The 134,575-nt window shown below is 43.2% G+C and overlaps 6 protein-coding genes, 1 long non-coding RNA gene, 1 other non-coding gene and 3 pseudogenes across 19 annotated transcripts in view; 6 read left to right on the top strand and 5 right to left on the bottom strand.

Annotated features, from left to right (window-relative positions):
• LOC123837604 (HLA class II histocompatibility antigen, DM alpha chain) overlaps nt 1-6,598 on the bottom strand; it is a 15,406-nt gene extending 8,808 nt beyond the window's left edge. The window contains exons 1-5 of one of the 4 annotated variants that reach the window (XM_045866662.3): nt 6,254-6,497; nt 4,686-4,970; nt 3,787-4,065; nt 3,425-3,553; nt 2,798-3,066 (exon numbers count right to left, since the gene is read on the bottom strand). In XM_045866662.3, coding sequence (XP_045722618.1) covers nt 3,062-3,066; nt 3,425-3,553; nt 3,787-4,065; nt 4,686-4,970; nt 6,254-6,341 — 786 coding nt within the window. In that variant the 5' untranslated portion in view covers nt 6,342-6,497 and the 3' untranslated portion in view covers nt 2,798-3,061. Of the gene's footprint in view, nt 1-2,797; nt 3,067-3,424; nt 3,554-3,786; nt 4,066-4,685; nt 4,971-6,253 lie in introns of those variants that run through there. The other 3 variants (XR_010413588.1, XM_045866657.3, XM_064597448.1) reach the window with 3 other exon arrangements.
• A 13,937-nt stretch (nt 6,599-20,535) lies between these two features.
• BRD2 (bromodomain containing 2) lies at nt 20,536-32,436 on the top strand. 7 transcript variants are annotated; one of them, XM_045866650.3, is made up of 15 exons: nt 20,545-20,923; nt 21,382-21,542; nt 22,451-22,523; nt 23,498-24,809; nt 26,393-26,696; nt 27,300-27,437; nt 27,929-28,067; nt 28,154-28,368; nt 28,462-28,836; nt 29,344-29,472; nt 29,668-29,919; nt 30,040-30,305; nt 30,932-31,236; nt 31,463-31,585; nt 31,697-32,436. In XM_045866650.3, the coding sequence occupies exons 4-15, from the start codon at nt 24,781-24,783 to the stop codon at nt 31,831-31,833; spliced, it is 2,412 nt and encodes an 803-aa protein (XP_045722606.1). In that variant the 5' UTR covers nt 20,545-20,923; nt 21,382-21,542; nt 22,451-22,523; nt 23,498-24,780; the 3' UTR covers nt 31,834-32,436. The 7 variants fall into 7 exon arrangements, with proteins under 7 accessions (XP_045722605.1, XP_045722606.1, XP_064453519.1 ...); XM_064597449.1 differs by lacking the exon at nt 22,451-22,523; XM_045866651.3 differs by lacking the exons at nt 20,545-20,923; nt 21,382-21,542 and adding an exon at nt 21,643-22,322.
• A 7,600-nt stretch (nt 32,437-40,036) lies between these two features.
• Nucleotides 40,037-49,343, top strand: LOC123837262 (mitochondrial fission factor-like; annotated as a pseudogene).
• A 630-nt stretch (nt 49,344-49,973) lies between these two features.
• LOC123837608 (HLA class II histocompatibility antigen, DO alpha chain) lies at nt 49,974-57,136 on the bottom strand. 2 transcript variants are annotated; one of them, XM_045866666.3, is made up of 5 exons: nt 56,820-57,136; nt 55,422-55,670; nt 54,691-54,972; nt 54,472-54,607; nt 49,974-50,098 (listed from the first exon to the last, which is right to left on the bottom strand). In XM_045866666.3, exons 1-5 carry the CDS (start codon nt 56,899-56,901, stop codon nt 50,080-50,082), a joined length of 768 nt encoding a protein of 255 aa, XP_045722622.1. In that variant the 5' UTR covers nt 56,902-57,136; the 3' UTR covers nt 49,974-50,079. The 2 variants fall into 2 exon arrangements, with proteins under 2 accessions (XP_045722622.1, XP_045722623.1); XM_045866667.3 differs by lacking the exon at nt 49,974-50,098 and adding an exon at nt 52,116-54,232.
• A 9,612-nt stretch (nt 57,137-66,748) lies between these two features.
• On the bottom strand, nt 66,749-67,170 carry LOC123837615 (large ribosomal subunit protein uL24-like; annotated as a pseudogene).
• A 4,445-nt stretch (nt 67,171-71,615) lies between these two features.
• On the top strand, nt 71,616-81,181 carry LOC135365546 (uncharacterized). Of its 2 annotated transcripts, XR_010413590.1 has the most exons (4): nt 71,616-72,632; nt 73,818-73,920; nt 80,842-80,932; nt 81,013-81,181. It is a non-coding gene; the product is annotated as an uncharacterized LOC135365546 (long non-coding RNA). The 2 variants fall into 2 exon arrangements; XR_010413589.1 differs by having other exon boundaries at nt 71,619-73,920.
• Nucleotides 74,802-74,929, top strand: LOC123838089 (small Cajal body-specific RNA 20). The gene has a single exon (XR_006789424.1). It is a non-coding gene; the product is annotated as a small Cajal body-specific RNA 20 (non-coding RNA).
• A 600-nt stretch (nt 81,182-81,781) lies between the features above and the next one.
• LOC123837616 (HLA class II histocompatibility antigen, DP beta 1 chain-like) lies at nt 81,782-86,689 on the top strand. Its single transcript, XM_064598355.1, has 3 exons — nt 81,782-82,938; nt 83,471-84,613; nt 86,050-86,689. The coding sequence occupies exons 1-2, from the start codon at nt 82,773-82,775 to the stop codon at nt 83,587-83,589; spliced, it is 285 nt and encodes a 94-aa protein (XP_064454425.1). The 5' UTR covers nt 81,782-82,772; the 3' UTR covers nt 83,590-84,613; nt 86,050-86,689.
• A 2,208-nt stretch (nt 86,690-88,897) lies between these two features.
• Nucleotides 88,898-100,345, bottom strand: LOC123837610 (HLA class II histocompatibility antigen, DP alpha 1 chain). The gene is made up of 6 exons (XM_045866668.2): nt 100,162-100,345; nt 96,478-96,723; nt 96,391-96,392; nt 95,814-96,093; nt 95,447-95,593; nt 88,898-89,633 (listed from the first exon to the last, which is right to left on the bottom strand). Exons 1-6 carry the CDS (start codon nt 100,259-100,261, stop codon nt 89,617-89,619), a joined length of 792 nt encoding a protein of 263 aa, XP_045722624.2. The 5' UTR covers nt 100,262-100,345; the 3' UTR covers nt 88,898-89,616.
• Nucleotides 100,346-119,490: 19,145 nt separating this feature from the next.
• LOC123837264 (HLA class II histocompatibility antigen, DP beta 1 chain) lies at nt 119,491-122,970 on the top strand. Its single transcript, XM_064598358.1, is given in 5 exon segments — nt 119,491-119,501; nt 120,092-120,280; nt 120,282-120,400; nt 121,566-121,847; nt 122,354-122,970. Coding segments are annotated over 5 exon segments (738 nt in total). The 3' UTR covers nt 122,491-122,970.
• A 1,962-nt stretch (nt 122,971-124,932) lies between these two features.
• LOC135365547 (gametocyte-specific factor 1-like) lies at nt 124,933-127,890 on the bottom strand (annotated as a pseudogene).
• Between the last annotated feature and the right edge of the window lie 6,685 nt (nt 127,891-134,575).

Below are 134,575 nucleotides of genomic sequence, written 5' to 3' on the forward strand. Positions count from 1 at the left end.
CTCAGACACTAAGTAATAGAACCAGGACTTGGGGCGCCTGGGTGGCTCAGTTGGTTAAGCGACTGCCTTCGGCTCAGGTCATGATCCTGGAGTCCCTGGATCGAGTCCCCGGATCGAGTCCCGCATCGGGCTTCCTGCTCGGCAGGGAGTCTGCTTCGTCCTCTAACCCTATCCCCTCTCAGGTGTTCTCTCTCTCTCATTCTCTCTCTCTCAAATAAATAAATAAAATCTTAAAAAAAAAAAAAAGAACCATGACTTGAACTGAGGATTTATGATTCTAAATTCTATGCTCCTAATAATCAGAAAATAATTGAACATTGCTAGCCATTTATAATAGTAATAAAAACCATAGCATGTTTAGAAATTAACATTAAAAAGTATAAGAACTCTATGAATAAGAGGGAAAACTTTATTAAACTACATAAATGAACACCTCAGAAAGTGAAGAGACATATTCATGGATGGGGCATCCTAACAACGAAGAAGTCAATTTCTCCCCATATCACTAACCTAAATGCTGTCCTAACCAAATCATAGCAGGGCTTGGGGAGAACTTGTTAAAGTGATTCTAAAATGTGCACAGAAATCAAATCCATGAGTATCAGACAATTTTGATAAAGAAGAGCAAAATGGGACTTTGGGTATTGGGAGAGGTGAGTGATAAAGAAATGAAAACCAGCCCTGCCAAATAATAAAACATATGAAAAGCCATAATAATTAAAACAATATGATACTGATATAGGAACTGACAAACCAATGGACTGAACAATTCAGAGACAAATCCATGCATATAGGGAAACTTGGTATAAAATCCCTGGGAATAAATGGAATATTTAGTAAATGATATTAAGAAGATCAATTTACTATTTGGAGGGAAAGAAAGTTGTATCCTTATTCCCATGATATGGAAAAATTCCAATCAATAAAGATCTAAATGTGAAAGGAAAACAATAACACAAATGGAAGAAAGCATAGTGAAATATCATATATGGCCAGATAAATATAAGGCAAAGCTTTTCCACCCAAAACTACTCATCAGAAAAAAGAGAATTACCTTACACCTAAGTCCTCGGGTTTTTTTCCTTTTCAAATTAAGGTCACTCTTTCAAAGCTGTTTTGAGAAGATATATTATCCTAAAATGATGGCAATAAATACAAGAAGGGGCCTCCACACTGTTTTTGTTTTGTTTTGTTTTGTTTTGGTTGTTGTTGTTGTTTTTATTTTTATTTTAGATTTTATTTATTTATTCATTAGAGACAGAGAGAGGCAGAGGGAGAAGCAGGCTCCCAAGGAGCAGGGAGCCCGATGCGGGACTCGATCCCAGGACCCCGAGATCACGACCTGAGCCGAAGGCAGACGCTTAACCATTTGAGCCACCCAGGCGCCCCACACACTGTTTTTTTTTTTTAAGATTTTATTTATTTGTCAGAGAACGAGAGGGAGAGAGAGAGAGCACAAGCAGGGGGAGCGACAGGCAGAGGGAGAAGCAGGCTTATCACTGAGCAAGGAGCCCAATGCGGGACTCGATCCCAGGACCCTGGGATCATGACCTGAGCCGAAGGCAGATACTGACTGAGCCACCCAGGCATCCCCTCCACACTGTTTTCTATAGTGGCTGCACCAATTTACAGTCCTACCTACAGACCGCGCAAGCGGTCAGTAACAGTATGGAGGTTCCTCAAAAAATTAAATATAGAACTACCATATGATCCAGCAATTCCACTCCTGGGTATTTATCCAAAGAAAATGAAAACACTCACTCAAAAAGATATATGCACCCCCACGTTCATTCAGCATTGTTTACAATAGCCAAGGCATGGAAACAACCTAAGTGCCGATTAGTAGCTGGATGGTAACATATCCATATGGCTGGACACATATAACACACGTAACAATGAAATGTTATTCAGCTATTACAAAAAAAAAAAAGGAAACTCTTCCATTTGTGGCAACATGAATGGATTCCAAGGGCATTATGTGAAGTGAAATAAGTCAAACGAGAAAGACAGATACATACAATCTCTCTTATATGTGGAATCTAAAAGAAAAATTAAAAATCAAAATAGAAAAAAAAGAATTCATAGATATGGAGAACAAATTGGTGGTTGCAGGGGTCAGGGGAGAAATTAATGAAATGACTTTGGTGTTTATTTTAGTTTAAATAAACTGATTTATTTTTAAAAAATAAACAAATTTGTAAGTCATTTGCCTAATCAAAAAATACTGAGAAAAATAAAAATAAATTTGTTTGGGGTGGATGGGTGGTGCAGTCAGTTGAGCAGCTGACTCTGGGTTTCCGCTCAGGTCATGGTCTCAGGATGGTGAGATCTAGCCCCACGTGGGGCTCTGCGCTCAGCATGGAATCTGCTTAAGACTCTTCCTCTGCTCCTTCCCCCTACGCTCTCTCAAGCCTGTGCACATTCTCTCTCCCTCTCTCCCTCTCTCTCTAAAATAAATAAATAAATCTTTTTAAAAAATGAATTTGTCTTATGAAATGTTACATATTTCTCAAGGCAGCCTCTACTAGCCATAAATATTTTCACAACCAGTAAAATGAAAAAAAAGAAAATCTGCAATCAGCTTCCTCCACCATTTTGTGAGCAGATTATCAGAAAGTAGTTCTGCCCTCATTTTTCAAGTATTTTGCACAAACTGATAGGAGTAAAAGCCATCGTATGGTGCTGAGAGCAGGGAACAGGAGTCAGTGGAGGAGCTAGGGGTTTCCCCATTTCCCTCCCTAATGAGGGCAAGCCACATTCAGGTTACATGTTGGATTTGAAATGACAATCCACGCAATATTAAGAAATAAGATTTATTGCCCTGAAGTGGGAAGGAATGTGGTAGTGATAGGAAAGCCACTCTGGGTTCCCCTGGGTGCAAGCCCGGGGACAGTAGAGCCCCCAGCTGAGAAACCTGTATAAACACGCACGTGCACACCCCCCGGGCTGTCCCAAGGACTCCTGCTCGGAGAAGGAGAGATCTTGGGCTGGATGTGGGAAACCTGATCTCCCACTGCATGCATGATCGACACTGCTGGCACCAGACTCTGGTCGGGAAGAATCAATCTGAGGAGGAGAAGGATGGAGGGAAGCCATCGGGGGACCCCCCTACTCCCCAAAGGCCCCTCCCTGCCTGCTGCATATCCTAGACAAGTTGATCTCTCCTTGGCCCCAAGTCATCTCCAAGCACCCCTCCTACAACTCCCCATATCACTCCTCTCCCACTCAAAGCCATGCCTGTGATCTGATAACTGTGTGTGTGTGTAACTGGGACCCCAACTGGGAGGATGTTCATGGTGCCTGACTCAGGCCTTCCCACCCAAAGGCCTCCCCATACTGCAGGATGACCCTGGGCATGCCCCCACGCGCCCCACTGTATGTGGCTCCCATGGTTCACCCACCCACTCCAGACGCTCTGACTTACCACCTGAGCAAGGCTTTCGGAAATACATGATGAGGACTAAGCCAACAATGATGCCCAGCACACCCAAGCCAAAGGCCACACCACACAGCACATTCTCCAGAAGGTCAGAGGGCAGCGCATTATGGGGCACTGGAGAAAAAGGGGAGCAGATCAGCCTGGAGACTTGGTCGGTGAGCCCCCCCACCTGGGGGAATTACATGGGTGTCTGGGATGAAACAGGAGAAACAGAAGCATGAAAAATTAAAGTTGCTCAGGGTGGGAATGGACTTCAACAAAGTCCAAGTAGAAAAAGAAGGCCCTTCCATGGGTCCATCCTTTTTTGCCCCCAAAAGGAAGCAGGCTTCCAAGGAGAAAATTCTCACCCCAATAGGCAACTGCTGTGTAGCTGTCAATCTCATGAGTCACGACGCAGGAGAATAGGTCAGAGGGTGCTGGTGTGAAGTTTAAGTAAGAAAAGGCCTGGAAGCTGAGTTCATCAACCGCAGACACAAAAGTGGGCCCGATTCCTTCCACAGGGTCCAAGTGATGCCACCAGTTCACCGTCAACGTGGGTGGGAAGAGATTACTGACAAAACAGACCAGGGTGTTGGGCTTGCCAAACTCCAGGGGCTTCAGGGTGAACACGTCAACAATAGGAAACCCTGGTGGGAGGATTGAGGTGTGAGGGAAAGAAGTAACTAGTTTAGATGGTACCCCTGAGTTTGGAAGGGGCGTGGCATACAGAGGAGAGGACAGAGACAGTGTCTGTCGGGACGGGCTTTGGGAGAAGAGATGAGGGAGGAGCTGGGGCTTGAAGGGAGGTCTTCCTCCAGGCAAGAATGAGACCTGGACCTAGAGGCAGAGCCAAACCCAGGCTACTCTGGGACCCTCCACCCTGACTTCCTGCAGGGCTTCCTGTCTAGACTTCACACGGGCATCTAATCACATGCTGTCTTCTTATTCAAACACAGACACATCTTAGGATACTTCCTTTCTCCCCTTCCATCCCACTGAGCATAGCAACACAAGCTCTAATTAATATTCAGTAGGCAACAATTGGTCCCTGTTGCATTCATCAAGTTCAATAAATAGCTCTGAACACCTACTATGTCCTAGGCACATGTCTTTGCCCCACAACAAAAACAGAGTGTAGACCATAGCTGGTAAGGGGAGACCCAAAAGGCATTAGATGAGGGGACTGGTGTGAAAGGGAATAATTCAGCGCACAGGTTGAGGAGGTTAAGATGCAGCCCCTCCCCGCACCACCAGAAACACCCCTGACCTCTAGACACAGGGATTTGCCCTTCGAGTTTGGGTCCTATTTTCTGGACCATAGCTTGGCAGAACTCTTTGTCAAAGAAAATCGTGGAAGTATCTCCAGGCTTCTGAGCCCAGTCAGCAAATTCAGGCAGGCGAGGCACTCGGGTGTTCTGGGAAAAGTTGAAGGAGAAAAGCTGGTCCCCATCATAGGCTTCCGAGAGGCCGATGCTGGGACTCCAGTTCTGGCAGTATATCGTGTGCAGGAACGTGTGGTTTTGCAGTTCATCCCGCCATGCTGGGGTAGGAGCTGCAGAGGAGACAGGGTGAGTCAGGGAGGGGGGACTCTCCTCCTCCCCTTTAGCTTAGAAAACAGCAAGGCCTGCTTCAGGCAGAGGGGGTAGGCTTCGGGTGTAACCCCTTTTTATGTCTGTTACTTAGGCTCTCAGGCTCTCTCTCCCAGTGGGGGTGAAGAAGATATTACAGGATCTCTCCAAACTTCCCCTGCCCATAAAAAGGCCCACCGTCTAAAGTTGTAAAATGTAAAAAAAGGTCTACTGTCTAAAGTGACAGATTTGGAGTCCCAATGTTGGTTGCGTGTTTGTGTGCTGCACAAAGGCATCTAGCCAAGGAAATTGTTGGAAGTTGAAACCTCGGGCCTGCACTCTGCTCCCCAAGCCACGCATCCTGGCACAGGGCTGCATCCTTCCCAAAAAAGATATCTTCGTCTAATCCACAGAAGGCCACCGTACTGATGTTGAAGGCCTTGGGTGGGTTCCCCAGTCTTAGAAGGGAGGGTAAAGGAATGGTCACGGCCTCCCCAAGCCACAAATGACACTGTGTATCTTACCCCCAGACAGCACAGTAAGCTGAAAAAACCAATCTCCAGGCTTCTCTTCAGCCACTTCATTAGCACCAGACCTCTCTGAAAACGTCTTCACCTCCCTCAACCCTCCAGCCCCTGCAATGACAGGACTGGGGGACCCAAAGTTGCAGGAAATAATCTCTATTCTTTGAAATTCCTGGCAAGAATCTCCCCCCACACACACTAGCGTGAAACTTTCTACCCAGTACTCAATACCTAGAGTAATAGATATTTAGAGGAAGAGGGATCTTCCAGATTATTCTCCCATTCTGCCCTGTCCTTTACAAAGAAGGAAACTAAGGACCAATAAAGTTAAGAGACTTTTCAAGAACCACCAAGATGAGTTGATGACAGAGTGCAGGGCAGACGACTAAATAGGACAGTGAAATAATATTTGCTTTGCTCAAATCCCAGCTCTGCCCCCCTTCCAACTGTGTGAGTTTGACCACGTTACTTAGAGTCTGAGTCTCATTTTTTTCCATCTGTAAAATGGATATAATAATCTCTGTTTCAAGAGATTGTCTTAAGTGGAATATATAAAGCACCTCTGACATTGTTTGCCATCCATCCATAGTTGATCTCTTTCCCAATTCTGCTATTGTTGCCACTACTTCCCGCGCCACTTACAAAGTACAGGGCTTCAAATGCAAAGAAGACTTCAAATGCTCTGAGTGGCTCCCCCGGCTCTAAGCGGTCAGGATTGGAGTAAACGAGAGGGACTGTCATACCTTCAGGGGCGGTCCGGGAGTAGGGCAGCAACCACAGGAGGTGTAACAGCCTTAGCAGTGCAGCTCCCCGCCTCTGCTCATGATCCATAGCTTCACACCACACTGTGGGCTAAGAGCTACCAGCCAGTGGACCCCGGGCCCCAAACTGCTTCCCCAGATCAGGTTCCGCCCGCTGCTTCCAATAGTTGCCCTTATCGTTTGGCTAAACCAATCACGGAAGTGTAGGGTTTAACATCATCAGTCGCTGGGGAGAGACGCGGGGCCGGCAACCTCCTCAAGACTTGGCTCTTTAACCGGGCGGGAGTCGGGTGTGTAACTGGGCTGGGAAGACAATGGAGGGACGTCTGCCTCCTGCTGGGGATCCCTCTTTAGTATCAAGCTGTCAGCTTCCGCCTGTAACCTAGGTAATGGGCTCTTCAAAGCAGCACAACCTCCTGGCAGAACGCGGCAATGGGGAAGCTCCTCTTCCCACGCCAAACTCCCAGGGCTCTTCAGACCCCGCCTCCTCCTCCCTCCAGCCCTCCCTCCTCTTTCTCTCTCTGAAAGGTATCCATCAGGCATTAGCTCTAAATCGTTCTGCAGAAATACATGGAAAATTTAGTAAGTGCTAGTATTGGGTCCAGAGCTAGAAATACAAAGATGAATAAAGGGTATTCCTCCCTTCAAAGAGCTTAAAGTCTAGTTGCGGGGGGAGGGGGATGAATAAATCATTACACAACAATGTAATGTATTCAAACAAGACTGTGCCAAGTCAGGGCGCCTGGGTGGCTCAGTTGGTTAAGTGCCTGCCTTTGGCTCCAGTCATGATCCCAGAGTCCTGGGATCTAGTCCCCTGTCCAGATCCCTGCTCAGCGAGGAGTCTGTTTCTCCCTCTACACCTCCCCCCTGCTCATGATCTCTCTCTCTCTCAATCTCTCTTAAATAAATAAAATATTTTTAAAAAATAAAAAGAATGTGCCAAGTGTTTTGAAAGTAGTAGAGGTGGAACATAATCAAGGCTTATAAGAATCTTAAAAAAAAAAAAAACAATTTGACCAGCAGAAAACAAAGGAAGAGAAAAGCATTCTAGGGCAAGGGGTAGGCAAATATGTGAAGGTCAAAGGCATTCAGAGCTCCCTCCCTTGGAGACCTCTATGTGGTTGCATGTGAATGGTGTAGAGGCTACTGATTGTGTTCCTGTTTGGTAGTGGGGTGTGGGGGAGTGTCAAGATGAGCTAGAAATTTAAGCAAGAGCCAGATCACATAGGCCATGTTATACCACAAAGAGGGTCTGGCTTTTAGAGATATTAAAACTGAGGAGTGACACAATTATTTTGAATTTTAGAAAAATTGGTCTGACATTGCAAAGGATGGACTGGAGCTTGGAAAACTGAGCTAAAACTGCTGGTCAGAGTCTATAGTATATTGCATCAAAATAAAAAGTTGCACACACCCACACACGACTCTTTTTTAGCAATATAGCAATAATTTAGGTGAGAAATGATAAGAGCCTGAATTAAGTCATGAACAGAGGAGATGGAGGGAATAGAATATTGAGATAATTAGGAGGTAGAATCTAAAGGGCTTGGCTACTAATGGGATGCCTGGGTGGCTCAGTCGGTTAAGCAGCTGCCTTCGGCTCAGGTCATGATCCCAGAGTCCTGGGATCGAGTCCCACATCGGGCTCCTTGCTCAGCAGGGAGCCTGCTTCTCTCTCTCCCACTCCCCCTGCTTGTGCTCTCTCTCTCTCTCTCTCTCTGACAAATAAATAAATAAAATCTTAAAAAATAAATAAAAATAAATAAATAAAGGGCTTGGCTACTGATTAGCCCAGTGGAGGGGTCAAGGCTAACACTAAGATTTCTAGATTGGGTGGCTGGATGGATGGTCAGTAACGGACTACGTTGAAATAGAAAAGAATGCCATAGAAGTTTTGATGAAGAAGAGAATGAGTAGTGTTGTACATGTCGAATCTGAGATGCCAGTGGAAGAGCCACGCAGGAGACTTGAGGTATATGGGTATGGATCTCAGGTAGGGGCTGAAAAAACTCAATTTGGGAGTCCTCAGCACAAATGTTGAAACAGAAGTGGTGGATAGACTGCAAGTAGACCGTGCAGACGGAGCAGGAAGTGACACAAGGACATAAGTCTGCATGGGTTCAACCCTAACCTCTTACCACTTATCATCCAGGATCTAGTCGGGAAGATAGAACCACTCTAGGTCTTCCAGACTGAGGGAATTTAATATAGAAAATTGGTTACAACAGTATTAAAAGGGCAAGAAGTGCAAAAAGAAAAAGCATGTGTCTGGAGGCAAAATAGGAAAGAGGAATACCTAGAAATCAGAAGCTCCTGTTGCCCCTGATACAGAATCCCTGTCTACACCTGCTATTGCCCTGGGACAGACACCATCATAGCAGGTTCTGGATCTGCTAAAAAGGTTCCATCTTCTTCAAGGCTGGATCACCGAGAAGGTGCTTTCTCTACCTAGGAGGCTGGAGTCCAGAATCACCCATTCTTGCTGCTGCCATATCTACCAACAACTGCCACTCTGTTAGAAACTAAAGCAGGAAGCATCTCGGTTTCTCTGCCTTCTTATCTCCTGCCAATGCCTCCTTCGGAGAGAATCTAACAGGAAGCCAACTGTCTAGGAAGCCTGGGAAGTGCATACCTTACAGACACCTAGGCCGAGCAGTCCAGAACACAGTATAGGAGGGCGAGCGGGGTACTGACACCAGAAAATAACCAGTACACGGACATGGACTAATTTGTAGGAATCTAGTGACACCAGGGGCAGCCTGATGGTTATGAGAGCTAAGAGAAGAACAAGGAAGAAGCAGATTCAGAGAAGCAGAGGTGTTCTATAAAGAAGGACACGGTCGGCATTATAAAGAGCTTCCCAGAAGTCAAGGAAGGAATAGAAGTGTCCTTAGATTTGGTAATTATGAAATGGTTGACAAATGTATTGAGAGCAGTTTCAGTGTTGTAGTGGGAGTTGACTCCAGATTGTGGTGGGCTAAGAAGCAAGTGGGAGGTGAGGAAGAAACTGTCACTGTGTATGCTGGAAGTCTAATAGAGAAGAAAAAGAGAGAAGGACAGAAGGGGTGGGGGAAGAGGCAGTGAGAAACATCTAATGTGGCAATTAAGTAATCTTAGAAATTAATCTATGTGGATATGGTCCCTCAGTATTTCTCAGACTTTCAAAATCCATACTGCCTTTTGAAAAATAAATAACAGCAGCAATAATAGCCAAACCCAAAAAACAACCCCATGACCTCCTGGATATTCTGAAACACTAATGTGTGAACACACATGCGAGCCTGTGTGTGGTGGGGGCAGGCAGAGTGCCAAGGCTGGGGTAGGGTTTGGAAACCATTGTATTACACTCCAGAAAACAACATTCTCCCAATGTCCCACTCTTTGTGGATTAACCCATCAGCAGTTGCTGCGGTGGGAAGATTCAGGCCCCTGGGGGAAGCAGAAAGGAAGTTTATGACATCACCAGGACTATAGGGGGAGACATAGAGCACACAAGCCACCTGGAGTCTAAACCAGGGATGGGCAAATTTCTGTAAAGGACCAGATACTAACTACTTTAGGCTTTGTGGGCCACTCATCTCTGTCTTGTGTACTCAGCTGCGGCCCAAAAACAGCCACAGGCAACATGTCAATGAAAGAGCGTGGCTACACTGGTTTCCTCCCTGCTTTTCCTCCCACTTCCCGGGCATCACCTTCTCAGTCTCCTTCGTGGACCACTTCCTTTCAGTTACTCTTTAAATGGTGGTGTTCCCTGGAGTTTTGTTCTTAACCTTCTTTTTCACTTATGGACACTGAAGTGTAAATTTCGTATCATTTTTATGACATCATTCTTCTTTTGCTTTTCTTCCAACCATTTAAAAATGTAACCGTTTTTCTTAGTTCTCAAGTCACGTAAAAGATGGTGGGCTGGATTTTGCTCCATACCATAGTTTTCTGAACACCGTTCTCTGTGTGTGGTCAGAATTGGGATGGGGGACTCAAAATAAACCAAAGAAGGGCTCCATTCCCCCTTGGGGGTGGCAATGGGTTAACAAATACATTGTGGCCCAGATAGGACAGATTGTTTGGAAGGAGGTCTGACGGGAAACAGGAGGAAGAAGACTGGGGGGTGGGAAGGCTAGGAACAGGTAGCAGACACTGCAACTACTCTGGGTGGGAGGAAAGAGACGAAAGGGTCCAAGTTCTCCACAGATTACGTGTGGACAAGATCAGGGTGGGCAGATATATAACCACATATCCTCAAGACTCTGGCGAGGTGTAGTTAACCCTTTTCTCTCCCAGTATAAATAGTAACAAGTTCAAACAGTTATGACTACCCTTCCCTCTATGCAATTTTTCCTGTCGGAACTCTCCAACAAGTTCTGTAACAGATCTCTCAAGAAGAATGTCTAATTAGTTTGGGGAAGTAGTAATTGTGCATGAGAGGAGCAAGGCAACGGGTTCTGTATCCCAGTAACTCACTGTTTATTTCGGTCATTAAATAGGAATGTCCCTGAAAATAATGCCTCCTGTAAATCCAGTAGGCCATGGCTTTCTAACACGGCTCTCCCATCCCTTTCTAGTACCGCCCCATTTATTTTTCCTAGAAGGCCAAATTTCCTGAAAAAGGTATGGGTTCCCATATTTCTACTTTTATACTTGTCATTTAATCCATAACCCTCAACAATGAGACTGTTCGCCAACATTTTTGTGTAGTTAAATCAAACAGACTCTTTGCAACATTTGACACTGTTGACCATACCCTCCTTCCTAAAATGGCCTATTTTTTGGCATCCTGAATGGCACTCTCTCCTAGTTTTTCCTCCCACTTCTCTGGTGTCCTCTTCTCTGTCTTCTTTGTGGACTCCTTTCTTAAGAATTGGTGTTCCCGGGGCGCCTGGGTGGCTCAGTCAGTTAAGCAGCTACCTTCAGCTCAGATCACGATCCCAGAGTCCTGGGATCGAGCCCCGCATCAGGCTCCCTGCTCAGCAGAGAGCCTGTTTCTCCCTCTCCCTCTGCCTTCCGCTCCCCCTGCTTGTGCTCTCTATCTCTCTCTCTCTGTGTCAAATAAATAAAATCTTTAAAAAAAAAAAAATTAAAAAAAAAAAAGAGTTGGTGTTCCCTGGAGTTTTGTCCTCAATCTTTTCTCTCTCTTTTTTTTTTTATTAATCTTTTCTCTTCTTACACTACATTTGTCCTGGATGGCATGCCTTCAGCTGCCACCTATTTGCTGATGTCTTCCAAATTTACCCCTTGAGCTCAGATCTTGCCCTGAGTTCCATACCGCCCAGATACCCAACTGCCTATAGGCCTCTCCACTTGACCTCCACAGCAGTTCTCAAACTGTATTCTCCACAAAAGTGTCCCTCAAGAAATTTTTTCAAATGTAAATTTGATACTAACAATGTTCTATTTTTAAATTTATTTCCTCACAGAGGTAATAAGATACCAAATACATTTACATAATAATTTTATTATGTAACCATTTATTACATTGAATAAAGTTCTTTGAGATGTAGGCAGTAGAAACCAATTCTGGCTAACTTAACTTTTAAAATGGCAATTTACTGGAAGGATACTGAGCTAGTTCATGAAATCAAAGGAAGAGTGGAATAAGCTAGCCTCAGGAAGGGGAGCCTCAGGGGCCTTAGCAGCCAAGGGTTGAGCTGCTGTTAATTATGCCTCACCTTTAAAGACCTCCAGCCTACATCTTTCAAGTTTCACATTACTGGGAGAGACATTCTGACTGGCTCAGCTTGTATTACTGTGTATCTCTGGATCAATTAGCTGTGGCCAGGCACAATATCACCCCTATGTATCAGAGTTATTTCCAGAGAAGGGAGAATCATCATGAAACAAGACCACCCCAATACAGCTATCTTCAGCATATGGCATCCTGGACAACTGCATGAAATCATCTGAGACATAAGCATGAGGTTAAATCTGTGTATTAAGGCTCAGGCAGCATTTCCCAACTAACTGCCTGGGTGATACATGTCTTCTACTTGATGATCTCTGGTCTGTCACAAGTCTTGCCACAAATTCGAAACATACTCATAATACGATTCAATGTTGATTTATTAATAATAAAAATATTTACATTCCACTAACTGACTTCCTTTGGATCTATGATTAAAAGAAGTTTTATTTTAAATTTTACTATGAAAAATTTCAAACAGGGGCGCCTGGGTGGCTCAGTCAGTTAAGCTCCTACTCTTGATTTCAGCTTAGGTCATGATCTCAGGGTCATGGGATGGAGGCTCATGTCAGGCTCTCAGCTCATCATGGAGTCTGCTTGTCCCTCTCCCTCTGCTCCTCCCCCCACTGTCCCTCTCTCTCTCTCTCTAAAATAAATAAATAAAATATTTTTTTAAAATTTCAAACATACAGGGGCGCCTGGGTGGCTCAGTCGGTTAAGCGACTGCCTTCGGCTCAGGTCATGATCCTGGAGTCCCGGGATCGAGTCCCACATCGGGCTCCCTGCTCAGTGGGGAGTCTGCTTCTCCCTCTGACCCTCCCCCCTCTCATGCTCTCTATCTCATTCTCTCTCTCAAATAAATAAATAAAATCTTAAAAAAAAATTTTTCAAACATACATAGAAGAGAAGAATCTAGTAAATTCTCATTGTATTCTCATGAGTTTCAATACTTTTCAACCTTCTAAAACTCTTCCACTTTTGTTTCATCTATTCTGTTCCACATCCTTTTTTTTTTTTTTCTGGGCTATTTTAAACAAATTCTGTCATTATATTTCTAAGATAATAACTTTTCTTTTAATATAATACAATATTATCATCACAACCAACAAAATTAAAAACAATTGTTTAACTTCATTTAAACCAACCTGTGTTCATTTTTCCCCAATTATCTCAAAAATGTAAGTTGGTTTTTTTTTTTTAAGATTTTCTTTATTCATTTGACAGAGAGAGAGGGAACACAAGCAGGGGGAGAGGGAGAGGGAGAAACAGGTTTCCTGCTGAGCAGGGAGCCCGATGCGGGGCTTGATCCCAGGACCCTGGGATCATGACCTGAGCCAAAGGCAGACGCTTAATGACTGAGCCACCCAGGCGCCCCAAAAATGTAAGTTTTAAATGAAAAGGAGTGTCTTATGGTTTCCAAACTGTGGTCATGTCAAAAGTATTGGTGAGTTTTCTTTTCTTTTAAGGATTTTATTTATTCATTTGAGAGAGAATGAGCGAGTGGAGGGGAGAGGCAGAGGGAGAGGGAGAAGCAGACACCCTACTGAGCAGGGAGCCCCAATGCAGGGCTTGATCCCAGGATCTGGAGATCATGACCTGAGCCAAGGCAGACGCTTAACCATCTGAGCCACCCAGGTGCCCCAGTGAGTTTTCTATTTTACATTATGATGCATAAACCTCTATTGATGGTTCAACAATGAATTCTAATAAGAAAATTAAGTTTAGCAATTACTATCTTGAATGCACCTCTGTCTCAAAATTTACAAAACTAAACTCATCACCCCCCCTTCCCAACAAGTTCTAACTCCTATATTCAAGACCTCAGCTAATAACTTGACTGTCGAATCAGTCATCTGAGCTACAAATCTATGAGTCAACCTTGACAACTTCATCTTCCTCAAACCTTCCCACCCAATTGTTTACCAACTCCTATCAATTCTACCTCGTTAATATCTCTTGCATCTGTCCTCTCTTTTCTTCCCATTCCCACCGGTTCAAGCCTTCATTGATTTGCTTGCATTTTCCTGGATTACTACAAGTTTCTTATTCTTTTTTTAAAAAAGATTTTATTTATTTATTTGAGAGAGAGAGCATGCAAGAGAGAGCATGAGCACAGGGGAGGGGCAGGGGCAGAGGGAGAAGCCAACTCCCCGCTGAGCCAGGAGCCCAACGTGGGCAGGACCCTGGGATCATGACCTGAGCCAAAGGCAAATGCTTAACCGACTGAGCCACCCAGGCGCCCCATACAACTTTCTTATTCTTGATCTGTCTCTGGCTTTATTTTCTAGTACTGCCAGAGGAATTTTTTTATTATGCATATTGATCACATCATACTTTTGTATAAAAGCCCCCAATGATTGTCTGTAATCTGCTTTCCTTAGTATGATCCTTAACAACCTGGATCCCGTTTAACCTACTTCTATATGTTCTTTGAGATGAAATCTCATCTCCCTCAGGAAGCCTTGGAACCTGGAACAGAGATTAGTAGCCTCTTCTGTATGCTTCCACAGCACTCTGTGCCTGCCATTATCATCATTTTTCATTTTTCTTGTATTACTCGATTTATATATGTGCTTCATAGTCACCTCACCCTCACTGCAGGATCCTTAAGGAACCATGCCCTAGTCTTTCTTTTTTTACTTTCTTAGCATCCACCAAGAAGGCCCACCAACAGTGGCTACTCACTGGATGAGTGTGCTGTTACTGAAGATGTTGAAACCAAGACCGAAGAGCCTTCAAGCATTAGATGAATGATAGATAATCCCATCTAACACAGATACTTCAACAGTAGGTCTTACAGGCATGCCTATGGGCTACTCTGCAAATACTTTCATCCCCCCTGCCTTCCCTGTGTGACCCACCCTCTTTCCATTCCATTCTAGGCCCTTCCCAAGCTCCTTGCCAACTGCCACTTTCTTCCTACTCCCTTCCACCTCCTATTTCAGAGAGCAAAGCTAGTCATCCACCTCCCATTTACCCTCATTCCCATCTTAATATATCTCTTCACATCCATGTTCATTCTTTCTTGTAGCTACCTTATTAGGATGTAGCAATTCTGCCAACTACAAGGTTGGAATTTTTTATTCCATATATAAACAAGAAAACTGTGGCTCAAAGAGGTCGGTTTGTTTGTTTACTTGTTTATTTATTTAGCAAATATGTGTTGACCACCCTCTATGGGCCTGGCAGGATGCTGAACACTAGACATCTATTATCATCAAACTTATAATCCAGTGAAAATAGAGACATTAAACAAGTATACAAACAAACCTATAAAAGCAAATTGTAAAAGGTACTATGAAGAAAAAGCACTGAGATCAGTAAGATCAACTGGAGTGGGGAACCTAGTGATACTGAGATAGGATCTGAAGGGTGAGTAGGAGTTAGGATGAGCAGGAAGAATGCTCCCGTGGAGGGAACAGCACGCATAAGCCACTAAGACAGGCAAAAGACTGGCTCCTTCAAGGAAGTGAAAGAAGGTCAGTGTGGCTGGAGCATAATCAGCGAGTAAAAGAGAGCAGATGAGGCCAGAGGTAGGCAGAAGCAAGACCACATGGGATCTTATGGACGGGGAGGCTTGGGCCCTCTTCTAAGCATAGTTAGTCTTGAGACTGTGACTACTTTATTCCTTTTCGTCTCATGTGTAGATGCATGCTAAGATTCCTAGCTGACCTACCTCCAGTCTCCCCAAAGGCAATCCATGGTGCACACTGTTGCCAAATATATCTCCCTATAAAGGTAGCTCTCACTTCCCCTCTCAGAAAACGTAAATAGCTCCCTTCTTTCTACTATATTCAGTCTGGATTACTTGGCCTGGGTTTTCAATTTCCCTAGACTCTGTATTCTCACCCCAGATTACAGAAACTGTTCTCCAATATCAGTCATGACCCCCAATTACCAACCCGTGAATTTTCCCCCTTTGTTCCCTTATACCTGTCTGCAGAATCCCACTTCCTCATTGAATCAGAACAAGGTTCTTAACCTGCAGTTCACATGCCACGAAATTCAGGGGTCTATGAACTTTTTTTTTTTTTTAAGATTTTTATTTATTTATTTGACAGAGAGATACAGTGAGAGAGGGAACACAAGCAGGGGGAGTAGGAGAGGGAGAAGCAGGCTCTCCGCCAAGCAGGGAGCCTGATGTGGAGCTGGATCCCAGGACCCTGGGATCATGATCTGAGCCAAAGGCAGACGCTTGACGACTGAGCCACTCAGGCGCCCCTTGATGGAATTTTTTTAAGTCACTTTTATTTTCAATAACATCTAACTGAAATTTAATTTTAGGAAATGTAGAAAATAAATCTTTGTAGTACTAGCAGTACCTGTAATGTTGTCATCAATAGAAATAATCAATTAATATTTTCATATCACATATAGACATCTCAAAATATCTCTATAATTAATGAGTTGTTAGACCTGCCAATAAGTCATTTTATTTGTTACTTAAGAACCACATGTATTATATCAATATGGAAGCACATATTACTGGATCATCACACATTTCTTTAAACATTCTAATAATTGTATATTTCATTTTGCGTTTTCAAATAGTATTGTCAGACAAGGTCCTAAGGCTCCACCAGACTGCCAAAGAAGTCCATGGCATTGGTCATTTATTCAACAAACATGAAGTCCTCACTGGGGCCCTCTCTTGTTCTGTCACCTTCATATTAAGTCATTTTGCTTTTCCTTCTTGTTTGATGCTCTTCCAGTGGTTCCACTTCCTATTCTGTTCCCTGTATGAGGATCTAACCCAAAGCTCAATCCTTGACTCATAACTAAATTATTTTATACTTCCTCCCTTATAAATCTCACCCACCTGCATGACTAATTCAAACACCAATTCAAAGAGGACTCCCAAATCTACCTCTCCTAATCTTTTTTTCTTCAACTTCAGTCCTAGATTTTAAACTACCTGCTGTGTCTAGCAACCAGAAAAACAGACCATTCACGGGTAGACTGCCTGGGTTCACATCCCAGTTCGGATCACTTACTGAAAGTTGACCACAAGTAAATTATTTAACATCTGTTCCTTCAGTTGCTTCATTTGAAAAATGGGGGTGATAATAATAGTATCTACTTTATAAGGTTATACGAGTTAAAAAAGTTAATACATGTAAAGCACTGGGGCACCTGGGTGGCTCAGCTGGTTAAGCTTTGTACTCTTGGTTTTGGTTCAGGTCATGATCTCAGGGTCGTGAGATCGAGCCCTGCATCGGGCTCCACACTCAGCATGGAGCCTGCTTGGAATTCTCTGTCTTCCTCTCCCTCTACCCCTCCCCCTGCTCAAGGACTTTAAATAAATAAATAAATAAATAAATAAATAAATAAATAAATAAATAAATAAATAAATAAAATTTTAAAAAGAAAAAAAAATACATGTGAAGTACTTATAACAGGTCCTAACACATTTCAAGTACTCAATAAATGTGAGCTATCACTGGTCTCATCTCCTTTCAAGCCCTGACATTTGTATCTGATGTTTATTAACAGGTATAGTGCTAGCTACCGGGAATATGAAGATAGGGTTCTTACCTAACGACATAACATTGATCAAGTCATTTCTCAAGTGACTCACCAGCTGGTCCAAACTTAATGGCACTGGAAATCTTTTACAACACTGCCTCAGATAAATTCATCTTCTAGTCTTCTCTCCTCCTGTTTTGCCTCTTATAGCTTATATTCTATTCTGACCAGATTGGACTGCACTGCTATCTAGAAGATGGCCTGTGCTGTTCTGCTTCTGTCTTTCCTCACACCATTCCAATCTCAGTTATGTACTTGACAGCAATGATTATGAGTTAAAATGATTATTTCCCCAATACTATGAATGATGCCCCATAAACATACACATTACAATTTCATCTAAGTCACATATTTAAGAATCAATTTCCTTCAACATTTGTTCATTTTGTAAGCACCTCACATTGGCCAGTTACTGTGCCAAGAGCTGTGGATACTTTTTTAAAAAAGAATACAATATGACCCAGTTCTCAAGATCAAAGTCTAGTAAGGGAGAGAAACATGTAATCACATAAATGCCATTCACTATGAAAGGTGCAATCATAAGAGGAAGGGACACCAAGGAATGAGCAGTCAGCTCAATTTGGGGGGCAAGAGTAGGCTTTTTAGATGATGGATTTGGGGCTTAGATGTATTGGAGAAAAGCTTATTCCAAGTAAAAGAACAGTATGTGTAAAATACAGAGGCATAAACCAAAATGGTCTGTCTGGGGAACAGTTCATTATGGCTGGAGTATAGGGCCCAAGGGGAAGTGGCTAGACACAAAACTGGTGAATCAGACAGGACTTTCTGGTAAGCATAGGTATTTGGACTTTATCACACAGGCAATGAGGAATTAATACAGGGTTTAAACAGTAGCATATGGCCAGAGCTGTATTTTGGAAAGCTCACTCCTGGCACTATTTTGGCAGAGGTAGAGAAGAAAATCTAAAGCAGTACTGTTCAATAGAACTTTCTGCAATAATGGAAATGTTCTATCATTCCTGCTGTCCATTATGATAGCCCCTAGCCACACGTGGCTAATGAGTACTTGAAATGTGACTAGTGCAACTGAGGAACTGAGGAATTTAGTATTAATTTAAATATCAACATGTGCCTAGTGGCCACTGTATTGGACAGGACAGCTTTAGAGATAGGGAAATGAGTTAGGAAGCTGTTGATGTAGCTCAGATGATAGGACTATGACAGAATGATATTCAGTAAATACTTGAGAGGCAAAATGGTAAGTCTTGTGGATATAATGTTGGGGGGGGGAAGAAATTGAGATTGGGCTCCCAGATTCCAGGCTTTATGACTGAATAGCTGCAATTAGCCAGGTTAATACAGAAGCAGATCTAGCTTGCACAGATTGCATCAATTTTGAACTTGTTCAAGTGTCTAAGGGTTATCCAAGCAGTAATATTAGTAGCAAGTTTAGCTCAGGAGAGTCTTCTGAACTCTCTGTAAAGATACACATTTGAGAGGCTTGGAGCCATTGGGTGAGATTACTTAGAGAAGATGAACAGAACTAGAATCAAACTGAGGCAAAACCCTGGCAAACATCAACCTATCGGAAGAAGCTAAAGAAGAGTCCATGAAGGAGACTAGAGAGGAACAGTTGGACAAGTAAGAAAAGAAACAGGTGAGACTGGCCACAGAAATCATGGGTGTAGAGAATTTCAGGAAGTGTGATCAAATATCAAATGTTTCAGAGGTCAAGTAAGGTGAGAACTGAAAAGTGCATCCTGACTTTGCCAATTAGGAGGTCCTTGGTGACATCTGCCAGAACAGTTTCCAATAATGGAAGAAGTGGGCCGAAGAGTGGGAATGGGGCTGAGAGAGGAGAATTCAGGTATTTTCAGGTCTTGACTGTGCAGGGTAGCTCAGAGGTAAATAAAGAGTCTACAAGTGGACGGTTATTGGTAAGGTTTTCTTTCCTTTTTTTTTTGAGGCCGGCAAACCAGTAGAGGAAAGAAGTTAAAAATGCCAATTGGAACGAAATGGAGGATAGCTTTAGAGTAAGAGATAAGGTTGACCAGGTCTAAAGAAAAGGAATTTCCTTAAACCGAAGAGAGGACTTCTGGTACAGTACTGAAGGATTACAGACAAGGCCCAGTTCATAGGAGAGAGATGAAAAATCGCGAGTTCTCCCGCAGGTTGGCTCTTCTGTTCTATTGGTGGGGAATAGGGGTTACGGACTAGAGTGAAGATTTGAACCCATAACTGAGGGTCAAGGGAGAGATTACTGGCTATAAACAAGTAAAAGGTTTGCTTTAGGTGGCGAAAGAATCACCATAATATGCTTAGGTTTCTATGGGATTTATTCAACATTGAGAGAATAGAGGGCAAAGCCTTAGGAAAAAGTAGGAGTTTTAACTGAAATGGTAGAGCATGAGTTCAGTAAAAAGTGAAAGTGATCAGAAGGAAGGTAAGTTTTGTGGAAGTCAAGGAGTCGAGGCTGAGAGGCCTCAGTGAAGCGACGAAGTCTAGGTAGGTTCAGGAGAAATAAGAGGCTGTAAAGCTGCCTAAGACAAAGATGCCGAACAAAACGCCCACATCGACAGTCCGCAGCTCATTTCCCGCGGGAGGCACCAAGGATGTAAACTCCCTTTCCCCTGGTCGAACTATATTAGGCCCGGGGAAGGACCCCACCCTGCAAGCCCTCACATCCCCGGGTCCAGGCCCCACGCTCCTTCACTGCCAACAACTTGGTGGGGCGCGTTTCCGCCGGACTCCGTCCAGGACGAACTAAGCGGCACTCTACACCTGAGTAAAAGGAACCAAACCAAGCCGCCCCGGGACGCCCGGCACGGCGGCTGGTACTAAGGCAGGGGCCGCTAAGGCAAGAGATCTGCGCGCCGCGCCCGCTTCCGTCCCACCCACTGCGCGAGCTCCCAGGACTAGCGAGAGAGCGGCGGTGCCTGCACACGCATGCGCTCTGCTGCTCTCCCCGCGGGCTCCGGCGCTCCTTTCCCCTCCCCCAACTGATCGCACCCTTGCGCTTGCGCAGTGCACGTTCTCGGGCAGCGGCAGCCATGCTGAACCCGTACGGAGAGGCTAGTGGGGGGGACAGGGTCGACGACAGCGGGATAGGAAGCCGGGGTTATGGAGAAGCAGCGGAATTAAAGCGCCCTGGGTCTCTGGAGATAGGCCAGGACCGTGCGGCCTCCTTGGCCGCTTGCACGACCCCCAGAAACCTTTGGAAAACTGGTCCTCGTGGAGGGGGGAGGGGGCGGCTGCCACGTGACCCGGGTCAGCCAATCTGGGTGTTGCTGACGTGGCGGCGCGGCCCCGACGATCTCCCCACCCCCCCAGCTCGCTCGGGAAGGGAGGGGCTGGGGGTTACGCCCCCTCCCCCAACACAGCTTCAGTTTCCCGGGGGGGTGACACCCCGGATAACATCCTCTTCCCCCCTTCCCCCGCACCAAGCCGAGGGGAACGTTGGCTCCCCCCCGGAAGATTCCAGGTTCCAGGTGAGAAGGGGCCCTTGGGGGGGCGGGGATGTTGCTAGTCATTTAAATGCTTAAAAAACGGTGGGGAGTCCGGGGAGGGGCGAAATTCTTGGGGTTCAGAGAAGAACCTGAGGGTGGGAGGGTTTGTCCTTCAAACAGTTTACAGCCAATGGGAGCGTGGAGGGGGGGCGAGCGGGAGAGGGCCCCTCAGATGGGGGAGGGGAATGGCCAACCTCATGCCTCCATACCAATTGGAGGGCAAAGGGGCGTGGGGGCGGTGTGTGCCCCCATTCCATTCGTCCCCTGGGGGTAGAGGAGTCCGGAGCCAGGTGAGGTTTCTTTTTGGCGGCCGGAGGGAGGGGTGACCCAGTGGGCTGAGGAGTGGGTGTGGTGTCTGTATTTCCTACTCTTGGATGTGAGTGGGCAACCCAGGTTGTGAACTGAGATTGTTCCCGGGCGCCCACTCCCTTTCTCCCCAGAGACTCTGGAAGGAGCATTTCTGTGCTTTTGTGTCAGCGGTAGGAAGCTCGCAGTCATCACATGGCATGCTGGAGGTTACGCTTCGAATCGCTTATCGAATTTGTGTGCATTCACGTGGACGCGGCCTGTGGAGCCTTCTGTACAAACCTTCGTTGCCTCGGTGGGGGTCTTAGCATGTGTTACCCCAGGCTGGGGAGGGCTTACAGGCTGAAAGCTTGGGGTTCGCTTGGGAGCAGAAACCAAGCCCAAGGTGGGTGCTGGGAGGGCTGTAGAAAGCGTGGTCTGAGACAGGAGGGAGTGAGGCTTAGGATCTGGAATGATTTCACAGCTCACAGGGTTTCGGGTTTCTCCAGGGTGGCGTCTTTTGCCTTCTTCATCCCCTCCCCCATTCCTGAACAGTTCTCTCCTTGTGTACTGCGGGGGAGGGAACGGAAAGGAGGGAAGAGTTATTTTTCCAAATTCCTGACTAGCTGTTAGCTTCCCCTGTGACTCATGGGGGAAGGGAGGTTTGGGAGGGAGTAGGGAGCAGTGATTTTCCGGAATGCAGGAAAGTAAGCCAGAGTAAGGTCTGGCTGCCCTTTCGCTTTCGAAGACCCAGCGTTTTCGCGACCTCCTAAATTTTTCTCCCTGGCCGGCCCCCTAATGGGCCTCTGCAACCTTGCGAGGCCTCGGGCGGAGAATTGCAGGTTTAGGAGGCTGGGCCACTAGGGGGAGGGGAGAAGGCCTCAGCAAAGTTGCTGTGTCATTGCCCGCCCTGCTGCAGCCACCCGCGCCAGCCCGCGTGTACTTTTGGGGCCGAAGCCTGATCCCTGCGTGGGGGAGGGCGGTAGTAACGGGAAGAGACTTTCTTCCCGGTGTGCACTTCCCCCCGCAGGGTTTGCCCGACTCGGGTGGTCGAGAAGACGTGAGATTGGCGGCCATTTTAGACGCAGTAACCGAGGTTAGGGCTCAAGAATTACTACGAAAGGAGGGAGGGTGAGGTGGTTGGAGCGCAAGGACCTAGGCCCTCACGAGCCTTGGGGGGGGGGCTCTTAACGTTCGTTGATGTACATTAATTTCTTTTCTCAGATATGCAGTCTGTTTTCTGTCTTGGTGTCCAGAGAAGGGGAGATGGAAAGGGAGACCTCCCGCTAAAGCCCAGGTTGGGGATAATTCTTTAACTCCCGCATCAGGGGACGAGGGGCGGGGTGGGGCGTGGGCTCAGAGATGGCTTGAGAGATCCTGGCCTTGTATTTTGTGTCTTTACTCATACATAGTCTAACCCTAGTCAGGTAGCAAGATCGTGGGGAAGACTTAGTGAGTAGGTTGGGGGAGGGGGCGAGACTGAGCTCCCAAAATGGCTCCTGTCCCTCCTCGGAGGCGGACGGCCCGGGGGGAGGGGAGAAGGGGAGAGAAGGAGGGGGAGGGCTAGTGTGAGCTGCAGCCGCCGCCGCCTCCGCTCGCCCTCCTCCCTGGCGCTGACCGATGGACCAGCCGCTCCGTGGGGAGGACTCCGGACCCTGGTGGGGGGGTGGGGGGGCCCTGTCGCCCCCGTGGCGGAGGGACCCTAAGAGGGGGTTTCGGGCCTGCCCTCGGGATGGGGGAGGGCCAGGAGCTTGGGGAAAGGTCTGAGCTTGCCAGGAGGAGGAGGGTGTTCACCCTGATTCGCCCCTCGCAGGACTTGTTTTTTCTGCTCTGAGCCAGACACCGGAATGAAGTTTGGGGAGGAGGTGGGTTTCATTTTATAGAGAATATGGGTATGTTTGTGGAGATTTTGCTCCCACTTTAGGGCTGCCGGGATTTTGTCGACCAGGCAGATACTTTATGGGTAACTGAAGGTATGAGCAGGGAGGGATTGCAGAGGTGCTTGGGCGCAAGTTTTGGGAACGTATCCTAGATTTGGTTTGTCTTGTTGGTAAGCCTTTGGGAGCGCAATGATTCTGAGTTTTGCCTTTGTCTTCCGATTATTTGACCTGGGGAAAGACGGGGAGGATTTTAAGACTGCGGCAAGCCTGTATTTTTGATTGTGGAGTATGGGAACGTTAGATCTCTCCATGGCTACGTTCGAGAGCCCTTAGTTATCTGCTAGAGTAGCAGGCCGCGGCTTCTGAGATGGCGTCTTCTTCCTCGTTTCAGATTCTTCACTGCAGCGGCCTCTGCCGAGAACAACAACCCGCCAGGCGTCCTGCGGCCACACCCTGGCGGGCCCAGGCCGGCTACGCCCACGCGGCCCCCTCTTGTCTTGTCGGTGTGGCCAATGGAGGAGCTACGAATGGCACGACCTGCCCGAGCTTGGCAGTCGCCGGTCGCACCGGTCTTGGACGTCTGGGAAGACTTTGTTGGAAGGGGAGGCGGGGAGAGGGTGCTGCACCCATGCCAACCTCTTTCCCTGGAGTCGCCGAACCACAGCGCAGCCAATTGGCTCAGAGATGTGGCGGGTTGCCGGTTCCCTATGGGTCTATGCGGCACTCTTCTGCCTAGTGACTGACACCTTGGAAATGAAGCTTATGACGTCATCGCTCCAGCCAACCAATAGAAAACGCTCCCGCGGAGAGCTGTTCCTCCCCTTTCGACTCTGCTGCTTCACGCGCGTGAGCGAGAGTGCGCGCGCGGAGGGGGTGGGGGAAATCTCGAGCACGGTGGCGCGCATGAGCGGCGAGGCTCCGCCTCCCTGCCTATATATAAAGGGCTGGCGCGGGGCTCGGCGGCGCCATTTCGCGCTGGAGTGGAGCAACCTCTAGAACGAGCTGGAGGATTCTGCCTACTGATAGCCTTCGAGTCGTCGGGGGCCGCCATTGCAATCCACGTCCATCCGTTTGGAAATGGCCTTCGTCTCGGCCTATGACCGGTCCCGGCGGACAGTACAGACCCCATAGAAGCCCCCGACGCTCCCCTTTTTCGGGCCCCGCCCAATTGTCGGAGTCTGTCAACCCCCTCTACTCCGCCCTCAAGAGGATTTCAAAGATGGAGGCGGCGGCTCCCTAAACCACTTTGCGTGTTCATCCGCCTCCATCCGAGATCGAAACGGGACCTCGTCCGCTGCGGGCAGTCCCAGCAGGAAGAGGGGATCCTTGCAGATGAACAGCGGGCAGTATTGACGACGGTGTCCGGGATTGGGGGCCGTCCTAGTGTTTGAGGAGTCCGTTCCCCCTCGCTCGCCCGCCTCTGCTGAGGCCGCCGCCATTTTCTCGCTGTCCGCCTCCCGCGGAGCGCGCCAAGCTGTTGGGAGCTCTCAGAGAAGCCGCGGAGAAGATTGCTTTCGTGCCGGCCCGGCGGGGGTGTTGTCGCCTGGAGGGCCAAGGGCAGCGGCCCTCCATCCCTCCCCGACTCCCCGGGTTATGCTGGACCGGAAGGTAAGGGGAACCGAGGCCACCCGGACTTTCCGCGGCTGAGGGCAGCGCCGGTTCCCTGTGGTCAAGATGCTGCAAAACGTGACTCCCCACAGCAAGTACGTCCCCGCGATTCGCGTGTGGGAAGGAGACGTTGGGGGCTATGGCACGGGGATGTGGGGCGTCGGGTTCCGAGGGAGGACAGAACCGACTCGGGCGCGTTGCTGTTCCGCGGCGCGACTGTTGGCTCTTGGGGGCTCGCGGAGGGGGTTGGGTGACGGTTTGGGAACGGTGGTAGAGGACCAGATACTGCGTATGGAGGGAGTACAGGTTGTCAATTTATGCGTTACTTTTCCCGCCGTGGTCCAGTCTTAAATCTAGTCGGACAGAGCTGGGTTGGCGGCGGAGTCTAATGGGAATAGACGACATTGAGTGGGTAGCCGGTCCTGTGGGTGGTGGGTCTGGTGTCTAGCATTGGTCTGTCATGGGTCTTTTAGGGTGTTTCGTGGCCACATCTGGCACCTTAAGAGTGTTGCCATGGTGATAGAGGAGCCTCAGACTCGCTACGGAGATTCCCAGAGTAGGGTAGACGGATTACTTTTAGCCTGTGGGTTCGTGTGTCCAGTCTGGGTCATTAAATCTTTGCTTGTCTTTCAATGACAGAATCAGTTTTGGGTTGGCTTTGCGTGCGTTTTGTTTGGAGGGTGGTTTTTGATACCTTTGAGAGTTTCATTCTGGGCAGGAGGGTGGAGCTAAGGATTTTTAGTCCAGCTCTGCGGATGTAAACAATGAGATTTCCGTGTAGTGTCTGTAGTCTTAGGCCCTGGAAACACCTGGTCCTGAGGAGTACCAGAGAGAATAGAAGTTTGAGCCAGTCTTGGCCATTGATTTCAAGAGTCTGGTGCTAGAGTGGGAGCCGTTAATATTTTTTTGGCGGGGTCGGGGGTGGTCTGTCACTATTCAGGTGGAACTTGCTGACCTTGACTGGGGACTGGGCCAGCTTTATTTTTGAGTCCTTTGGAGGAAGGAGACGAATTCGATTAATTTCTGGGGTTTGGCATCTGGGTTGTTCCAGCTGTGAAGTCAGACAAATGCCCCCTTGTTTAAAAATTTTTTTTAAGTTGGTAAGGTTTCCCGTTAGATTTCTGATTCATTCTCTGCTTTAAATTAAGTAGAGCTTGTGGGGAGGATGGTGTTGTGTTCTCTTGTGCCCAGTTGGATTTTTAGGTGTCTCATCAGCATTCTATGAAATTTGCTCCCTTATTTTGTTCCCTTCCTCTTTTCACTGGCTTCCCTCAAGGCTCAACCACCTAGCCCCTAGTGAGGAAGAAGCTTGGGGTTTGAGCTTCTCTGCTCCACCCATTTTGCTTGAGTCCTATCCTGTGAAGCTTGTGGTTCTTAGATTCTATGCTATGCTTTATGGAAACCATCTTGGGACTTTGTGTTTTTTTTAAAGGGAACTACAGATGGTAGAGCTTATTAGAGTCTAGAAGGTGGGATCTGGATAGGTGTACTAAAAATAGGGAAACAAAAAGTGGGAGGGGGGCGCAAGAACAAAGCTCCACAGATTGGATACTGGTTGACTTACAAGCTTGATTATCTCTTACTGACTTCCAAGTCTGGATTTATTGGGTATGTAGTGTGAGTGGCAGTACTGATTTTCATGAAATTATCACATCTAATTATGTTTCCCATTTCACAGGCTCCCTGGGGAGGGGAATGCAGGGTTACTGGGGCTGGGCCCAGAGGCAGCAGCGCCAGGGAAAAGGATTCGAAAGCCCTCTCTGTTGTATGAGGGATTTGAGAGCCCCACAATGGCTTCAGTGCCAGCTTTACAACTGACCCCTGCCAACCCACCACCCCCGGAGGTGTCCAATCCCAAAAAGCCAGGACGGGTTACCAACCAGCTGCAATACCTGCACAAGGTGGTGATGAAGGCTCTGTGGAAACATCAGTTTGCATGGCCCTTCAGGCAGCCTGTGGATGCCGTCAAACTGGGTCTGCCGGTGAGTAGGGATATTGGAGTGGGGAGGTATTGGGAATGGAAAAGAAAGTGTGTGAGTGGAGGTGGGCTGCTTAGTATAGGTGCTGCGGCCCCTAGGGACTTCCCATCCCTCCCCTATAGGGCAGATAGCCACCAGGTGTCTGGATTCTTGGTCCTTTGTGATTATTGATCCAACCGCTTGCTATCTTGGCATCTCTCATTGTGCCCTCCATGTGTCCTTCCTTAACTTTTGTGCCCTGGCTCCATTTTACAGATTCCCACCCCAGGTTGGGAGAGGACCACGGTGGCCAAAATTCTTAGCTTCTTCCTCTCCCTCATGCAGCCCATGGATAGCCAATCCCAGAGGTAATGTCACAGGATGGGAAATATTCAGAGTGGGTGGGAGGTGGGTGGTTAGAGAAAGGCACTAGGGGCCTCCTAACGGGTGTTAAGAATCCCATTCCATTTTTTTTTCTGTCCTTAGTTTAACTGGGGCCGCAGTGTAGGGGACTACATACTCTGATGCGTAGGGGGTGTGTATGTGCGTGTGTTTGCTGGGGTCAGTAGTTTAGGAAAACTGGCATTTATTTTTTAGTGGCTCTGATCCTAGCATTTATTTCTTTAGGATTATCACAAGATTATAAAACAGCCTATGGACATGGGTACTATTAAGAGGAGACTTGAAAACAACTATTATTGGGCTGCCTCAGAGTGTATGCAGGATTTCAACACTATGTTTACCAATTGTTATATCTACAACAAGGTGAGTTTTTTTTTAATGGGTGTTCATTAGTAGATGGAGGAAGACTGCTTCTGTTTACTGCTAGATATTTTGTTGGTATGATGTTTGAAGGTTCTCAAAGTGGGTAGGATCCAGAAAATCTGAGCTCCAAAGGATACACAGTGATGTGGCTTCAGAGATCTGGAGTTAAAGGTTATTTAAGTAGAACATTTACATACTTGGGGATGGTGGCCCTGTTTCTCAAGAGAACTCTCTAGAGGGCTGAGTAGAGCAGAATGTATTCTCCTTGACAGTCTCATTCCCTTCCTTACTTTTGAACTTTTTTCTCTACTGCATTTTGAGGGACAGTAGGGTAGGACGTGGAAATAAGTGGGCTAGTATAGGTAATATTCAGTTCTTGATGACAAAGTTGTCTGAGGGGCTGTGGTGATGCTTGGGGTAGGAATTCCTCAGAAAAATGGTTTGTCTTCCATTAACTGGCGTTTGAATCTTCTTGTTTGTGTTTTCTGTAGCCCACTGATGATATTGTCCTGATGGCACAAACGTTGGAAAAGATCTTCCTACAGAAAGTGGCATCAATGCCACAAGAGGAACAAGAGCTTGTGGTGACCATCCCTAAGAATAGCCACAAGAAGGGGGCCAAATTGGCAGGTAGGAAGAGCGGTAGTTTTCCTAATGGAGACAAGATGGGGAAGATAGTAGAACTGATTTTTTTTTTTTCCTTTCCTTTTTTCCAGCACTCCAGGGCAGCATCACCAGTGCCCATCAGGTGCCTGCAGTTTCTTCTGTGTCTCACACGGCCCTGTATACTCCACCACCTGAGATACCTACCACTGTCCTCAACATTCCCCACCCGTCAGTCATCTCTTCTCCCCTTCTCAAGTCCTTACACTCTGCTGGACCCCCGCTCCTTGCTGTGTCTGCAGCTCCCCCAGCCCAGCCCCTTACGAAGGTACGGATCTGTGGATTTCTTTTGGGCAGCGGGAAGGGCAAGGTCTTGGATGAGGTGGACCCTAAAAGGCTCGCATCTTGTTTTTCTCTGCAGAAAAAAGGCGTAAAGCGGAAAGCAGATACTACCACACCTACCCCTACGGCCATCCTGGCTCCCGGTTCCCCAGCTAGCCCCCCTGGGAGTCTTGAGCCCAAGGCAGCACGTCTTCCTCCTATGCGTAGAGAGAGTGGCCGCCCCATCAAGCCCCCACGCAAAGACTTGCCTGACTCTCAGCAACAACACCAGAGCTCCAAGAAAGGAAAGTTGTCAGAACAGTTAAAACATTGCAATGGCATTTTGAAAGAGTTGCTCTCTAAGAAGCATGCTGCCTATGCCTGGCCTTTTTATAAACCAGTGGACGCTTCTGCTCTTGGCCTGCATGACTACCATGACATCATTAAGCACCCCATGGACCTCAGCACTGTCAAGGTACCCACTGCATGGGGCAGATGGGATGCTCAGGCAGTGATTGGAACTTTGGGTTCAATAAAACGGATCAGTCACTTTTTATGGGCACACGGCAATCTTGATTCTTGGTATTTTATTTTTACAAAATGGTAATGGGACAGGAGGTTAAGTACTTGATAATTGAATGTGTATTTTTTGGAGCTTGAAACTATACGGTGAGTTTTGTTTTCAGAGCAACACTACTCATGTGTGTTTAAGTTCTACTTACTGGGTTAGGGAGTAAGGGGTTGGAAGGATAGTCAGAGGCCACCCACCCCTATCACTTAGAAATGGTTTTTTTTTCTAGACGTAGATATTTCTTCAACCCACCCAAATTCCTTTGACTTCAAACTTGAACTCCAGGGCATAGATCTTTAAGGTCATCCCTACTGTGCTCTCAAGAGAGGGCTATTCTTGCGGTGTCTGGGGTTGGCAGGGAAAGGTGCGTCTCCCTGCCTGTGCAGCTTCTGATGCTGCCTCCTTCTGCAGCGGAAGATGGAGAATCGTGATTACCGGGATGCACAGGAGTTTGCTGCTGATGTGCGGCTTATGTTCTCCAACTGCTATAAGTACAATCCCCCAGACCACGATGTTGTGGCCATGGCACGAAAGCTACAGGTGAGTGTCACAGTTGGAATTTGAAGAACAAATGGGTCTGGGGAGAGCGATTTTTGTCCTTTGCTATACCGCCTTATTGTGAGGCTCTCCCGAGTATACACAGTTGTAAATTGGAGCTGGACTGTACCACCAGGTGGCTGGGTGTAATCGGGGCACTATTGACTAGCATGGTTCAGAGGGTGTCTTTCTTCCTAGGACGTATTTGAGTTCCGTTATGCCAAGATGCCAGATGAACCACTGGAACCAGGGCCTTTACCAGTCTCTACTGCGTTGCCACCTGGGTTGGCCAAATCCTCTTCAGAGTCCTCCAGCGAGGAAAGCAGCAGTGAGAGCTCTTCTGAGGAAGAAGAGGAAGAAGACGAGGAGGATGAAGAGGAAGAAGAGGAGAGCGAAAGCTCTGACTCTGAGGAAGAAAGGGCTCATAGATTGGCTGAACTACAGGAGCAGGTATTTTGTTACTTAGTTTATTTTGTAAAGTCATGCCCTGTCTTTGCCCTAATTTTTTTTTCTCTTATTTTTTATTCTACTTTATTTTTTTCATTATACATCTGATTCTTTTGTCTCCAGCTTCGGGCAGTACATGAACAACTGGCTGCCCTGTCCCAAGGCCCAATATCCAAGCCAAAGCGGAAGAGAGAAAAAAAAGAGAAAAAGAAGAAACGGAAGGCAGAGAAGCATCGAGGCCGAGCTGGGGTTGATGAAGATGACAAGGGACCTCGGGCACCCCGCCCATCTCAGCCCAAGAAGTCCAAGAAAGCAAGTGGCAGTGGGGGTGGCAGTACTGCTACACTAGGCCCCCCTGGCTTTGGACCTTCTGGAGGAAGTGGCACCAAGTAAGTTCTAAGAGGTTAGGAAGCAGAGACAAACTTGCCTATTACTATAATGTCCAGGGGGAGAATAGTTTCTCCCACTCCTTGTAAAGTTTTTTCTAAACCAGAGGTCAGCAAACGTTTTCTGTAGTTGGCTGGGTAGCAAACACTGATTTTGAGAGCATAACTATAGTCTCTCAGTTACTCAACTCGGGGGGGGGGGGGGGTAGTACGAAAGCAGCTATAGACCTTATGGAAGCATGGGTAGGGCTATTCCAATAAAACTTTATTTACACAGAAACTAGTGGCAAGCCAGATTTGTCCCCAAGTTTGTCTGTTCCTTCTCTCTGCACCAATCTATAGTTTGTCTTGCTTTCCATGGTGGGGTGAGTTAGAGTGTTTCAGGGAGCAAAAAGATGGACTCATGACCTCATACCAGTGTCTAGTTCTCAAAGCACAAAATAAACGGTAAGTGCTTAGCATGTGAGAAGGTCTGTTTTCCTGAGGAGTGTTGGTAGTATCTCCTCTCCAGTTGGTTTACCCATTTGCCTTAGGGGAAAACTGAAGCATTACTCTGGCAGGAAATTGAGATTAATAAGCGTTGGGAGAGGTTAGTGATGCTTTCCTAACTGACAAAATTTTGCCTGTAGACTGCCCAAAAAGGCTGCGAAGACAGCTCCACCTGCCCTGCCTACAGGCTATGATTCAGAGGAGGAGGAAGAAAGCAGACCCATGAGTTATGATGAAAAGCGGCAGTTGAGTTTGGACATCAACAAATTACCTGGGGAGAAACTTGGTCGAGTTGTGCACATAATCCAGGCCAGAGAGCCTTCTTTGCGTGACTCAAACCCAGAAGAGATTGAGATTGATTTTGAAACCCTCAAGCCATCCACGCTTAGAGAACTTGAGCGCTACGTCCTCTCCTGTCTACGAAAGAAACCTCGGAAGCCCTATAGTGAGTATGACATGATCTTCTCATGAATCCAGCAATCCTCGAGTAGTTTTGAGGACAGTTTAGAAAAGAATAATAGGGAATGTCTGATGCATTCCTGATTGTCAGTTCCCAGGGTGGGGGGGGGACATGCCTGTTCCCCAGTCAAGAAAGGAACTTGGCAAATAGGAAGGTGCAGTGAAACTCTACGCTTGTGGCGGTCTGAGAGCTGGAGTGTTTGTTTTTCTAGCCATTAAGAAACCTGTGGGAAAGACAAAGGAGGAACTGGCTTTGGAAAAGAAGCGGGAACTAGAAAAGCGGTTACAGGATGTTAGCGGGCAGCTCAATTCCACCAAAAAGCCCCCCAAGAAAGGTGAGTACCCTGTAAGCTACTACAAACTCATTACATACACCTCTCGCGACTCTTTCCTTGACAAATGGAGATGAGATTGGTACGATTCTAATGTGCAACCTTGTTCTGCAGCAAGTGAGAAAACCGAGTCCTTGTCGGCACAGCAGGTAGCAGTGTCCCGCCTCAGCGCTTCCAGCTCCAGCTCCGATTCCAGCTCCTCCTCTTCATCGTCCTCTTCTTCGGACACCAGTGATTCAGACTCAGGCTAAGGGGCCAGGCCAGATGGGGCAGGAGGCTCCGCAGGACCGGACCCCTAGACCACCCTGCCCTGCCCCTCCCCCCCTTTCTGTGACACTTCCTCATCTCATCCCCCCTCCCCCCACTGTAGGAGAGCTGGCTCTGCAGGGGGGAGGGGCGCAGGGACATTTACTGAAGGAGGGACTTAAATGGACAAAATAAGATTGAGTTCCCAGCCCCATTGAGAGTGACCTCTTGGGCATAGAGCCCCCATTCAAAATGACGGGCGGGGCAGGGGTACAGGGTGGGAGTGGGCAAAGGCCCTGATAACGGGGTTTCCTGAGGCCATAGCTGCCCTGTTCACTTGTAAAGGCCCTGTTTTGAGGTGGTTTGTTCTAATTTATTTTAAGCTAGGTAGGGCTGAGGGGTATGGGGTCATGGTCCCCTCAGCCTCCATGGGGAGGGAAGAAGGGGGAGCTCTTTTTTTACGTTGACTTTTTTTTTTCTACTCTGTTTTCCCTTTTCCTTCTGCTCCATTTGGGGCCCCTGGGGCTTTCAGTCATCTCCCCATTTGGTCCTCTGGATTGTCTTTGTCTGTTGATTCTAACTTGTAAATAAAGAAAATATTATTCAAATTTTGAGTTACCTTAATAACGTTTGCTTTGTAGTGTTTCAAAAGGAACATAGTATAAAATTTTGAGGAAAATATTCCTGAAGTGAGAAAAGAGCTATCTTGTGGTTGGATTATCTTCTTAGTTTTTAAACCGGTAAGCTGGTGCTGTGGTGATAAAAAGTTCATCTGCTTTGTAAAGTGAATCCTTCAAAATAACCTTCAGGTTCATGGTTTGCTCTGTTTATTTGTTTTTGTTCTTGTTTTTTTTAGATTTATTTATTAAAGAGCACATAAGTGGAGGGACAGAGGGAGAGGCTGAGCAGGGAACCTGACTTGGGCTCGATCTCGCAACCCGGAGATCACAACCTGAGCCAAAACCAAGGGACACTTCTGACTGAGCTACCCAGGCACTCCTGCTCTGGTTTAAATAGAGAAAAAGTTAAACCCTCTGGCTCACTGATACCTTAATTAAGCTTAGGACTCAAGGCTTAAGATAGGTTTTGAGATTTTTCCTGTGTGGATTGTTTCCTGAAAATGCTTAAACCAGATGTGAAAAGGATGGAAGGCGGACAACAGGTATTTTTTGTGTTCTGCATCTGGCCTGAGAAGGCAGTTGTGCTTCCTTCTGTAAGCTTTGGCCTCAAAGTCCAGATTTACAGAGCCCTGCACAGTTTATTAACAACGTAATCCAATTTTTGCCAAATTTTAGATCACAAAAACCTCCATAAATTTGACCCCTTGTCTTGCTGAGAGAGGGGCTGTATAGTTCAGGGAACTGGGGGACATATGAGTTCTGGAATTGGGGACCAGCCAGAAAAATAAGACATTTTAGCTTAGTATATCAGACCATTGTAGAAAACGACCTTTGAAATAAGGGCTGGGAATTGTTAACATAGAGAAAATGCTCTATTCTGCCCTAAATAATGTTGCCAGAAACAGGAAGGTACAGGGTGGAATTGGGTTTGCAGATGGAAGATTTTGGAAGCAAGAATTTGTGGACTGTGGCAGGGCTTTTCAACCCTTAGCACCTATTAGGGCTCCAGTAAAACTCATAAAAAAACTGCACTAATTTCAGGATTCTGTCTTTATGAATTCTCATTAAATTGGGGCCTGGGCAGTCTTGGTCAAAAGTTCAGGAGATAACGGTAATTACAACCAGGCTGAAAACTACTTGGTAGGGTTTTTGGAAAGCCCTTAGCTTGAAAAGAGAGGAGAGACCTGATGGGGCTTTTGGCCCAACTTAATTGTAGAGCTCAGGGAGTGAATCATGAACTTCGAGCTCTGATTTTCTTGAGAAGGATGATGGAAAAGATCTGAAGGGCACCTGGGTGGCTTAGTTAAGCATCTGCCTTCAGCTCCGGTCATAATCCTGGGGTCCTGGGCACAAGCCCTTCATCAGGCTCCTTGCTCAGTGGGGAGTTTGCTTCTGCCTCTGCCACTCCTACTTGTTCTCTCTCACTCTCAAAATCTTTTTTAAAAGAATTGGAAAACTTGGACATACTATAGACTTTGTTGTGGGGGTGGAACAAAAATCTGAAAAGGAATGATATAATTTCAGTCAGATGCATGTGTATGTCCAGGATTAAATCTCATTTCAAAAAAGTTTGAGTTGGATTAGTTTGGGAAGGGGTTAGTTACAGAATCTAGTATAACTATAATAAACTGAGGACAAATGCTGTAAGAAAAGGCAGAGTAGCTCATCCCCTTGACTGCAGAACAGCATGAAATGGAAAGAGTGGCTCCGGACCTGCATTACACCTCCCACTCTGCCACGTCAGGCCATTTTCAAGTGTACGTGGATTTCCTGAGACTCAATTTTTTGGCAGAGTCCTTGCTGTCGTCCCTGACCTTTGCTTTAGTTTGGGCGAGTCTGTCTTTTGATCTAACTTTTACCCTTAGTTGAATTTACTGGTCCAAGCCCTGGCTTTACTCCATCCCATACCCTTTAGACATGGTAATAGAGGAGTCAGAGTGCTACAGCTACCTTGGTTGAAATTACTGTCTTCCAGAGTAAGCAGCCTGTAGCCTGACTAGCAGGGCACAAATGAGGAGTCCGGTGGGTATCCCTCCCGAGCTCTTCCCAGCTCTTGAAACCATGGGTTCCACGGCCTCTTCCTCGTGCCATATGCTCCTCGATTGTCTCCTGTGGGAGCTTTTTTATTCAGTCACATTTTACGGAGTTCCCTTTGGTTGTCTTTTAGTTTTTAACAAATTAGGTTAATAGACCTAGACACTGCTAAGCTCTGCTAAGTTGGGGGTGTGGGGGTGAAGTTAGAGAACAAGCCCTGCCCTCATGAAGCCTGCTCCCGAATTTTTAATTCTTGTGGTACACCATGCCGATGGTCTCCAAGATAAAGGCACAACTTGGTCTTCCCCGACACTTAATCCTTACTGTATGCCAATGTGTGGATCCCAGTCCCAGCCCCTGCCAACCTTGCTCTTGGATTCCCTCAGGACTATTTTGATTGGAGTTATTTGGATCTTGCCCAAAGTAACCTTGAGAGAGGTCTTCCTGAGCAGTGAGAGGGACTGTGGTAGAGCTGGGAAGGGGATGTGGGAATGGTGGTAGGGAACTGATGTGATGTCTCCCAGGATCTCACGTCTTTGCTGCTTTCCCCTTTCCTGGATCATAAGTAGTTTGAGCTCTGCAAAATCTCACTAGCTGATCTCCAGCACTGAGACCGCTTGCTGCCCCCATAGTTTATGTGGGGGGCGGGGGGGCTGGTAGGGGGGGACATTAGGTAATCACAGTTTTTAATAAAAATTGTATTTCTAGCCCCACAACAGGCAAAGATTTTATGAGGGTTCTTATCTGAGAGATCTCAGATCTCTTCTGACAGATCTCAGAAGGACAAGTAAGTATGTTGGGCTGTAACCGGGCGGGAGGGGTGTGAACATTGCCTGCAGAAAAAAAAATAGTGGAGGTAAGCGGCCAGAATGTAGTGGTGCTGAAGCAGCAAGAATGAAAGGGTGAGTGCTTCCAGGTAAGGCCAGAAAGGCAGAGCCAGACCAGGGAGAGCATTTAGCTGCAATAAGGATTTGAATTTTTATCCTAAAGACTAATTATAGCTCACATTATTGAGCACTTACTATGCCAAGCAGTATACTGAGAACAACTCATTTTGTCTTCGTTATAGTCCCGTGAAGTAGGTCTAATCTCCATTTAACAGATGAAGAAATGAGGCGCAGACAGGTTAAGGAACTTGCCCTGAATTGCGTGCGGCACAGCTAGTGAGTGGGTGGGATTCGAAGCCAGCAATCTGGCTCCAGGAACTATGACCCCAGAATTCCAATACTGTGGGCTGGTGGGATGCTAGGAGACCCATCTTTTGAAAGAATTGCAGTGGGAAGGATCATGTTGGGTTGGTGGGGCATGGAGAAGGGATGAAGAGTGATCATTTAAAAAGCAGTTTCTAGGGGCGCCTGGGTGGCTCAGTCGTTAAGCGTCTGCCTTCGGCTCCGGTCATGATCCCGGGGTCCTGGAATCGAGCCCCACATCGGGCTCCCTGCTCCGCCGGAAGCCTGCTTCTCCCTCTCCCACTCCCCCTGCTTGTGCTCACTCTCTTGCTGTCTCTCTCTCTCTCAAATAAATGAATAAAATCTTTAAAATAAATAAATAAAAGCTCCATGATTTAAAAAAAAAAAAAAGTTTCTACAAGTGAGGAGAGTGGTTTGGAATGGAGAGGCAGCGATGTAGGTGAAGAGTAGATACATTCTACCAAGGAAGAGCAGAATTGTAAATATCTCTGGATCCCTTGGAGTCCCAGAGGTTTCCAGTAGTGGAAGATTTGTAGTTTGTTGACTAAAGGAATGCCACCTGTCTGATGGAGCGAAGGGCTGCTCCCCTGCCCCGCCGGGAGTTGAGACACTTGTTGCGTCTCAGAGGGTCTTTGGCGCCACCTGGTGAGCATGTTACTCATGACTTCCACCTGTATATTTCAGGTAGTTGTGTGTGTACCCTCCCATTTTTTGGTTTTTCTTTCCTTCTTACTTCCCTATACTTCAACTCTTGAAACATGAGCTTAATTCTTATGACATAGAGGTCCTTATCTCCCTTGACCTCTGAAGCGTTGCCTTCTCTTACTTTTCAGACAGCCCCTCTCTACTTCAGCCTTCCATGAAATGTTGTCTCCCATGTTACCTTACTTTGCACCCTTCTCCTTCTTTGCACAACATTACCCATTCTTCTGGAGGCAATTCCCACCCATAAAATCTGTCCCTGTCCAGACCTTGCTCCAAAGTTCCAAGACTCTTTTCAACTGCCAATGGCAATGTCCCAGGAGCAACTAGCACTCAGCACCTGTCCAAAAATGATCCCATCTTTTCCCACACATGTGCCTCTGTGAGTTATCTATTCATGCAACAAGCACTCATACAGAACTCACTAATGTCCCAGACACAAGTGGACACAAGTGCCTTTGCAGGCAAGTCCTCCCAAGAATGCCAGGAGTTAGGCACCGAGCATACTTTATAGACAAGGAAACTAACAGAGCTACCCGGGAACAGTTCTACAATAAATAAGTAGCACGGCCAGGATTACTAACATACTGTCATTCCCCCAGTCATTGGAGCCAGAGCCTGGTGATCTGCCTAGATTCTGCCCCCTCACTCTCCCCTTCTTTGTTCACCTGGCAAGGCCTGTTGCGCCTTCCTCCATCACTTCTCTCCCCTCAGTGTCCCTGTCAGGCTGGACTGCGACAACTCTCCGCTCACCAGCCTTCTGTCCACAGGCTCATTTCCATCATATCCATCCCCCAGACCAAAGCTGCAAGAGGGATCCTTCAGGAAAGAAATCTGATCATGTTGCTTTTATTACCCTTCAGGTTAAATTCCTTTGCAGGGCCTCTATCTCACCTTTGTTACCTCTACAAGGTTATATTTCTCATTTGCCCTTCCTTGAACTCTGTTCTCAACTCAGAGCAAAAGATAGGTCTTCCCAGATTTTCCCATGCTGGTTAGCACCATTGGGCCTTGGCACATGCTGTCCTCTCTACCTGGAATATCCCCTTTCCGCCATCAGCAAATCCTACATAATCTCAAAGAACAATTGGTTACCTCCACTATAAAGACCTTTCTGACTCTCCTTCCATTCCCTGTGACACATACACACACTTTCCAAAGGACCTCACTGAGCTTCTAACTAGGCACTAGGCCCTCCCCATCTAACCATTCCCCTGTCTCCAGACTCCAGCGGGAGTGTCTAGAATTGAGGGTTTGTTTTTTTTTTTTTAAGATTTTATTTATTTATTTATTTGACAGAGAGAGAGACAGCTAGAGAGGGAACACGAGCAGGGGGAGTGGGCGAGGGAGAAGCAGGCTCCCGGCCGAGCAGGGAGCCCAATGCGGGGCTCAATCCCAGAACCCTGATCACATAAAAACTGGTTGTCTTAACGACTGAGCCACACAGGCGCCCCTCTAGCATTGAGTTAAAGTGACCTCTCTGTTGTGGCTGTTCTGTTCATCAGCCTTGGAGGACTCTCCCTATGAACAATTAGACAACTTCAATTTTTCAGTTCACACTTAAGCACTTCCTCCTCAGTTTTGCCCCCTTGTACTTTTATGTCTCTTATAGCTCCTTTGTGTGGTAGAAACTGTGTCTTGTTCTTTATAACTTTAATCTGCCCAGTGCCTGGGGAAACAAGCATAAATAATGGCTAAACTACCTCTTGGCCTTTGCATCCATCCCAGGTACCTCAGCACAGAGCCGACCAGAAGACTCATCAGCTCTGCTGTGGGGCCAGTGGGCCAGGCACTGAGGTATGGATGGGTGTAGCATCAAGGCGTAACCTTGGTAGAGGTAGGGTAACCACCCACCCCTGGCTTGTCTGGGGCTGACAAGTTTTAGCTATAAATATGGGAAAATCTCAGGCAAATTGGGACAAGTGAAGGGGAGACATCATCACTTTGGCCATGCAGGGAGATAGTAAGAGCTAACATACTCCAGGCATTTTTTATTTTCCAGGCCCTATGCTTACTACGCTTTATGCATCATCTCCTGATTCTCACAACATTAATTCTTTATCATTAGATTCTATTATGCCTACTTAAGAGAAAGAGGCTCACAGAGCTATGTTGACTGGGCCTGAATCATTGGTTCCAAAGTCCATGTCTTTCTGCTATACTATGTTGTCTCGGGGCTCCATCAACCACCTTCTCCCCTCGTGCCCTGCCCTACCCCCTCTGTGCCAGGAGCCCTCCCTCCCTATCACTTGCAGTGAGGCCTCACATTAACCTAAGGTGGCCAAGATAAGAGTAGCAAATTGTGCAGGTAAGAGGAACTAGCAAACCTTTATACATAATATTCCTCATGTGTGTTTACCAAACAAGGACATTGCTATTCTCGTTAGGTAAGCGGATGTTTGATTTGAGGTTGGAGTAGAAAAGGAAGCTATTCTGCAGGGATGAGAATTTTTGCCAGGTGTGGTTTGAAAGAAGAGTGTTACTAAAGTACTCTTCCATCAGTTCAACTGTCAGACCTCAGAGCTGCTGCTATGATTTCTGAGACCATGAGAATGTAATAGGGCTCAATCAGGGAACACTTTTTCCTCTTCTCTAGTGTGTATGTTGGAACTGGCTTCCCCACTAAGGCAGGTGGTAGAGACACCGAGAGTTCCTCCACAAATGGTTATGACCTATCCTCCTGCCTAGTCTCTGTTTCTCACCCAGAGTTGCTACAAAAAGGAGACAGTTTCGCCCATCCCTTTCCCTCTTTCTTTCAAAAAAATGATAACAAAAACAAAACAAATTTTTAAGGTTTTCTAAGTTTGCACGTACGCTTTTAACTCTAACTCCAGAGAAACGAAAGCTGAAAAGTTACTAAGAGGGGGCCAAGAAGGCCTCCATCCCTATCAGAGGGAAATTCATGCTCTTTAATGAGACATAGAATGATGGTTGTTCTCCCAGATCCATGGTTACCACATTTTGTTCTATTCTCTTGTTTTGAGAAAGAACAAGCACTACTCAATCCTTCTATGCCCTTTGGTTTCTGTATCGGGTTTCTGGTTTACCTGCTGCCTGCCATAAAGAGTTCTCCTTACTTGGCCCCCAGTTCCCTGGGGTCTAGTCAGAGACCTTGTGCTGCGACTGGCCACGAACCTCTGCTTAGACTTCCCCCTTAAAATTCTGCATCCTTTTCTGGACCTCATTCTAACCACAGTGACCGAACCCACTGATTTGCTGTTCTTGAATCCATCTCCCGCCCCTCAGTCTGATTCCCCAGTATTCTCCTGTTTTTCCCTCACTGCCTTTGGTCTTGCAAATAGACCCCGCAGAGCCCCACAGTGATTTCACCATGATCTGGCCAGAAGAAAACATTGAGTGCAGAGAGAACACTGAGCGAGCAAGTGAGGGAGCAGCTTGGCGGTGAAAGGCTGGTTCAGAGAGCAGTTCCATGGGTGGGGAGGCCTACTTCCAAATAAGGGAGAAAATAAAACAGAAAAGAAGTTGCTTCTGCAGAGTCTGAGAGAAAGCCAGGGAAGGGAAGGGCAATTGACACTTGCTGAGCTCTTGCTAACTGCTGGGTATTGACGGGCACTTCTCATAGTGATCTCTTTCAGTCCACACAACATCTCTATCACACGTACATTATTGTTCTTATTTTGAGATGGGGAAACTCTAACTTAATGGGCATAAGACCACATCAGCTAATGAGACAGGATAAGGCTGATTTCAAAGTTTATATTCTTTCTTCCATATCGAAAGTTTTGCGTTATATTCTAGATATAAGCAAGAAAAGAATTCACAAGTGAACCTTTAAAAACACCCAGAAAAAAACATTCAGATATTAACTCCACCAACCTAAACTAAAGAATAAGGCTGGGGATAAACACACACACATACACACATGCGTGCACGCACACACACACACATACTTCTATCATCTGTCATACCTATAGCTTCTGCCCAAGTTTCCTCCATGCTGTAGAAAATTAATTTTTTCACCAAGCCCAAGTAATTGAGTGTTAACTAAAGAACTACTAGGAAGTGTGAAGGCACTTAAACAAAACGAAACTACCTCGCTCCACAAGTATAGATCAGAGAATTCCCAGTGATAACTTTTGCTATGGGAAGAGCATCCAGGCTGAGTAGAAATTATTCTCTTTGGACTGAGTAATATCTGAATGGTGACTCTTTATACCTGCCGTCCTTCCTAACCATGCCTTCAGCCCTGGCTTACAGACTGAAACCTTGCTGAAGGATGAGGCCTATGGGAACCAGGAGGTGGCTGGTGAAGGACATGAGTGTGGGGACAAGGTGGACAGGTCCACGAAAGGGAAGTGTGGGGTGGGAAATATCTGGGCTTGTACTGACCAGGTAAGAAGGACAGAAAAAGGATGACAAAAATTATAGACTGGGAATAAAAATTACAAGAACTTTGTAGGATTTTGGAAACTTTGTGCCCTCTTCATTCTTACTATTTTTTAAATTAATCTTGTCTGTTTTCTGATTGGGATTGACAATAATACCTCAAACATGGAGAAAAGTACAAAATTATAAACCATTCTAATATTTTTACAGTTCAATTTATTCTTGGTGTTCCTGACATGACTATAGATAACGTTTAGTAACTTCTGACCACAGAACATGTTTTTTTAAAGGACAAAATGTTGATGAAGCAATTATAGTACTCCGAGATAAAATGAGACTGTGCTTTGAACCCACAAATGAAAAAGTTGCTAGAAGAAATGATCAATTTTATGTGCAAATTTAATAACCATGTAATGGAACAGAAAATTAAAGGCATTACACTGTGCTTATTTCATTTTAGTTAAATCCAAAGATCAACATATTAAAATTATTTAAATTTATAAAATACTTATTCCAGAGGAGTAGTTATTCAATAGGTGACATACATTAACTCATGGGTTCAGGAATCCAGTTACCTCTCATTTAATTTTCTATTTTCAAATATGGCCTAGGATTACAAACACACACACACATATACTTTTTATTATGAAAATTCTAAACATACAGAAAAGCTGGGAAAGTTACAAAGAATACTTGAGCAACCTAGATTCAACGTCTGTCAAGATTTTGTCATATTTGTTTCAATTATGTATGTTTGTATGGGTATCTGAATCCATTTAAAAATAAATTCCTCGGGCGCCTGGGTGGCTCAGTTGGTTGAGCGACTGCCTTCGGCTCAGGTCATGATCCTGGAGTCCTGGGATCGAGTCCCGCATCGGGCTCCCTGCTCGGCGGGGAGTCTGCTTCTCCCTCTGACCCTCCCCCGTCTCATGCTCTCTCTATCTCATTCTCTCTCTCAAATAAATAAATAAAATCTTAAAAAAAAAAAATTCCTCATGGCATTTCATCTCTAAATGCTTTAGCATAAAGATGTCTTGCTACATAATCACAGTACCATAATCATACTGAACAAAACTGAAAATAATTTTCTAATATCGTTGATTACCCAGTCCATATTCAAATTTGCCTATTTCCCTCCAAAATGTATTTATATTAGTTTTTCCCTAAATATGTGGCCAAGAATCACCCACTAAATCTGACCGTAGTGTCTCTTAGGTCTCTTCAAATACCCCTCTACCCCCCATCCTTTTTTACATTGTCTTTTTAAAGAGACCAGGACAGTTGTCTTGTAGAATATTTCACATTCCAAATGTGTATGATCCTTTCCTCATGGTTTTCATTTGACTTATTCCTCTATCCAATATATTTTCTGTAGACTAGAACTTTGGCCTAAGACTCGATTATATTCAGTTGAAAGATTTTGGGCAATAGTTCTTCATAGGTGATGCTGTGTACCTTACTTTTCATCACCTCAGGAGGCATATGTGATTACTGTCTTGTTATCCCATTATTGATGAGGCCACGTTTGATTACTGAATTGAAATGGTGACAGCCAGGTCTCTCTCTTCTGTGGAGATATTTTCTCCCTTTTGTCAACAGCAAAGAACCTGTGGGCATGATACTTGGCCGGGATGTGACTCGTTGTTTCCCCCTCAACTGTTCTCCTAATGCTTTGTTGTTGTTGTTGTTGTTGTTGTTTTAGATAGAGAGAGAGAGCACAAACAGAGTCGGGAGGGGCAGAAGGAGAGGGAGAGAGAGCATCTTAAGCAGTCTCCACACTCAGTGTAAGCCTGACACACAGGACTTGATCTCTCTACCCTGAGATCATGACCTGAGCTGAAACCAAGAGTCAGATGCTTAACCGACTGGATCATCCAGGCGCCCCTCTCCTAATGGTTTTAACATCAGTGACGCCTCCCCTGAACCAATGATCATATTAGAGTCGCAAAACACTGATTTTCTAATTCTATTATTTCTTCTACATTTATTGGCTGGCAGTCATGTAAAAAGGAGAAATTTTCTCATCAATGGAACCATAGTTCCTTCTGAAAAGTCACGATATATTCTTGTTTTCTTTAAGTACCAATTTTCCATGTCAGGAATTAGAATATCACATCCAGTGATGGCAGAAAAGTTTTGTTGTTGCTGCTGCTTGTTTGTTTTATCTCTATCTGGTTATTTTTAGGGACTCGTGGGTTTTTATACACTCGACGTGTTTAAATTGATTATAGTCATTTTTTGATGCTCAAATTGCCCAATTTGACCAATGGGAGCCCCCTTCAAGCTGGCTGCCCTTTTCTTTTGACATGCCCCTATTAGCCTTAGAACACTTCCTTGTTTGCTGAAACAAGTTTGCTCTGTATTTTCCCTAACCCAGACCTGAAATCAGTCACTTCTCTAAAAAGCTCCATTTCCTTTTATTGGGCATTTAGAAACCACAATCTGTGCACTTGGGATGTTCCTTGCTACTGAGGTACTGTTGCTTTCAGTTTCTTTCAGCCACTGGAACTAGGAGATATATATACTTATAAATCATTAATTAAAATTGACATTTTCTTCTAATTTGACAGAGAAAGCACATGAGCCGGGGGAGGGGCAGAGGGAGAGAAAGAAGCAGACTCCCCGCTGAGCAGGGAGCCCAACTCGGGGCTCCTTCTCAAGATCCTGGAATCATGACTTGAGCCGAAGGCAGACACCCAACCGACTGAGCCACCCAGGTGCCCCTAAAATTCATTTCTAATTCAAATTTAATTTTAGTGGGTTTTTTTTAACTTTTTAAAAAGATTTTATTTATTTGAGAGAGAGAGCACAGAGGGAGAGGGAGAAGCAGACTTCCTGCTGAACAGAGAGCCCGACGTAGGGCTTGATCCCAGGACTCTGAGATCATGATCTGAGCCAAAGGCAGACGCTTAACCAACTGAGCCACCCAGGCGCCCTAATATTAGTGTTTTAATTCAGCCACTTTTTTATTTCTTTTTGTACATTAAAAGTCTTGGTTCCTAAAAAAAAATACAAAAAACAAAACTTGGTTCCTAATTACATCAATAATTACTGATTTGTTTTATCCTATAATATACATAACATAGTTTCAAAATAATAATACAATATTACTATTAACAATGAAACTACTGAATGACATTTAAGGTTTTTGGTAGTTCCTTTTGTCTTTAGAATATATTCCACTAAGAACATATAGTACTGTCTTCTAATATTAGTTAAATTCTCTTCTCTGTGTAGTTTAGTTGTTTCTGCTTGTTTTAAATTTTAGGGGTTTTTTTGTTTAATTTCTATAAAAATTGCAGAACATTTATATGTTTCTAAAGTCGATATTCATTTTTATCCCTGTGTTCTCAAACCCGTTCCTTCAATTCTATTCTCCACCCCGACCCCATTTTTTATCAATTTCTGGTTTATCCTTCCAGTATGGCTTTTTGCAAATATATATCTCCCCTCTTTCTTACCTCAAAGGTAGTACATACTATATATAATTCCTTTGTATCTTGCATTCTCCGTGACTTCCTAGAGATTCCTCCACACCAGCAAAGAGATCTTCCTCATCCTGCCAATAGCTTCAGAGTAATTGTGTGGAAGTGCCATAGCTTTTTCAACTATTCCACTCTTACTAGATACGTTACCAATCTTTCTTTATGACAAAAAATGACATATCAGTCTTAAAAGGCTGATGACTATATAATAAAGACTATATGTTTGACATTTCCTTATACATATTAAAGTATATTTTATTTTTACTTTTTTTTAAGATTTATTTATTTATTTTAGAGAGAGAGAGTGCACACATGAGCGGGGTGAGGGGCAGAAGGAGAGGGAGAGAGAGAGAATCCTCAGACTGACTTGGGGCCCGATCCCAGGACCCTGCGATCATGACCTGAGCCAAAACCAAGAGTCAGCCGCCTAAACACTGAGACACCCAGGCCCTCCTAAAGTGTATTTTAGAAGAAAAATATTACTTGTATTTATTTTTTTTTATTCAGGTATTTTATTTTATTTTTATTTTATTATGTTATTTAATTCCGTTATTAGCATTCTTTGGAATACTTGAGTTTCATGGAATAGTTTAAGAAACACCAGGTGGACTTCATGCTGAGTGTGCAGACTAATGGATCTGACAAACGTAAGGTGTTCAGACTAGTGCTTGGCACATTGGCAGTGCCCAATAAATGAAAGATAATAATCATAATAAAAGCAATAGTGTTAATAACAGCAGAAAAATTTTAATTACAGGCTAGCTTCCACTTAGCTCCTGAGTAGTGATGGTGCAGTAGAAGGAATTCGGGCTCCAGTGTCACACAGACCTTCCCAGCCACCTTCTAGATGTCTGACCTTGGGGTAAGTTGTATAATTTCAACCCCAGTTTCCTCCTCTGTAAAATTGGTATAATAACTCTAACCTTGCAAGTTGATTATGAGAAAGAAATAATACATGGTGGCAGAACACTGCTTTTCTTTTCTTTTTTTTTTTTCTCTGTACTTAGGTTTGTGATATAAGGCAAATGGCAGGTGTCACCTCCAAGACCTTCCCTCCTCCAGCTTTGAATTTCCCAAAGCCTGAAGCACACTTGACATTATGCCAGCTGTCCTAGACCTTATACTAGGGAGAGAGAGAGAGGAATGCCTTTGAGAGACAGTAAAGCAAGGCAGAGAGGAGATTCTCCCAAACTGTGGAAGGCACAATGGTTGGTGGGTCCCTAAGAGAGCACTGTTCCCTTGCAGCACCCAAAGCAGGTAGGGAGGCCTCTGGGGAAGAGGAAGGGTGTCCATGTAATGCATTTGTGCAGTCCCACTCCCAAGCACTGGGACTCACTCCTCACCCAAAATTCCCCTGCCCCCTGCCTGATGCAGAACAGCCAAGCTTCCACTCTGAAAGGACTATCTATGCAGGCTAAGACCCAGGTGTCCTAGAGGTAGCCAGTCTGGACAGATGCAGGAAGACAGAGGGGCTTGTCTAATGCCCCGGTGCTGTGCCAGTGCCTTTGAAAAACCATGAACGAGGGAAACCCCAGTCGTGACTGAGGTTGGATTTACCGCCAGTTTCATGGAGGAGACGTTTGATTTTGAGTCCAATTTAAGACTATTTTTTAAAAATGTACTACTTCTTGCATTTCCTGCACTATTTTCTAGATTTTGTGGACCAAGATTCAAACCCAGTATATATGAAAAGCATTTACCACAAGACCTGGCAGGTCCCGCTACGGCTCTCTCTGCTCTCTGCTTCTGTGCTTCATATCCAATCCTTTAGCTTGCCTCAGTGTGTCTGTGCTGGATCTTGTCGCCCCGGCACATTACATTCAGTAAATGGTAGCCACTATTATTAAAGCCAGCTGCAGAACAGTGGGAACAGGTTGAATCTGCAGTAAATAAAGTGGAATTCAGTAGAATTCTACAGATGTTTTAATGCCAATATGTTCCAGATAATAGGACAGGTATTGGAAAGATGAGACAAAGCCTTGCCTTGTGGTAGAGGAGCAGCAAAGGAAGACACACACACACACACACACACACACACAGAGCTAACTCTGACACACTGCAGAATGTTGTAGGTCCTAGTGAGAGAATGGGCAAAATATTGTGGCCTGGGATTAGGAAGGCTTCTCAGAGGTGGCATTTAATTTGGACTCAGGGGAGGACAGGTAAAATGTTGATCGGTTGTCAGACAGAGAGGTGTAAACATACCTTGAGAGTTTTGTGTCACTTAGCATTGACTGTTTTTAGGGGAGCTACTAGGAATAAGGTTAAAAATGTAGATCAGGGAAAATTTGAGAAGGATCTTCTTCACCCTGCAGGTAATAGAGGACCCATAAGAATTTAAAGCTGGAGGAAGAGAAAAAGAAAATATTCCAAAAGCTTCAGGAGAAAAAAACAACAGATCACACGCAAGTTTCGGGACTCTGAATATCTTTTGGCTTCTCAATAGTAACACCAGAAGCTAACAGACTATGGGGAAATGACCTCAAAATTCTGATAGAAATGATTTTGAATCTTGAATTGTATTCCCAACTGCTCTCATTCAAGTGTAAGAGTAGAAAAAAATACATTTTCTGACACGAAAAGCATAAAAATTTTGCCTCACATGCACTCTTTCTCAGGAAGCTAAAAGAGGATGTACCTGTCTAAAATAAGGCATTAGACCACAAAAGGGTAATTACTGGATTTAAGAAACAGAAGTGGCCACACAGAGGACAGGTAAATCCTGACAAGGTCAGTGAGGGGTGATCCCGGATGACAGCTGTGTCACCGAGGGCAGCTAGTGAAGAACAGAGCAGACAGAAGGTGCTGGGAGAATTTGATCTGACAATAAAATGGGCTAATTGTATTGTAAGGAAATTTGTGATTCATTAATAATAAGCACAAACAAAGCCAAGCAACGAGAAACAGGACAATTATTCACTCCAGGGAAAACAAAAGTTGTCTAGGGAAGGAAGAGTGTGGCTTACTCTATGGTTTGTCTATTAATGTCTTTCACGTGGTCACAAGAATAACAGAACACGGACCTAGCCAGAGCGACAATATAACTGTACCAAAGGATGAGGCCCTGGGAAGAGGGCATGCGTGTAGTATGAGGATGAAAATCCTCGTCTTCCACAGTGGGAGGTAAAGAGAGAAAGCCTAAGGCTGAAAAATCAAGATGTAGCAACACAGGGGCGCCTGGGTGGCTCAGTCGTTAAGCGTCTGCCTTCGGCTCAGGTCATGATTCCAGGGTCCTGGGATCGAGCCCCGCATCGGGCTCCCTGCTCGGCGGGAAGCCTGCTCCTCCCTCTCCCACTCCCCCTGCTTGTGTTCCCTCTCTCGCTGTGTCTCTCTCTGCCAAATAAATAAATAAAATCTTTACCAAAAAAAAAAAGATGTAGCAACACAAACATGTTATATAGAGACAGGAGGTAATACCAACAGAATTGGTTCAAAACAGCTGAAAGTTATCACCTCTTGGAGGGGCATAGTTGGAGAGAGGGCTGGAGACTGGATGTTTTTGGGAAACCTCGTAGAACTATTTGACTGTTTAAAGTATGTGTATGATTTATGGCCCAGGCGCCTCCACGCAGTTGGCCAAGGGCCTCTGAGAGCACCCACCCACACTCCCGGCGAGCAGGTAGGCAGCGGCCTCGCCAGGGACCCTCCAGCGGACCCGGGGGGACAAGATCCAGCACAGACACACTGAGGCAAGCTAAAGGATTGGATATGAAGCACAGAAGCAGAGAGCAGAGAGAGCCGTAGCGGGACCCGCCTAGGGAGTTGGGGCAGCATTTCCTTCTCCCTCTGCGGCTGACACTGCAGAAATCGGTCGAATTCAGTATAAAATAGAATACAGCGAACGTATTGGTCAGCAAACAAGGGTTCCCAAAAGATTAAAGGTAGTATCACCAAATGCTGACCTAGAACAAGGATTCCAAGGAGTTCCAAACGCTAGTGTCATTATGCGGCTTCCAGAGAGGACTGGAAATAATGAAGACGCTTCACTTTCAAGACCAGCACATCTTGACCTTAGTCCGTCAACTCCCTTTAAACCTCTGGCACCGGGGCGCCGGGGTGGCTCAGTCGGTTAGTTGCTGCCTTCAGCTCAGGTCATGATCCCGGGGTCCTAGGATCGAGTCCCACATCGGGCTCCCTCCTCAGCGGGGAGCCTGCTTCTCTCTCCCGCTCCCTCTGTTCTTTCTCTCTCTCTCTCTCTCAAATAAATAAATAAATAAAATCTTAAAAAAAAAAAAAACCCTCTGGCACCAAAAACGCCACCTCATGTACTGACACTAAGTGAAAGACCACTAGATTTTTGGGATTTAGAAAGACCTCCCCCAACCCATTTAAAATGAAGAAATCTGTGCAGTTGGTGGCCTAAAAAGAGAGCGCTCTGTGATTAAGAAAACACGGTTCTCCAAAATGGGCAGCTGGTCAGGGCTGACTCCTAGCATGGCCTGTCCCGGAGAGATACAGCCATTGTAGGAACTGCAGACAGCATGGTGGTTGTAGATGCAGCTTGGGGAAGGCGACGGATAAGCAAACTAACTAGACGTCTACAACTTCCACATGAGGATAACAAAGAACGTGCTTAAAAGAGAGCCGGTCTGGTGTTCAATGACTGTAGGGGTTTGGCTGCTTAATTGCTGGCTCTGGTTTCACCACTAGAGGTAACCAAGGCTCTCAGAAATATTGTCTCAACAGCTGGAGATAGGAAGAACTTGCAAAATAAATAAATAAATCAACAAACTATGTGTATGGCATAACTTTGTTAAAAATTAAAATTATTCCGTACCATCTGAGGAAAATGAAAACACTCATTCAAAAAGATATGTGCACCCCCATGTTCATTGAGCACTGTTGATAATAGCAAAGCAATGGAAAACACCTGCGTGTCCATTGATGGGTGAATGGAACAATAAATTGTGGTACATATACAATGGAAAATTACTTAGCTGTAAAAAAAGATTGAAATCTTGCCATTTGCGACAATGTGGACGGATCTCTGGGGTATTATGTGAAGTGAAATAAGTCAGAGAAAGACAAATACCATATGATTTCATTTATATATGGAATCTAAAAAAACCCCCACAAATTCATAAATACAGGGAACAGATTGGTGGTTGTGGGGGGGTGGGTGGGGGAGAAATGAGTGAAGGGGCTCAAAAGGTAAAAATAAAAAAAAACAGGTGAATAATGCATTTAGTTATAAAGAACAAAACTGCAGCCATGTGAAAGAGAAGAAACAAAGCTCTGGCTATAGTAACATTACTAAACTCTCCTCCTGTGAGCTCAGGAGTTTGTTCTGCCCTTAGGACCATCGTGCTTCTTTCTTACTGAATCACTCATTCCTCAGATCTCTGCCTATGGGTCTTCATAAATAACATCTCGGTTTCCCTGTCACCTCCTAAATTAGGACTCCAGCCCTCTCCTTCAGGCACTCTTTATCAGATCCTTCATTCTGTTTACTTTTCTTCATAGAACTCATCACAATGTGCAGGCCTCATATTTCTCATTAAACATCCTTTTTGCTGGTGGTTTATATGTTTCCTTCACTAAGGATAAGCTTTTGGAGATAGAGGCTATATCTGGCTTTTTCACTCCTGCCCCCAATCCCCTGCCTAAAGCAACAAGAGGGGCTCATTCATATCTGATTGGATGGATTGATGCATAAATGAATCAAAGGAACAGCAATTCACTTGACCACAATGGGCCTGTTTCATTAAACATAAATTAGACCTATGAGTATTTTCTCAAGCTTCCCTTGGAACACTACATAGACATTCTTAATATTAGGAAGTCAAAATGAATAATTGCATTCAGCTCTTAGTTTTCTGAAAATTCTGAGGATGTCCATGTCTGTTCTGCTTCCTCCTGGTCCATGCAGTGGGTCATTGATCTGCATTAAACCTGTTAAAACACAAAGGGCATGGGCTTTGGAGTCAGACCTGAATTCTATTCCCTACTTTGACACTTACAGTTGTGCTGCCTTGAACAAGTTACTGAATTTGTTCAAGCCTCAGTTTCCTCTTATTTAAAAATGGAATGATATTAGTATCTACCAAATGGGATTTGGGTTAGAAGATACAATGTATGTGTACTCTATGACACACAGCATGAACAGGGTGTTGTGGGGGGAAAAAGAGAGAGAGAGAGAGGATCAGCAAAAGGGATCTGGAGACAGCCCATGCAGAATACACTTTCAGAGACAGTGACTGGAGGAACTTGCAGGAGTGGGGAGGCTGGGTTATAGGACAAAGAGGAAATTTGATGTTCTTGATATATGAGAGATATGATATGCTCATCATCTGTAGACAGAACCCTGCAAAGAGGGAGCGTTTGAAAATACAGAAAATACCTATTGAATGTCTATTCTAAAAGACACAGAAAGGGATCAGATCAAGGATATAGGAGGATCACCAGCATTCTTCACAGAGCTGGAACAAACAATCCTAAAATTTGTATGGAACCACAAAAGACCCCTAATAGCCAAAGCAATTCTTCTTTTTTTTTTAAAAAAGATTTTATTTATTTATTTGAGAGAGAGAATGAAAAAGAGAGAGCACAAGAGTGGGGAGGGTCAGAGGGAGAAGCAGACTCCCTGCTGAGCAGGGAGCCCGATGCGGGACTCGATCCTGGGACTCCGGGATCATGACCTGAGCCAAAGGCAGTCGCTTAACCAACTGAGCCACCCAGGTGCCCCTAGCCAAAGCAATTCTGAAAAAGAAAAACAAAACTGGAGGCATCATGAATCCGGATTTCAAGCTCTATTACAAAGCTGTAATCATCAAGACAGTATGGTACTGGCACAAAAACAGACACATAGATCAATGGAACAGAATAAAGAACCCAGAAATGGACCCTCAACTATGTGGTCAACTAATCTTCGACAAAGAAGGAAAGAAAATCCAATGGAAAAAAACACAGTCTCTTCAACAAACGGTGCTGGGAAAAGTGGACAGCAACATGTGGAAGAATGAAACTGAACCACTTTCTTACACTATACACAAAAGTAGACTCAAAGTGGATGAAAGATCTAAATGTGAGACAGGAAACCATCAAAATCCTAGAGGAGAACACAGGCAGCAACAACCTCTTCAACCAACCTCGGCCATAGCAACTTATTAGACAAGTCACTGGAAGCAAGGGAAACAAAAGCAAAAATGAACTAATGGGACTTCATCAAGATAAAAAGCTTCTGCACAGCAAAGGAAACAATCAACAAAACTAAAAGGCAGCCTGCAAAATGGGAGAAGATATCTGCGAACAACGTATCTGATAAAGGGTTAGTATCCAAAATCTATAAAGAATTTACCAAACTCAACACCCAAAAAATAAAGAACCCAGTTAAGAAATGGGCAGAAGACATGAATAGACACTTTTCCAAAGAAGACACCCAAATGACTAATAGATACATGAAAAGATACTCAACATCACTCATCATCAGGGGAATACAAATCAAAACCATGATGAGATACCACCTCACACCTGTCAGAATGGCTAAAATTAACAACACAAGGCAGACGCTTAACCAACTGAGCCACCCAGGTGCCCGCATAAGTGACTCTTAATGATAGAAAACAAACTGAGGGTTGATGGAGGGAGGTGCGTGGGGGATGGACTAGATGGGTGATGAGTATTAAGGAGGGCATTTGTGATGAGCACGGGGTGTTGTAAGTGATGAATCACTGAATTCTATTCCAGAAACCAATATTGCATTGTATGTTAACTAAAAATTTAAATAAACTTAAAAAAAAAAAAAGAATAGAGGAGGACAATTTTTTTAAATGGGAGACTGCTTACTTGAAACTAGAAGAAAAATGTGATTTTGAAGGTAGATACATAAATCTAAAAGATTTTGAATTGTTCCTAGAAGTTCCAGTGACTTCTGTGCAATATATGCATAGTGGAAAAAACACACTTCTGGTCAAAAGAAAACATTTTTAATGACCTTATTAAACATTGGGACAGAGATCAGAGAAGGATCTTTTCCAAGGATGATCAAGTTAACTTTTAAGCAAAAGATCAGCAGAGATCAGGGCATACTGGGGACAAACATAACTTCAGGTGTCTTCTGAGAACCAACCCATTCTTCTTTCTCCGAGAATGATCCAACCCCTCTCCTCAGAGGGGTTTGTACTGTGGATCTTGTGCCTCTGGTCACAGTACATCAGACTGGGATGGACACCTGCCCCAAGTTTGGGCATTCATTTGTTTTTCCAAGAATTTAAAATTGTGATTGGGAAATAGTGTTGGTGGGTGGGTAGAGCTGAGGTGATGCACAAAATCAGGAGCTGCAGGTGGACGTGTTAGCTGAAAAGGATAGTCCTCAGAGGCAGAATAATATGGTTAATGTGGCTAACATGCAAAGGGACAACACAGGCCATATGGCCCAGAGAGAGAGCAAGAAAGCTGCTCTGGATTCTACTGGCTTTTCAGTTCTGAATTCTGTTCCCTGGAAGGCTTGGCTAAAACCCACCCTTGGGTTCAGGGCACCACTCCTATGTCTTTATTGTAAATATCCTCTCCTTATATCTGTGATCATCTTAAGAGGGTTTCTGTTACTGGCAAACAAAAGCCTTGACTAGGACAATCCTCCCCCACTTCCAACAGGGTCCTCTGGCCATTCTTTCAACTTATTCTCCCTTGGGAAATCCACAGTGTCTTATGATCTCTTGGTTTCTTTCTTCTCTAGGACCAAATTCTCACAGTGCCAAATCCCATTTTGCCCCTACTTACTTGTATCTTCCTCAGCTTTTATGCCTAAAAGACCCAGGTTCTCCAGAAACCCTTCCTGGACCACTTCCAACCTCAGGGATCCCCCTCCTTCCAATAGCATCAGGCTCTGTCAGTGCAGCCCAGTTATCAGACCACAGTCTAAGTCCAGGATGGCTGCATCAGCATCATCTGGAGCTTGTTAAAAATTGCAGACTGCTACCACTCTCCCTACCCCCCAAGGTTCTAATTCAGTAGATCTGGGTGAAGCCTGTACTTTTTTAAAGGCTCCCAAGTGATTCTCGTGTACATTTCGGTTTGAAAACCACTAAGAGATACCCACCTGAACTCTCTCTAAAACTGTGACCAGGTCTTCTACTGATATGATTGACCCCAGGTTAAGGAAGTAATCCTCTTTTTTTTTTTAAGAGATTTTTTTTTTTAAATTTTATTTGTCAGAGAGAGAGAGAATGCACAAGCAGGGGGAGAGGCAGGTAGAGGGAGAAGCAGGCTCCCCGTGAAGCAAGGAGCCCGACACGGAACTCGATCCCAGGACCCCGGGATCATGACCCAAGCCAAAGGCAGATGCTCGACCTACTGAGCCACCCAGGTGTCTCAGGAAGTAACCCTCTTATCCAAGCCTTGGACCTCTCTTTGTCATGCCTGGGACTCTAGGGGATGTAGAAAAAGGAGATGCCATTGTAAATCATGGCTGGATACATATGGCTTCTTCATTACAAAGTAAATCTGGACAAGAGCAGAATTCCCATGAACGTTTCCTCTCTTGAAAACTCCTTTGGGGGCAAATCTGAATTCAGTAAGTAAATTTCATGAAGTCCTTGTGAAATGGCCCATTCACAACTAACACACAATGGATAGCTCAAATGGAACAAGACATAGCTGAATTGGCCTGAGGATGGCTGCCAGTCCCCAGTATGAAATGGTCCTGCTCAATGGCCATCACCTGGAATCCCCTCTTCTAGGTTCCTAGCATCCCTCACACCCTGGGAGAATTGGCCAGGACCTGGTAGGAAGGATACAGTACAAACACCATTTACTGCTGCTAGCCAGAGCTTTGGTTAGAGCAAGAAAGGGGTGTGTGTGTGTGTTGGGGGTGAGAAGGGGAGCTAGTTGCTGCCCCACAAGTCCTGCGATGAATACCAGGTCTAAGAGAGGAGACCTATAGCACAGGGTTTGATCCCATCCAAAGTCCCCGCAGTAGGGATATACTTAGTAGACTGAGGCACTGAGTATGCAAGGGCTGTCAGAGACTTGCAATGAATCCATAGAGCGTCTCCCACAATCTTTCTTTCTTAGAAGGTTCATTACCTAAAGTGGTAAAAAGCATATGAACAAGGTTGTTCAAGCTCACATTGCTAGGATCCTATCTCTGATCGCCCACCTTCCCAAAACCTCACCCCCTCATCACCTCTGCTCTTCTATTCTCTGCCTGCTACTTGTCTGTGTCACCCTTCCCTGACCCCAGTGCTCCCCAAAGAATGATCCTCCACCCCATCCTCTTCAGAGCCACCCACTCTCCTGCCCTCAGACACCTGGGGCCTCTGTACCTGCGGGCTCTGGACAAGCATGTGCCTCTGATGATGAGGATGGTGCCCACAAGGAAGCCCACCAGGCCGAGAGCCAGGCCGAGGGCACAGATCAGAGTCTCGGTGGTGTCTGGCACTGGGATAGGCACCTGGGGCTCTTGGGGGAGAGAAGAAGGGTCAGGGGGGTCCAATGAAAGGAAACATGGGTCTGTGGAGAGTGAGCTGGGGAGGGGCTCCTACCCCAGTGCCTGAGGAGCGGCTCATCCAGGCCCCAGTGCTCCACCTTGCAGTCATACATGTCGTCTGCAGAGGGCACGAAGGTCAGGTAGCAGAACTTGCGGAACAGATGGTCAGGCTGGGAATAGAAGCTGGTCTGGGCCACCCCCTCGCTGATTATTTGACCGTTGCGCAGCCAGGTGATATTGATCACAGGAGGGAAGATGTTGTCCACAATGCAGATGAGAATGTTGGGCTGGCCCAGCTCCACTCGAAACTTGGGGAGTACAGTCACCCTCGGAGGCACTAGGAAGAATGAGGCCCTGAAGCCCAAAGGCTCATCCCTGCAGTTGGGCCTGATTAGGACTGGGATTGTGGGACGTTTCCTTCTATTTAGCCATTTGCAGGCAGGGGATGCTCTGGGACCTAACAGGTGGAGGGGGGCAGAGGGGGGCAGAGGGAGAAGAGGCTGAGAGGGGGAGTGGGGGCACCAGGGGCTCCTGTATCTGACAGGTCTGTGACGGGGCATCCAAGTGGAAGGGCCAGTCCTCAAGAGGGAAGAGGAGGAAGAGGGTGCTGAAGGGGTCTGGGAAGATCTAGAGCCTCCTGGAAAAGAAAGGGGCTGAATACAATGGTCACAGGGGCTGAGAGAAAGGTGTGCCAGAGTAGATGGAGGCCTGTGAGGTGGGAAGAAGCTTCTCTGGGTCCCTCCTGCCTAACACAGGGTAGGGGAGGGAGCAAGGAGAGGAGGGTACCGTTGGTGGCTCTGGTGCGGTTGGAGCGTTCCACCAAGACATCCAGATGGGCTTTGAGCACCACGATGCTGGCCAGCCCATTCTGTGGGTCAAAGTGGGCGAAGTTGCCAAACTCAGGCAAACGCCACACGGCCTCCCTCTTCTTCAGTTCCACGGAGAACAGCTGTTCCCCATCAAATTCATGGGCAAACTGACCCGAGGCACCGTAGGTTTGGTAGAAGGCTGGTCCATAGGAGCCCACGTGATCAGCTGTATTGGGTGAGTTCAGGATCAGGGACAGAAAAGAAAATGTATCAATCTCATCGAAAGCATGTGATATATTGAATCTCTGAGCCTATGCCCCATCCTGGGTTCTCCGTGGGGACGGAGTTGACTTGTTGAGCTGGTCCTTGGACAGTGGAAGGGTTGCTGGGGGGTAGAAGGGAGAGGACAGAGGGAAACAGGCACAGGCCCAACACACTGGCAGGAACAGAGACACGAGTGCAGTCTGGTATACCAGGTCGGGAAGAAGAGAGTCTTCCTAAAATCATGCTTGGGATCCCCAAAGTTAAGTGGTAGCCATGATCAGCAGCTCTAGCTGTGCTATGAGGTCCTGTGTGTGAGATGAGTGGTATGAGGGGCTGGGATGAGGGAAGATGATTAAGGATGGGAGCATAAGTGGAGCCTGGGGCACAGAGACGCAGTGTAGGTGGGCGTGAGGGGAGGATAGGTGACGGCTGACAGAAGTAAATATTAAGATCTGCGACAAAGACCAAGCAGATAGGAAAGGCAGCCTGAGGTATGGCAGAGAGCACTGGAAAAGGAGCCCGAAGTTCAAGTCAAGTTTATGCTGCAACTCTTTCACCTCAGATTATGATCAAACTTGTCTCTTTTCATAACTGAGGCTCATTTTTTTGGAAATTTGGGTTAGACTTTAATTGGTAAGTGATCTTTAGAATTCTATGAAATTATATGTTCAACAGCCATTAAGGGACTACTATATGCCCAGCATGACGCCAGGCCCCAGGGAAATACAGATGAACCAGCTATAGATCCCTCACACAAGAAGCTCATGTCTAGAGCAGGCTAAAGACAGATAAACAGTTAACTATCCACATGGTGGTAAATACTGCAATAAAACTGGACTTGAATGGGCACACTCCAAGCCAGGAGGTGGCAGAGAAATCGCTGTGCTGGGCAGCAGCAGGATGGAGGTTTGGGTCTCAGAAAGAAGGAAGGAATTGAGGAGGCACCTGAACCTAAAAGAGTTTGAACCTGTAGCCGGCATGGCTGGCCTGGGCTGCACCTGTATATTTTAGGTCCGCAATGGACGTGATAGACGTGAGAGAGATTGGGGCTCTCTTGGTAAAGGAAGTTGCCCATTAACCAGAGAAGGAGAACAATCTCCTCGGCACTCACCCTTGATGGCCCCAGTTTCGTGGGGGCTCAGGAGGCTCATCAGGGTGTGGAGTCCCAGGACTAGCCCCCCACTGAGGACCATTGCCCTGGTGCTTTAACCAAGTAATTCTGGGTGTGGGGCCGCCCGCCGCAGGAGGTAAAGGAAAGAGGAAGGACTCTAGGGATGGGGAAGACCCCAGCTGTATTCAGCCAATCAGAGACATCCTCTGAGTTTACGTAGCTGTTGCTGGGTAAAGTAGTAAGGAGCCTCGGTGGAAGGTGGAAGAATGCCCTGGGCCTTCATTGCACCAGGGAGGCCTGGTCCACAGGAGAGTCAAAAGGAGGTTTCTGTGTGGGAGGTGTCAGGGGCTTAAATCAACCATTACTACAAACTCCAAGAAGAGATCCCCTGAAGGGAGAGAAAAGGCCATCAGAGAACCAAAATAGAGAAGCCTCTATTTTGATCTGTGGTGTAGAGAATCCCAGTCTCCCTGTAAGTTTCTACAGACAAATTTGGAGCCAAATAATAATATAAACTGTACTGAGAAACTTTAAAAAGGGGATCGTGGATACACAGTAGAATTAAAATCCTTTAAATCTTTAAATCGCTTTGGAAAATATTACTTTATTTCATTGTGTGAGAAAAAATGTGTGATTGTCAGAGATGTTTAGAGTAAGGAAGAACTGTAAGGAGCCTTAGCGGACTGTTCTAAGGAGCACAGAGGGTGCTGGATAATATCCATTTGTCCCTCCAGGCCCCCTGGGCACCCTTCTCCATACTGCTTGCAGGCTAACCCATGTGGACTGCATCTCCCTTCCCTCTGGCTTCTGGTTGGGCTCAGCCAATGGGAGCCATGGGCAGAATTTAGTCCAATATGAAAAACATATATAAAGCTAACCATCTCTCCAGATAAGGAAAAGTCTAACCAAATATCTGAAAGCAACTTCTGAAAGATCATGAAATAAATGATTTTCAGCTTGGAAGGGAACTAAGACATCATCTGAATCGATGGTTTTAAACCTGGCTACACCGAAGAATCACCTGGGGAGTTTGTTAAAAATACAGATTCCTGGGGCACCTGGGTGGCTCAGTCGGTTAAGCATCTGACTTGATTTTGGCTTGGGTCATGATCTCAGGGTCACGAGATCAAGCCTTGAGTCATGCTGAGTGCAGAGCCTGCTGGAGATTCTCTCTCTCTCCCTCTGCCCCTCCCGCTTCTCTCTCTTTCTTAAGAAATTAATTAATTAATTTAACTTAAAAAAATACAGATTCCTTGGTTCCATCCTGACCTGAGTTAAGGTAGCCTTTTCAAGGGTAGGACCAGGAGACCTGGGTTAGTAGCATGCTCCCTAAGTGAGCACCACTGCAACTGAAAAGAACTATGCTTCCAGCCTTGCAGACAAGAGAGAGCCTGCGGAAGGATCTTAAGAAGATCTTACAGCTTTGGACCAGAAACCACATGCCATTTCTACCCACTTTCCATCCACAGGAATTAAACAATGACCCTGCCTGAGTACAACAGGGCCGGAAAAATGTATTTTAGCTGTGTGTTCAGGAAGATGTAGTGGTCTGGTGAGCACACAGCACTATCTTTGCCCCATCCCAGCTCTATTTATTGTGATTATTGACATATTTGAACTTGTTTCTAATATTTTATTTATTTCAATATTTCTGTTTTTTAAGTTTCCTTTCCTTCATCGTCTTTAAAAAAAAGTTACCGATCTTCCCTCTAACCAGGTAAGAACTTTAGCGTGCTTTCAAATTATTCATATACTTCCTCTCTTCTTCACCAAGGTGTTTGATCAACTTTACTTCTCCTCCTTTTTGGCAACTCCTGACATTTTTTTCTCTTATTGGAATACTTCTTCCAAAAATCTGTTGAGTATTTATTTTGTGGCAAATCTTCTGAAGCTTTGTATGCTTGAGAATATTTTTGTTATAGCGTCACTTTTGAATAATGTTTAGTTATGTATTAATTTCTGTGTTTAGGGGCTCCTGGGTGGCTCAGGGTTAAGTGTCCAATTCTTGCTTTTCAGCTCAGGTTATGATCTCACGGTCCTGGGGCTGAGCCCCACATCGTGCCCACGATCAGCGCGAAGCCTGCTTGAGATTCTCATTCCCTCCCCCTCTGCTCCTCCCCCTAATCTCCCTCTCTCTCAAATAGATAAATAAAATCTTTAAAAAATAAATAAATTCTGAGTTTAGAGGTTTTATTTTCCTTCCTTCCTTCCTTTCCTCCCACCCTCCCTCCCTTTTCTTTCTTTCTTTCTTTCTTTCTTTCTTTCTTTCTTTCTTTCTTTCTTTCTTTCTTTCTTTCTCTTTCTTTCTTTCATTCTTTCTCTCTCTCTCTCTCTCTCTCTCTCTCTTTCTTTCTTTCCTTCTTTCTTTCTTTTCTACAACTAACACACACTGAGTGGTATTTGGGTTTTCTGTGCTTGACGCCTGCTCAATTGCCACTGTTGCCCTTGGTTTGTTTTCTTTCAGGATCAAGGTGGGTGCTTTCATGTAAAATCTGATTTTTAATTCCTTTTCTGGCAATTCTTTCCTGGCATCTTAGCTTTGCATAATTATACCCACAGTGGAACCAGCATCTTCAAGTCACCAAGATAAATCCTCTGACTCCAATATCACATGATCTCATTCTGCTAGTTAACAAAAAATGTCCAAGGCCAGCCACAACAGAGCCTAATGAACCACACAATATCGAATCCCACGCATAGGGAATGTTTTCAACATCTAAAATTCCTGGGAGTAAAGGGCTAGAATAAAATTAAAAAGAGCGCTGCCCTTGGCGTTCTCGCTGGGCTCAGGTGTGGTGGCCTCGGGCTCCAGGGAGTGCCTGCGGCCTCACCCGACCAAGGATTTTTTCTCTTTAATATTTTCAATATCATCCAAATGTTGCATCCAGTGTTGTAGTTAGAAAATCTGATATCAGTCTCTCTCTCTGGAATCTTAGAATTTTCTCATTGCCTTTGATCTTTGAAATTTGTATCTAAATTTTTATGTAAATTTACATTTAAATTTGTATCTAAATTTACAATTTATAAATATTGTATCTAAAATCGGTTTTGCCTTCTCTTGCTATAGGACATTATGGATCCCCTGTATATTTTCATTCTGGAAATTCACCTCTTTATTTCTGTAAATCTTTCCTACGCACTGTTTTAATTTTTTTTCTCTTTATGAAATTCCTATTATCCCTATTCGGGCATTTCTCTCCCCAGTCTCTTTTGACTTCTCTATTTCAACTTCTTCCTTCTTATATCTTTTACTCTAGGAGAGTTCTTCAGTGTAGTCCTCCCACTTATTTGTTTTTCTGTTGTGTCTCTCCCATTATTTATTCCCATTAGTGGGATTTTTATTTTGACTTTCATATTTTTTCATGCCTAGAACTTCTATATAGCTTTCTCTGTATTGTAATAGCTTTTCTTATTTTTTAATGCATTTTTCATGCTTATTTTAAGGGGCTATTCTATATTTTCTGATACTTCTTTAAGGACACGTATGGACCTATTTGTTGTTTTTCTTTCAAGGTGTGCAACTCCCCAAAGGGAGGGAGATATAATTTTGGCCTTTGGGTGCCCATCTACGTCAGTGTAAAGAGAGGGAAGGACCCAAGTTCTAGGACAGCACAAAACCAGTTACCACCGTTTTGGTGTCACCTTACTGGTGACAGCTCAGGTCAGGGCTTTGGGCTACAGAGCCCCGGAAGGGGCCAGGCCTGTCTCTGAGTCAGCCCCAGGGTAGAGGGAATGTGGAAGAGTGAATGACCCCAGCTTCAGGTGCATCTATTGTCCTCTCCCCTCCCCGCTCCAGCAGGGATTTCAACCTAGACTTTCTCCCCAACCCTCTACTGCTCTATGAGCAATCAGGATCTTGCCCCTGTTTTTTGCACTATGGGGCAGGCAATAATTGGTCAAGGGCAACACCAGGGAAAAGCAAGAGCAGATTGCCTTTAATGAATCTTCTCACAGCGAGCAAGCCACGCTAAAACAACTGACAGTCACTAGGGATTCCCCAGAGTTTCCCTCCACGGCTTCTCCAGGGTTGGTTTTTAGAGTTGGGAACCAAGAACACATGTTAATTTATCCTGACAGGAAGCAGGTCTCTCCATTATTTCCCTATAATATTTATGTATGAACTACATTCCCCCCTATATAGAAATACCAAGGGGTCGTGCTTCATTGACTCTTTGTTATATAATCCCATCTCTCCTCCGGATGCTAGCACAGTATTAAATAAACACTTTTCAAATAAATAAATAGATGATAACAAATAAAAATCAATGAAGTGGGGGCGCCTGAGCGGCGCAGTCAGTCAAGCCTCCGACTCTTGGTTTCTGCTCAGGTCTGATCTCAGGGTGGTGAGATAGAGCCCCGCTCTATCAGCGCTGAGTTTGCTTGGGACTCTCTCCCTCCCCCACCCCTCACCACTCCCCCTGCCCCTCCCCCGCCCCTCCCAAGTGTGCCTTTGAGCGCTCTCTCCCTCTTTCTCTATCTCAAATAAGTCTTAAAAAAAAAAAAAATCAATGAAGTGAATACTAGTGGTTCTAGGGAGAGACGTTCCAGTCCTGGAAACAAATACTGAAAATAAGTACAGGCTCAACAGATTGTTGAGTAAAGTGTCTGCTCTTTGAATATGACATAAATTCAGTTACTCTAAATTGTCTAAAACACTGACTTTGAGATAAACGTAGTTGTATCCACCGTGTTCTCTGGAGCATAATAATAAGTTGAGGTAGGTGTTAGGAGATATTATTCATTCAACACATATTTATAAAACACCTACTATGTTCTGGGGACACAGAAAAGAACAGGACACGGCCCCTTCCTCCTAGGACCGGGCCATCCAATACAGTCACCACCTGCCGCAGGTGGCCATTGACCACTTGTAATATGGCCAGTCCTGAGATATACTATAAGTAGAAAACCACTAGATTTTGGGCGCCTGGGTGGCTCAGTCGGTTAAGCGACTGCCTTCGGCTCAGGTCATGATCCTGGAGTCCCGGGATCGAGTCCCGCATTGGGCTCCCTGCTCGGCAGGGAGTCTGCTTCTCCCTCTGACCCTCCCCCCTCTCATGTGCTCTCTCTCTCAAATAAATAAATAAGATCTTAAAAAAAAAAAAGAAAGAAAACCACTAGATTCTAAAGACTTTGTAAAAAATATATGTATTATATATATTTAAAATTATATATACAAATATATATAATCTTAATAGTTTTTATATTGATTGATGGTTAATTGGCAATATTTTGGATATGTTGAGTTTTTAAAATATATTATTAATTTCGCTGTTTCTTATTACTTTTTTAAAGTGGCTACTAGAAAATTTGATATTGAATATGTAACTCTCATTACATTTCTTTTTTTTAATAAGTTTTTTTTTTTAAGATTTTATTTATTTATTAGAGAGGGAGGGAGAGAGAAACAGCATGAGAAGGGAGAGGGTCAGAGGGAGAAGCAGGCTCCCCGCTGAGCCAGGAGCCCGCTGTGGGACTCGATCCCAGGACTCCGGGATCATGACCCGAGCCGAAGGCAGTTGCTTAACCAACTGAGCCACCCAGGCGCCCCTCTCATTACATTTCTATTGGACAGTTCTGCTCTGGTTGCTCTTGGTTGGCTACCAATTAACCATTCAATCCTTTTCTTTGATTCTTCAATTTAGCAGTCGGCTTGCCAGGGGCGGGGCCGGGGTTTGGGGGGTGGGCCTGTAACCACCTAAACATTCCACCAGAGGGCGATCTTACCTTTCACTGTTTCAGTTCTGGACCTTAGATCTATTTTGTGTGTGTATATATGTATTTAACTACTTTTAGTCTATTTTGCCTCAGGCACTGTGCTAGGCTCTGGGACCGCAGTTATGGTTCCTGCCATCCCAGATCTTTCCATTTAGCAGGAAGTCTATAAACAGCTAATTATGATGCGAAAAGAAAGAAGAATCAAAGCCATTATATTACTTTGCAATATGAATGTTCATATGGTCTTCAAATTTCTGGGGTGACCCTTACTTAGTAATTAATTAAATAGTTCCAACCCAGGTAATTTCAGGAATTCAAGTGGTCTAGTTCTCTCTTCAGAATTTCCTGGACAGAGAAGTGATACAAACTTGTGCTTCCATATGCCAGGTGCTTGATAATCTCTTGCTCCAACCTCCCGCTCCGGGCACACTGTTTCAGCCACTTTGAGGCTGCTCTCATAGCAGGTGTCTTATTGGTCATGTTTTCAGACTCTGAACTGTCATGTTGCTGGAAGCTGCTTGCTTCCCCTAGAACATTCTCCTCCCATATTCTGACTTCTCTAAATCCCAGACCTCTTATCTCCTGGGAACAAACTAAAAATTTTAAGCTAAAATCACTCTTTGTTTTCACTTCAGCAGCACATATACTAAAATCACTCTTCCTTTATATCTGTAGTTTGAAATATAAAAATTAAAACTCATATGTGAAAAAAGTAACTTTTTAAATATATATATATTTATACACACACACACACACACATATATATATATATATGACTGGTCTCATTATACTCTGGAGCAACAATTCCAAATGATGGTAGGAAAACCCCAAACCAGGCTTTTAAAGGTATAGATGCAGCTCTTCCCATTTAAAAGAGATATTTTTGAAAAGATTCATCTCTCCTTTGGGAAAGACTAAGTCTTTCAGGGTTTCTCCTCTTTCCCCTTCTCCTTCCCTCTTTCTCGAATGACATCCTGGGACAGAAGGTAAGTTTGTATAACATTATGACTGTGGGAAGCTGTGTCTGGGTGGCATTTTTCTCTTTTCTGATGGTTCTCTACTTTCAGTATCACCTTGATCATTAGCCTCTGCCCTCTCTCCCTCCATTATCAAAGTTTCTGTGGCTAGTCTAATTGGTGATCAACTCTCCTTGGCAAAGGCAACAGAGCTCAGCCACCTTCCCCACTGATGGGCCCCAGCACAGCATGGCTCTTGCTGCATATCCCTTAGATCTTGATGTATGTGCCACTTGATCCTGGGCTTGTGTGGCCCTTGAATCCAGGCCAATTCTACCCTCTCCATGACTACCTTGAAAATCAATTTACTGAAAATCAACTCTCTAAAAATCAGGGACACCTGGCTGGCTCAGTTGGTAGAGCATCTGACTCTTGATCTCAGGGTTGTAAGTTTGAGCCCCATGTTGGGTGTAGAGATTACTTAAAAATAAAATCTTTTAAAAATTTTATAATATAGGGTGCCTGGGTGGCTCAGTTGGTTAAGCGACTGCCTTAAGCTCAGGTCATGATCCTGGAGTCCTGGGATCAAGTCCCGCATCAGGCTCCCCGCTCAGCAGGGAGTCTGCTTCTCCCTCTGACCCTCCCCCTTCTCATGCTCTCTCTATCTCATTTTCTCTCTCAAATAAATAAATAAAATCTTTAAAATTAAAAAAAAAATTTTATAATATAAAAATAAAAATAAACTCACCAAATGGCCAACCAATCAGAAATTAATTCACCAAATCACAGTTTTCTTATTTTATTAATTTATCAAAAACTTGATTCTTTATGAAGTTTTTGTCACTTTATATATTGAATTAAGTGGTTTTACAGCACTTGAAGTTTTTTTTTAATTTTAGTTAATTAGTTTTCCTTTTGTCTTCATATTAGCTTGTAAAGTAATGATCAGTTTGCCAAATGTTACGAATACAAGAAGATGATAATGGCTGTAGAGTTTTTTAATTGCCCCAAATGTCCTCACAAAAACAGATCAATTGGGATAGCAAAGAAAGGTAACCAGAGACAATGTCTTCAACAAAGTAAGGACAAGGCAGTCCCTGGAACTCTAGAACATGTATGGGTAGGTCCAAACAACCACACAGGATCCTATAGGTTCTAGCCCTCTGTGGAGGTAGTAGAAGGATGAAAAAGGAGAGTTTTGATGTTTTTAAGATCTCAGAAACACAGAACTGGCCGGTTAATACTCACCTACAAAAGAAGATGGTCCCCGCCTAAAATGCACACTCAGCAAGAAACTCTAAAAACCAAGCCAAGCCTGAAATTCTAAAACCAAGAAATTCAGAAACCTCTTTTTCTCTTACCAATGTCTGACTTTTAAGACTATGGCTTCGCCCTACCTATCAATATTCTGTTTTGGAATTGTTTCTCTTTGAAGTTCTGTGATAAAAATCCAAATGTTCCCCAAGACAATGAGTATCTCTCTCCAAAGAAGACATACAAATGGCTATCAGACACATGAAAAAATGTTCAACATCATTAGCCATCAGGGAAATTCAAATCAAAACCACATTGAGATACCACCTCACACCAGTCAGAATGGCAAAAATTAACAAGGCAGGAAACAACAAATGTTGGAGAAGATGTGGAGAAAGGGGAACCCTCTTACACTGTTGGTGGCAATGCAAGTTGCTATAGCCACTCTGGAAAACAGTGTGGAGGTTCCTCAAAAAGTTAAAAACAGAGCTACCCTCTGACCCAGCAATTGCACTACTGGGTATTTACCCCAAAGATACAGATGTAGTGAAAAGAAGGGGCACATGCACCCCAATGTTTATAGCAGCAATGTCCACAATAGCCAAACTGTGGAAGGAGCTGAGATGCCCTTCAACAGATGAATGGATAAAGAAGATGTGGTCCATATATACAATGGAATATTACTCAGCCATCAGAAATGATGAATACCCACCATTTGAATCACCATGGGTGGAACTGGGGGGGATTATACTAAGTGAAATAAGCCAAGCAGAGAAAGACAATTATCATATGGTTTCACTTATATGTGGAACATAAGGAACAACAGAAGGACATTAGGAAAAGGAAGGGAAAACTGAAGGGGTGGATATCGGAGGGGAAGATGAACCATGAAAGACTATGGAATCTGGAAACCAACTGAGGGTTTCAGAGGGGAGGGCGGTGGAGGGATGGGCCAGCTTGGTGATGGGTTTTAAGGAGGGTACATGTTGCAAGGAGCACTGGGTGTTATACGCAAACAATGAATCATGGAACATTACATCAAAAACTAATGAAGTACTGTATGGTAACTAATATAACAATAAAAATTTAAAAATAAATTAATAAAAAAATGTAAAAAAAAAAGTATCTCTGGATGAATAAGCATAAGATCACATCCAAAGATGTGTGAAAAAGAAAATATTAAGACCTTCAGTACATTAATATTTTATAATAAAATATTATCCCTATTTGTATCACAGAGACATGTGACTTCCACCTGTCTCTACTAACTTTGAGTATTTCTCTCATAATGAAAAAGCACGTTAATATGTTTTCCTAAATCAAAGGTCAATTTTCTCCTTGAGATCAATTACATTTCTAGTACATGAAAGCAACTTCCAGTACTATGTATTTAAAATAGTAATCTTTTATAGTTTTAGTTTCTATCTTTAAATCTTTGATCCATTTTGAGTTAATTTTGTATATGATAAGAGTCCAACACCATCCTTTTGCATGTGGGTGGCTTTTTCCCAGCACCCTTTGTTGAAAAGTCTGTCCTTTCTCCCATTGAATGATCTTGCCCATCTTGTTGAAAATCATTGACTATATAGGCAAGAGTTTACTTGGGGGCTCTCTATTTTATTCCATTGGTCTATGTGTCTGTCTTTATGACAGTTCCATACTGTTTCAATTACTGTAGCTTTGTGGTAAGTTTTGAAATGAGTAAGTGTGACACCTCCAACTCTTTTCTTCTTTTTACAGATTGTTTTGGCGTTTGGGGACCCCTTAAGATCCCATATGAATTTCAGGATGTATAATTCTATTCCTGGAAAAAAAAATTAGGATTTTGATAAGGATTGCACTAAGTCTGTAGATTGCTCTGGATAATATTGACATTTTAATAATAAGTCCTCCAATCCATGAACATGGAATGTCTTTCCATTTATTTACATCTTCTTTAACTTCTTTCAGCAATTTTTTTTATCTTTTTCCCCCAAAAGATAGAACAATCATATATAAGATTACTTTATTCCTGCATCGTCTCAATTGTTTCTTCCTTATATTTGCCCTTTTCCTTTCCTACTTGGCGAGATTTGGCTTTACATTCAAGGATCTTTTTGCCATCTTTTGTGGTCTAGTGATACCCACCTTGCTAGGGTGAATGCCCACATGGACAGTTGTGCCATTCGCCTTCTCTTGCTGTACTCGTTCAATGTAGATGACATATTCCTTCTGTAAACCTGGACGACTTTGCCAATTTGCTGACCTTTGTAGTGTCCTCACACAACCTGTACTTCATCATCCTTTCAGATGGGCATGGATCAAACGTTGTACTTCTGTCTCAGCTCTTTGAAAAAAGGGGAAGACATAATTTTCCTGAGAATGCGGGAAGGTGCATTGAGATGCCTTTTATGATTCTTGCTCTGGTAAGAAGTCACAAAGATCGAATTTCATTTTGGCTGCTGGCACTTCAGCAATGGCCGCAAAAGGCTCAGCAATGTCTTTTTGGTTTTCAGTGCATACAGCATTCACCTCCTTGGTTAGGTTAATTCCTAAGAATTTTATTCTTTTTGATGCTATTGTGAATAGAATTGTTTTATTTGTTGGATTGTTCATTGTTAGTGTATATAAACACAACTGATTTTTTATTGAAGTATAGTATATATATACAATATTATATTCATTTCAGCTGTACAACATAGTGATTCAACATTTATATACATCAGTAAATGACCAGCATGATAAATCTGTCACCATACACAATTATTGCAATATTGACTATATTCCCTATGCTGTAGTTTACCTCCCCATGACTTACTTATTTTATAACTAGAAGTTTATACCTCTTAATTCCCTTCCATCTATTTCACCCACCCACCCTCCCTCTGGCAACCACCAGTTTGTGCTCTGTATTTATGAGTCTGTTTCTGTTTTGCTCATTCATTTGCTTTGTTTTTTAGACTCCACATATAAATGAAATTATATGGTATTTGTCTTTCTCTGTCTAAATTATTTCACTTAGCATAATATCCTCTAGGTCCATCCATGTTGCTGCAAATGGCAAGATTTCATTCTTTTTTATAGCTGAGTAATATTCCATTTTACATATATACCACATTTTCTTTATCCATTCATCAGTCAATGGACTGAGGTTGCTTCCATTTCTTGGCTATTATAAATAATACTGCAATAAACATAGGGGTGTATATATCTTTTTTGAATTAGTGTTTTCATTTTCTTCGGGTGAATACCCAGAAGTGGAATTGCTAGATTGTATGGTATTTCTGTTTTTAATTTTCTGGGGAACCTCCATACTATTTTCCATAGTGGCTGCACCAATTCACATTCCCACCAATAGTGTGCAGGGTTCCCTTTTCTTTACATCCTCGCCAATGCCTATTATTTCTTATCTTTTTGATACTAGCTATTCTGACAGGTGTGAGGCAATATCTCATTGTGGTTTTGATTTGCATTAGAAACACAACTGGATTTGTGTGGATTTTGTACCTTGCTACTTTGTGAAATTCATTTATTTATTGTTTTGGGGGGAATTTTAGGGTGTTGTACTTATAAAATCATGCATCTTTGAACAGAGATAATTTTAGTCTTTCCAATTTGGATGTCCTTTTTTTCCCCTTAGCTTGTTTAATTGCTCTGGTTAGAATTTCTAGTGCTATTTTGAGTAGTGGCTAAAGCAGGCATCCTTATCTTGTTGCTGAAATTACAGGAAAAGCTTTCTGTCTCTCACCATTGACTTTGCTATTAGCTGTGCGATTTTCATTTATGGCTTTTATTATGCTGGAGTCGTTTCCTTCTACTCCTAGTTTGTTGAGTGTTTTCACCACAAAAGAGTGTCAAAATTTTGTCAAATGTTTTTTTGCATCAGTTAGTGGAACATTGGGCTTTTTCGTCCATTCTGTTAGTGTCATATATAACATAATTTTCATATGTTGAACCATGGTTGCATACCAAGAATAAATCCTACTTGGTGTGCATTCTTTTGATATGCTCCTGGATTCAGTTTGCTAGTATTTTGATGAGGATTTTTGCATCAATATTCATAAGGGGTATTGGTCTGTAGTTTTCTTTTCTGGTAGTGTCTTTGTTTGGCTTTGGTATCAGACAGCAATAGTGTCATAGAAGAAGTTAGGATGTATTCCCCTTCTTTTCAGTTCTTTGAGTTTGAGGAGTATTGGTATTAGTTTTTTAACATTTAGTAGAATTCACCAGTGAAACCATCAACTCCAGGGCTTTTCCTTGTCCAAAGGTTTTTTTAATTACTGATTTAACCTTACTATTTATAGGTCTACTCAGATTTTCTATTTCTTGTTGGTTCAGTCTAGGTAGGTTTTGTGTTTCTAGGTATTTGTCCATTCCATCTAGGTTATCCAATTAGTTGATTATCTAAATGTTCATGGTACTGTCTTTTAATCCTTTTTGTTTCTGTGGAATCAGTAGAAATGTCCCTAATTCATTCTCTCTTTTTTAAAGATTTTGTTTATGTATTTGAGAGAGAAAGAGAGTAGTGAGCAAGCACGGGGCGGTGGGGGTGGGGGGGAAGGGAGGGGCAGAAGGAGAGGAAGAAGCAGACTCCTCACTGAGCAGGGAGCCCTACGACGGGCTGGATTCCAGGACCCTGAGATCATGACCTGAGCAGAAGGCAGATGCTTAACTGACTGAGCCACCCAGGCGACCCCCACCCCCATTCATTTCTAACTAGCAATTTGAATCTTCTCTCTCTTTTTTCAGTCAATCCATATAATGGTTTCTCAATTTTGTTAATCTTTTTGAAGAAGCAACTTTTGGGTTTATTTATTTTCAGTATATTTTTCTCTTCTCTATTTTATTTATCTCTGTTTTAATCTTTATTATTTCCTTCCATCTGCCAGCTTTGGGTTGTTTGTTCTTTTGCTAGTTCCTAAGGTTGTGAAGTAGGTGATTGGTTTGAGGTCTTCGTCTTTTTTTAAGATTTTATTTATTTATTTGAAAGAGAGAGAATGAGAGAGAGGGCATGATAGGGGCGAGAGTCAGAGGGAGAAGTAGACTTCCTGCTGAGCAGGGAGCCCCATGCAAGACTCCATCCCGGGATTCCAGGATCATGACGTGAGCCTAAGGCAGACATTTAACCAAATGAACCACCCAGGCGCCCCAAGGTCTTTTTCCTTTTTTTTTTTTTAAGATTTTATTTATTTATTTGTCAGAGAGAGAGAGTGAGAGAGCACAAGCAGGGGGAGCGGGAAGCAGAGGGAGAAGCAGGATCCCCACTGAGCAAGGAGCCTGATGTGGGACTCTATCTGAGGACCCTGGGATCATGACCTGAGCCGAAGGCAGCCGCTTAACCAACTGAGCCACCCAGGTGCCCCCTTTTTTCCTTTTTAATGTGTTTACAGATATAAATTTGCCCCTTAGCGCAGCCCTTACTGCTGGTATGCTGCACTGTGTGTTGTGCATTAGTTTTCGCTCATTGAAGTATTTTCTAATTTCCCTTGTGAGTCTTCTTTGATCCATTAGTTGTTTGAGTGTTTTATTTAATTTCCACAAATTTGTGAATGTTCCAGTTTGTCTTCTGTTGTCTCTAAATGATATTTTAAATTAATGCATTACATTTTTAAATATATTCTGCTGGTATTTAGGTTAAATGTTCTATCTGGAGGTTGAGGTAATTTTCATTGATCAATCAAGATACATTCCACACCTCTTGAGGTCAAGTTTCTCTATGGCAATGCTTGAAAGGTGAAAAGATATTTTAACTTACACCAGGCTTTAAGAAAGCTTTATGAAATTTATTTCTACATTTCCAGCATGCAACACAACAAAACTGAGGTATATTTAAGATGTAATACTAGAAACAGAAGAGAGAGAACCTAACTGTGGAAAAGAGAAAGAAATAAGGGAAGGCTTCCTGGAAGAGATGACACATGAGCCGAGACTGTCCAATAGCAGGAAAGGAATCAGAGAGAATAGCACCACTCTCCATTTCCCCAACTCTTTCTGTCCCTACCATGCCTCCATCTGAGGCCTTTCCCCACTAGTGAGATTCTGCCCCTCCCTGGACCCCACATGAAATATCACCTCCCCCTGAAGCCTTCATGCCCCCTCCTCTTCCAGCTGCCAGCAGAATTGATTGCTTTCCCCTTAATACGACCACCCCCTCTAAAGATCACTGAATCATCCTTTAGCATTGAGTTACATTTTATATATTCATATATATGTACGCATGTTTATTTATTTACCTTTTCCTTTTCCCTGTGAAAGGCCTATTGTTCAATGTTCAGAAATCATTTAGTTAAATCCTCTCCTTTCATAGGTGAGAACACCAAGGCCTAGAAAGGTTCTGTGACCAAGGTCACCTAACTCACAATTTGAAAAGATAGTTTTTAAAAATCCAGCCCTGAGGTGAGACGTTTTGAGAATAGCTAGAACCATGCACATTAAATATACTGTCAAAGGTTCAAAATAGCTAAAGTAAAAACCAATGAACCACTAAAGTAATTAGTAAAAATTTATTGTGCACACACCAAAAATACAGTTTGCAAATCGGGAGCTCTCAAACCAGAGCATGGAATGAGGCTCAGGATATATTGTTATAAAGCAACTTGTGCCGTGAGAAAGCAGTGACTGTTTATTCTTCACAGATTGGCTGCAATATGAGATTTTTCAGTGGTCCCTTCATATCATCCATGGGAACCAGTTCAAGTTTTGCTTATCATTTCCAGAAGCTCAAACAAGAAATGATCTAGGTCAACTTAGCCTTGCAAAATAAGCTAAATTATGCTTTGTTTGTAAGATCATACTGGTTACTCTGCTTAGAATTTTCAAGGCTAGTCTTCGTTCGGTTTTGATTTTAATAGGCTCTATCTCTCAATAAATGCGGGACAGCCAGCGAAAGCTCCCCAAAACGAAGCAGCGCTATCTGGGCGGCACTAGGACCCCGGGGGCTCCAGGTTAGCTCTCCCCGCTGGCGGGTGGTGGCGCGGGTTTAAGGTCCAGCAGCAGCGGGAAGCAAGGGGAGGGCGGGGGGGGCGAGGAGGGTGGGCGGGTAACGATGGTCGCGGCTGCCCTGCTCCGCCCCCGGGACCGCGCGGACCTAGGCGGGCGAGCGGGGAGTGGGAGTCGGGCGGCGCCCCCCCCACCCCTCCGCCCGGCTCAGCGCCGCCGCTTCCCGCAGCGCACTCTCCTGCCGCGGGGACGCTGAGGGCGCCGGCTGTCTCCCGGGGCGCGGCGCCTGGTGGACAGACACATCGTAAACGGGAGAGGAGAGCGCGCGCTTCCGCGGGGACGGGGAAAGACACGCCGGTGACCGAGCTGAGGCTGCGGCCACGCCGGAAAAGGGCTGAAGCGGGTCAGGAAGCGGACACGGGCCGAGCGCTGGCAGCTCAGACGGGAGGCCGGGCGGGGGCGTGGCCACGCGCGCCAGGCTGAGCGTGTGGGCGGGGCTCACCGGCGCGGGGGCGTGGGGCGGGAAGGGGGCGCTGGGGCTGGGGTTGAGGGGCGGGGGAGAGCGAGGGCAGGAGCAGAAGGGGCTGAGCCCCAGAGGAGAGAAGGCGAGGTCGGCGGGGACACGCAGGCCAGCACCTGGTTGGCCGTGGCGGCGTGGGGAGCCCAGGAGGCGGGGTGCAGCCGTGGCCCGTGGGACGGAGAGGTGCCGACGGAGCCTCCCAGCACAGCACCGCCTCTGGGCGGTGTAGGAAGAAACGCTGGTGGGGAAGATGGGTCTGAGATGTCTGAGGGACAGCAGGTGGCCGGTTGCTATAAATGTCTGGAGGCCACGAGAAGGCGCTGAGATCATTTAGGAGAGCGGATCCCGGGAGACGAGAGCAAAGGACTGCACCTCAGGAACCTGGACAGTTGTGATGTTGGCCAACAGAGAAAGATCCTGGGAAGGAAACCTGAAAGTGAAGAGCAGGTATTAGGAGAAATGGACAGAGAAGTGTTCCGGAAACTGAGGTTAAGAAGGTGACCTAAACCAATGGTAGCAATGACTTCGGAAGATGAAGGAAAGGCAGGTTGAAGTGTGGGTTTGGAAATCAGGGAGACATGGGGAGAGCAGGCTGGCTCCAGGACGGGGAGCAGGAGCAGGAGCAGGACGGGCTGAGAAGTAAGGGGGATGAGGATGAGTGTGGAGCCTAAGATCCTTGGGGGCTGAGATGGCATTTGACCTGTCTTGATTTCCCATCGCTGGTAGAGATTAGTGTTTGAGCTGAATTGTGCTGTTCTTTTAGGAAGTCTGAGTATAAAGGGAGGAGAGCTGAGCTGTGCGCTGAGTCAAGAAGACTGTTCAAGGCTTCTTTCTGTCAACTTGTACAGAGGAGGAGATTGGGTACACCAACTTGAGGAGACCAGAGACAATAGCAGTGAGGGGTGGAGGAGTGAGCTGTGAACAAAAACAAGGACTCTTGTCACAGAGACAAAGGAAAAGATGAAGGGTGGGAGAAGGGAGAGGATGTGTGTGACAGCTTTTGTTTCCTCTTTTCTTGGGAAAGTGGAAGGCAAGGTCGTCTGCTAAGAATGAGATGGTGGACAAATTGGATAGGAATTAAGAGAGTAATATTGTTTCAAAGGCAAGTTGCTGGGGTAATTAGGTGAGAGAAATGCCCAAAGACAAGTCATAGGAATGGTAAATTGTTGGGGGCCTTTTACAAGATTTTGTAGGGTCACAGATCTGCTAAATGGCATCATTTTCTCTAGCAGTGATCAGCTGCTGGATAGCAGAGAGTGCTGGATGCCAGCCCAAGGAGTCTGGGTTTATCTTCTAGGCCACCAGGTCCCAAGTCCTGCTCACCAGAATCTCCTAGAAATCTTCCCTAAAGCACAGATTCCGCAGAATCACTGCCCAGAGATTCAGATCCTAAGTGGGTGTTGAGGTCTGGAAATCTGTATTTTTAATTAGCTCCCTACTGATTCCCATGTAGCCAGGTAAGAGTTGGCAGATCCTGAAGACTTTTTCCATCTTATTGAGGTATAATTGACAAATAGGAATTATATATATTAATTATATATATTTAAGGTGTTCAACTTGATGTTTTGATATATGTATACATTGTGAAATGATCGCACAATCAAGCTAATTAACATATCCATCACTCCACAGGATAGCCAGAGTCTTTGTGTGTGTGTATGTTGAGAACACTTGAGATCTACCCTCAAGAAATTTCAAGTATGCAATACAGCATTGTTAACTATATCACCACACTGTACGTAAGATCTCCAGAACGTATTCATCTTGGATAATTGAAAATTTCTACCCTTTGACCAATAGTTCCCCATTTCCACCTCCCCCTAGCCCCTAGTTACCACCATTCTACTCTCTGCCTGTCTGAGTTTAACTATCTTAGATTCCACATGTGAGATCATGCAGTATTTGTCTTTCTGTGTCTGCCTTATTTTACTTAGCATAATGTTTGCTATATAGCTAATTAGCATGGTATTATGTATAATATAATATATAATATTTTAATATATATACAATATATTATATATTTATTATATATATTCATACATATATATCATGGATATATATACTCAGAAGTGGGATTGCTGGATCATATGGTAGTTCTATTTTTAATTTTTTGAGGACCCTCCATACTGTTTTCCATAATGGCTGTACCAATTTACATTCCCACTACCAGTGTACAAGGATTACCTTTTCTCCACATCCTCAGCAACACTAATTTTTGTCTTTTGATAATAGCCATCCTAACAGGTATGAGATGATATCTTTTCTCATATGTCAAGGAGTTTTCCCCCTATTTTCTTCTAGGATTTTACGGTTTCAAGTCTTACGTTTAAGTCTTCAATCTATTTTGAGTTGATTTTTGCATATGGTGCAAGACAAGGGCCCAGTTTCATTCTTCTGCATATAGATATCCAATTTTCCCAACAATATTTATTGAAGAGACTCTCTTTTCCCCGTTGAGTGTTTTTGAAACTCTTGTTGAAGACCAATTGACCATAGATAGATGCATAAATGCACTGATTTATTTCTGGGCCCTCTATTCTGTTCCATTTTCCTATATGTCTGTTTTTTTACCAGTACCATACTGTTTTGATTATAGTGTATTTTGAAATTAGGCAAGGCCTCTCTCCCATGGGGCTGGAGGGTCCCTTTTCTCTTAGCCAGGGCTGGAGGCCAAGATCAGCCCTTGAGGGTTATTGTCAGGGCTGCCACAAGCTGGCAGCCTTGTTTTCCTGCCTCAGACATCTGGAGTTGCTGGAAGCTCCCACTTGGTCTATACCAGGCATGCTAGCCCCACAGCCAGACTAGGGGCTGAAGTGGCAACATGGGGCCTCTGGCTCTCCTTAGATAGTGCCAGGCTCTCATGAGCTGATCCTGGCCTGTGTTGCCCCAAAAGTAACTTAGCCCCCTGCCTACCCCATAGGCAACGCCTAACAAACACCTAAACAGGTAGTCATCTACCACAAAGATGCCTGTGAGGGAGTGGGGCCTCTCACCTCTTGCTCTCCTACTAAACAACTTCTTTGGCTCCTGCGGAATATCACTGGGAGAGGAGAGGGTGTCCAAAAGTGGGGACTTCTGCTGTAGAAGGGGTATCCGAGGCCACCTAACTCAGGGAGGATCACCATTTTTCCCTGTGTGATTAGCTTGGGTGTTGCCAGGCCACTCCATCCACCCACTCAGAGCTGTCTCCTACACAGAGTCCCATACAGGATTGTGAGGCATGGGGTGGTGAAGAGCTGTGAGTGGGTGCTGGAGAAGAAGGAGCACCACAGGCATCAGGGCAAAGAGGTTAGACCTGACAGTACACTGGCCAAAGTGCAAGCCCCACTTCTAAGCAGTTAGCTGCATCTAATTGGACAGCTTGGGCTCCACACAGTTGCAAATGGGAAGTTTTCTGTGTTGAAGTGCCTACTTCATTAGCTGACAAAGGAATGTTTTAGAAAAGTTTTCAAGTTCTAACAGTTTTTCTTCACTAATAAAAGTTCTGAAAGCATTTTATTTTATTCTAAAAGCAATAAATCACTTTCTGTGAAAAAAAAAAAAGGAAATGTGATGCCTCCAGCTTTCTTCTCATTGCTCAAGATTGTTTTGTCTATTTGGGGTCTTCTGTGTTTCATGTAATTAAGATTATTTTTTCGGGCGCCTGGGTGGCTCAGTTGGTTAAGCGACTGCCTTCGGCTCAGGTCATGATCCTGGAGTCCCGGGATCAAGTCCCGCATCGGGCTCCCTGCTCGGCAGGGAGTCTGCTTCTCCCTCTGACCCTCCTCCCTCTCATGCTCTCTGTCTCTCATTCTCTCTGTCTCAAATAAATAAATAAAATCTTTAAAAAAAAAAAAAGATTATTTTTTCTAGGGGTGCCTGGGTGGCTCAGTTGGTTAATCGTCTGCCTCAGGTCATGATCCTGCTCACCCAGGAGCCTGCTTCTCCCTCTCTCTCTGCCACTCCCCCTGCTTGTGCTGTCTGTCAAATAAATAAATAAAATCTTTTTTTAAAGATTATTTTTTCTATTTCTGTAAAGAATTCCATTGGGATTATCTGTAAATTACCTTAGTAGTCTGGACCAATCCATGAACATTGAGGTCTTTTCTTTTATCTGTGTCTGCTTTGATTTCCTTCATCAATGTTTTAGAATTTTCAGTGGACAAATTTTTCATCTCTTTGGTTAAGTTTATTCCTAAGTATTTTAGTCTTTTTGTTGCTATGTGATTAGGATTGTTTCCTTAATTTTCTTTTCAGAGAGTTCATTGTTAGTGTATAGAAACATCACTGATTTTCACACATTGATTTTGTTTCCTACAACTTTACTGGATTCATTTATTAGTTCTAATAGTTTTGTTGTTGAGTTTTTGGAGTTTTCTACATATATGATCATGTCATCTGAAAACAGATAAATTTATTTCTTCCTTTCTGTTTTGAATGCCTTTCATTTCTTTTTCTTGTCTAATTGCTCTGGCTAGGATTTCCAGTACTATGTTGAATAGAAGTGGCAAGAGTGGGCATCCTTGCCTTGTATCAGATCTTAGAAGAAAAGCTTTCAGGTTTTCCTCATTGATTATGTTAGCTATGGGCTTTTAATATATGGCCTTTGTTGTGTTGAGGTAAGTTCCTCTACATCTAATTTGCTGATAGTGTTTATCCCAAATGGATGTTGTCAAATGCTTTTTCTGTGTGTATTCATCTATCATGAGATGATCATGTTTATCTTTCATTCTGTTAATATGATGTGTCACGTTAATTGATTTGCCATTATTGAACCATCTTTTCATCCCACAGGTAAATCCCACTTGGTCATGGTATATAATCCTTTTAATGTGCTGTTGAATTGGTCTGCTAATATTCTATTGAGTATTTTAACATCTGTGTTCACTAGGGATATTGGTCTGTGGTTTTCTTTTCTTGTGTTATCTTTGTCTGGCTTTTGGTATTAGGGTGTTGCTGGGCTCATAAATGGTTTGGAAGTGTTTCCTCTATTTTTTGGAAGAGTTTTAGATGGATTGGTTTTAATTCTTCTTTAAATGTTTGGTAGAATTTATCCATTAAGCCATCTGGTCCTGGGCTTTTCTTTGTTGGGGGGTTTTTAATTATTCCTTCAATTTTCTTATTTGTTATTGGTCTGTTCAGGCTTTCTATTTCTTCTTGATTCCATTTTGTTATACGTTTCTAGGAGCTTCTCCATTTCTTCCAGGCTATCCAATTTGTTGGCATGTAATTACTCATAAAGTTCCCTATGATCTTCTTTATTTCCATGGCATCCATTTAATGTCTCCTCTTTCATTTCTGATTTGATTTGTTTCCGTCTTCTCTCTTTTTCCTTAGTCTAGTTAAGGGTTTATCAATTTTTTTATCTTTTCAAAAAACCAGTTCTCAGTTTTGTTGATAACCATCTATCATCTATCCTCTATTTTATTTATTTCTGCTTTATTATTTCTTTCTATCTACTAACTTGGGGTTTAGTTTGTTCTTCTTTTTCTAGTTCCTTAAGGCGTAAGGTTGTTTATTTGAGATCTTTTTTTGCTAAAAACTTCCCTCTTAGTATTACTTTTGCTGCATCCCATAAGTTTTAGTATGTTGTGTTTTCATTTTCCTTTTCTCAAGATATATTTTAAATGCCCTTTTGACCAATGGTTGTTGAAGTGTGGTCTTTAGTTTCCACTTATTTGTGAGTTTACCCATTTTCTCACTGTTTTTGAGTTCATTTCATTCTATCATGATCACAAAAGATACATGAAATGATATTGATCTTCTTAAATTTGTTAAAACTTGTTTTTTGACCCAGCATGTGATTTAATCCTGGAGAATGTTCTGTGTGTGCTAGAGAAGAATATGTATTCTTATGCTGTTAGATGGAAAACACTGTGTGTGTCCTTTAGGTCCATTCATTGTATAGTGTTCTTTAACTCCACTGTCTCTTTATTGATTTTCTGTCTGGAAATTCCACCCAGTATTGAAAGTGTATTGAAGTCTCCTACTATTATTGTATTGCCATCAATTTCTCCTTTCAGATGTGTCAATATCTGCTCTGTATACTTAGGTGCTCTGATGTTGGGTGCATTTATATTCACAATTGTTGTATCTTCCTATTGAATGATCCTTTTATCTTAATGTAATGACCTTCCTTGTCCCTAAAGACAGTTTTTTACTTAAAGTCTATTTTGTCTGATATAATTATAGCTACCTTATTTTCTTTTGGTTACTATTTGCATGGAGTATCTTTTTTCATTCCTTCATTTCAGTTTATGTGTATCTTTAAATCTAAAGTAAGATTCTTTTTTTTTGAGATTTTATTTATTTGTCAGAGAGAAAGAGCACAAGCAGGGGAAGCAGCAGGCAGAGGGAGAAGCAGCAGGCTCCCCACTGAGCAAGGAGCCTGATGCGGGACTTGATCCCAGGACCCTGGGATCATGACCTGAGTCGAAGGCAGCCGCTTAACTGAATGAGCCTCCCAGATGTCCCTAGAGTAAGTTTCTTTTTTTTTTTTTAATTTTTTTTTTTTAAGATTTTATTTATTTGCGAGAGAGAGAATGAGAGACAGAGAGCATGAGAGGGAGGAGGGTCAGAGGGAGAAGCAGACTCCCTGCCGAGCAGGGAGCCCGATGCGGGACTCGATCCCGGGACTCCAGGATCATGACCTGAGCCGAAGGCAGTCGCTTAACCAACTGAGCCACCCAGGCGCCCCCTAAAGTAAGTTTCTTGATGTGGATAGAACTGGAGGGTATTATGTTGAGTGAAATAAGTCAGTCAGAGAAAGACAATTATCATATAGTTTCACTCATGTGAAATATAAGAAACAGGGCAGAGGACTGTAGGGGAAAGGAGGGAAAACAGAATGGGAAGTCATCAGAGAGGGAGAAAAACCATGAAAGACTCTTAACTACAGGAAACAAACAGGGTTGCTGGAGGGGAGGTTGGTGGGGAGATGGGGTAATTGGGTGATGAGCATTTAGGAGAGCATGTGATATGATGAGCACTGGGTGTTATACACAACTGATAAATTATTAAACACTACATCTGAAACTAAAAATGTACTATAAGTTGGCTAATTGAACAGTCACTCTATGTCTTTTGATTGGGGAGTTAAACCATTTACATTTACAGTAATTATTGATTGGGAAGGATTTAATATTACCATTTTGTTAACTGTTTTCTGTTTGTCTTACAGTTCTTTGTCCCTCTTTTTCTCTGTCTTCCTTTGTGTGGGTTTTTTTTTGTTGGTTTTTTTTTTTTTTTTTTTGTATTAATAGGCTTTAGTTCCTTTTGTTTTGTGTAGCTTCTATAGGTATTTTCTTTGTAGTTACAATGGGGCTTATATAAATATCTTCTAGCTATAACACTCTGTTTTAAGCTGATAACAACTTAACTTCACTTGCATACAAAAACTCTACACTTTTACCTCTCCCCTACCCCATATATGTTACTGATGTCACAATTTACATCTATTTATATTGTATATCCACTAATATGATTTTAGTTATAGTTACTTCAATGCTTTTGTCTTTTAACTTTTACACTAGATTTAAAAATGATTTGCTCATCAATGTTACAGTGATACAGCATTCCATATTTGTCTATATTTTCACCTTTACCAATGTGTTTCATGCTTTCTTAAGTTATCATTTTGCTGTTAGCATCCTGTCATTTCACCTCCTTCTAACATTTCTTATAAGGCAGGTCTTAGTGGTGATGGACTCCCTCAGCATTTGTTTGTCTGAGAAAGTCTTTATCTTCCCTTCATTTTTGAAGGACAGTTTTTGCTGAATATAGCATTCTTGGTTGGCAGGATTTTTTTTCTTTCAGCACTTTAAATATATCATCCCACTCTTTTGGGCTGCAATATTTCGGCTGAAAAATCTATTGATAGTTTTATTGGGGTTTCCTAGTATGTGACAAGTTGCTTTTTTCCTGCTGCTTTCAAATTTCTCTCTTTGTCTTTGACTTTGATAATTTAATTATAATGTGCTTCAGTGTGGGTTTCTTTGGGTTCATCTTCTTTAATATCTTTAGGCTTCTTGGATCTTTAGCCTTCCCCAGATTTGGGAAGTTTTCAACATTATTTCTTTGAATAAGCATTCTGCCCCTTTGCCTCTCTCTCTCTCTTCTTCCTCTGAGACTCCCATAATGTTTATATTGGTCCATTTGATGATGTCCCCAGTCCCTTAAGCTATCTTCACTCTTTTCATTCTTTTTTCTTTTGGCTCCTCTGACTGGATGATTCCAGTGACTCGTTTTCAGTTTCACTAATACTTTCTTCTACTTGATCTAGTCTGCTGTTGAATACCTCTATTGAATTTTTCAGTTCACTTATTGTATTCTTCAACTTTATGATTTCTGTTTGGTACTTTTAAATTTTTCCAACTCTTTGTTGAAATTCTCACTTTGTTCATGCATTGCTCTCCTAACTTCAGTGAGCATCTTAATGATGATTATTTTGAATTCTCTGTTGGGTAAATCACATATTTCTATTTCATTAGGATTGATTTCAAGAAATTTATATCATTTTTTTGTTTGGAACATAGTCCCATTTCTTCATTTTCCTTGACTCTGTGTTGGTGTCTGTGCATTAGACAAAACAGCACATCTCCTAGTCTTCATGGACTGGCCTCATACAGGAGAAGACCCTTACCAATCATCCCAACCAAAGATTATGGGTGTCTTTCAGATCTTTGTATGTGTTTCCAAACCATTGTCTGTGTACTTAGCAGCCACCAGGAATCTAGAACGTGACAAGTCCTGTCAGTGCCCCGAGACAGGTGAGATAAAAGCCAACTTCTTGAGTAGCAGCTGAAAAAGTTGGGTGCTGCATATGTGATCCAACTCCTTCTTTCCTCAGGGACAATCTGGGAGCTGGAGTTTATCACCCACTCATTCTGCACTGAGCCGAGGAGAAGAGCTGTGACAAATATCTGCATTCTTATTCAGACCACATACTTTTAAACCATTGCTTTGCTCTCTGTAGTTCCCAGGGGCCTAGTGAATGTCAATCCCTGTCAGCTCTCAGAGACAGGTGAGTTGGAAGCCAGTCTCTCCAGTAGCACCTGGAAAAGTTGGGGGGCTAGATGTGTAGTCCAACTCCTTCCAGGGAGAAGCTGGATGCTGGGCTTTATCACTGAAGTGAACTGAGGGAGAAGGAGCCATAGGAGCAACCCATAAACCTATTCAAAGCCACCACTTGTTCTCTGTTGTCCCTGGGAGACTAGCAAATTCCAGGCCCTCTCCTATGGACAGGCTAGTTAGAAGCCAGACCCTCAGTCAACAGCTAGAAAAGTCAGGGTGCTAGATGTGCAGTCTAATTCCTTCCAGGGAGAAGCTGGGAGCTGGGTTTTAGCACCTGCTCGCTCTGTGCTGAGCCAGGGAGAGGAGCTACAGGAAGTGCTTGCACACCCATTCAGTTTAGTTTTGTTATGATATTTTCTCACTCTCCTGGCATGCACAAGGCAAAAATATAACAGGGAACAATGGTCATGGGTATACTTACTGTACCTTTACCTGACCCAGCTGCACCCTAGGGTATTTGTGCACAAAGTAGAAAAGGAAGAACTAAATTATTAAGGAGCTAGAAGCTCTGATTTGGGAAATTACTCTGAATTTTCTCTAGGGGCGCAATGGATACTTTTCTGCCCTCTGGAGGGAGCTATCCAAAAGAAGAAACTGCACTTGGAAATTGACCTATGAGCAGCACAGAAGATGAAGAAGGAGAAGAGGGGCCATCAAGCAGAGAAATGTGGAGGTACAGATAACATCTGACTATTTTTGGGATTCTTCAAGGAGCCTGAGAAGACATTTTGCAGAAGAGGAACTTAAAGGACTAGTATTCCTACTGATGAAGCATGTAGGGGCTCAGAATACTGGGTTTGAGGATATCACTATAAATATGAAGATTTTGGACTTTTGTAGAAAAAATATTTAAGTTATTTAAAGAATAAGCCATATCAAACTTGCTTAATTTCCTTCATTTAAAAAAAATAGTTATTAGATTCATATAACAAGAGAATGCTATTGTCTGTATATTTAATTTTTAGAAATTATTTGAGCAAATTTTTCATCCTTTTAATCAAGATTGAAAACATAGGTCATTTCACAGCCAGTTATATATTCTTTGTCCAAAGGCTATTAGTCACTAACTTACAGTTAAAATTTCTTTTTTTTTTTTTTACAGTTAAAATTTCTGCTAAATGTGCCACAAAGTGCTGCCTTGTCTCTCTCCCATTCTTCTCAATCCTTATTATATAATTCGAGGTCATGAATATTCCATTTGAAGGTTTATTTCATCTGTTCAGTACCACCCATATCTCCTAGCCTAATTATATCATTTATATTTTAAACATCTAGAAATCAACTCTATAACGAAAATGTCTAAGAAATAATAATCTCATATGCCATTAGCTTTTCTTCCTCTTTACAGTTCTTAGTCAAGCCTAAAGTGAATACCTCCCCTTTGAAGAATGGAACCCCCTTTGAAGAATGGAACCCTCTTTACAGTTCTTAGTCAAGCCTAAAGTGAATACCTCCCCTTTGAAGAATGGAACCCTATCTCAGCCTTCTTGTGTACCATGTGACAGATTCTATCCAGGCCACATTCAACCCCACTAAATGGACAGGAGGAAAACAGCTAGGGTTATGTCCACCAACCTTATCCATAATAAAGACTGGATCTTCCAGATCCTGGTGATGCTGGCAATGACCCTTCAGCAGGGAGATGGCTGGACCTGCCAAGTGGAGCACCCCAGCCTGGATGGTCCTGTCACTGTGGAGTGGAGTGAGTTATTCCCTGATAACCATGTAGGCTCCAAATTCTGAGAACAGGGGATGTTCTAGCTCTGGGGTCCACGCATCTTGTCATGTGTCTACACACTGGGGTCATATCTACCCCCATCTTTTTCCTAGAGAAGTCCCTGAGAATAGTTCAGAGCTGGGGTAGCAGAGACTTGGCCACCCTGACCTAGGGGATGCTAAGGATTCATAGGTCTCTGCTCTTGTCAGAAAACCTAGGAAACTCAGACACCTTCCTGAATTACCCTCACACATGGGAACTGTTCTCTGCCTTCGGTCTTTTAGCTTAGTGAGTTATTTTGAGAGGCAGCTACCAGAATTAGCATGTGTGTCCTTTTGAAGTTACAGCCTAATTTCCAGAACTTTGGGGTCCTTTCTACATTTCCTCCTTCTCCAAGGTATGTATCTGTCATAGCCTTCATATTGGTGTTCTACATCAGGTCTCAGAATCTCAGATAGTACCTGAGGGGGATGCAGCAGGTAGAGGTGAGACTGACCCCAGTCTGTGTTTCCCAGAGGCACACTGATTCTGCCCAGAGGAACGCTGGCTGGAATCTCAAGCTTTGTGCTGGGGCTCATCTTCCTTGTAGTGGGCATCTTAGTGCATATGAGGAGCAAGAAAGGTAAGAAAACCTGAGAGGTGGCTGAGGTTTGCTTTCCCCTGACTTAGTCACCCATCTTCCATGATAAGGAACTGACACACAAAAGCAATGCCAGAGAATCCTGGAGGCCACTGAAATCAGATTGTCAGGGAGCAAAAACAGGCTGGAGGGAGAGAGAAATTCGCAGGCTGGAATCTTATCTCAACCAGACGCATGGGGGCTGCAGATACTCAGGTCATGCCTAAGTTCATTTAGTAATGGATTAGTCTTCAACCAGCCCCTGCCTTACTTCCCAGGGATCAGACCATGGCAATGAAAATGAGATTGGAAAGTTTATCTAATTGTCTAAGATGCTTTTAATGGCTGAAGACATTCCCCTTTCTCCTTTCATTTTCACGTAATGAGAATCTTGAAAACCAAGTAATACTCCTGCTTTGTTTTTCTCGGTGGGTGGGTTGCAGAAAGTCCTTTCTTTTTTCTTTCTTTTTTTTTTTTTAAGATTTTATTTATTTATTTGACAGAGAGAGACACAGCGAGAGAGGGAACACAAGCAGAGGGAGTGGGAAAGGAAGAAGCAGGCTTCCCGCGGAGCAGGGAGCCTCATGCGGGGCTCGATCCCAGGACCCTGGGATCATGACCTGAGCCAAGGGCAGACGCTTAATGGCTGAGCCACCCAGGCACCCCGCAGAAAGTCCTTTCATTGCACTGTTACTCTGAGTCATCTACTGGGAGAGGGTCTCAGGCCTGAGCCTCTCTTTAAACTTCAGCCCGTTAGCAAGTGTGGAAAACGAGCGTTACTTTATTCCACTGATGAAGGAAGCCCAGAAAAATTCTTATTTTTCATCAGGCTAAGACTCAGTCTCACCAAATTTTTCTTTCCTGAGCCTTAGAGGAAGAGAAGTCAGCAACCTGAGATAACTTTTCCTTTTACCTCTGCAGGTTCCTGATCTGACCCAAAGACCTCCATGTGCCCCGGAACAAGCATTTTTCTATCTTTCCTCAGTCCCAGAGGCTGGTTCCGGGACAGACTTCAGCCTCCCAAGAGGATGTTACTACCAAGTAATGGCTCTGAAACTAGTTTCTATAGTTGTTCTTCTTTGATTCCATGCACACTTTCTCTCAGGGCCCCTATCCAAGTTCCCTTCTTATAGTTCCATAAATAATAAAAGGTCAATGTTATTGTCTGTTTTCTCTTAAGAATATGCACCAAGTCATCTCTGCCATTGCTTTTGTTTGAGGATTTTGGTAAACAATAGGAGTTCATGAAGAGGTTCATTGTTGTATATACACAGGCAAGAAGGAAAGCATGAAAAGGGGATATCCTAACTCGGGAAAGGTGGCAGATTGGACATGGACCTCCTCTGAATTCACCCTCTATCTTTGGGCTGCCCCAAAGATAGTGATTTGTGTTAGCTACTTTTATCCCTGTAGGTCTGGGACCATTCTTAGTTATTCAAGGATGAGCAGATGGTGAATTTTGTGTTATATGACCTATATTCACACAGCATTGATTCAACATATAACTTACAAAGAGCGTGTTTTACTATTACCATTAAGAAATCAAATTAAGGAGTGCCTGGGTGGCTCAGTTGATTGAGCATCGGACTCCTGATTTTGGCTCAGGTCACAATCTCAGTCCTGGGGTGGAGCCCTGCATCAGGCTCCCCGCTCAGTGGGATGTCTGCTTGAGGATTCTCTCTCCTTCTCCCCCTGCCCCTCCCCCTAAAGTAAATAAATAAATCTTTTTTAAAAAGAAATCAAGATCAGAATTTAAAATTGGAAATATAATGTAATAAACTTAAGCCCTTTGTTTTGCATACCATGATAAATAGTCCTTGACCAAACAAGGCTTAGCCTTTTTAATGCAACAAGTTATAGAAGATACAGGTTTATCCTTTAAGTCTGTAGTCATCAGACCATCCAGGCCTCCTGTCCTCGTAATTCACAGTGTTAAAATGCTCAAAGCAGTAGATGCAGTTCTCTTTTTTAAACTTAGGTCTGCTTTTACAGTCCAAAATTATTTTGGGTTTTCTGTTTCATATGAAATTATCCTGAAAGTCGAGATAAGTTCTAAGTGGTCCTTTTTGCATAAACTATGGATTATTACCTCCTGAGGCACATAATGAGCTCTCAGAAGATCTCTGACGCATGGAGGTGGTGCCTCCTCTCTCCTTACAAGCAGCCCCAATATCTTGTTCGCCCCCTGGCCCCGCCCCCTGTCATTCCCGCTGCTTGCTCCCCTCCCATCATGCCTTGCGTGGGACCAGCTGCCCCCTTTCTAAGAGAGGCTGAGGGTGCAGACTTGGGTGTTACTGAGCTAGGAGTAAGCATAGCTGGGGTCTGCAGAAAGGATGGGATGATTAAGTGAGGAGCCCAGGAAGAGAGGCACCGAGCATGGCGAATCAACCGTGACTCCCATAACCTGTTATGTGTGTGCATTGCTTCGTTTAACCCTCATAACTCAGAGGTTTTTTTCTTTTCCTTATGTCTTCCAGGTGCATTTGCAGTGGCTGCTGTGAGGCAGACAGTGGGGAGAGAATGAGGCAGAGCAGGGCAGGGAGGAGCTCTGAATGCAGGACATATTTCCCTATCTGGTGGAGGGAAAAGGGGTGGAAGTGAAACAGCTCAGCGGGGCTCAGCCATCCAGAAAATGTCGGAAGGAGCATCTCAGTGTCTGGGAAAGAGGCGAGAAGCGACGCGGCTGAGAAAGTCCTAACCTATGTGGGGTTCAGGGATAAGAGGAAGAGAACAAAAAGGGAGACATGATAATCACCTTCCTTTTAATGGGATCGATTAGAAATACATCTTTGAAATTGATCCTGGAACATTTTTTATTTGTAGTAACTTTTGTGAATGGATAATTTTCTTCATAATTTCATGTTGATTTTTTGTATCATGTAAGAATTCACTTGATTGTTAAGTAATGATATATTTTACCCTTTCATTCCTTTGATAATTTTGGAGGAATCTGATAATATTTGATCAAAAATTTCCAGACAGTCCCGCATCGGGCTCCCTGCTCGGCAGGGAGTCTGCTTCTCCCTCTGACCCTCCCCCCTCTCATGTGCTCTCTGTCTCTCTCATTCTCTCTGTCTCAAATAAATAAATAAAATCTTAAAAAAAAAAAAATTTCCAGACATATAATCAGAATGCAAAAAATATTAACTATTTCACTTCTAATTATTATTCTTTTTATTTCTTCTTGCAGTTTTTATCTTTTTATACGAGATTTCTCTAATATTTTACAACAGTGTAAAATTAACTTTGCTTTATAATTCTTTTTTTATATATAAACTTGATGTCTTTTTATAAATTTGTGTAGAACTGTAGTAAAAGCCCCTGGTACTTATTAACAAAGTGATAGAACTTATATTGTTAAAATTAATTGTGTTTTGTATTTATTCAACTGTTTTTCTGTTTTTAATTAGCCTTGCAGTATTATAATGAACATTTCTTGATTCCTTACTATGTGCAAGGCTCTGTTTTAAGAGATTCACAAATACTGAGTATTATCCCAATTAGATTTCCCAATAAACCAAGGACATAGGCTCCATAATAATCTCCATTCTACATGAGAGGAAACTAGTCACAGTGGGTTAAAAAAAAAAAATCAGAAACACATATCAGGAACCACCTATAAATTAGCAAGAGATCATTTGGTGTTTACAAATTCTGCCCCCCCCCCCCCGCCAAAATATTGAAATGAAAAGAAAGGATGGATCCCAAAGTTTAAAGGTAGGGAGTCTAATCCCCCTAGATCTTCAACACACTGCTTAGGACTTGCTCTATCCCAGAACATGTCTGTGCAAGGGAGATGGCGTTCACCGTGGAGTGGGAATGACATTCGTTGGGATCTGTTCCGAGAGAGGAAAACACATAAGCAATCAAACCTTATGACTCACCCAGTTGCTCAAAATGAGGATCCCTTTCCTTATACTGTCTTCAATGAATCTTACACCTTAAAGAATCATGTGCTTTATACCAAACTTCTGTCTGGTGAGTGACAATTCCTGCTTATTGGTTCCCTTTTTCAGAATCTGGTCACACCCGGGGATAAGGAAGGCTGCCCAAGCTCATCTTCTCTGATATCTTAATATTATAGTATATAGTATATAAATTAATATATTAATATATTTTAGGAGTGGGGCCCATTGAGTGAGAGCTGCTCTGACTGCAAGTCTCTCAGCCCCCATCCTTTCTCAAGTTCCAGGATGGTGGTCCCGAGGATCACTAGGGTCCCAGGGATGGCCGCTCTCATGATGTCCTTGGTGATGCTAAGCTCCCCTTTGGTTCAGAGCAGAGACACCCCAGGTAAGTGCAGAGCTGCTCCTCTTGGAGGATCCAGCTCAGGGGAATGACCTTAGGGGGCTTTCTATGTGGGCTCACTCCCTGAGAAAGGCTTTAGGGCTCTGACATCGTGCAGGGGCTGCTATTCTCAGCAAAGTGAGGAGATCAGGGTGTGCGTGTGATGGGGACAATGGTACCTGGTGGTCTGGAGTGATTTTGGAAGGACAAGATTCTCACAAAGGGGTCATCAAAATGACATTTCAACATCCATCAAAGATCAGAAAGGGGAAATTATGGTTAGTCTGCATTGTCCAAGATCTGAAGATCACTCTGTAGAATCAGTGCTCCAGGTAGGGGCCCCTTCCACAGAACCAGGCAGGAGCCCTCGTTGGAACCAGCGAGGAACCAGTGAGGAACCAGTGATGGCCAGAGTAGCAGAGGAGAGTGATGAGGATAAGCTATGGTTAAGGTAAAATATTAGAGAAATCTCGTATAAAAAGATAAAAACTGCAAGAAGAAATAAAAAGAATAATAATTAGAAGTGAAATAGTTAATATTTTTTGCATTCTGATTATAAGGAACTATGCTAGGCCTTGTGGGGCAGCTGACCATACCCCCACATCCTCCATGTCCAGAACTCCCACATCCAACACATTAGGATAGGGCTGGAGAGGAAGTGAGAAACAGGAAGTGGCATCTTCTTAAGCTGCCCCTTATGCATAATTTAATATTATAACTTCTAGTTTTTTGTATCAAAGCCTCATAACACCTCTTAATTTCTAGTTCCAATTTACCACCAAGACCATGTATAATAGAGTGGTGAGCAGTTTATGTTAAAATTCTCCATCTGAAACAGATACTCATCCATATCCCTACACTTTGCTCCAAGCCCAGGGACCCTGTGGGAAACATGACCTTAATTGACAATTGAGATTCAGACATCAGTAAGCCAGCTAACATACTGGGATCTGCAAAGATGGTTGCAGATGCCCCTGAAAAAATACGGGGGGCGGGAATAAAGTAAAGCCTGGCAGGATGGGGCAGGTAGAGGACTAGTGGATAGAGTACAGTATGACATGGTATAAAAGAGACATTAAGTTACTAAAGGCTTAACAAATTTACCATGGGAAACTCCTGCAAAACAGTGTGTCTACTGGAAAATGGATCTTTTCTGCTGCCTGGAGCAGGAGAGGAGCCCTGGGGGTCAGAGTCCAGAAGTGGGGGGTGAACAAAGGAGGTTAGCAGCAGGATGGAGATGAGATGAATAGTTCAGAGTAAATCAACCCCGCAGTGACACCAACAATCCTTGTGCCCTCCACCCCATGCTAGGGAAGTACCCAGGGTAGAGCAAACATTCTCTAGACTTGGTAGGCTCAGAAACTGCAATAACTACATCCACATTACAGGTCCAGGTTATGTGCTCCTAGGGAACTGAAGATATAGAGACCGAGGAAAGGCCCTGGAGTCACAAAGAAGGCACCAGAAATGTCTAACACACACAAGTATTTATTGATCCTTGGGATTACTCGGAAAGAATGCTCTGTAGGGAGGAGCCTCAGAGGAAACTAGGGCCTATAGACCATCCAGTGTGGGGACTAAATTGTCACCATACATCAAATTCCAACATTTATTGAGTGCTAAGTGTGAGTAGGATCACAGGCAGGAATTGGAGGGGGCTTTGGGGACATCAGTCATTGGTGTTGAGCACAGACATTCAGAGGCATTGGAGCTTTGAAGTAGATCTGATGCTGGGGATTCCCCTATGTCCTCTTATGTCACAAAGGGTTGTCACCTGCAGTAGGACAAACACGGTGGGGTTAGAACTCCCGGTTTAGCTTTGCATCCTCCATCCCTTTACACCTGCCTCCTTCATTTTCTTTCCTCACCGACCCCTCGGGAGGTAGTCTTCCCAGCAAATGTTGTTGCCCCCAGAGGAGGATCAGTGAGAAGTCAAGGGGCACCCTAGGGAGATGTCATTTCACTCTCCAGCTCTCCACAGTGCTCTGAAACTCCTGAGACAGTGAGGCCCAGCAACGCGATGATGAAAGTTGAAGGAGGTAGAAGTTGGGCACAATATGTGAAGCTGCTCTTTAAAGGGGCGCCAATAACCCTTCAATACTGGCCCAGTGGATATTTACCTTAGTTGCCAGATTATAAACATCTAACATCACTAAATACTTCCTTGTTCCTGAAATTTCTGCTCCCTTGCCTTAGGTGACGAAATATTCTTCTAATTCTCCCGCCTCTCTGCTTCTTTGAAGTCTCTTGGAACACATCTCTTTCTTGCATTTTTTTAAGTAGACTCCACGGAAATCCTGGGATCGAGTCCCGCACTGGGCTCCCTGCTGAGCAGGGAGTCTGCTTCTCCCTCTCCCTCTACCTGGAAATAATGTGTCACTTCTCACACTTCATTATCCAAAGCAAATCACATGGATGTACCCAACTTCAAAAGAGTTGGAATCTTTGGAGGTAAAAAGTATTCAATAAGTAGACATTAAATAAATAATATATCACTCATTTATACCAGACACATGTATTGAGGACTTATTTTGTATAAGGAACTATGCTAGGCCTTGTGGATAAAAGGAGCTTGTAGCTTCTAAAAGGTTTACAAATTATCTACTGGCCTAAAGAGGGCCTCTAGGGTGTTGGCAATGTTCTATTCCCTGACCTAGGTACTAGTTACATGGGTGTTCTCTTGATAATCATTGGCTGTACATTAATGTTTTGTATATTTTTACATATGTCTGCTAGTTCACAGTAAAAGGGTTTAAAAAGAGAGGTAAAGAAGGATATTGGTAATTTGAGGCAAAAACAAGAAACCAATTATCAAGCAGAAATAATGAGTTTTAATAATGGTTGGAATAAAGAATATTTAAATGAAACAACTACTGGGACTTCTGCAACTGAAGAATTAATAAACAAGAGGTCGGACTGCTCTGAAGGGCAGTGTGAAAGATTAAGCAATAGGAAATATAATAGGAAGTATAAAAGAAAAGCTGTGAGACATGAAGGATCAAAACTGACATCCTGACATCTTGATAATCAGACACCTAGAAAGTGGGGAAAATAGTAAAAGGAGGTGAAATGTCTGAACAAAAGAATAGATTTCTAGGCTTTATAGAAAGATGATATAACTTAGTTTGACATGGTACACTGATGACAAATAGATTTTTTTTAAGATTTTTTATTTTTTATTAGAGAGAGAGTACAAGCAGGGGGAGCAGCAGGTAGAGGGAGAGGGAGAAATAGACTCCCCACTCAGCAGGGAGCCCAATGCGGGACTCGATCCCAGGACCCTGGAATCATGACCTGGGCCGAAGGCAGCTGCTTAACCGACTGAGCCACCCAGGCGCCCCGACAAATAGATTTTTTAAAAACACATCTCTTTAAAAAGCACACATATTTAGATACATTATAAGAAAACTGTAAGAACTTCAAAGAAAAAAAAATTCTCAACACTTGCAGAGAGAGCAGTTCCACCTATAAAAGAACAAGAGCAGATCCATCTGGAAAAGAACAAATAGACATCATTCCTATCAACAGCAGCACTTAATGCCAGAACACAATGAGATGTTACTTGCATAGAATTAAAGAAAAAGAATTTTCAATCCCAAAATGTATACCCATAACACATGGTCATTTTAATACAACATGAATATTCTCAAACATTTCAACCTCAGATGCTTTGCTATTCAAAAAAACACTTTTAAAATACTTTTTAAAAATTTTTAAGAGATTTTATTTATTTATCTGAGACAGAGAGAGAGTGTGCACAAGTTGGGGGAGGGCCAGAGGGAGAAGCAGGCTCCCCACTGAGCAGGGAGCCTGATGCAGGGCTTGATCTCAGGACCCTGGGATCATGACCTGAGCTGAAGGCAGCCGCTTAACCAACTGAGCCACCCAGGCGCCCCTAAAATACTTTTTTAAAAAGCACCCCTAAGGGGTGCCTGGGTGGCTCAGTCAGTTAAGTGTCCTCTTTCGGCTCAGGTCATGATCCCAGGGTCCCAGTATCGAGCCCTGCTTTGGGCTCCCTGCTCAGAGGAGAGCCCGCTTCTCCCTCTCCTTCTGCCTGCTGTTCTGCCTACCTGTGCTCTCTCTCTCTCTATCTCTCAAATAAATAAATAAAAATCTTTTTTAAAAAAATAATAAATTAAAAAAAGAGAAACACATCTAAGAGAGATGTGGAAAATAAAAAAGATCAAATAATTTTTAAAAGTTATTGTTATCTTAAAAAGCAGAGGCTAAATTTTTTTTAAAGTAAGAAAAACATGGCACGCCTGGGTGGCTCAGTCAGTTAAGCGTCTGCCTTCGGCTCAGGTCATGATGCCAGGGTCCTGGGATTGAGACCTGCATTGGGCTCCCTGCTCAGCAGAGAGCCTGCTTCTCCCCCTGCTTGTGCATGCTCTCTCTCTCTCACACACAAATAAATAAATAAAATCTTTTTTAAAAAAGTAAGAAAAAAGTGTTTAAAACAAAAAAAACTAAAAATGTAGTTAATATTAACATAAAGAAGATGCTAGCTAGTGATAATAGGGAGAAATGAAAAATACTGCAAAGTGCTTGTCTCTTTTGTGAGGCAGGAAGAAAAAGGGATTTATCAGTGTTTTAATCAATGTAATTAAGGGCATTAAGATAAGCCATTTTATGAGTATAATTAGAAACTACAACTTTTATAGTAACAGAATTTGGCCTAGCCTTTAGGAATGAGAGATGAGAAAAATGAACAAGAATAAAGTATATTAAATAAACATTTTAATAATATGATAGTAAATTTTTAATATAATAGGAATTGCAATAAATTGAATGAGCTAAACAACCAATTAAAAAGAAGAGAAGCTCAGATTGTGTCTTCAACACAGTCTAACAAAGTCACACAGAATAAATGAATATCGAAAGGTCAAAAACCAAATAATGGAAAAAGGCACTTCAGGCAGGTAAACAAAGATAACTGACATAACAAATCTCACATCTGCCAAAAGAGAATTAAAGGCGAGTGAAAAAACTAGAGCAAGAAACTATAATGAACATGAACATATATTCTTCTGAAAATAAAACCTCAAAATACAAGAGCAACACATGACAGAAATAAATGGAGAAAGACTCTAAAAATTGAAAATCTTCAAATTAAACCGCAGATTTTAACATATCCTCAAAAACTAAGAGCAGAAGCAAAAAGAAAATAAACAAAGATATAGAAGATCTTAATAATACAAGTAAAAGGCTCAGATAACTACATAGAGATTTCCACAGCCAACAACATGCACATTGTTTTCAAGCATACATGGCACATTTCTGAAAACAACATTTATTAAGCCACAAAGAAAGCCTCAGTGTGTTCAAATTAATATCACATATGTTCTTTGGCCATAATGCAATTGAATTCTAAATTGATGAAAAAAAATAAACAAATGAACTCCATATACCTCAAATATACAATTAAATAACCATATGAATGAAACTATAAATGACGGAACACTTAGTAGTCAGTGAAAACCTGTATATCAAAAGTAGTGCCTAGAAAGAAACATCTAGCTTTTAAACAAATATATTAGGAAAGGAAGCCTGAAAACGAATGTGCTAATCATTTCCATTAAGAGAATGGGAAAGCAGAAAAACAGCAAAAGAAAAAAAAATGTAAATAATAAAGACAAGGACAGAATTCAGTGAACTAGAGAACAAAAAATAGGGAAGATAAACAAAATCAAAGTTTGATTCAATGGAAAGTTTTAAAAGGCTGACAGACCCATCTGGCAAAACTGTTAAGGAAAATGTAGGAGATTCAGAATGAAAAGGAAAAAGGACTATATACACAGACACTTTTAAATGAAAAAAAGTTTGTTATGATCAACTCTATTCCAATAAATCTGAAAATTTAGATTAGATGGATACATTTCTAGAAAGATAAAAAGGTCAAAACTACAGGAAGTAATAGAAACCTGAAATAGAGTCATGAGCATCGAAGACACCAGCTTGGAAAGCAAAGAACACCTTCCAACAGTCCCTGTCCTAACATGGCAGCTAGGACATTTCAAAAACAAATCATTCCTCTCTTATACATGTCATTCTAGAACACAGAAAGGAACAAAAGCTTTCTGAATCATCTTATAAGGTTGGTGCATCTTTATCTTCAGAGCCAGCTAAGGATAGTACAGGAGAAGAAAATTATGGATTAATGTCAGCCATGTCACTGAATCCAACAATATATTACAAGCATGATTCATTTCGATCAAATAAGATTTGTACTAGGATAGTGTAAGTGCATGACTATTAGTTTATTTTATTGTAATGTAAGTGCCTGACATTAAGTTTTTGATTGCCAATGCATCCATCTCAAAGATATCCATCGAAAAGACACATATTGCCTGATATACAACTAGATAAAGAATAAAGAGCCCGGCTGCCCTCCCCCCGCCCCATGAAATTCCCCTTTTAGAAAGCCCTGGGTGACCTAGATAACAATAACAGACTGCTTGAGTGACCCTGCTTTTCCCTTCCTGCACTTTAATTCCAGTTCTTACATTTTAAATTCACCAAAGAGAGTGGCCCTGTGAAATCTGAGGCACCCCTTCCTCAACCCCAATAATGGCAGATCCCCAGGTCTCTCCCACCCCCCACAACCTCACTGTGTGGCTTTGGACAGGCCATGTACCCTCCAGGACTTGTGAGTAATAAGCTAATAAATCTTGTTTTTTTCAAAGTTCCCTGATGGTTGTTGCTGAGGAGTGTCTTGCAGTCACAAGAACCACAAGGGCCTGTCTGGGAAATGTCTACCACAAGTGGTAGTGACCCAGATGAGTGCCCCCAGGCATTCCTAGCTGAATGGTATCACCATGGATAGGCTGAGACCACACAAAACACCTAAGAATGCAGTGAAGTCACAAAGTCAGAAAATCAATAATATGATCAAAAAAAAAAAATCAGTAGACCAAGAACATTCATATTAATTTCAACAGAATTCAACTCAATAAGTGCATAAACAATTTGATCAATTTTATCACATGTAAAGGTTATTAACCAAAAATCTATAGCAAATATATTTATGGAGAAATTAAATGCATTCCCTTTGAGATTATGCAAAAGGTAGGATGTCCTTTATAATTACAAATGTTTAACACAGTATTGGAGGTTCATGGACATCACTATGACAACAGAAGAAAATCAAGGTTATGAAGATTGTCAGGGAGAGATAAAATGACTGCAGATGATATATATAATCTACACATTGGATAAGACTGAGCCTCTGGAGCCCCAAGGCCTGAGTTCAAATCCAGACTCTGGACCTTTCAAGCTGTGTGACCTTGGACAGGCTCCTTCACCCCTCTTCATGTCTGCTTCCCCCTCTGTATGATGGGAAATAATGGTACCAACCTCCAGACATAAGTAAGTGAATACATATGAAGCATACAGAATAGTGCCTGGTAAGTAGTAAGCAACTCAACTGATGTTCTTTATCATGGTATTGTTTTCCTCTAGTCAGTGATTCTGCAATACAAAGTGCTCAAAGAACCCCTGTTGAAGTGTTTCTCCTTCCCATCCACCACCCATACCGGGCTGCCTCCTTTTTTGCACCATGTCCCTGGTACCAGCTCTCAGATAACTCACAGGAGCCCCTGCACCCAGGGATGCTGTCGGGCCGCCCGGTCTTCAGGACAATGATGCCAGTGATGATGCCCACCATACCTGCCACCAGGCCCAGGACACAGACCACAGTCTCCTTCGTCTCACGCACCCGGATTGGCTCCTGGGCCTCTGGGGCACAAAGGAAAGACAGAATTAGAAGGCACAGAGAGCAGGAGCTGGTCTCAGGTGTAGGAGTATGAAGAGTTAGGAAGCGTGAGATCACCGGTGAAGTTTGGATAAAGTGACTATAAGACACGCGAGATTAAGGAAAGCAGGTGCTGCAGAGAGATGGATCCTGGAAATAAAGATGGTGTCAGGACAGTGCTGGCAAAGGGTCGGGGCTCCATACCCCAGTGCTGAAGGAGCGGCTGGTCCAGGCCCCAGTGCTCCACCTTGCAGTCATAGACGTCTTCAGCCGTGGGAAGGAAGGTTAGGTAGTGGAACTTGTGGAATCTGAATTCTGTGCTGGGCAGGAAGATGGTCTCAGCTATACCTTCGGTGACCATCTGCCCATTGTGCAGCCATGTGACATTGAGCACAGGTGGGAAGAACTTGTCCACATGACAGATGAGGGTGTTGGGCTGTCCCAGCTCCACAGGCTCCTTGGGAAACACAGTCACCTCAGATGGCTATGAGAAGGGACAGGACCTGGTAAGTCTGCTACCTTTGGCTGAACTCAAAGGTCTCCACCATCCTAACCCCTATATTCTCCAGGTTAGGGGCCATCTCTCTCATGCTGACACTTTGCCCCCATCCCCACCCATGGCTTCTAGATCAAAGTCATGGTTCGTCATGCTCCTGACTGGCCTCCCCCAGCCCAACCTTGTTCTTGAATAGAAGAAAATGACTCCTTTGATGACGTAAGCACCAAGCTTTGTGGACTGAATATTGCTCACTCATGAGCAGACGTTCATTCATGAGTGGACATCTGAGTCTCCCATTCTCTATGTAGCAGAGGGGCTCTCCCATCTCCACAGTTGGGTGGTAGAAAAATAAGCAAGAGCAAGCAGTACCATTTGTGGCCCTGGTGTGGTTCGACCATTGGATCAGGGTAGTCAGGTTCTTCCTTGACCCGACAATGTCAGCAATACCCCTCCAAGCATCATAGTCAAAGGCATGAATAAACTCTGGCAGATGCCAGACAGTCTCCTTCTTATCCAGGTCCACATAGAACTGCTCATCCTCATCAAACTCAAACATGTACTCCCCAGAGGGTCTGTGTGTCTGGACAAACTCGGCATACATTGACATGTGGCCCACTGCATGAAGAAGAAGGGAGATTGGAGAACAGGTGATTATGTAGGAAAGTAAACAGAACACAGGAAGAAAACAGTAATAACATGAATGAATAACACAGAAAATGAGAAATGCAAAATGAAAGAAAAGAAATGGGAAGAAACTATGAAAGAAATGACTTACTGAGAATTCAGGTTGTTTCCCTTGTTCCTAAAAACTTAAGCATCCATCACTCCAGCACAATAACAATCACACTGAACACAATAATAAGGTAATATTTATGGAGAACTTACTATGTGTTCAATTTATTCTTTGCATCTTCACACCCCCACGTAAAGCATTCTTTTGCATATTAGGGACATACCCACAGAGGTTAAGTAACTGGCCCAGGGTAGCACGGCTCCTGGTAAAAGCAAGACTGAATCATCTCCCCACCCACATACATAATATCTCAGAATCCTTGTAGGACCAGACATATAAAATTAGTGATAAAGCCACAGAGTGAGGTGGGGGGAGGGGAGAATGGAATAAAAATCTTTCAGAGTGGAAAATCTTTTAAATTTTGAAGGAAATGAAAAGATGATTCTTGGTGCCATTTATAGACTTTTAGTTACTTTTTTAGCTTTAGAGTAAAAATGGTAGATTATGTAATTTTGTCCACAACACCTTCATTTAAGGTAAATCAAATTTTAAAGTGTTATCATTCACACAACATTCACAAATTTTCTTGTGGACTTTATGCTCTTAAAGGTAATTTCCCCTGGAAATAAAGGTTGTTGGATTTGAAACACTTATGGGATAGCATCTTAGTTTTACCTGATGTGTAAGAAGCAGCAAAAGTTTAAACAGTGGTGTCCCAATGAAGTACTAGATATTGTTTATGTAAGAATGAGCTTTAAAAAAAAAACATCCTGGGGTGCCTGGGTGGCTCAGTCGTTAAGCGGCTCCCTTCGGCTTAGGTCATGATCCCAGGGTACTGGGATCGAGCCCCGCATCGGGCTCCCTGCTCCGCGGGAAGCCTGCTTCTCCCTTTCCCACTCCCCCTGCTTGTGTTCCCTCTCTCGCTGTATGTCTCTCTGTCAAATAAATAAATAAAATCTTTTTTAAAAATTTAATTTAATTTAATTTTTAAAAAATCCTTTCAGAAATTTCTAACTACTTTGTAACTGCATGACTTAACCTGGTGATAAAAGCAGTTATTAAAAGTCTACCCTTTCCAAAAGAAAGAAGGAGAGAAAGAAAGAAAGAGAGAGAGAAAGAGAGAGAAAGAAAGATTGACAACAGAAAAAAGCTATTAGTATTACAGTAAAACAATAAAAATGAGAGTTTGGGGCTGAGAAAAGGAAAGGAACTAAGAGGAAGTGATACTCTGGGGCCCGCTTGTCCAACTCCCGAATCGAAGATCTGCCCTGCAGCTCCAACGCGTGGAGAACTAATCCTCTCCTTGGACGCTTCTAGTGACAGGATTCATTGTCTCACATGAATGCTTGGGGAAAATCACTCACCTACAGAAAAGAAGATGAAAGAAAAAGAAAAAAAAAACAACAACAGTACAGATCTGGCTACATGGACATCATTTGTTCACCTTAGGATATCTCATTTTTATTGTTTTTGCAAATTCTTAAAACTAAAGGCCTATGCATTGTGAAGCAAATTACACTCTTACGAATGTTCATTTTCATTCAGTCAAAAAAGCCTTTATTGTGAACCTTCATTCCGCAGGCACTTAAGGATATAACTCAGAAGACATGGTCCTTATCCTCAAGCTACTTGAAATCGAGAAAGACAAAGAAAAGACAATTAGTATGTAAGTGGTTTCATCACTGCTGTGTTATCACAAGGTGTACTCAGATGCTATTTGGGAGCAAAAGGAGAGCATTAAAATGAGATTGAAGTAAGGCTTCCTAGAAATGGTCTCTATGTGAGGTAGCGAAGCAGAAATAGAGGGAAGTGGTGTCTCTAGCAGGAGACATAGGAGCAGAGAGGCATGGGACTTCTTGGAGGACTCAAGAGTCCTTGGATACGACTGAAGCTCAAAGGGTGTGGAGGGGCTACACTGGGACCTGCCTTGTGTGCTAATTGCAAGTGTTTGAATTTGATCCACAGCCCCAGGGAAATCACTGAAGGATCTTAATCAAGAGGATAAGATTTATACTTGAAGGTGGCATTTGTAGGGAAGATAGATTGGAAGCGGCTCATTTGCAAGCAAGACCAGTAGGACTCTTCAGCAAGCAAGTGGCAAGTGATGAGGGTGTAGATGGGACAGTAACGCAGGGTAAGGAGAAGGGAGGATGGATTTGAATGGCAGTGAAGAGATGAGAAGCCACAGGAATCATTAAGTGCCATGGCAGAAGTAGGGATATGAAGGAGTCCAGAATACCCAGGCAATGTGGAGAATTGTGGTGTCAGTGACAGGAAAAGTAATGAAGGACAAGGAAGTGAGAGAAGATAAAATGTTCTTTTGAGGACATAATGAGTTTGAATTTCTGGGGGACAAAGTGGAGTTGACTTGAGGGCAGTTGAAACAATGGATGGATCTCAGGCTAGACTGGGCTAGTGATGTACGCTAGGAGTCCACATGGTACATGAAGTTATAAGCTTGAATTGGGTCACCCAAGAACTGTACAAAGTCATCATAGCAGGGTTAGAGTGTGTGGTCCTGCATCCTGACAAACACGGACGTTTAAGAAAGGATGCTGGGGGCACCTGATTGGCTCAGTCAGAAGAACAGGTGACTCTTGATCTCCAGGTTGTGAGTTCGAGCCCCATGCTGGGTGTAGAGATCACTTAAATAAATTTTTTGAGAAAGATGAGGAAAAGGAGAGGACTAACGAGTAGGAAGAAAACAAGGAGTATGTGTGCTCCTCAAAGACAAAGAACAAGAGAAAAATTCCAGGAAGGAGGAAGTGGTCATGTTGCAAATATTACTAGTGACACAGGTAAGATATACAGAGAAGTGACCACTGGTCTTGGTTGTAAGGAGGCCACTAGTGGCCGCACTGAAAGCATCAGCAGAGATGTGAGGAAACAAAAGGGAGAACGCAGTGGGCTGAGGACTGAATGCAGCAGAAGAAAGTAAAAAACAGGAATTTCAGACTCCAATTTCAAGAAGTTTGCCTCTGAAATTTAAGAGCGACAGAGAGAGACGCTCTCCAGAGGATGCAGAGCCATGGCGCAGTGACATGGGGTTCAGGAGACATCTCTTCAGGTCTCAGTCTTTTCATTTCTAGAATGAGAGTAATAAACACCCTCCTGAAAAGACTGCTGTGAAAATGAAATGAGATTTGGCACTTGGTCAGTGTTTGATAAACAGTGCTTTTTCCTGTTGTCAGAAAGACAAAAAGCAAAAGACCTCACATGAGAGAAAAAGAAGAAAGAAGAGAAATGGGAGAGAAAACAGCACCCATGGGCTACAAATCTCCTTATAGTCCCCACCCCCTCTGGCCCACCCGAGCACTCACCCGTGACGGCCCCAGTTCCATGGGGGCTCAGCAGGGCAGCCAGGGCGATGGCTCCCAGGATCATGACTTGGGTCCGGCTCCTTATGTCTTCCAGGTGCATCTGCAGTGGCCGCCGTGAGGCAGAAAGTGAGGAGAGAATGAGGCAGAGCAGGGCAGGGAGCTCTGAGTCCAGGACTTATTTCCCTATCTGGTGGAAGGAGAAGGGGTGGAGGCGAAATAGCTCAATGGGGCTCAGCCAGCCAGCAAATGTCAGAAGGGGTATCTCTGGTTGGGAAAGAAACTAATAGAACCACTGGGAGAGGAGGTGGGAGAGCTGTCAGGACCAAGGTGGCCCAGAAAGTCCCAATCTATGTGGGATCTGAGAATAAGAGGAAGAAAACCACAATAGAGACATCATAACCATCTTCCTCCTCTCCTGGCTGGTTCAGTCAGGTGGAGTGTGCAACTCTTAATCTCAGAGTCATGAGTTCAAGCCCCATGTTGGGTGTGGAGCCTACTTAAAATAAAAAGATCAAATCAAATAATCTTCCTCTTAATGAGATTTTTTTGAAATATGTCATTGAAGTTGATTTTGTGTTTTCTATGGGTAGTGACCTTTGTGAATGGATAACTTTTCAAAACTGCATGTCGATTCCTTTTTTTTTTAAGTTCAATTAGCCCACACATAGTACATCTTTAGTTTTTGATGAAGTGTTCAGTGATTCATTAGTTGCGTGTAACACCCAGTGCTCATCACAACACGTGCCCTCCTTAATGCCCATCACCCGGTTACCCCATCCCCCCACCCCACTCCCTTCTGCAACCCTGAGTTTGTTTCCCAGAGTCCAGAGTCTCTCACGGTTTGTCTCCCTCTGATTTCTTCCCATTCATGTTCTCTCCCTTCCCATATGGTCCTCTGTGCTATTGCTTATACTCCACATATGAGTGAAACCGTATGATAATTGTCTTTCTCTGCATCGATTCCTTTTTTTAAGATTTATTTATTTCTTTATTTGAGAGAGAGAGCATGTGCACTTGAGTGGAGGGAGGGGCAGAGGGAGAGAAACTCAAGCAGACTCCCCTCTGAGCACCTGAGAGCCTGACTTGGGGCTCAATCTCACGACCTGAGCCAAAATCAAGAGTCAGACCCTTAACCGCCTGAGCCACCCAGGGGCCCCTTCATGTTGATTCTTAGTATCCTAAAGTAATTCATTTGTTATCAAATGATATTATATTTACCATTTTATACCTTTGATAATTTTACAGGAATTCTTTGATGTTCCCAGGCAGATAAATAGAAGGCAAAAAATGGCTAATTGTTTCATTTCTAATTATTGTTCTTTTATTTCTTCTTATACAGAATTTGGTGATATAAGGCATCTTTATTTACATCTCACTGGTTTGTTGTTGTTGTTGTTTTTTAAGTAGGCTCCATGCCCGACATGGGGTTCGAACTCAGGACTCTGAGATCAAGAGTCACATGCCCTATGGACTGAGCCAGCCAGGCGCCTCTAAACCTTACCATTAAGGACAATTTCCCTAATCATTTCACATTAAGTCTAATGGTAGATCTTTAGCTGATATGCTGTTTTATTACAGAGGGGTTTGGAACTACACCAAAGGGATGGGGGGAACTGCAGAAATTCCTCTGTGTGTGTTTATTGTTAAAATTATAGAATTTATATTATTGGATTAAATAATATGTTGTATTGGATAAAGTGTCCTGCATTATAATAATTAACATTTCTTGATTCCTTACTATGTGCAAGGCTTTGTTTTAAGAGATTCACAAATTCTGAGTATCATCCCAATTAGATTTCCCAAAACCAATGACATAATAATCTCCATTCTACATGAAAGGAAATAAGTCACAGTGGGTTAAAAAAAAAAGTCTGGAAGTAGTAGAAAAGGGCTTTCTAAACCTGTGCCTGACCACTTCTCTATAATGCATCTTTGTACCTAATAGAAAACTTAAATTAAATATTTTTATATGCTTTTATTCAATTCATCAACATTTTATATAAGTACTTAATATATTTGCTGTAAATTGTATTTGTTTTGTTATTGTCTTCCTTAGGTTGTGTGTTCTGGGGGAGTATATTTACCTCATTTCAGGAACTATCTGTATTGTTTGTTGGGACTATCTGGTGTTTAAAAGTTACCAAAAATATATACATATGTTGAATTGCAAAAAAAAAGGATGGTCCCTGATAACTTCATTGATCTACTCAAAACTCTCAGATCTGTAAGTTTCTAAAGCGTTTTACACGGGTGCTCCCATTTCACCCTCAAGAATTACTGATATGCAGGTGCTACCGTCCCCATTTCAAAAATGAAGAAATGGTGGCCCAGAAAGGACAAGTAATTTGTGTAAAGTTGTACACCTACTTCCATGCCTTATCTGGTATTGAAACCCAGAGACCCTTAGTCCATATCCTTTCTTCTTCTAAGAGCTACAGAACCACTGAGAGGAAAAGATATACACCGCATATTTTGCATGACCGCTTGTACAGCTCCCAGGGCTAATTCTGAGTTCTGGGATGGACAGTCTAATCTCCCCCAAGTCATTAACACACTGTTTAGGACTTGCTCTGTCCCAGAACATGTCTGTGCAAGGGGGATGGCGTTCACCATGGAGAAGGAATGACATTCCCTGGGATCTGTTCCTAGGGAGGAAAGTATATAAAACAATCAAGACTTATGACTCACCCAGTTGCTCAAAATGAGGATCCCTTTCCTTATACTGTCTTCAGTGAATCTTACACCTTAAAGAATCATGTGTTTTACACCAAACTTCTGTCTGATGAGTGACAATTCCTGTTTATTGGTTCATTTTTCAGAATCTGGTCACACCCGGGGATAAGGAAGGCTGCCCAAGCTCATCTTCTCTGATATTTTAGGAGTGAGGCCCATTGAGTGAGAGCTGCTCTGACTGCAAGTCTCTCAGTCCCCATCCTTTCTCAAGTTCCAGGATGGTGGTCCCGAGGATCACTGGGGTCCCAGGGATGGCTGCTCTCATGATGTTCTTGGTGATGCTAAGCTCCCCTTTGGTTCAGAGCAGAGACACCCCAGGTAAGTGCAGAGCTGCTCCTCTTGGAGGATCCAGCTCAGGGGAATGACCTTAGGGGGCTTTCCATGTGGGCTCACTCCCTGAGAAAGGCTTTAGGGCTCTGACATCATGCAGGGGCTGCTATTCTCAGCAGAGAGAGAAAGAGATCAGGGTGTGCATGTGATGGGGACGATGGTACCTGGTGGTCTGGAGTGATTTTGGAGGGGCAAAGTTCTCACAAAAGGGTCATCAAAATGACATCTCAACATCCATCAAAGATCAGAAAGGGGAAATTATGGTTAGTCTGCATTGTCCAAGATCTGAAGATCACTCTGTAGAATCAGTGCTCCAGGTAGGGGCCCCTTCCACAGAATCAGGCAGGAACCCCATTCCATGACCAGTGATGGCCAGAGCAGCAGAGGAGGGTGATGACAAGCTGTGGTTAAGGCCGACAGGATACCAGTTGCAGCTGACTGTCCCTCACATTAGGAATTGGATCAGGGCACATCAGGACAGGACCAGAGAAGAAGTGAAAAACAGGAAATGGCCTCTTCTAGTTCCAGTTCACCACCAAGAAACCATTAGTGATAGAATGGTGAATTTGTTTATGTTAAAATTTCCCAGCCTCCTCATCCCCATCCATAAGGCCAGCCCCACTTCCTCCTGAGGATCAGATACTCTCAGGTCCCTTCCTTAATTTCCAGGGATAATAGCATCTGAAACTCCCAAATTCATCTGCTCAAACTCCATCCCAATGTACCCATTTCTCAGATAAGGGGAAGGGAAATTTTCAGACATTTCTGCCTCAGAAGGGCAGAGAGTTAGATAGGGCAGCTCAGCTGTGTGCTCATGCCTGCCATGAGAGAAGAAATGAAGAAGCGACAGTCCTAGACAGCCAGAGGAACTGTGGAAATAGCTGGTGAGATGGGACAGTGTCCCACAGGAGGTGACAGGAGAAGCAATGCTGTTCTGGGGTCCAGGGGCAGTTGTGCTGATACGAGTACATTGGAAATCAGAGCTGGGGTCTCCTTTGGGGTGAATAGAGAGCAGTGTGGTGGGTGGTGGGAGGGGTGGGGTGAGATGAAGCCAGTGGGTTCAGATTTAAAAGGAATGAATAGAGTCTCATTGTCTTGTGAGAGAGACTACTGTAGGGAGCAAGCAGGTGGACCAGGAGCTCTCTGCGCAGTTTTGATGCTGAGGAACTCATTACTGAGTGAAATGTGAGTCCTGAAAACTTGGACCCAATGGGTTGGGCACATTCCTCCAGTTTCTTATGCCTCCAACTCCTAGGATTTCTTCAACTTTCAACAGAGCAAAAATAAAAAGAGACAAAAGGGGAGATGCTGAAGTTGTTGAGAAAATACTAGAGACTATTGGGTCATGAAGAAAACTGTGGAGAAAGGAAGTATCCAACTCATGGATGAAACAGAACTGTAGCTCCAACAGCCACTTGAAACATCCTTTGTTCATGACATTTACCATTCTGGCATTTAAGCCCTGGGACTCTATCTTATCACACACCTGGGAGGCAGAGGACACCTGGGGATTTAATCTTTTGTTTACTCCACTTCTTCTATCTCCCTTTCCCAAGTGAAAGAAGAGGTGGAAAGAAAGAAATTATCAGTATTAAGTTAATAAAAGCTCCTTTTCAAGCATTAATGTTGTGCCTCAAAGGGCAGCTCCATTTGAGCCATTCTGAACAAACTAGGGCTCTGTCCTTTGTGTTTCTCTTTGTCTCCACATAATCGAAGCCATCATAGCTTGAGAAGGGGAAGGGCTCTAACCTCCAGTGACCAGGGCCAGACACTATGCTCTAGGTTTTATTTATATCACTTTATTTAATTTTAACAGTAGTCCTTCAAGGTAAATAATAATGATAATAACATCCTTTTTTACAGGTGAAAAAGTTGAGACTCTAACAAGTTGCTTTACTTGCCCAAAGCCACACAGCTGGTCTGCAAACATCCTTATTGCTCTGTCCACATTACCTTCCTTATATCCTATGGTAATTACATATTCTTAATATGTCCTAGTCTAGAAAGATGATGTATTTTACACCTGAAGTTTTCAAGCTCTACTCTAGAAAATTCAGATGTTTTCAAGAGTTTTAGAAAGTCTGTAATATTTTTCAAGTGCACATAGGAAAGAGTTTTGAGAGACCTTTGTGTGACATTTGTCTGCTTTGAAAATAAGATTTCACTTTGGAAAAAAAGTCAATTACTTTACTTTTTTTTTTAAGTTTTTAATCCCAGTAGTTAACATGCAGTGTTATATTATTTTGGGTGTACAATATAGTGACTCCACAATTCTATACATTACTCAGTGCTCACCAAGATAAATGTACTCTTAATCCTCTTCACCTATTTCACCCATCCCCCCACCCACCTGCCCTCTGGTAACCACGAGTTTGTTCTCTATAGATAAGAGCCTGTTTATTGGTTTGTCTCTTTTTATCCTTTGTTCATTTGTTTTATTTCTTAAATTCCACATATGAGTGAAATCATATGGTATTTGTCTTTGTCTGACTGACTTATTTTTCTTAGCGTTATACTCTCTAGCTCCATCTATGTTATTGCAAATGGCAATATTTCATTCTTTTTTATTACTGAATAACATTCCATCGTATATAAACCACATCTTCTTTATCCATTCATCTATTGAAGGACATTTGGGCTGCTTCCATAGTTTGGCTATTATAAATAATGCTGCATTAAACACAGGGGTGCATATATCCTTTTGAATTTGTGTTTTCATATTTTTTGGGTAAATAGCCAGTAGTGTGATTACTAGATCATAGGATATTTCTATTTTTAACTTTTTGAGGAACCTCCATAGTGTTTTCCACAGTGGCTGCACCAATTTGCATTCCCACCAACAATCATAGCTACATTTTTCTAGATGTCTCCTGAGGCAAGGGAAATTAAAGCAAAAATAAACTATTGGAACTACATCAAAAATTTTTTAAAAGTCAACTACTTTAAAAGAGGAAAAAATTGAAACCACTATTCAGAACTAACAGAACTGTGTCCTGATTGAAAAACAGGTGGAGAAACCTCTTAGCGGAACAGGAAATGGAGTTCGATGTGGGGGAGGAGAGCAGGCAGGGCTGGCAGAAGACAGCACAGACTCCAAACTGGATGGGGCCAGGGGCTCCGAGGCTGAGGGACAGAGCACAGAGCAAGAAGACAGGCTTGTGAGATCAGAGAGAAATGAAGTGCTGCTGCAGCACAGCCCTTGCAAGCTACAAGTTGTATAGGGCTCCCTGAGGTTTGTGTGGTGGTTCCCTCCCTGCCTGAGCAACCAGTTGAGCAACTTCAAGTTGGGGCACGTGGAGCCCTGAGAAAGGACAAGGACTCTGACAAGACCACCCAGATCAACTCTTGTCATCTCTGCAGTAACAGAGATGATGGTCAGATCCCCTCACACCCTCCTCCTACTGTTAGGATGGTCTGTTAGGGCCCCTTGACAGCCACTCAGAAAGGCTCCTGAGCAGGGGAAGGAGCTTCACCTGGAGCTTGGGCTCCCTGAGCTCAACCCTGAAATGACAGGGTGAGCCTTGTGTTGACATATTCTTCAAACATCCTTTATTTCTGCCACTGTGCAGCATTGCCCTCGTTTCTGTGGTCTAGGAAGTCGTGTGATAAATTCATTCTGGATTTTCCATTTATGATCAACTTTAAGTCACACAGAGAAGCTGCAATTTAAAGACTCCTTCAACAGACAATTGTGGACCCCCAATTAGATTCCAGGCAGCCAGTAATTTATAATCAATTCTTTGTTGGTTAACATTACCCTGACAACAAAACCAGACAAAGACAACCCTAGAAAAGAAAACTGCAGGCCAATACCCATAATGAATATATATTCAAGATTCTCAAAAGAATACAAGCAAACCAAATTCAACAGTGTATTAAAGGAATTATACACCATGACTAAGTGGGATTTAACCCTGGGATGCAAGGATATTTGGACATAAGCAAATCAATCAATGTGATACACCACATTAACAAAATGAAAGGGAAAAACAATACTTGATCGCCTCAACAGACACAGAAAAACTGACATCCATTCATGATTAAACTCTCAACAAAAGTATAGAGGGACCTTAAACTCAACACAGTAAAGGTCATATATGAAAAACCACAGCCTATCTTACCAATGGGGAAAAACTGAGAGCTTTCCAAGATCTGGTTCAAGCCAAGGATGCCCACTCTTGCCTCTTCTTTTCAACATAATTATGGAAGTCCTACCCAGAGCAATTAGACAAGAAAAAGACATAAAAGGTATCCAAATCAGACAAGAAGTAGAATTATCCCTGTTTGTGGATGACATGCTTGTACAGACAGAAAACCCTTAAGACTCAACAACAACAAAAAAAAACTTTTAGAAATTATCAGCAAAAAAATAAAATAAGAACATATCAACAAATCCAGTAAAGTTGCAGGATATGAAATCAAAATACAAACATCAATCACCCTTCTATACACAGACAATGAACTATCCAAATAGAAGTTAAGAAAACAATCACAGTCACAATAGCAACAAAAAATATAAAATACTTAAGAATAAACTTAACCAAAGACTTGTACTCTGGAAATTATAAAACATTGTTAAAGAAATCAAAGAAGACACAGATTTCATTATAAAAGACATCCACGTTCATGGACTGGAAGAATGTTCATACCACCCAAAGTTACGTACAGATTCCATGCCATCCCTTACAAACCCCAATGGTATTCTTTACAGAAATTGAACAAGACAACTCTAAAATTCATATGGAATCACAAAAGACCCTGAATGATCAAAATAGTCTTGAGCAAGAAGAACAAAGGATCACATTTCCCAATTTCAAAATATATTATGATGCTACAGTGATCAAAACACTATGATACTGGCATAAATACAGACATACAGAGAACCATGCAATATAATAGAAGGCCCAGAAATAAATCCACATATCTACAGTCAATTTATAGTCAACAAGAGTATGCCAAGAACATAAAGATTGTCTTCAATAAATGATATTGAGAAAACTGGATATCCATATGCAGAATAATAAAATAAGACCCTTATCTCATACTGTATATAAAAATCAACTCAAAATTGATTAAAGACTTAAATGTAGAATCTGAAATTATAAAACTCCTAGAAGAAAACATAGAGGAAAACTTTCTTGACATTGGTCTGAACAATGATTTTTTTGGTTATGACATAAAAAACACAGGCAACAGGGCGCCTGGGTGGCTCAGTTGGTTAAGCGACTGCCTTCGGCTCAGGTCATGATCCCAGAGTCCCGGGATCGAGTCCCACGTCAGGCTCCCTGCTCGGCGGGGGGTCTGCTTCTCCCTCTGACTCTCCTCCCTCTCATGCTCTCTGTCTCTCATTCTCTCTCTCGCAAATAAATAAAATCTTAAAAAAAAAAAATTAAAAAAAAAAAAACCACACAGGCAACAAGCAAAAACTAACGAATTAAAAGGTTTTTGCACAGCAAAGGAAACAATTAACATAGTGAAAAGGCAACCTATGGAACGGGAGAAGATATTTGCAAACCACGTGTCTGATAAGAAGTTAATATTCAAAATACAGGAGCTCATGTAACTCAATAGAAAAAACAAACAAAAAACCTGATTAAAAAAACAGCAAAGACATATCAGATAAAGGGCTAGTATCCAAAATCTATAAAGAACTTATCAAACTCAACACCCAAAGAACAAATAATCCAATCAAGAAATGGGCAGAAGACATGAGCAGACATTTTCCAAAGAAGACATACAAATGGCCAATAGACACATGAAAAAGTGCTCAATATCACTCGGCATCAGGGAAATCCAAATCAAAACCTCAATGAGATACCACCTCACACCAGCCAGAATGGCTAAAATTAACAAGTCAGGAAACGACAGATGTTGTCGGGGATGTGGAGAAAGGGGAACCCTCCTACACTGTTGGTGGGAATGCAAGCTGGTGCAGCCACTCTGGAAAACAGTATGGAGGTTCCTCAAAAAGTTGAAAATAGAGCTACGATACGATCCAGCAATTGCACTACTGGGTATTTATCCCAAAGATACAAATGTAGGGATCCGAAGGGGTACGTGCACCCTGATGTTTATAGCAGCAATGTCCACAAGAGCCAAACAATGGAAAGAGTCAAGATGTCCATCCACAGATGAATGGATAAAGAAGATGTGGTATATATATACAATGGAATATTATGCAGCCATCAAAAGGAATGAGATCTTGCCATTTGCAATGACGTGGATGGAACTGGAGGGTGTTATGTTGAGCAAAATAAGTCAATCAGAGAAAGACATGTATCATATGATCTCACTGATATGAGGAATTCTTAATCTCAGGAAACAAGCTGAGGGTTGCTGGAGTGGTGGGGGGTGGGAGAGATGGGGTGACTGGGTGATAGACACTGGGGAGGGTATGTGCTATGGTGAGCTCTGTGAATTGTGCAAGACTGTTGAATCACAGATCTGTACCTCTGAAACAAATAATGCAATATATGTCAAGAAAAAAAAAAAGAAGATAGCAGGAGGGGAAGAATGAAGGGGGGGAAATCGGAGGGGGAGATGAATCATAAGAGACGATGGACTCTGAAAAACAAACTGAGGTTCTAGAGAGGAGGGGGGTGGGAGGATGGGTTAGCCTGGTGATGGGTATTAAAAAGGCACGTTCGGGGGAGGGGGCGGAGCAAGATGGCGGAGGAGTAGGAGACCTGGATTTCGTCTCCTCTCAGGAATTCAGCTGGATAGGGATCAAACCATTCTGAACACCTACAAACTCAACAGGAGATCGAAGAAAAGAAGAGCAACAACTCTCTCATCAGAAAAGCGACCACTTTCTGGAAGGTAGGACGTGCGGAGAAGTGAATCCGAGGCGATATTCGGGAGGATAGACGGCGGGGGAGGGGCCTCCGTCGGCCGCTTCTGGCAAGTGATAGAGCCGCGGAGCACAAAATCGGAACTTTTAAAAGTCGGCTCCGCCGAGGGACGTCACTCTGGTGGCTAAGCGGGGGGTGGAACCCTCCGGGACAGTGTGGTCTCAGGACCCTCGGGGTCACAGAAAGACTGGGGGTGCCTGAGTGTGGCAGAGCTCCCAGGTACCGGAGCAGGAAAGCCGGCTGCAGAGGCGGAGCCCAGGCGCGGGCTCTCAGCTCGGGGTCGCCATAAACCGTGATCAGCGGCACAGTCGGGCCCCTGCTCCCCCAGCAGGGACCCAACAAGCGGCAGATCCGGGGAGACTCACCTTCCTCCCCCGGGAGGAGCCGCGCGGGAGGGCACCGCAGGGATCTGCTGGGTCTGGAGACTCCACCCGGGGTCGGGTGCCAGAGATAGAAACGCGCGGTCACAGGCTGGGTGAGCACGGAGTGCAGCCGGAGACTGGGGGGAGGGGAGTGACTGATGGCTTTTCTCTGGGGGCGCACTGAGAAGTGGGGCTCCGAGTTCTCGGCTCCTCCGGGGTGGAGATTGGGAGGCCGCCATTTTCACTCTCCGCCTCCAAAGCTGTACGGAAAGCTCGCAGGGAACAAAAGCCCCGGAGAGCAAACCCGAGCAGATAACTTCGCCGGGAGGGGGCAAGGGCGGGGCACTTCCGCCTCCGGCAGAGACATTTGGAAACCACGGCAACAGGCCCCTCCCCAGAAGATCAGTGAGAACAGCCAGCCAAGACCAAGTTTACCGATCAATGAGAACGGCAGAACTCCAGCGCTAGGGGACTACTGCACATAGAATTCATGGCTTTTTTACCATGATTCTTTAGTCTTTCAAAGTTAATTTTTTTTAACTGTCTTTTTTTCTTTTTCTTTTTTTTTTTTTTGAGTTTTTCCTTTTCCCTTTTTCAACCAACATCTTATCAATCCCTTTTTTAAAAAAACATTTTTATTTTTCATTTTTAGAGTCATATTCTATCCCTTCATAGTAGTTACCCGTATTTTTGGCATATATATATAAGTTGTTCTCTCTTTAAAATTTTGAGATAGTTTCTTCTAACAGATTAAAATATACCCTAAATCTCTAGTATATGGTTTTTTCTACTCCCCTGCCTGATCACATTCTCTCCCTTTTTTTTCCTTTTTTCTTTTTTTAAATCCTCTTCTTTCTTTTTTCAAACTTCTTATCAATTCCTTTTATAAAATTTTTTATAATTTCCATCTTTACAGTCATATTCCATCCCTTCATCATATCAACCCTTTTTTTTGTACATATATAAGTTTTTCTTTCTTTAAAATTTTGGGAGGCACTTTCTTCTAAAAGACCAAAATACACCCCAAATCTAGTGTGTGGCACTGATCTATATACCAGCCTGATCATATTTGATCACATTCTGGGTTTTTGTTGTTGTTGTTGTTCTGTTTTGTTTGTTTTTGTTTGTTTTTATCTTTATCTTTTTCTTTTTTTTCTTTTTCTTTTTTCTCTCTTTCCGTTTCTTTTTCCACTGCTTCAGGTCTTTTCTGATTTGTTTAGAGTATATTTTCTGGGGACGTTGTTACTCTGCTAGCATTTTGTTCTCTCATTAATCTATTCTCCTCTGCACAAAATGACAAGACGGAAAAAATCACCTCAACAAAAAGGACAAGAGGTAGTACCGACTGCCAGGGACCTACTCAATACGGACATTAGTACGATGTCAGATCTAGAGTTCAGAATCATCACTTTAAAGATACTAGCTGGGCTTGAAAAAAATATGGAAGTTATTAGAGAAACCCTTTCTGGAGAAGTAAAAGAACTAAAATCTAACCAAGTAGAAATCAAAAAGGCTATTAATGAGGTGCAATAAAAAATGGGGGCGCTAACTGCTAGGATAAATGAGGCAGAAGAGAGAATCAGTAATATAGAAGACCAAATGATGGAAAATAAAGAAGCTGAGAAAAACAGAGATAAACAACTACTGGATCGCGAGGGCAGAATTCGAGAGATAAGCGATACCATAAGACGAAACAATATTAGAATAATTGGGATCCCAGAAGAAGAAAGAGAGAGAGGGGCAGAAGGTATAATGGAGCAAATTATAGCGGAGAACTTCCCTAATTTGGGGAAGGAAACAGGCATCAAAATCCAGGAAGCACAGAGAACCCCTCTCAAAATCAATAAAAATAGGTCAACACCCCGACATCTAATAGTAAAACTTACGAGTCTCAGAGACAAAGAGAAAAGCCTGAAAGCAGCTCGGGAGAAGAGATATGTAACCTACAATGGTAGAAACATTAGATTGGCAACAGACCTATCCACAGAGACCTGGCAGGCCAGAAAAGACTGGCAGGATATATTCAGAGCACTAAATGAGAAAAATATGCAGTCAAGAATACTATACCCAGCTAGGCTGTCATTGAAAATTGAAGGAGAGATAAAAAGCTTCCAGGACAAACAAAAACTAAAGGAATTTGCAAACACAAAACCAGTCCTACAAGAAATCTTGAAAGGGGTCCTCTAAGCAAAGAGAGACCCTAAAAGCAACATAGACCAGAAAGGAACACAGACAATATACGGTAACAGTCACCTTACAGGCAATACAATGGCACTAAATTCCTATCTTTCAATAGTTACCCTGAAGGTAAATGGGCTCAATGCCCCAATCAAAAGACACAGGCTATCAGACTGGATTAAAAAACAAGACCCATCAATATGCTGTCTGCAAGAGACTCATTTTAGACCCAAAGACACCCCCAGATTGAAAGTGAGGGGGTGGAAAATCATTTACCATGCTAATGGACACCAAAAGAAAGCTGGGGTGGCAATCCTTATATCAGACAAATTAGATTTTAAACCAAAGACTGTAATAAGGGATGAGGAAGGACATTATATCCTACTTAAAGGGTCTATCCAACAAGAAGATCTAACAATTGTAAATATCTATGCCCCTAACATGGGAGCAGCCAATTATATAAGGCAATTAATAACAAAAGCAAAGAAACACATCGACAACAATACAATAATAGTGGGGGACTTTAACACCCCCCTCACTGAAATGGACAGATCGTCTAAGCAAAAGATCAATAAGGAAATAAAGACTTTAAATGACACACTGGACCAAATGGACTTCACAGACATATTCAGAACATTCCATCCCAAAGCAACAGAATACACATTCTTCTCTAGTCCCCATGGAACATTCTCCAGAATAGATCACATCCTAGGTCATAAATCAGGTCTCAACCGGTACCAAAAGATTGGGATCATTCCCTGCCTATTTTCAGACCACAATGCTTTGAAACTAGAACTCAATCACAAGAGGGAAGACGGAAAGAACTCAAATACATGGAGGCTAAAGAGCATCCTACTGAAGAATGAATGGGTCAACCAGGAAATTAAAGAAGAATTAAAAAAATACATGGAAACCAATGAAAATGAAAACACAACTATTCAAAATCTTTGGGATGCAGCAAAGGCAGTCCTAAGAGGAAAGTATATAGCAATACAAGCGTTTCTCAAGAAACAAGAAAGGTCTCAAGTACACAACCTAACCCTACACCTAAAGGAGCTGGAGAAAGAACAGCAAATAAAGCCTAAACCCAGCAGGAGAAGAGAAATAATAAAGATCAGAGCAGAAATCAATGAAATAGAAACTAAAAGAACAGTAGAACAGATCAATGAAACTAGGAGCTGGTTCTTTGAAAGAATTAACAAGATTGATAAACCCCTGGCCAGACTTATCAAAAAGAAAAGAGAAATGACCCAAATCAACAAAGTCATGAATGAAAGAGGAGAGATCACAACCAACACCAAAGAAATACAAACAATTATAAGAACATATTATGAGCAACTCTATGCCAGCAAATTAGATAACCTGGAAGAGATGGATGCATTCCTAGAGATGTATCAACTACCAAAACTGAACCAGGAAGAAATAGAAAACGTGAACAGACCTATAACCACTAAGGAAATTGAAGCAGTCATCAAAAATCTCCCAAAAAAACAAAAGCCCAGGGCCAGATGGCTTCCCAGGGGAATTCTACCAAACATTCCAAGAAGAATTAATACCTATTCTTCTGAAACTGTTCCAAAAAATAGAAATGGAAGGAAAACTTCCAAACTCATTTTATGAGGCCAGCATTACCTTGATCCCCAAACCAGACAAAGACCCCATCAAAAAGGAGAATTACAGACCAATATCCCTGATGAACATGGATGCAAAAATTCTCACCAAAATACTAGCCAATAGGATCCAACAGTACATTAAAAGGATTATTCACCACGACCAAGTGGGATTTATCCCAGGGCTGCAAGGTTGGTTCAACATCCGCAAATCAATCAACGTGATACAATACATTAACAAAAGAAAGAACAAGAATCATATGATCCTCTCAATAGATGCAGAAAAAGCTTTTGACAAAGTACAGCATCCTTTCTTGATCAAAACTCTTCAGAATATAGGCATAGAGGGTACATACCTCAATATCATAAAAGCCATCTATGAAAAACCTACAGCGAATATCATTCTCAATGGGGAAAAACTGAGAGCTTTCCCCCTAAGGTCAGGAACGCGGCAGGGACGTCCACTATCACCACTGCTATTCAACATAGTATTGGAAGTCCTAGCCACAGCAATCAGACAACAAAAAGAAATCAAAGGCATCCAAATTGGCAAAGAAGAAGTCAAACTCTCACTCTTTGCAGATGATATGATACTTTATGTGGAAAACCCCAAAGACTCCACCGCAAAACTGCCAGAACTCATATAGGAATTCAGTAAAGTGACAGGATATAAAATCAATGCACAGAAATCAATGGCATTCCTATACACCAACAACAAGACAGAAGAAAGAGAAATTAAGGAGTCGATCCCATTTACAATCGCACCCAAAACCATAAGGTACCTAGGAATAAATCTAACCAAAGAGGCAAAGGATCTGTACTCAGAAAAGTATAAAATACTCATGAAAGAAATTGAGGAAGACACAAAGAAATGGAAAAACGTTCCATGCTCGTGGATTGGAAGAACAAATATTGTGAAGATGTCAATGCTATCTAGAGCAATCTACACATTCAATGCAATCCCCATCAAAATACCATCCACTTTTTTCAAAGAAATGGAACAAATAATCCTAAAATTTATGGAACCAGAAAAGATCCCACATAGCCAGAGGAATGTTGAAAAAGAAAAGCAAAGCCGGCGGCATCACAATTCCGGACTTCCAGCTCTATTACAAAGCTGTCATCATCAAGACAGCATGGTACTGGCACAAAAACAGACACATAGATCAATGGAACAGAATAGAGAGCCCAGAAATGGACCCTCAACTCTATGGTCAACTCATCTTTGACAAAGCAGGAACGAATGTCCAATGGAAAAAAGACAGTCTCTTCAACAAATGGTGTTGGGAAAATTGGATAGCCACATGCAGAAGAATGAAACTGGACCATTTCTTTACACCACACACAAAAATAGACTCCAAATGGTTGAAAGACCTCAATGTGAGACAGGAGTCCATCAAAATCCTAAAGGAGAACACAGGCAGCAACATCTTCGACCTCAGCCGAAGCAGCTTCTTCCTAGAAACATCGCCAAAGGCAAGGGAAGCAAGGGCAAAAATGAACTAGTGGGACTTCATCAAGATAAAAAGCTTTTGCAAAGCAAAGGAAACAGTCCACAAAACCAAAAGACAACTGACAGAATGGGAGAAGATATTTGCAAATGACATATCAGATAAAGGGCTAGTATCCAAAATCTATAAAGAACTCATCAAACTCAACACCCAAAGAACAAAGAATCCAGGGGCACCTGGATGGCTCAGTCGTTAAGCGTCTGCCTTCGGCTCAGGTTATGATCCCAGGGTCCTGGGATCGAGCCCCGCATTGGGCTCTCTGCTCGGTGGGAGGCCTGCTTCTTCCTCTCCCGCTCCCCCTGCTTGTGTTCCCTCTTTCGCTGTGTTTCTCTCTGTCAAATAAATAAAATCTTAAAAAAAAAAAAAAAAAAGAAATTGTTTAAAAAAAAAGAACAAAGAATCCAATCAAGAAATGGGCAGAAGACATGAACAGACATTTTTCCAAAGAAGACATCCAAATGGCCAACAGACACATGAAAAAGTGCTCAATATCGCTCGGCATCAGGGAAATCCAAATCAAAACCTCAATGAGATACCACCTCACACCAGTCAGAATGGCTAAAATTAACAAGTCAGGAAATGACAGATGTTGGCGGGGATGCGGAGAAAGGGGAACCCTCCTGCACTGTTGGTGGGAATGCAAGCTGGTGCAGCCACTCCGGAAAACAGTATGGAGGTTCCTCAAAAAGTTGAAAATAGAGCTACCATATGATCCAGCAATTGCACTACTGGGTATTTACCCCAAAGATACAAAAGTAGGGATCCAAAAGGGTACGTGCACCCCGATGTTTATAGCAGCAATGTCCACAATAGCCAAATTGTGGAAAGAGCCAAGACGTCCATCGACAGATGAATGGATAAAGAAAATGTGGTATATATACACAATGGAATATTATGCAGCCATCAAAAGGAATGAGATCTTGCCATTTGCAATGACGTGGATGGAACTGGAGGGTGTTATGTTGAGCGAAATAAGTCAAACAGAGAAAGACATGTATCATATGATCTCACTGATATGAGGAATTCTTAATTGCAGGAAACAAACTGAGGGTTGCTGGAGTGGGGGGGTGGGGTGGGAGGGATGGGGTGACTGGGTGACAGACACTGGGGCAGGTATATGCTCTGGTAAGTGCTGTGAATTGTGCAAGACTGTTGAATCTCAGATCTGTACCTCTGAAACAAATAATGCAATATATGTTAAGAAAAAAAAGAAGAAGAAGAAGGTAGCAGGAGGGGAAGAATGAAGCGGGGGAAATCGGAGGGGTAGATGAACCATGAGAGACAATGGACTCTGAAAAACAAACTGAGGGTTCCAGAGGGGAGGGGGTTGGGAGGATGGGTTAGCCTGGTGGTGGGTATTGAGGAGGGCACATTCTGCATGGAGCACTGGGTGTTATGCACAAACAATGAATCATGGAACACTATATCTAAAACTAATGATGTAATGTATGGGGATTAACATAAGAATAAAAAAAAAGGGCACGTTCTGCATGGAGAACCCAGTGTTATGCACAAACAATGAATCATGGAACACTACATCAAAAACTAATGATGTAATGTATGGTGATTAACATAACAATAAAAAATTTAAAAAAAAAACAGCAAAGGACCTGAATAGACATTTTTCAGTTGGTCAACATGTATATGAAAAAGTGCTCAACTTTACTAATTAATTTACTAATTAACTTTACTAATGCAAATTAACACCACAATGAGATATCATCTTAACCTATTAGAATGGCTAGTATCAAAAGATGGAAGATCAGGGGCGCCTGGGTGGCTCAGTTGGTTAAGCGACTGCCTTCGGCTCAGGTCATGATCCTGGAGTCCCTGGATCGAGTCCCGCATCCGGCTTCCTGCTCGGCAGGGAGTCTGCTTCTCCCTCTGACCCTCCCCTCTCTCATGTGCTCTCTCTCATTCTCTCTCTCTCAAATAAATAAATAAAATCTTTAAAAAAAAAAAAAAAAAAAAAAAAAGATGGAAGATCAATGATACTAAGATTTGGAGAAAAGAGAACCCGATACACTGCTGTGGGGATGTAAGTTGGTGCAGCTTCTATGGAAAACGGTATGGAGGTTCCTCAAAAAATTAAAAATAGGACTACCATATGATCCAGCAATCTCACTTCTGGGTATATATCCAAAAGAAATGAAATCTGGGTTTTGAAGAGATATCTGCACTTCCATATTCATTTCAGTATTATTCTCAAAACCAATATATGGACACAACTTAAATGTCCAAGGACAGATGAATGGATAATGAATAAAGAAAATATGGTATATATACACAATGTAATACTCTTCAGCCTTTAAAAAGAAGGAAATCCTGACATTTGCAACAACATGGATAAACCTGTAGGACATTATGTTCAGTGAAACGAGGCAGATGTAGAAAGACAAATACTGCATGATCTTACTTATATGTGAAATCTAAAATAGTTAAATTCATAGAAATGGCTACCAGGGGCTGGGGGAGATGAAAATGGGGGGATATTTTTCAAGGAGTACTACGTTTCAGTTGTGGATAAGTTCTGGAGAACTGTGTTGACAATATTGTATTGTGTACTTGAAATTTAAGAGGGTAGATCTTAGGTGTTCTCACCACAAAAAAAAGATTTAAAAAAAGGCAATTGGTAACTGTATGAGATGATGAATATGTTAATTGGCTTGTGAATATTTCACAATGTATACATATATCAGACCATCAGGTTTTACACCTTAAATATATATGACTTTTTATTATCAAATATATGTCAATAAAGCCAGAAAGTATTTAGGAAGGCTTAGGTTAGGTGCTGTATATAAATATGAATAAAAGAGTAACTTGACTTAAAATGTTCAAGTGTAAAAAACAGAACAGGACATGGGGAAAAATCACATTGTCTGCATGTCCCTAATGTGACCCTTGTAATAAGATTCTAAAACACACAGAGAATGCACCCACCCATTCTAATGGGTTTCCTACATAGTTTTTGTTCCTATGCATTCTTTCAAGATATGTATTTTTCAGTGCCTATATTTTTAACATTCCTACACAATGTTATAGAGTGTACAACTATTTGGTTTCATCTAATGGTTACATAATATTCCATGGTCCAGGGGCACCTGGGTGGCTCAGTCGGTTAAGCATCCGACTCTTTTAATTTTTTTTTTTTAAGATTTTATTTATTAACAGAGAGAGAGAGACAGCGAGAGAGAGAACACAAGCAGGGAGAGTGGGAGAGGGAGAAGCAGGCTTCCCGCCGAGCAGGGACCCCAATGTGGGACTCGATCCGAGGACCCCGGGATCATGACCTGAGCCGAAGGCAGACACTTAACGACTGAGCCACCCAGGCGCCCTGAGCATCTGACTCGAGTTCAGCTCAGTTCATGATCTCAGGGTCCTAAGATCAAGCCCCATGCCAGCTCCATGCTCAGTGGGGAGTCTGTTTGGGATTCTCTCTCCTTCCCCCTCTGCCCTTCCCCCTGTTCATGCTTTTTCTCTAAATAAATAAATAAAATCTTTAAAAAAATATTCCATGGTGTACATCCACAACAGTTTTTAGGTGTTTGCTGTCCCAGGGATGATCACACCAACTGATTCCTGCCAATTCTTTAGTGTCACAAATAATGCCACAGTCAACAGCAGCCCCTACCTGTCCCTTTATGGACCTGAGTGTGAACATTTTTGATGTCTAACAAGTTGTGGGAGTGCTGGGTCATATGGCATACATCTCTTCAGTTTGACCAAGTGTCCTCTGGGTGCTATTCTGACCATGGGGCGGGGGTGCGTTACACTCCATATGATGCTTGAGTCTAATAGATCTCAGTCTCATTTCTTTCTGAATTTTCTTTCCACTGGTGAGCTGCAGGCTGCCTTGCAAGTTTCCTCTCCTATAAATTCCCATTCCCACTCCTTAGCACTGCTCTATCACTGTCCTTTATTTTGCTTGTTCTTTAGGAATTGCTTATATATTTTAGATACTGATCCCATGTCAATTTTAGACATTGTGAGTGTGTTTCTATTCCATCTATTAATTCTTAGTGGTGCCCTTTGCATAACAGAAGCATTGAATTTTAATGTAATTCATTTCATTATCTTTTTGCCTTGTGATTTATGTTTGCTTAAGAAATGCTTCCTCACCCCCATATTCATTATTATATTCTCCTATACATTCTTTTTTTTTTTTTTCCTTTTTTAAGATTTTATTTATTTAGTTGGCAGACAGAGAGCACATGAGCAGGGGGAGGGACAGGCAGAGGTAGAGGGAGAAGCCGACTCCTCGGTGAACAAAGAGCCTGGTTCGGGGCTCGATCTCAGGAGCCTGGGATCATGACCTGAGCCGAAGGCAGACGCTTAACGACTGAGCCACCCAGGCGCCCCCCTCCTATACATTCTTATATTCACCTCCTAGTTTACTCCCCCACAGAGCTTTACGCCTACCAGAGGCGGAGTACCTGCCTCGAGTTCAACGTGACGCACCGCTTCCGGGAGCAATACACCTACAACCGAGAGCTGTTCGTCCAGTTGGACAGCGCCGTGGGGCTGTTTGCCACCGTGTCCGAGCATCACGGCCAAGAACTGGAACATTCACAGGGAGTTCCTGGCCCTGAGACGGAGCGCCGTGGACTCCGTGTGCAAGCACAACTTCGACCTGGACGAGGGTTTCACGCTGAAGCGCCGAGGTGACAGGGCGGGTCTGCAGCGGACACTCTGCACCGGGTGGACTTGGGCAGCAAAGGGGGGAGCGGCCGCCCCGTCCCAGAGCCAGCACCGAGCCCAGGGGCCAGGCCAGCGCCGCAAGGGGCCAGACTCCCTGCTCCGCAAACAGGAAAGAGCCAGGAGCATTGGGTTTGTGGATCTGGCGACAAACTTTTTTTTTTTCCCTGGTAGAGGAAGCCAGGAGACAGGTTAAAATGAAGAACAAATCAAGCTACTTCATTTCTTCTCCTATTATTTATTTATTTATTTATTTATTTATTTATTTATTTATTTATTTATTTATTTCTCAGAGAGAAAGAGAGTTCGAGCGTAAGCAGGGGGAGTGGCAAGCAGAGGGAGAAGCAGGCTCCCCACCCAGCAAGGAGTCCAATGTGGGACTGGATCCCAGGACCCTGGGATCATGACCTGAGCTGAAGGCAGATGCTTAACCGACTGAGCCACTCAGGCATCCCATCTGCTCGTCTTTTTTTTTTTTTTTTTTAATTTATTTGAGAGAGAGAGAGAATGAGAGAGCACATGAGAGGGGGGAGGGTCAGAGGGAGAAGCAGACTCCCTGCGGAGCAGGGAGCCCGATGCGGGACTTGATGCGGGACTCGATCCAGGGACTCCAGGATCATGACCTGAGCCGAAGGCAGTCGCTTAACCAACTGAGCCATCCAGCCGTCCCTGCTTGTCTTTTTTAAAGGAGAATATCAGACTGCTAGATCAAAGGAAATCTATTGGCTGAATATATTCTGATTCCAAGATAATATCTGGCAGGATTATACATCCTTTTAAACAAGATGAGAAAATGTAAGTTCAGGTAACTTCATAGCTGGTCCAACATTTCTGCTCAAAGAATATTAGTCACTGTCACCTACATTTGTGGCAGAAGTGTTCTAGAGCACCAACTCTGACCCTCTCCTGTTCTTTGCTCTTTCATTATTGGGTGTGACAAGGTCATTCGTAGAACATTTGAATGTTTTATTCTGTTTTTCCTACTGTGTTCCCCATCTCCTGCCTCTAAATAGCTTAATAGGTGATAGGATTTGTCTTTAACATCTGAGAAGTCAGTTTGGCAAGAAAATCACTAAATGTTCTACTTTGGCTGTCTCAGTTGTCATAACAAAGAGTCTTTTCCCCTCCTAGTCCAGCCTCAAGTGCATGTCTCTCCCTCCAAGAAGGGGCATCCGCAGCACCACAACCTGCTTGTTTGCCACGTGTCAGATTTCTACCCAGGCCACATTCAAGTCCGCTGGTTCTTGAATGGACAGGAGGAAACAGCTGGGGTTTTATCCACCAACTCAATGCATAATGGAGACTGGACCTTCCAGACCCTGGTGATGCTGGAAATGACCCCCCGGCAGGGAGACGTCTACGCCTGCCAAGTGGAGCACCCCAGCCTAGATGGTCCTGTCACCGTGGAGTGGAGTGAGTTACTCCCTGATGACCCTCCAGGCTCTGAGGTCTGCTCATTTTGTCTTGTGTTACTACACGAGACTACCCCGTGTTCCTCATCAACCTAACTGTGGTCTCGGCTGGGAGCAGTGACGGTCTGGCAATCCTCGCACACATTTATCCTGCCCTGGGGGAAGTCTAAAGAATCTCCCCTTGTCAAAAAAACCTCAGAAATGCCATCACCCTCATGACTGGCCCTCAGACATGGAAACACCTCTCCCTTCAGTCTCCCTTCAGTCCCTTAAGCTTGGACTTAATGGGCTGACCTAAAACCAGCATTTGCATCCTGTGGAAGCCATCACTCTGTGGCCCAAAACTTTAGTGCTTTTCACATCTACTCTTTCTCCATAGTGGTTCCAAGCTTGACCTCATCCCCTTCCTTTTCTCTCCATGGTAGATTAGATCAGGTGCCTGTCAGACAGGGCCCTGGGGTTGCGGCAAGTGGAGGGGAGACTCACCCCGACTTCTGTTCTCCCCAGAGGCACAGCCTGATTCTGCCTGGAGCAAGATGCTGGCTGGAGTCGGAGGCTTTGTGCTAGGGCTCATCGCCCTCGGAGCGAGCTTCATTCTCCATTGTAGAAGCCAGCGAGGTAAGAACCTTCTGGAAAGTGGTTGACACTGTCCACTCTCTCGCTGTTCTTCAGTGATGAAGTTGTGACAGAAAAGCAAAACAACAGAGCGAAAAGAGGCCACTGAAATCAGACTCTGATGAGGCAAAGACAGCCCTGTGGGGTGGAAGGTGCCTAGCCCGAGATCTGGCCCAGTAAGATACCCGAGACTGCTAGTTACCCTCTTCAGCAGGGTGTTCTTTTCAGCCTGGGGACTCAGACCTACAGAGTGGGCCCCGCTTTCATTCCCAGTGACATGGAGACTGCGGTGGAAATGTTTGGATAATTTTCCAAGATGTTGTTGCTCCTTACTCTCTCAATGACCGAATCCATCTTCCTTTTTACTTCCATTTCAGGATGACAGGGACCTCAGCCAACAGGTGGTATTTCTGCTCCCTTCTTCCTTATCGGGATGTAATTCATTTCATTGCAGCAGGAGACTGGGAGCATTCAATGAGTATGCTGTGTTCAGGATAGATCACAGGAAGTGTCCTAAGAATAGGAGAAACTCTCAGAGGCTGCTCCTTTCTTTCAAGTTGAGCCAATTGCCCCCAACTCTTGATCCCATTTTCCTCTTTAAGTGGGTGTGGCCACGGAGCATGATTTTGCCCCATTGCTGAAGGGAACTCCAAAAACTCTCTTCCATTTTTCATTAGGCCAATGTTCAGCCTCTCTCTATAATTTTTTTGTCTCCTGGGGTGCGTGGGTGGCTCAGTCGGTTAAGTGTCTGCCTTTGGCTCAGGTTCTGGGATTGAGCCCCACATCGGGGTCCCTGCTCAGTGGGGAGCTTGCTTCTCCCTCTCCCTCTGTTTCTCTCCCCCTCCTCCCCCACTCGTGCTCTCTCTCTCTCTCTCAAATAAATAAAATCTTTAAAAATAAATAAAAATAAATAAATTCTTCTTCTTCTTCACAAGGCTCCTGAACTGATCTCAAACATCACACATAGCCTTGGAACAAGCGGTTCTGATACGCCTGTTGTCCAGCAACCTCCCACTTCCAGAAAGGACATTACGGCTAAATGTGCCCCCAATGTCAGTTTCTGAGTCTCTGCATTTTAATTCAATGTACTTCCTCTTTCTCAAGTTCTTCCGGTCTATAGAGTGACCTTTTCTGAGGAACACAAACCATCTAAATCAAATGTTGTTCTTTCTTTTTGGGAGGAAGGAGATGGTCATGTGACCATGCTTATGTTTGAAGGGTTTGGTGATCACCAGACAAGTCACTGTTGTTTTACCCAGGCATGGAGAAATAAACTTGATGGTGATCAATTCTCCCTAGGAACCAACTGATAGTGGACCTCCTAAAATTTGCTTTACTTCGGGCGCCTGGGTGGCTCAGTCATTAAGCGTCTGCTTTCCGCTCAGGTCATGATCCCAGGGTCCTGGGATCGAGCCCCACATCGGGCTCCCTGCTCAGCGGGAAGCCTGCTTCTCCCTCTCCCACTTCTCCTGCTTGTGTTCCCTCTCTTCGCTGTCTCTCTCTCTGTCAAATAAATAAATAAAATCTTTAAAAAAAAAATGTGCTTTACTTCATCATAGATGACCAAGTTCATGCTGCATTCCTACCAGTGGGCGGGGGGGGGGGGGAACCATTACTCTTAGAAATCCCAGGTAGAACAGACGCTGAGCCTGGATTTTGGCATTGGCATTCATACAGGACTGATAAAGCATATCAATCATTAAGAATATGGTTTCCAAGTATAAAAATCAACAGAAGATCAGAATTGTAAATAACAGGTATAATATGTTAATATTATAGTTCTCTTTTTATACTATTAACATCAAGGTATAGAAACAGACTTACCCCATGACTCTCTGTTTATCAGATCACCCAAAATTCCTTCCCTTCTGAGTCATTCAGTAGGAAGTACATCTCTATTTCCAAAAGGGTCAAAGATATGTGTATACCAGAATTTTCAGACATGGGTCTGCTTTTAGAATACAGTTTATTATGATTTTTATAAATCTTTATAAATCTTTTTAATTAATGTTTCAGACCAAGACAGAAATCATATTTGTTTCCATCATTTCATGGTATGGCATGCCACCTAAGCCCAAATTTCATATAATAGTAATCAGGAAAACGTCTAATTCCTGTAACATTTATAGATTAGCATCATTTTTCAAAAACGACAAGGACTTAACCAAGTTTAAAGAGCTTTCCTTTTTTTTTAAGATTTTATTTATTTATTTGACAGAGAGAGACACAGTGAGAGAGGGAACACAAGCAGAGGCAAAGGGAGAGGGAGAAGCAGGCCCCCTGCCGAGCAGGGAGCCCGAGGCGGGGCTGGATGCGGGGCTGGATCCCAGGACCCTGGGATCATGACCTGAGCCGAAAGCAGATGCCTAAAGACAGCCACCCAGGCGCCCCAAGAGCTTTCCTTTCTTAACTGACCTTCTTGCGTGTGACTACCTGAAACCAATCTGTTCAAATATCATCATAAACTATAACTTTAAGTCAGTTTTTGGTTATTTTAAATACCACAAGATAACCATCTTGTGATCAAATAAGGGGCTGTGTCGGAGGTCTCCAAGACCACCCAGATTAGGTGATTCACTAGAAGGAATCATATAGTTGTACTCATATAGTTGTATTCACGGCTATGATTTATTACGGCAAAGGTTACAAAGCAAAGTCCGTCAAGGGAAAAGGCACATGGGGCAAAGCCCGGAAAAACCAGGTGCAAGCTTCCCAAAGTCCTCTCTCCATTGGAGCCACAGGACGCACTTAATTCCTCCAGCCATGAGTTGTGATCACACGTGTGAAATATTGTCTGCCAGGAAAGCTCAGCTCTTTGGATTTTTGCTGGGGCCTGGTCATGTAGGCACCATATATCTAGCACATACCGAAATTCCAGACTTGCAGAAGGAAAGCCGCAATAAAAAAAAAAAAAAAAAAGCAGCATAAACCATATATTTGTACAATTTAGGTACAATTTAGGCACATTCTTATCAGGTCTGAGAATGGTGGGAACCCTTTCAAAATCCAAGCTCCCAGATGCCAAGCAGGGGTCAACTTTGTAAGCAGGCCAAAAGGATGGTAGTCAGACTTGCTGTTACTTCTTTTCTGCACAGGGGCAAACCATCCATTTTGCTGACAATTTTCAAAATAACATGAGTATCCATTTTTATCAAAGAAAGACATATATTGATACAGAAACACCCTTAAAGACTAGGTTTCTGGAAACATGGGTTACTGCAGAAGACATGGAGCTAAATTCATATAATTATGTTTCATTATTATTATGTGAAATTATTATTACAAATGTTTTATGAATCCTATTAGCATTTAAGCAGGTTTTTTAAAAGTAATCCCTATGTCCAACAGGGGACTCGAACTCACAACCCCAAGACCAAGAGCTTCTCATTCCACTGACTGAGCCAGCCAGGTGCCCTTAGATTTAACAGTTTTTGAAAAGCTGAAGTACAAACAAAGGATGCAGAGGAAAGTATTCTGTTCTTTGAAGTTTTTGGTTTTTGTTCAATGCCATGAGAAATTACACGTGATTTCTAGCCTGTGATATTTCTAGTAGAGAGTATAATAGCCCCCCTTTCAGTGCCCCAAATGAGAAAGTTAAGTTGTAATTCATATGTCCACTGTCCAACATCTTGGAAAAAAGAGAGAGGCAATCCACTTAGTGCCCAAACAATTTCAAATCCAAGAAGTCTGACTATGAATGAGCTTCTCATTGCCTGCACTGCCTAAAACGAGAGAGACTTCACTATTTCGGATTTTGATAAGAAACAAACAAGCCTTGTCGGCAGAGGACTAATAAACCAGCATTTATATGCCTAAGAGTTCATTTAATATTATCTTGAGTCATAATTAAAAGGAACTTAGTTTAAAAACATTTTGCCTGTTCCCTTAGCGTCCTTATAAAGCAGAACCAATACATTAATTTAGGGTTTGACAAGAAGAGGGTCTCCCTGATTTTGTTTGGTCAAGAATTCCTCCCAAAATGGTGTCATCAGATGACAGTCAGAAAGCTGTGAGTTAACTCAGAATTCTGACCATTGAGTCCCGTTATGAAGCTTGCCCTCTTGAGAGTAGAGGATTGTCATGTGGAAACAGAATAGGGAAATTTCTTTTTCATAACACATAAATTACTTAGTACTTCATCCTTTCCCTTTTTTTTAAATCAGCATTGATGCTTTATTTGAAACAATTCTTCTGAGTTTAAGGGTTCTCTCTTTAAAAACGAAAAAAAATTGTTTTATCAGACTCCACGCCCCACGTAGGACTTGAACTCACAACCCTGAGATCAAGGGTCCCGTGCTCCACCTGCTGAGCCAGCCAGGAACTACCAACTGAGCTGGCCAGGCACCAAAGATTCTTTCTTGTATTAAATGAGTGAGAACTCAAAGCAGGGGGGGGGGGGGGGGGGAGGAGAAGAAAAGGTACTTGTCAGTTTGAAAGTCACAGTTTATCTTTCTACAATTAAATTAAGAGGGAAAAAATGAAGAACCCACTGGTAGCAGGAAGAAGCAAGAGTCTTCTAGGGCCTGGCATTTGATGAGATAAATACTCAGTTACTGTGTGTTTCCATTGTTTTTCTATGGCAGAATACACGGCAGAGCCTTGGGAACGCGCATGCCTGAAGCCCGGTTACTCGTCTGTTCCATACCCGTAACTATTGTTGCCACAGTAGCTGGCTGTGCCCCAGACAAATGGGGTGCTGGTCTGTTCCCACAGATCTTTATCCCAGTCTTCATCGCAAGGATGCACTGCCATGTGCTTTCCGCCAGAGCCTCCTGTCCAAGGTTCCTGATTCGGTTCACAACATCCTGCTCAGTACAGCTTTTATCATCGCAGCTTGAGATATGATGCCTGATTTCGGCCCGGGATCCCTGGTGGCGAGCACTGAAGGGACAAGCAACCAATTTGCGATATCAGGATGATTCTTTCTGTACTCGATAAGATGATAAGGAAACCTGCAGGCCCTGATCTGGTGGTTTATATCGCAGGGGCATTGTAATAGCTTTTCAGGCTCCAGGGACTCGGTGTAAGCGTCTTCCAGGTTGGAAATGGAGGAGCTGAATCCAAGTGCTCGGTGCAGACCCGCCCCCCACCCCACAGTCGCCTTCTCGCCCCAGCTACGCTCACTTCCGGGGGGGTTATTCTTTCCTTTGTTATTGAACAACTGCAGGAATTGAAATTGTAGGGTATTGTTAATCCTCATGAGAAACGTTCTCAGTTTTTTGAGGAAGCAGCATTGCAAGGATCTGAATTTTAAATGTTCTTTAAAGCTCAAGAATAAGGACGCCTGGGTGGTTCAGTCGTTAAGCGTCTGCTTTCCGCTCAGGTCATGATCCCAGGTTCCTGGGATCGAGTCCCGCGTCGGGCTCCCTGCTCCGCGGGAAGCCTGCTTCTCCCTCTCCCACTCCCACTCTCCTTGCTTGTGTATCTCTCTGTCAAATAAATAAATAAAATCTTTAAAAAATAAAATAAAATAAAACTCAAGAATATTAAGTAGGATCCCATCACCACCTTGTGGCAAAGAGTGGAATCTACACTTGGAACAAGCAGTGGGGCAATTTGTCCATTTGGGAATACTCCAACATTTTTAACAAAAAAAGTTAGAGAAAAAGTTAGGCATACAAAAGCCAAAATAAATATGGCCAAATGTAGAGGCTTTGGCAGCGCCAGGGCTTCTGTGGTTTGGCTGTGCCTTTAGCAGCAGCCGGGAAAATATGCTAGTCATTGCTCTGTCACTAAACAAACCCTAATTATATTAACTGAATATAAAGAAAACATACTGACAGAAGAAACCCTTCAACAACAACTTTGGAAAGAAGGGCTACATAACTAGAGAGTGCTAGGACCTGGAAAGTGAATGTGAGCATCAGGAAACATCTAGAGCAGTGCTGTCCAATAGAACTTTCTGCTATGCTGGAAATGTTCTGTGTCTGAGCTGTCCGATAAAGTAGCCATTAGCCACATATACTTCTGCGCATTGAAGATGCTAATGGCTCGTGCAACTAAGGAGTTGAAATCTTCATTTAATTTTAAATTATTTAAATTTAAATTGTCATAGCCACCTGTAACTAGTAGCTACCATACTGGGCAGGCAGAGAAGAGTTTACAATCTTTCTCTAAAAATATATAGTCCCTCTCTTAGTAGCTTTCAGTGGAGGCAGAACCATCTGCAGGTGAAACTGCTAGAGAACTGAAAAGTGAAAAAGAATTAGACAAGCAAGGAAAGATGGAAATAGTGTCTTGTCTGGTCACAACTCATTAGATTTGAGGATATCCGAATCTCAAAAACATAACAGGCCCACTAGCAAGTTAATAAAATTACAAAAGAAGTTAAGGAAGCACCCAACAGTCCAATTCTACCACATACAGACCCTTCAACCATAGAAATAATCTTGGCAAACCTCCAACTCACGCAATTGAAAAGTTCTGGGAACCAAGCCAAAGGAAATCACAAAGACAAAGAGCTCATAAACTTTATGAACACATTTTTCCTGGTACATACAGAAAGGGGGCACTTCAGCACACCTCCTTTATTCGCCATGTGAGTTTAAAGAGTTTTGCCCTAAAGATCAAGCCAGATCCTCTCGCAGAACAGCACAAATAGCCCCAAGGTCTGTCCTTCCGGACCTGTTGCAAGGGAGCTCCATTTGGAGACACCCTAGACTCTATTAGAACACTTTGGACCAAGAAAAATATCCCAGAATTCTAGGAACCTTGGGGTACAGGATCACCAGCAACTTTTAATCAGGAAAACCTAATCTAATAAGAGGGCTATTTTGAATATTGGGGCATGTGGAGGAGAAAGTATCTAAGGTGATAGCAGTTGAGATAACATTAAAGGAGTTTACAGAAAACCAAAAACGTTTCAGTGGTGATTTCACCTGTCCCTGGGTTTGTTATTTGAATTTACTAATGCAATTCTGGAAATTGGAAAAGCTACCACTTTGAACTTCTGGAATTCCACTTCCCCACAAAATAATAATAATAATAATAATAATAATAATAATATGAAAGTGTCTAGTCTCTAGGAGAATATGTAAAATAATGATTATGATAAAATAGTTGGAGAACTTGGAGATACCCATCCCACCAATAGAACTCGTTGACAGTCAAAAGGTAGTTGGACAAACAAATAATACATTATATGTTAATTTTTTTAAAATCCAAAAAAACACAATAATTTAAAAAAAAGGTAGGTGGATCTTAGAAGTTACAGCAAGATTAGAAAGATAAGCTAATCCTTAAGTAGTACTTATTAAGTGCCAGGGACTGTTCTAAGTACATATATTTAACTCATCTAGTTGTAAAAAATATGTATATAAAATGTGGTTAGCACTGTACCTGATATCATTTCCTCAGTAAAAGATCTTGCTAAATCGATCCTTGATTAGCATACATGCATCCACCTGGCTGGTGTATTCTTTTTAATACCAATAAATTATGTTCACCGCCACAGTTTGCTTTCACTCAGCTGCCCCAACAAGCCACATGGACTATATCACCACACTAAATTCTTCCACCCTGAGGCATAATCCAATAAAACAGAATTTAAACAGATGACCTAATGGGTGATGGGTATTAAGGAGGGCACTCGTTGTGTTGAGCACTGGGTGTTATATGTAAGTGATGAATCACTGAATTCTACTCCAGAAACCAATATTGCACTGTATATTAACTAAAATTTAAATTAAAAAAAAGAAATAAAATAAACAGATGACCTAAGTCCAATTCAAGTATTAAAATTGTTCATTACACTAATGACACATTAACCAGGGGTCACTTGAAAACAATTGTGCCTGTGAGGAACTTTTTTTGAGGGGAAGGGATATCCTCTATCTTGATCATTGTGGTGATTACACAATGCATGTTTGTCAAGACTCCTAGAACAATTCAGCTAAGAAGGATAAATTTTACTGTGTGTAAATTATATCTCAGTAATACTGATTTTTTAAAAAGTACTGCACCCCAAAACTCCATCTTCTCTTATTGATTTTATGATTAAAATTTCAGTAAACTTTTGGGAAGAAAAATTCTTCCCAAGATCAGGCAAAAGCCTTTGCCCTTCAAACTCCCTACCCAAGAAAGGGGAACAAGAATCAACTGGTATGTTTGAATTCTGAAAACTGCATATCCCACAACCACATTAAACTTGGATCTCTTCACCAATTAGTAAAAATGGATCCAAATTTAGAGGGTCCTTAAACAGCAAGATGCCTTTGAGCTGTGGTAATACATTAGCCACTAGTTACATATGGCTATTTAGATTAATAAAAATTAAATAAAATTAAAAATAAATTTCCTTAGGGGCGTTAACCACATTTCAAGTGCTCAATAGCCATCTGGGGCTAGTGGCCACCATATTGGATTGCGCAGATGTAGAATATTTCCATCATTCCATAAAGTTCTATTGGATAATACTGTTTTAAAGGCCAAACAGGTACACAGATCACTGGAGTTTAATGATTTAAGTAAGACATACATAACTACATGGCATATGTCTCTGAGAACTCAACTGGCTGGCATTGCTAACAAATTAAAATCATCTTGAAAGGATGCATATTGTAGCTATTCCACTGATGCTCCGATAAGGCCAATGACCTTCTCAGATACTCAGAGACAGGCACATCAATAGACTCCTCCATGGCGGAGTCATGGAGGAAAGCGTGCTGCTCTAGGTGCCTCCAAAACAGCCTCCAAAAACTTCAAGAAATCCCTAGTGGGAGGTTTGTCAGTGAAACAAAATAAGCAGTCTATTTGTTTTTAATCTTCTGCTTAATGCTTTGCCTCGTACTGTGGGCCTTTCAGCCAGCAATGATGGGTAGATTACATTGGAACTACTCCCCCCATTAAGGCAAAAAACATGTTTTTAAACAGATTATTTTTATGGGAATTACGAGACTGTTTTATTGGTAAAAGCCACTGCACAATCCCCCACTTCTGGATCTTACTCAAGAAATTGTTTAGAGACATGGCATGGCAGAAAACATTAATTGTTCCCCAATATCCATAATCCCTGATTTCTTAATAGGATTTTCCATTTCACAAGGGCACATGGACTTCCAGAATAAGTACTGGTTTCCCATCTTCCTCTCCAGCGATGTATAGCCACACATAAATTCTGTCCAATGAGCTGTATGCAGAACTGCTGTGTGCAACTTCCAGAAGGTGCCCTTATAAAAAGGGAGATGGATCCTTCTTCCCCTTTGCCCCTTTCTGCTGATTGGAATGGAGACATGAAAGCTGGAACTCAAGCAGGTCATATTGGAGCTGAGCGGGAAGAGCCATGTTGAGGTTGGTGGAACAAGGTAGAAGGAAACTGAACCCTGACACTGTTAAACACCATACCAGCCCTGGGGTTCTACATGAGAAAGAAAAACGTCTGTCTTGGTTAAGCCACTGTCGCTCTCAGGATTTTCTGTTTCTCCCAGCTCAACCTAATCCTATGTAATATGATGGCATCTCTGCTTCTCATCTCTGCTTCTCAGCCAAAACGTAGCAAGAGTAGGCTCATCAAAATATAAAATGGAGCTCCCAGTGTGTGCACCACCCTCAAGCATCAGACACAGTAAAATGACGGACTGGTTTCCTCCAGTCCTGGCACAGAGCTTTCACTAACAGCTCGGCTCACAAGCTGTTTATCTTCTTATTAATCATACCTTTCATGGTGCCTTGTCCAACATCACACACCTCCATGGTGCTTGTTAGTAAGGAGCAAGTGAGGTTCTGTGAGCCCCAGAAACAGTATGGGGAAGGATCCCAGGCACTGGGCACGTGGTGAGTGTGGGGCCATCTCTAATGATTTCAGAAAGGACCTGGCAGAGACTTCTTTGTAGTAATAAACCAATATCACAACTCAGTGGCAGTTACACTTTTCAATTTCCCGTGTTGCATCGACATGGACCAGATACAAGCCTTGGTATCTCCAAAATACTTGCAATACCATAAAGTTGCTCTTTAAAGACACAACAAGGGGCGCCTGGGTGGCTCAGTCATTAGGCATCTGCCTTCGGCTCAGGTCATGATCCCAGGGTCGTGGGATCGAGCCCCGCATCTGGCTCCCTGCTCAGCAAGAAGCCTGCTTCTCCCTCTCCCACTCCCCCTGCTGTGTTCCCTCTCTTGCTGTGTCTTTCTCTGTCAAATAAATAAATAAAATCTTTAAAAAATAAAAAAAAATAAAGACACAAAGATGCGGTATTGGGCATGTTTGCAGCTAAATGGTGTCAGATATTTCTAACGCATCTTTTCTTAGTTGACGAATGTCACATTTGACAGTGACAGAAACAGAACAGCAGCTATAACAATAATAATAATAATAATAATGTGCTTATAGTTTAGCCAAAGAAAATGTCAGAATTCACCCCGTGGTGCCATACTTTGCTGACTTAATGGCTATAACTCAGTCTAAAATTAACACCATTGTTCAGCTGCACAAGGCCTGCCCAGGGAAGGAAGTTGGCTATTGACTTCCCACATACTGGTCCTGCTAGTGTGCGGCAGACACCGTGGTTTGGCTGACCCCCCACCGCACTCATCCTGACCCCTCTTTCCCCTTCCCAGACTTCCTTGCAATTAAGGACGGCTGTGTGACCCGAAAGCAGAAGTTTGCTAAAGAAACCATGCGGCTGTGTCACTATGACTTACTTCTTCCATCTTGACTGTTGATGTGATAGCGAGTTGTAGCAGCCACTTTGGGGACACGAGGGGACAAGTACACGGAAGGAAGGGTGACGTTGTGAGATGGTGGAGTACAAAGATACAGTCTGGGCTCTGATAGCATCGACAAGGGTCAAACCAACACCACCAGCTGTCTTCCTCAGATTTCTTGTTATATGAGAAAAATTAATTCTGATTTGTTTTTAGCCACTGGTATTTGGGTGTTCTGCGCCAGCTCTTGCAAGCAGTTCTCCTAGATGCAGCAGGTCCCAGGAGGCCCTTTCAGACCTAGGGCATTTGGTTGCCTTTCTTACTCTGTCCCTTTGCTTATTTCCTACGGGTCTCCGAGCAGAGGTTTGCAACCCGGGCTGCACTTTGGAATCACCCCAGGGAACTTCTATAAAAGTACCTTTGCCTAGGCCCCATGCCAGATGAACTGAATCCACATCTCTAAGGGTGCGGACAGGGCATGAATAATTTTTAAGAGTTCTTTTAAATTAGTGATTTACAATGTTTCCTCCCTCAACTCAGGACTCTCTTGACTCTTAAAAATTATTGAGAGCCCAAAAGGCTTTCCTTGTATGTCTTATGTTATGGATATTTATAGTATTCAAAATGAAAACTGAGAAAAGTAATACTTATTAATTCTTTTAAAAAGAGAAAAAATAAGCTGCTTTCATATGTTTAAATTTTTCCATAATAAAAAAAGTAAGCAAAAATAACTTAGGGAAATAAGGTTTGGTTTTGTTTTGTTTTAAGTAGGCTCCATGCCCAGCGTGGAGCCCAATGCAGGGCTTGAATTCATGACCCTGAGATCAAGACCTGCGCTAAGATGAAGAGTCAGATGCTTAACTGATTGAGCCACCCAGGTGCCCCAGGAAATACGTTTTTAAAGATTTCAAAGAGTTTTATCTGCTCCATTTGGATCATGATTTGAACAAACACACACATACACACAATCTAGGACATCTGAACACTGAGTGGATATTTGATGATAAGAATGATTATTAATTTTTAGATGTGACAATAGAATTGTGCTCATATTTGTAAGAGTCCTTATCTCAGTGCTACCTACTGAAAAGTTCACAGACGGAATCATAAGATATCTGGGATGGATTCAAAATAATCCAGATGAATAAAGAAGAATATATGTATATATATATATATATATATATATATATATATATATATATATATATATATATATTGTTCATTACACTAATGACACATTAACCAGGGGTCACTTGAAAACAATTGTGCCTGTGAGGAATTGTATGTATATATATACATACACAATGGAATATTATGCAGCCATCAAAAAAAACTCTGAAATCTTGCCATTTGCAATGACGTGGATGGAACTAGAGGGTATTATGCTGAGCGAAATAAGTCAATCAGAGAAAGACAAGTATCATATGATCTCACTGATATGAGGAATTTGAGAAACAAGACAGAGGAGCATAG

The sequence above is a fragment of the Mirounga angustirostris genome, unplaced genomic scaffold (assembly GCF_029215605.1).
Source record: "Mirounga angustirostris isolate CCGP_5_RB_7025 unplaced genomic scaffold, mMirAng1.0.hap1 SCAF_8, whole genome shotgun sequence".
Taxonomy (NCBI): domain Eukaryota; kingdom Metazoa; phylum Chordata; class Mammalia; order Carnivora; family Phocidae; genus Mirounga; species Mirounga angustirostris.

Coding starts and splice junctions, on each gene's coding strand:
- BRD2 (XM_045866649.3), top strand. CDS start 24,781: ATGCTGCAAAACGTGACTCCCCACAGCAA. Junction 28,369..28,461: donor CAGCCCAGCCCCTTACGAAG/GTACGGATCTGT, acceptor TTTTCTCTGCAG/AAAAAAGGCGTAAAGCGGAA. Junction 30,306..30,931: donor TCTGGAGGAAGTGGCACCAA/GTAAGTTCTAAG, acceptor TTTTGCCTGTAG/ACTGCCCAAAAAGGCTGCGA.
- LOC123837608 (XM_045866666.3), bottom strand. CDS start 56,901: ATGGTCCTCAGTGGGGGGCTAGTCCTGGGACTCCACACCCTGATGAGC. Junction 54,973..55,421: donor CCGCACCAGAGCCACCAACG/GTACCCTCCTCT, acceptor CATTCTTCCTAG/TGCCTCCGAGGGTGACTGTA. Junction 54,608..54,690: donor GCCGCTCCTCAGGCACTGGG/GTAGGAGCCCCT, acceptor CTCTCCCCCAAG/AGCCCCAGGTGCCTATCCCA.
- LOC123837616 (XM_064598355.1), top strand. CDS start 82,773: ATGGACAGGAGGAAAACAGCTAGGGTTATGTCCACCAACCTTATCCAT. Junction 82,939..83,470: donor TCCTGTCACTGTGGAGTGGA/GTGAGTTATTCC, acceptor TGTTTCCCAGAG/GCACACTGATTCTGCCCAGA.
- LOC123837610 (XM_045866668.2), bottom strand. CDS start 100,261: ATGCACCTGGAAGACATAAGGAGCCGGACCCAAGTCATGATCCTGGGA. Junction 96,724..100,161: donor TGGAACTGGGGCCGTCACGG/GTGAGTGCTCGG, acceptor TTCTTCATGCAG/TGGGCCACATGTCAATGTAT. Junction 95,594..95,813: donor GCCGCTCCTTCAGCACTGGG/GTATGGAGCCCC, acceptor TTTGTGCCCCAG/AGGCCCAGGAGCCAATCCGG.